The sequence below is a fragment of the Falco biarmicus genome, chromosome 5 (genome assembly GCF_023638135.1).
Source record: "Falco biarmicus isolate bFalBia1 chromosome 5, bFalBia1.pri, whole genome shotgun sequence".
NCBI classification, from domain to species: domain Eukaryota; kingdom Metazoa; phylum Chordata; class Aves; order Falconiformes; family Falconidae; genus Falco; species Falco biarmicus.
Window position 1 is genome coordinate 77,012,627 of NC_079292.1, and position 121,666 is coordinate 77,134,292.

A 121,666-nucleotide genomic window follows, 5' to 3' on the forward strand; every position below is an offset into this window, starting at 1 on the left:
ACCTTAAAAGCTACAACAGAAACAATACAGAATCCAACCTGAAATCTCTCCAATGCTTTTTACTCAAAATCTTCAAAATATCTCCTGGAAAGCTCCAAATGCAAAGAAACATTTTCTCAGAAAAAAATATGCATTAAAGTGTTCTGCACTGGCTATCTTTCAGATTTGTTGCAATGGCTCACACATTCAATAGATAAGAAAAACAAGATTATGTTCCTCTACCCTTTCCCATTCTACAGACTTCCATTATATACATGTGTGTGCATGTGTGTTTGTACCCTCATAACTTGCTCTCTTATTTTATTAATTTGTACACCCATAACTTGCCTATTATTATTATTAATTTTTCTTGACTTTATATGTTGCTTGAGAGAAAGAAAGATATCACATTAGGTGATGAGGACAGGGCTTTTTGGTGTACTGATGAAAACTAGTCCGGGAACCAGAGTGTGAAATATTTATCTAACAGTTCTTCAGAGCAGATAAGTGTTTAATTGTTGATATAATCCCAGGAAGCAGGCTCTGTTGATCACATTATCCTTTAATTATCACAAGAGTTCAACAGTCAAACAATTATCTTTTCATTTCCTTGCTGAGGTCGAAGTACCTCAGAAGATATCCAAACAAAATTTTTCTAGAGCTGGGAAATTTAAACAGAGGTTTTAATAGCAATTTACTGTTTTTTTTAAATATATATATTTATATTTTTAAAAATAGACCTCATGGCTAACACTGGAAATATTTCTCTGCAGTTAAGAAGCCAATGCTTATTGGTAAAGTAGCTTCTTTCCTAAACTGTGCTGAAGGATGTAGAAGAACGGCTTTAACAAAGAAAGGTGTGGTGTTCGCACACAGTTGGCATCTGCTCAGATTTCAATGGCTGGTCTGTGTTAACATGCCTCTGACAATACACATATGGCGCTGCAAGTGGAGGAAAATGATGCACCAAGAAATAGGAAGATTTTTTTGAATAATGAAGGCTAACGTATTAGAAGTAAATTCAATAGTGTGTCTTGTAAACCTTTTACTGAAGTTAAGAGTATGTCATTAATAAAGTGCGTAAAATTAAAAAAAGAATTTCCTTAAAATAGCTTTTGGAGTCGTCTTAGGAAGCATTATCTTGACAATGTTAATTATTGTCTTTTTCTTTTTTGATAAATGGATTATGCAAAATTAATTCCCTCACTATGTAGATTTAATCCGCAACACAGGACCACTGTCAGAATTCTAAAGTATTTTGAATTTTCTAATGAATAGATATAAAAAAGCCATACTCAATTAATTTATTAGTTTGAAATTTGAAATTATAAATAAGTCACTGTCTTCATCTACAGTTTCCTGCTTTTGAACAAATCCCACTGTGCGGATGCCTGCAGAAAATCATTACAGGATATTTTTGAAGACAAAGTTTTATCATAGTGTTCCAAAATGTTGGATAACTCTTCTTCAGTTTCGTTGATGCTGTACTCTTGAAGAACCTACAAGAGACAGAGACAACTTTAAAATCTATTTCAGTGCTTTGGGTGAGCAAGAAGTAAAAACATTAGTTTATCTTGCTAAAATTTCTTTACAAAATGATTGATTCAGCTCCACTCTGTCTCTGGCTTCTCAGAATATTAGAAAAAAAAGTCAAAACTTCCTTTATTATCTCTTACTCTTCCTATGCCAATACTGACTCCCTGGGATGCATATCTGAAAACCTGCACATGCAGGGGTTTTGTCCACTAGCCCAGCCAGCACTTGCCTGAGGGAGCTTTGGGAAATGAGCAGCACCCATGTGCATAGAAGCTAATTTACAAAAAGTACATGTTTGAAAGGCTTTCACTGCTATCTGGAGATGAGATGAAGAGGTGGAATATCTTCCTTTCTATCCTTCTTGGGTGTCCTGCAGCCTTTGCATCTGGAGGAACAGAAGAAATAATCCAGTCACTCAAACTATGCAAACTCTTATGTATATAATAATGCCTGTGATGCACTCGGTGCTTTTCATTTCCATGGGACAAATACTCAGCCTGTAAGCATGCCTTCATTATGCTTCAGCAAGAACCCAACTTGAACAGGACGCATCTGGTTCACCTGATGCTAAAAGCCAGGTTATATACCCTCATCTTTCAAATATCTCACCTGGTGCATTTTTCAGCACTTCAATTTTAAAAGTTCTCAATGCCCTGACGTGAAAGAAAATAATGCATTAATTACTGAGGATTACTTCTGGTTTTAGATGCACTTGGGAATTTAAACCCTGAAAGTGCCCAGCAGCACGGTGTGTCCTTGTGTGCTATGCCAGTTGTCATTAGTTTTCTGGCAAACTCATGTTAGTCTGCCCCTTTCCCTCTGAACAGCTCAATCAGAAATCGCTAATGACCCCTTGCAGATAGTACAGCCATAAATAGCAGTGTTACTGGAGTTAGCAGAGAGCTAATTTCCTCGTTTCAGTAAATTAAGTTACCTAGGAGATAAAGGGAACTGTACCTCCACAAATCACTTGATATCTTGTCAAACAGTAGATTAACACCTTTGTAGTAGGATTTCAGAATCAAGGATTGCTTCTAGATCCACAAAGAGTTAGTTTTTTGGTTGTGGGTTTGTTGGGGGTTTTTTGCTTAGATTCTCGCACGTTAGGAAGCTTGATTTGAAAGTTGTTGCCTTGCTTTAACTATAAATGGTAATCATCGCATGTCCTAGAGGAACAAGACAAATTAAAATCAAATGCAAAGGAGCCTGATCTACACTCCTCCTCCCCTGAGCCTGGTCTGCTGAGGCAGTGCCCAAGCAGTCAGAAAGCTGCCGTGATAGGCAGCCTCAGGCACGAAGATGATACGGCCGCGTTGATACATCTTGCTCCTCAGCCTTCGTAGAGGAGCAGGCGGGGGCCTCGGGTTTCAGCTATGTGGCAGTGCCAGAACACGTCACATTCCCACCAGTCCTAAATAAGTAAAGATTTAAAAAAGCATTTCTGTGACTGGTATAATTGAACAGGTTTATATCTAGCAGGCAACAAGCTGACTTGCTGCACCTCCAGGGGAAGGGGAGGGCCAGAAGCACACCTTATCGCTGCTTATTGCAGACAAGCGTTTGCTTACGGCCATTGAGCATCCCACCGGCTGGCTGATCAGTCTTTTGAAGTAGCAGCAATACCAAGGGGTGTCCTAATGCACACAGCAATAAATGGGTTCAGGGCCCCACTCAGTGGGTTTTTTTCTTGCAATTGACTAATCAATATTCAGAATTACTCTAGAACAGACAGTGATTATTATTCCCAGTTAAAATGGTGTCCAAGATTTTGAAACCAGTAAAGCTAAGCAAAAATCAAACTCCCCATGGTTCTAGAGGAAGAATCACTGATATCCAGAATATCCAGGTGTGTATTTCCTGTTTGAGGGGATACAAGATACCTAAATATTTGGCAGAGGATACAAATCCCTTTTCTAGTACAGAATTATGCTGCACACAGAAAAGCAAAGAGAGAAACCAGAAACAGAGGTTCCCAAATGGGGGTTACCTGGGCCCGTTCCACGTTTAGAAGGGACCACACCAGCTGGAGGGTCGCAGATTCCTGCACCTCCAGCAATGCCTGCGTGAAGACCTACCAGAAGGTATGCTTCTATTCCCTTCCCACGTGTTTGTGAAAGGTATGCATTTAAACTTTGTATAGGGACTAAGTTTTTTCTGGTTTATCTATTCAGGACCCCATCAAGAGGTCACATCTCAAGGAAGTGTAATCACATGTGGAAAAATTACCGTAAGTAACAGCCAGAGCTCAAGTCACAGAGAGGAAACAGGAAAAATTTATACAGTCTAGTTCAGTACCGTTTTTTAGAATTTTTTCAGTCAGAAAGCTTAGATTAGACAATTCTAATTTCCTGACTATTTATTGAATACAACTTGCCTGAAATCTGCAATATTTAACAGTCCGCTATGGCATCCATCATAGGATTTAAGAGTTTGCTTCGTTGGTCTCCTTCAGTGCAGAATCTGGGGCTGAATTCTCAGCACTGCACTAAAGAATGACATGGTTTATAGTCCAGGACTCGGCTAACAAAGCTGGATGAGAAAGGCTTGTGATTACCAGCAGCATCATGAACACAACTGGGCAGAACTGTCATGCAGAATGAAAAGATGGTGGACTGTAATAGTGCCTTGATCTGCAACTGGCTACCGAACACTTGTTCACAAACGATTGCAAGAGACTGTTTACACAAGATTATTTTAACCTATAACATTTTGATATTCTTGGGAGGTGCAGATGGTATATTTACTTAATCACTGTCAAAGCTCTGACTTTTTATTATTTGAAACTGATTCTGAAGTCAGTGTTACTTCTGCTCAGTTCTCAGTGTTTTCACATGTATTATGTATGCTTGCCTTGTTTCAACTTCCTTTTTCAGTCATTTTTAATTCCCTGCAGTGTTCATTTTTCAGAGTGAAATTTTTGCTTAAAAGTGACTGAATGCATAAGCCAACTGTGGGAGCAGTACGGTATTTAAGAAAAACCAAACCCCTACTGTACTCCTTTCCCAACACAGAAAATACCTTGTAACCCGTTTTTGAGCCTTTCTGTGGTTCCACAACTGGACCACAGGGCTGATTTTCCTTGGGACATATTGTAGCCTGTTCTTTTAGCCTGGCTAAACTTGATACATCAGTGCACCCTGAACACGTGAACTGCAGAGCTATTCATGAAGGCAAAATTAATTCCACTTGTACAAAGCTTTAGCACTGGAGTGATCAGTAAGGGACTTTTCCCAAAGTCAGCAAGATCCAATTCACCTGCAGGCTCTGGATCTGTTCTACTACCTTGTTTTGTTTTTAAAAAAATACATCTCCCTCTCAGCTTTCCCCTACACTCTCCTGGTATTTATTATTGTAGTTGGGTGCCAGCTGCACGTGTCACTGTCCACAAGCATCTCCTTGTGCAGGATTTGCACCCTTGACTTTATACACCTGCTACGTGGACGCAGAGGCTGTGCTGCACCTACACCTGTTGTAAGAGGCCTGGGGGGCAGCTGCACCATCTTCCTGTACTCTTGGGGTATCCCTCCAATGTATATGTTGCTAAGGAGTGAGTGGGTACGTGAATAATGCAGTTTCCAACCCGAAGTCCTGAGTACCCTTGTGGGCTGAGGGGTGGGAAAGGGCACTTCACAGTGACTCCAGCTGGGGTGGCTTCCATGGCTCAGAGCCTGGATGCTTCCACGAAGCCCTAGGACGTTGATTCTGTCAGGCTTTTGTGGAATTGTGCCTGCCACCAAAAGCAAAGCAGTTTATTTGGGTATTTTATGTGTTCCTTTGATGTGTTCCTGTACACTTATTAGGTGGAATGGACTGAGCAATCTATGAGGAAATTTCACTTTGAATATTGCCTTATATAAAGGTGCTCAGAACATGGACTGAGACTCATTAATTTTTTTCTGAATAGAATAAATAAAAGTTATTTGAGACAACTACATAGGGACTTAAAAATTACTGCTTTACGCTCTCCAGAATACTGGGATGGAATTTTATAGCATCAAGTTTGTGTATAAAGGAAACATTATGTAAGATAATGAAGTTCTTTGATGCAAAGCTTAATGGTTTTACCTTACTCTCCCTACTGGTAGTGAATACTTGATAATTCCTAATGATACTCTCTTCATACCTTGGTGGCAATCTGTTCGTTCCACATCTGAAAACAGTTCGGTAATGTAATTTCTCTATAAAATGCTGCTACTAACCATATCTAAACTAATTAGGCACAGTCAGAAACAGCCTAAAAATGTAGCAGGCTCGCTGAATGAGCAGATTTGGAATTTGGCACTGTTCCTACTACATAACTTGATTGGGATGCTATTATCGACGCCTTCATTTCTGGGCCACGACAGCCAGATTTCTGTGTCTCTTCTGATCTTTTCTGCCCTAGAGCGGTACTGTGGGCAGAGGGAAACAGCTTGTGTGTAGCTGTTTTGCTGGGACTCTTTTGACTCTTCATCACAGCCTGGGGAGCTGGTACGTGCAGCAGGGAGAGCTGCAAGGGCACAATCCGTGCTGACCAGTCCTGGCTACTAGATGTTTTTAGTGACCGTTAACAGCAGTGCAAATGAGAGCTCCCTCTGGGCTTTTCTTACCGTGCTGGGTGTGGGGCAGAGGCACAGCTTGCTGAAAAGTCGGGGCCATCCCATATTCCATGCACTTTTTATTTTGAGTTTGACTTATATCTAGTTCAACAACTGCTCTTAAAACATCGCTCCTGTGCTTTCTCTTTGGAATTACTATCTAAATTTTAGCAGATTTGGCCATTTTGCCATATAACCTGGATACACAGAGCATGACCCCAAGGAGTTAAATCCTCCAGCTGGAGGATATACCAAATGAATACTAGGCAATTAGTATCATGGGATTAAATAAGAGAAAAGGGAGTCCCTGCTTAAAGTGACTATAGAAACAGGCCATGAAATATCCTGTCAATACAGCAGAAGCTGGAAAAAATATAAAAATAATTGTAATTTTGATTTTTATAAGCTTTGTACCTACCACCTTCTGTGGTTTCTCTGTAAACACCCCCTGTACAAGTGATCTTTCCTGTGGTTTTAACAACAAGGTACAACTCTGAAGAAAGTCATAGTATACAAATCTTCAGGTATTTTTGAAATCATATTTTGTTGTTATTTGGTTAATTTCCCCTTCACTTAAATCCAAATTGAACTTCTCTGCTATATCTGAAATGCAAAGAAATAATATTTGTTTTGTCATTCTTAAAAAGAGCCAACCTGTGTTCACAAGTTTTACCAGGGATGTGCTGCCAGGTCACCAGCTGCAGTGACTGCTGCCTAAGTGTGTTATGCAGATCTTTCTATATGCAAATATATGTATATGCTTATAATTATGGCATGATAGTTCACGTTTTACAGGGTTTCAGGAAACAGGTAACATGTCATTTTGATTTTAAAGAAGTACTCCTTGTAATTAATGAAGATAAATGATCTGATAAGCTAACATGTTCTTATAGCCAGGACTTTACATTTGGCTATAGAGGTGCTCCCTGTCTTATCACACATGCAAATGTCCTAACAAAGGCACATAAAATCCACTCTCTAGAAGAGAACACAACAGAAGGGATGTGTAGCCCAGCTCTTCTAACAGTAAAAATCCAGGGTCACTTCAAATCACTAGGTGTTCAGCCATTGAAACCAGTGCACCAGAAGCACACACAAGCTCACAGGGAAAAGGCTGGTGCATCTATCTAGCGAAATATCCCCAGGCACAGAAAGGGTAGTGAATTGGGAAGGTGATGAGAAACTTGTACACGTGCCACAAGTACCCGCAAGCAAAGCCACGCGCTCCCTTTTCAAGGAGCAGCTGATTCTGAATAGGAATGTAAAATTATTGCACCCAAGACTATTCTGGTCTGCAATAGCAGGGTGGTACCTGGAGCAATCATGTAGTAGTTGTCACTTACTAGAGGCCAGATATTCCTATGGCTGGGACACCAGAAAGAAAACAGCTGAGAATGAATAAAGCACTTTTCAGATGGTAACAAACCTAGGGAGTCTGACACTGGGATTTCTCCTAGCTTGCTGACATCCTTTTCTTTGTACACTTTCAGCATGCCTCTCCAGGAATGTTGGATGTTCTTACCTTATTTTCTATTGTTCCACAGTTAAGGACAGGTACAGAACAAGTTGTCTGAAGACGACTGGATGCTGATGTCTAAAAGCATGAGATAACATTGGTTTTTTTTTCCTCTGGAGTTTTACTGGTTGTATAGACAAACCACCAGATGACAAATCCAGGTTTTGGTCTTCCAGACTTGGGATTAATGTACCATTTGAGTCACTTCTCAATCTGATTTGAATTTGTTCTGCAAAACTGTAGGTAAAAATGTGAGAACACTCTTAGCGTCAAAACATTATTCATTTATTGAACCTTGACAATTTTTTCTTAATTTGGCTTAATCTGTAAATCATTTATAGTTTCTCCAAACTGTTTCTTACTAACAACAGATAGTGTTCAAAAAAAACCTATGTAGTACCATCTTAGATCAAACACAAACCAGTGCAAAGTCACTGAATTACAGAATAACATTGCTTTGACTTGTTACTGTGAGGACTCAGTTCCACAGTGGTCCTGTGCAGAGCCACAGGAGTTACGTGAGAAGATCCTGGTGCTCAGTGTCTTTGATTGCTGCCTCAGCAGTACTCCGAGTTGCAAGTAAAGTCTTAGTCTACCACTGTACAATACATGCACAAGTGGTACTTATGCTTCTAGATCCAATGTACAATCTCATATTTACTGAGACTTCCCAGTGCTCCCTTGAGAGTCTCACTGGTGCAGACCTGCTGAGGCCTCACACACATTTCCATGTAATGAACGCTGCAGGAACATTCATCCTGACCTGTGTTCAGGCTGGCTGGGGTCTTTCAAACAGCCATGATTTTAGGGAGACTTAATTTCCCTCCCTATTGTCTTATACTACCCAATCTAGCATTCATGTAGAGTAACAAGGAATTTTCCATTGCTTTTTTGGGGGGAATTGGACCAAAGCATGAAGGATGCATGTAGCTAATTGTCTGGGCTTTTCAAGAAAGAACCTATAGTTAATGCAATAATTGAGCTAGCAATGGGACAAAATTTAGATTTACCAGCCCTGACAAGTTGTTTGCAACTTTAATTTGCTCAATCTGTTATTTCTTCTTCAGTAGCTAAACATCTCCATGTAGAAGTAGTCAGAAAATCCAAGCATGTTCCAGGCACTGAATAATTCTAAATATTTTATGTTTCTGTTGTAGGTTTGGTTGTAGCTAAAGAATGTGGAATAGGTAGGTGCAGCTCCACAAGGAAGATATTTAATTTTTCCTCCTGTAATGATTTTCCTACCTTTCTGTGAACTGTAACATTACAGTAAGAGGCCAGCAGAGCAGTGGAAAGGACCAAAGTGCATTAACAACGTGAAGTGTAGGTATGGATGCAAAAATGAAGCAAAACTACTGCATTCTTAATCCATTCATCTTACCTTTCTCACATCACTGGCTTTTATGGCAAGTCTATCAGTTAGACTATCAGGCATTAACAGCTCTAATTTGGCATCCACTAGAATATTTCAGGACAAGCCAGCAAATACCTACTGGGGAACTGCAACTGCCAGTCCTGCCTAGCTTTGTCGGATGACCATGGCCATGTCAGATCACCATAAGCCATTATATTTTTTATGCTGTTTTGCAGCTGTTGGGCCTTTCTAATTTGCACTGTTTTCTTTGTCCTCAGAAACCTGATTGTGCTTAAACACAGAAATTTTATTTGCCATACAGCTCTGATGGATGTGTGTATGGTAACGGCAGGGAGTGCAATTGGTGTAAATTGACATATAACCTTTGACTTTAGTGGAGTTTGTATCTGGGCCAACTTTTGTCATCGTAACACAGTTTTGTAAATTAGCTCATTTGCTTATTGACAGGTGGTTGTGCCTGATTTCATGGGCAATCAATAGGAATACTGCCACTGAGTTCCACAGGTATTATTTTCAGCCTATGCACAGAAATGAAAATCCAGAAAATTCATAAAACAACCATACTTACCTGCTTTTCGCCCTGCTAGAGAAGACAATGTCTTGGGATGTCCAGGCTGAGAAGACATGTGTGGGTCCTGCATGGCACGGGTAGCTGGCTTGGTAGAAGTTGCAGAACTAAGTTGCACTGGGAGTGCTTGATGGCATTGTTACACGCTCCGAGCTGAACTTCAAAAAATCCTGACACTTCAGCCCTCCACCAGTGCTGACATCCACTGTGTTCCAAAGATTTTCAAACTAATGCAGAAGCAAAAGATTACTTCCATAAATGCTACTTTTACAACAAGAGAATCCTCTTATGTAGTAAGGATATGACAAAACATATAAAAAAGAAAGGGAGAGGATGCCTTGGAATAGAAGGAATCCTAGGGCCCATCTTATTAAAAAAAATATCACAGCTTCTCTGCAGAAGCCTGCACAAGGCTGGGAAAACAATGAAAAAAGTATTTCTGCAGGACATTTTTTAATTGAATTGGGCCCTTTGTGTGCTGTTTAAACTACTAAACCCTGTGATTAGACACAGTGATTGAGCTGCAGTATAGAAGAATAACGCTTTAACATGAGATGTAAATCAAATACATGGCGCACCTGTATCCTGGCTAAGTACCACTGAGGCGAATTTCTCATGCTATCAGGTGCACCTAAGTTATACCACCATCTCAGGAGGCCATTAAGGTTCCTCAGTTATTGTATTTGCATCAACAAATTATTTCACCCTGAGGGCAAAAATGAATCAGCACGAAAGAACACAGCAGGAAATCTTTACAGCCTTTAGAATCACATATAGTTACGACGTATGGCCAAGAACCATACCTCTACAGTACAGCCAACCTACAGAACACCTGGGGGCAGCTGCTGATACATTTGCTTCTGCTGCCTGTGGAGGTCCATGTGGCTGCTTGGCCTGACACAGGGCAGGTATCCCACCCTCTGGGCTATGTATGGAATCGTAAATCTGAGGCTGGGCTGATTCTCCGCTGAACAGCATTTTATTCAGTAAGTAGCTGCACTGAATTAGTGGGACTACTTATGATATAAGCTACTAATCAAAGCAAGGATTACCAGTCTGCCCTTAAATGAGCTGCACTCATTTTGTGAGTGTTTCAAGAGTCATCAGTATGCCTTTTTAGGGTCTTCATTATTGATTTTTAATATAAATCTAATTGGGAACCTCAGATTGCTTTTGATTTGATCTTTTTCAGCAGAGACTTAAACCCTAAAGGAAACTAGTCACCTCTTTGATGCATGTGCCAAGTTGCAGTCAAACTTCAAAGGGCAAAGGATACATTTTGAATTTGCTTTCAACTTTCCCCCATTGGCCTGGCTGCTACCACATTATGAATTATAAACAATTCTATTTTGCGCTTGTGATTATACTTCACACTTCATACGAGGATCTCAAAGTGTATTACAAACTTCAATTAAATAGAACAATACCCTGATGAGCTGGGTTAGCTATAGTTAGAAACTATTTCAACACCCAACAAAGTTAGTCATTTGAGGGACTGTAGAGAGTTCAAGCAAGTCAAGGGAGTTCAAGCAGAGAAGAGAAAAGTGGCTGTGATAAAAAGGAGGATGTCAGTTGGCAAGATATTAATCAACACCTTGCTTGCAGCATGTTTACCATCCTTAGCCTTTTATGAAAAGGTCACAGCACCAGAAATTCTGAAGACCAAGCAGCCAAACTTCAAGAAGAAATTCTCCATCCACTACTTGACACAGACTCCAGCTGAGCCTTGCTAATAGCAAACAGTAAGTGGCCATCTCCAGAAGAGGATAAAAGAAGATGTTTTCTGTGAAGTTGTCCAGACTATGACTATTAGTAACACTTCTGTAACAACTCTGAGCAGCGACAACAGCCAGAACAGCAGGGGTTTGGATTAGCAGTGGCAAACCCTGTACCCAGATTGGAAGGCTCTCCTGGGGCATCTTCATATAGATACACGTAGGCATATCTTTGAGAGGCCTGTCAAAATCAGAATATCTCTGGAAATACAGGGCTGGAGTCTCACTCACATAGAGGCTGCTGCTTATATAAATGAGGCTCCTCAGGCCTGCTTCTCGTTGCTATTACTGATGACAGTTTCTATCAAGATTTTTTTCTTCACTTGTCTGAGGTTCTTTTAAGAATAAAATAGCTCCTCTGTCCCTTTGCTGCTTCTTGAGTGTAAAGTAGACGGGATCTAGTTTGGAGGACTTTTCAGCTGCCTGCCTTGCTGCTTCCAAAAATGAAAAAAACAGGAGAATTTTCTTAGTTCAGGAAGTTGTGCGTTCTCCTGCCTCGGCCAGGGCTCAGCCACGAGCTCACCTCAGCGCTTCTGCTCAGTGGTTCACAGGGATGAGGGAAGGCTATCACCACATTTTCACTTTTTCTTTCACCTGATATCGAAGCTCCAGCTTCAGATCCAGCACTTGCACTTGGTACCTCACCAGAATCGTGGCTTTCAGGAATAGAGCACACAGGCCATTTTGTTTTTTTCTGATGTTTCCAAGGGGAAAGTGGAAAATATTTGTTTTCAGTAGTTTCATCTGCAACCTTACACATGTGTAGCAGCGCCTGATAACATGGCAGGCTGTGACATCTCTTTGCTGTAATTACAAGCAGGCCCTGCTCCTGTCTGCAATTTATTATCAAAAATGCTGGGCCAAGAACTCAGAGGGTATATCTGCAATGAGGACAACACTGAAACTCTTTTCTGTAGTGCAGACACACGTACAAGTTTGGAGGCTTTGTGTCTTGTCTTATGGCATTGATGTGATCCTGAGCATGAAGGTTAGAGTGCTATTAAGTAAAATCTGAAATCTTTCAGTCAAGGTTCCCTCTGTTTTAGTATTCGCCTAGTCTTTGGACTAAGAAAAATCACATTGAACCAGCATTAGAAAAGATAAAAAAATGGCTCTTCTCATTTTAAGTTCAGCAGAAGCAGAATCTTACAAAAGACTGACCTCTCAGGTACCCCTGAGGTTACCACTGGGCTAATCAGATGGTTTGTACTGCCAGATTCATGCCGTGACTTCAGTCACTCAAGCTAAATTCAAGGTTACATAAACTCTGCTAATGCTAATCTGATGGAATCTTTAACGCAGAAAAGTAGCTGAGAGGTGGTCGGGAAATGTCAAATGCTTGCCCCTTTCTTTGTCCAAGGAGGGCAGGACAAAATAGCTACTGAGAAAAAGGAATTTGCATTAGGTCCCCATGGAAATACTTTTTATTCCATGCTGAGAAGGCTCTCCCCCCCGCTCCCCCCCCCCCCCCCCCCCCCCAACTGGAATTGGATTAATTTAAAATTGATAAAAGAAACTTTTAAAATAGCAAATATACAGATAAAGAGCTAGCGAAAGAGAACTACTGTGCTTTAAATTCACACCTTCGCTATTAGCAATAGCATCTCTGACTTTGCTTTAGAAAGCCTGCGATTATTATAGTTCATAACCATACTCAGAGATAAGGAAAAAAAAATCTCCCACAAATGTAGGAACAAATGTTCATGGAATGATAGTCTTAAAACATTTTCAGTTCATCCAAATTTTTAAACCACTTGTCTATACACAGCAGTATGCAAACACATGTCTCTAGCCATAGCCAATATACCCAGTCGTACACTTATATTAAGACAAAATAATACAGCTTTCTTTTCTTCAGTCAGCCACTGAAAATGTCAGTTACATATATCCCAGAAATCTTCTTTTGATACTGTATTATCTTTTGAAAAGTAAATATCTTTAAACTCTCGTGCAATTGTGTTAAAGCCAGCAGTCACTACTTCTTGTATCTGTGAGAAGACGTGTCTCTCTTGACAGCTCCCAAGCAGATTTAGGTGGAATGACTTTTTGCCCTTCCTCAGTCTAGACAAAAAACATACACAGAGAATCAGTAATGGATCCACTGAATAAATTATGAATCATGGTGTGGCATTCAGCCAGTCGGAGAGGGAAACGTCCGTGGAGAAGGCGGCCTTCAAGATCCTGCAGGCAGTAAAAGCCGCTTCTAGGAATTCTGGCTTGTGCCACAAAAGAGAAAAGGGGCTATGCAAGTAGTTAAGGGAAAAAATAGACTATAAATGTGATCCAACTGGTGACAGGCCAACAAAAGCACAGGGTTCCAAGACTGACCTAAACTTGTATAAAGGTCTAAAAAATTGGGTGATCTTACAAAGAAGGCTATTCTGTTAATGCAGAAAAAAGGGAAGTGAGCGCTAACTAGCCCAAATATCCCAAACGTATTCTTCTCATCTGAATAGTCTTTAGCAAGCAGTGGAAATCTCTTTGATTGAAAAGGCATTTCAGTCCTGAGATGAAAGAGAGGGCAATTATGTCCCTTTCCTTTCTAAGTTCCAGGTACATTTACAGCAGTACTTTTTAATTTGGTCATCCACATTGGGAACACTGCAGCTAAACAATGCAGCTGAAGGCTGCAAAGGTACAGAATGTGTCACAGGAAAGCAGAGAAGGCGTTAGGTACAAGAGTGTTAACGCTAGCACAGGATGTGCACAACCCCCTTTTTCAGTGTGTTGCTTTCAAATCTAACACCGGTGTATGGCTTTCAAAATCTACCACTGGAGCTTGTTACTAACTAAACTCCCACTATGCATTCTGCAGGGTGGAAACCCACACTTTGGGTAAATACAGTAGAAGGTCATATGGCAAGCAGAAATAAAAAGGACAAAATACAGTTGGTTGGAATAAACTGCAAGTGAAGTACTGCAGGGCTTTGGTATGGACATACCCGAGAATGCCAAGTCTAACTGTGCATTCAAAAGGCCACATTTCATAAAGTTAAATATCAATGAAATCTATTCAACATTTACATGCTACCTCCAGAACTGGCAGTAAACTTCAGTTTTTAAAATGAAACCAAGTTTTACTTATAAAACTAGTCTCAGGAATGGCACAATGTGGAATAACAATAAAAAGCTGTATCAGAATATTGAAGAAGAAAGTACTTATCTTCAGGAATGGAAACTGACTTTCCGCCCACTGAACTGTCTAAACTAAATATGTTAAATATCTTGAATGCAAAGTTTTCACAAACACAAGTGGCAGCTAGTTTTACTATAGCTGTGGCAAGAAGTCCTGGTAGAAACAAAACAAAAAGAAGTCTGGTTTTGGTTCAAAGACATTTCTTTACAACATGTTAAATGTTACTATCGTATTTTATACCCCCATGTTTAAGCATATAAGCTTTGCCACCTTCTTGCTCCATGCAATATGAAATACCAAAAAAGAAACAGATGGCTTTTGGTCCTGTGCTCCTGTTTCCTTGTCACATCTCAAATGATCATTATAACTGGATGGAAAAGAAAATATGTTTCTTACAGAACTGCAAGAAACATGCCTCCTAATCAGAAAAGACTCTACTATCTTCAGATGCAAGTAACGCTTTTCAGTATTAACTATGCTTTACATAAAACATGCGTGCAGGACAGGCATTACGGCTGTATTATTCTTAAGAGATAAAATAGAAGAAGCGGAATCATGCATGCAGATGCAGAAGCCAGTCTGTGCCATAGTCAGGAAATGAAGATTGCTGGGCACAGACCAGCACAGGGTGCACCTTCTGCCTGCCTGACATTACCGGATCTAAAAAGCACCTTACTGCTGCTTTTAATTTTTCTAATAATTAAAGACTTAGGGAAAGTGTTACTGCCCTGCAACTTTTAAGAGAAACCTATTTTGTAAGTGCAAGCTTTCCCAATTTATTTAATTTCAAGAGCTTTTTATTTCCTAAGACCTAATGCACTTTGATCTTAAAATGGTTAGAAAGCCAATAAAAAAACATCTCAGTTGTTCTTCTTGCAAACCACAGACTGAAAACTAGAAAGCCTTTTATGTTCAGTTATTGCATTACACTTGTCTGCCACATGCAGTTAGTACATTCAGTGTGTATCTATGACTCTATCATCCACAGCTAAAATAACCACCTTTAGCTGAAATAATGCAGCTGAAACCTAAAATCTCAGACTCTGGACTGGGCACCTGGACATTTAAGTGCCATTTCTGCATTTCAAACTAACCTTATACACAGTTTCTTAGCTTCGCTGTGTCTGACTTTAACCACTAGTGAAAGTGAGCAACAGGAATGAAGCTGCCTCAGAGCTATCATAAAGTCATAGAACCATCTAGGTTGGAGAAGACCTTTAAGATCAAGTCCAACCATTAACCCAGGGCTGCCAAGTCCACCACTAAACCATGTCCTTAAGCACTGCATCTACGAGATTTTTGCCCTAGCAATGCTTGCAGATCATTTATAGAGGAGTTTCCATTGGATGGCAGAGGGGTTACTTCTCTTTTAGTGATGTCCTGATATTTGCTGCCACGTGCTCCACTCATCCCATTAAGCTTCACTTGATTGATTGATTGAAGTGATATATATCATTTCAGAAGTCAGGGGACAACAGACCTCTGCAGCTTCTCAGACTGCCACGTGGCCTCTGAGCAGTACCTGCCCCACGCCCCAGCCAAATGCCAGCTGCCACTGTAGGCTGTGAAGTCCAGCTTACCCAATGCTCCTGCTCAGCTCTTCAGAGGCTTTCTTGCCCTTCCTAGCGGAATTTGAGAGAGCCTTGGGAGAACTGTGTAAATCCACTTTCATCGAGAGAGGGGGGCATTAGTTTATTACTTTTCTTATGGGCCACCCTATATATCTCACTTGCTGTTCAAAGCAGGGCTGTATTTTTCTTCTTTAGAAAGTTTCTTGCACAGCATCGTGTCCTTTTCTATAAATGGCATAACTATGCTGATTAGTAATAAAAGAAGGCTCCGCCACCCACACCTGCTCAGTGAAGCTCCATTCCTGCAGCTCCTTCCTGTTTCTGGAAGATTTTTCTATTAAGAGGAATTCTTAATTAGAAAGTAAATCGGTACAGCAACATAAATCACAATTTCCCTGCTTCTGTTCCCTGCCCTGTCACAAATCTGACCTCCCTCCCTTTCTGGGGAGGCTCAGAAAGCAAAGGTCTTGGGAAACAGCTTACCCAAGAAGGCCCTTGTATCTTCCCCTGAAAAAGGATGCTTTTTCCTCTTTGTACGCGAGAATGACCTTTGCCAGAAGCAATCATCCTTTTGACAGTTTACACAGTTTTAGAGGTTTCTGTGCTTAGCCCATGGGCCCTCCTTTATCCTACCAACACGTATCTTCAAGTTGTTTTCCATAAATGCTCTTCCCTAAAGACGTGTGGAAGCAGCAGTATTAGTTGCCTGAGAGTGGATTGGGGTGGAAACGCATTTTCTTCTTATGTTCAGATAACCAGTAATTCACCAGCCAGCCTGTTCTAGCTCTCGGAGTCTCAGCACTATAGAGAAGCTTGTATTTTATCCCCAGATTACAAGCAGAGTTGTAGCCTCATCTGGCAGTGATCAGTCTAGCTCCATTAACCTGAGTGCTGATTTACGCCTGCTGAGGATTTGATAGCTGGTGTGCAACAGGAGCTTGCAGTAATAAACCCAATTCTAAATAAAATACGAAAATTCCATTGAGGGTCATTCTATAATGTACCATTTTCCTTTTGACCAACTGTTTGCCACAGACAGATTAAAGTTTTGAGGTCACATTTGCAGGAAAAAATACTCTTGGTAGCGTTTAGAATATGTAATGGTACGCAATGGTTTGACAAAATGACTTGATACAATGAGTCAAAGGTGGCACGTGGCAGTTTCTAACTTGTCTAGAAAAAAGCTAAATTTCTCTAAATGTAATTAAAATAACGATGGTATTAAATAACTATGAAATATGAAGCCTAGGTAGAACTGGGTAAAGAAGCAGGAGGCACAGTGAGGCTTCCCTGCCCCTGTCTCCCCAGCAGTGTCCCCCCATCAGCGCTACACCTGATGGTCTAATACTATGTTCCCTACTTTCCATTATCCCTACTTTCTCCTCTTCCTCTGCTCTTAGTAAATATAGAGTGAAAAGCTTCCACCCCAAGGAACAATTTGCCATTTAAAAATTCTATTAGGCCCTTTTCTTCATTGCTCAGAACAGAGAAGGAAAGGGAGGTATAGCTTTGGCAGGCTTGCCAATGGGGAAAGATCCCAAAATGGATATCCCAGCACGAGGAGGGACAGCACGTTGTAGTATTGGGGAGGGCACTGCACAGGAGAGCAGGGGCAAGGAAGGGGAATTTTCAAACCAGTTTTGCTACGGATAAAGAGAAACATGGACTTAGGTCATGGTGTAAGGAAAGCTTTAACATTTCTCAGCCTGAAGCAGATGTAATAATGGAAAGTAGATGCAAACATGCAGGTACCCCAGGACAGGTATTTCCAGGGAACACAGCTGTTCTGCATGAGGACAGACAAAGTTTGTGGTGCTGCTGATTGAGGGTAGGGACATGATCAGCAGGCCTGCTTACCTCTGCTGCTGGTGCAATGGGTCATGACTGATGACAGTCAGTTGTCTGATCAGATCAGTGGCCCAGAACAAGAGGGCCCAGAGGTTCAACAGATGAGGACAGCAAGAAGTGAATAAGCTTGTAAATCTCGCACCCTCAAGACAGAGAAAAGCACCACCTCTCTAGAGCAGGTCCTTAAATATTCCTGCTGCAGTTTCACAGGTGGATCATGGCAGCAAAATGAACTTCATTTCCCCACACCTGAACACAGTGCACAAGGGCTGGGTTAGTATACACTGCCGAGTTTAGGTAGCAAGGTTGTGTAAAGACTGAGGACATCACTTCCCTGTTGCATAGGGGGTTTTGGAGCTCAAAAAACATGGTTACAACAGATACACTGTAGAACTGCACTCTGAACATTTCAGCACTTGCAGGCTAATCAGTGTTCAGGGACACACAGCACAGCCACTCTTCATTTGTGGAGCTGGTAATCTGTGTCAGTGCTGTCCCCTCTGTTGATTAAAGAATAGTTTCCAAAATCATAAGTAAGCTGTTCTGTATGTATTTTACAGGAAGGGGTTGTAGCAGCCACTGCTGAGAGCAATGTGATGTGAGAATGAGTGGCTTTGTAGACTCTCACCAGCAACATGCCCAGCAAAGGTGGAGACAGTGATGATGTACCCATGTTTTCACTAGTTAATAGAAAAAAACTAATCCTGGACCTCAGTCCTTGGGCCTGGAGGTACAGTTCTCACAGTGCCAGGCTTCAAGAAGAGGTGTGAACTGGCTACGCTGGGGGGAATCCTCTCATGGGTACTGGTCCAAGGAGAAGCAGGATGCTCTCTCTGGCACGAAGCGCATCAAGGATGAACAAACAAGCCTGCATTTTTGCAGGCAGGTTGATCAGATGGAACTGGCTGCAAACAAAATGCACTCAGCTGGTGAAGAAGGCATGAGACAGACTGCAGAGAAACTCAGAACAGGAAGCTAAACACAAACAAAAATGGAGAATTTAGTGTGGAAGCAGAAAGTTCAGGACAAAGCTAAATCAAATGCCTGATTTGATATTGAAATATTGTGCAATTTTTTCTGCAAAGAAGTCCTGGAATTCAATCTGATTTCCAAATTGCATCATTTTAGATGGAATCACATTTGTTTTTTAAAAAAGCTTTTCTGAACATGTTTCTACTCATTCCAGTAATTCCCTTTGTCAGCTGAAAGACAGACATGTTGGCAAACCCCTAGTTAGTTCAGTTCCCACCCTTGAACGGGCACAAGCAGTAATCTGTCACTTCTCTCTGCCATCTCCTCAACCTGACCTGTCCACTTCCTCCTCACTGCTGAGCTTGACACACAAAGGTTTACTAAGCTTGCAGCAAATCACTCAGTGGTCTCAGCTCCAGGAAGGCTAAACAACAAATTGTTCAGCCCTGATCATAATCCCTCCTTTTCCCATATATTCCCCTCTATAGGCAGCTCTGCTGATCCTTTATGAACATCTTGCTGTTCTAGACCTGACCAGCACCCCCTGAACTGTCCCTTCTAACACATCCTTCACTTTCCCCTCCCCCACATCTGAAATAGCTCACAGTGGGGAAGGACAGGAGAGTACCTTTTCTTTTGGGGCAGTCTGATTCCCAACTGCTTTTTTCATTAGGCCAGACTGCATTAGCCACTTTTTTAAACGCAGAAGAGATCCACTCAGGCCTTATTAATCACAAGGCTGGCAGGCCAGCCGAGAAAAGTTCACAATGCATATTCCTAGCATCTGGACTTTTACAAATATCCTCAGAGAGTCCACTGGTGGTTACCAGGATCCCATCTAAGGCAATGTCCTCTCTGTTTCCTTCCTCAACTCTTCTGCAGTTGGTTAGCAACCCCCAAGCTAAGTGCCATAACCATGGCTCTTTCTTAGCTGGATACTAAGCTGCAATCATATTGCTTAAAATACTTCGCATTTCTTTAATTCTATTTTTGTATAGTATAGTCCTACAGAGCTGTATTTCAGTGGGCATCCTACTCACGTACAGATGTTATAGTATGTATTCTAGAGAGTTAATCAAAATGTAAAGCTCATCAACATATGTCAAAACCATCAAAAGATCCACATGCCACATAAAACATTTAGAAATAATTTCCATAAGATTTTTTTCATCTCCCCTCATTCAGCTGTTTTCTAGGAAAAAATACAACTTAAACCTGTATGACTTTTGGGGTTGTGAATGTTTGCCTTTGTGGTTGTGGGTTTTATTTATGAGGTGCCATTTGAGACAAAAGTCATCCCAGGCTCATACTTTACTAGTTCAGTAAATTTTCCGTACTTTAATGATCAAGCTGCATACTTTACTTGTTACTTTTTAATATACTTCTGTGATCAAATTGTATAGCATAATGATCAGTTTTCCTGACATGCCTGAATGAGTTGCATAACTCATTAATTTAGATACATACTTTACAGGCCAAAATTGTAGCGTGTTTGGATGAAGTGAATAATTTAACAACCAGCCTTCTCTCAGAACCTGCACAGGAGCCCAGCAACATGTGCAAACCCAGGGTGGGATGAAATTGCAAAGGCATGGGAAATTTTGGGTTGAACCCAAAATGAAAACATGAGATTTGAGAGCATCTGGAAGCTGAACCAGCACTGTGAACCTGGTTCATATTTGTTTTGTCTTTTAAAAAACATTCCCTTGTGGATTAATTTGGGATTGTAATGATGGATTTATCCCTTCTACCCCTAATACAGCACAGAAAACTGTTCAAGGTGAATGCTCAATATTGAAAAAAGCAATACAGGCTCCGGTCCTGTCATGGACTGAGTACCTCCTGAAAGATGTGTAGGTATCTTTTTTTTTTTTTTTCCTAAATTGAGGCAGAAAGTATTCGGGGTCTTGGAGCACTAACTGATAAAGAGACTTTGTGTTAAAACATACAGGCTTGCAGAGTTTGATCCCAGGAATTGTACAGCTTGACAAGTTGTTAAGGAGGTTTAGCACCTACTCAGAGGATGAGAAGACACCACAGCAAACCCTTCTCTAACAAAAGCATCTACCTATTCTAAAGTTCACATGAAAGCTTGCTGGCCAGTCAATATGACAGCACACAAATATATTCTTAAAATAAGTATACAGATATGTTATATTTCATGAAATTGGTCTTTGTGTTGGTATGACTCAGCTGAAACTTAGTGAATTTATATCAGCGTAAAAGCAGAAGAGAGAGAAATGCAGCATTTTCTAATCTATACAAAGTATTCCACTGTTTTACATTGGAGATTGTGTAATCTATTATATCTCTTAAGACTGCATTTTAATTTTAATAAACTGAAAGTATAAATATTTAAAATTCCCCAACTATTTTTTAAATAACTATAATGTAGTCCTGCCACTAAGGACAAAGTAACAGTTGCACTGCTATAAATATTAATGCTAAATTTACAGAGAATAAAATACATTTAAGCAACCTTATAAAATTTTGAATAAAGGTACACTTATAATACACACTTTGGTAAAGCTATGCTTATTGGTAACTGACAGGCATCGATGAAGTCTCTAACCAGTTACAAAAGCCTGTAACACATCACAAACATTTGGAGCTCTTTATGAGTCCTCCTTCATTTGAAACCTGTGGTCCCTCCTCCTCCTCCTCCTCTCACTAATTACTCAAGCCCTGCAATTATTTGAAACCTGACAGACTTTGACTCAGGACACGAAGAGGCTGACACAGAGCTCACTGGTTTTCCAGCTTCTACTTTACAACACAAGATTTAATCACTGTATAGCTCTATACGGATTTGTTTAGCACAACATTCTATTATCGCCATGGCAATAAAGTGGAAGGCTTTTTATATGGTTTTCCATTGGATGATGATTACTATTTTTCTCATTTTATTTGTGCTTCGAGCATATACTTTTGAAAATGAAACATAGTTACTTCTTAGAACATAAGATGGACGTTAATACTTTTTTTTTTTTTTTAGAACTGCTTTTTATCCAGCTAGTAGCCAGCTTTCACATCCTTAGCCAAGTTCAGAAATGAGCTGTAAGGTAACGTCATTTGGACTCTTGCACCCTCAGATCCTCTTATACTCAATTCCCACTGGGTAAGGCAGACTGAGAGGGGAGAAGCCAGAGGAAAGTGAAGGACCATGAAATTAAAATAGGACAGAGACTTCTTTTATTTACACCTTTTGATAATGTTCCTGCTATTTACGAACATGGTAAGGATTACTGCACTGATAAAAGGATGTGATTATGGAAAGATCTGTTCTTTCAGTCTGCACCAAATGGACAACTCTATATGAGGCACTGTGGACACAAAAATCTGCCACAGAGAAGCAGCAACTCTAGTTTAATTCGAGTTGTTGCAACATGCATACTCAGAGCATCATAAGACTCTGTCCATGACTACAATCAAGATTTTTTCTGTACTTGAACTAATCTTTGCATTTGACCTTCCTGCTACATCTCTACTGCTATTACTGTTTGGTACCAAGAACCTGGTGGGCTTCCCACTCCACTCATTTTTCTGTCCAGCCCCTGCTAGTCCATCTAGATAGGTCAGGGATCCTTAGGCATATTTGGATATCCCATGTCCTACATCACTTAGTTGGCTGCATCCATGTTATGCTTTCAGCTTGCTGCATGAACAGACCTAGATCTATGTGAGTGTAAGACTTAACTTCTTAGAGCTTTTAAGGGGATAAGGGCTTGACGGAGTTCAACAGAAATGAACAGAAACATGTGAATTCTGCATGCTTAGTTAGTCAGCCAGTCACTTCTAACACATCAGATCGTATCTTTTAAAGAAATATATTATAACATGGTAGCTCTTCTTATCTCTGTGAGGTGGTTTATACTTTTCAGGAAAACTTTCCAGTCTACTGTGAAATCCTTACAAAGGTTAAGGTTCTTGAGAAGGTACCTGAACGGCCTGTCTGATAATTTAAACCAGAAATGGTCAAGTACTTGCCAAAATTCCAGGTCTTTAATTACTCCAGTGCTGCCTATCAAATAGAGAAAATGTCTGAGAAGCAAGAATTCAAGTTATTTAAGCAAACACAGACATTCCAAAAGAGAAGGTTTTTTTAGCAACCATTTAGCAGTTAAATGGAAATACCTGAGACCTATATGCCTTTTACTTGCAGGTATTTTATACATGGTGAAACAAAACACGTTTCTCAGAACCTTACTTAGTCTGAAGCTTCCCTTTCTTTTAAAAATTATATGCAATTGTTGAAATAAGCCAAAAATAGCCTGTATTTCTGTGCCACTTGTAAATATAAATATGCAAATAAACAGCCACCCCCTGTAAAAGCAAAAAGGCATTATATCAAGTATCCAAACTTTTCAGAAAAGGTAGTGGTTAAGACAAGAGAGGAAACAAAAATATTTGAGAGCTGCCTTAAATAATGTAAATTAAAATATTTGTAATTAAATTCACCTAAGCATATTTAATTTCCCTTTCGGTCCGTGTTCCCCGCCCCCCCCCCCCCAGATGATTGCCCCTGGAAGGTCAATTTTGTTTTCTACTCTGTAAAGGACTCAATAGTCCTTCATCCTGTAGAATCACAGAATAGTTTGGGTTGGAAGGGACATTAAAGGTCACCTCGTTCTAACCCCCCTGCCATAGGCAGGGACACCTTTCACTAGATCAGGTTGCTCAAAGCTCCATCCTCATTAGCTTCTGCTCATCATGAAGGCTTACTTGCTCTCTTCTTGTCCTCCCTTGCACAAAATGCCCAGCCTTTTCTTTGTGGGAGTTTTTCAAAGGTTTCCCAGGGAAAACAGATTAGGTTTAGCACAGTTGCAGCAGCCGGTGTGCAAGAGAGTAGTTCAAGTGGCAGAGATACCAAGGTCCAGAAAAGCTGTGTGCCATATCCACTCTCATTCTGCCCGGCTGCTACTAACTTACTGTGCCCTCTTGTTTTATTCCCTCTTTATTTATGATGGTGAACATACAAATCACGGATTCCATAAATGTAAATGAATATACACCTTTCAAAACGTCAGTTTAAAGCCCTATTAGTCTGCTAACACTACAGTATATTGGTGTAATACAGCAATTTTTGTTTTACCATTAGAACTGTCCTAAATAATGGGCTTTAAAATGTGTATTTAATGTACAGGAACTATGTCTACTGTCAAAACAAATGCTACCATATCCAAATGACATTGGAAAGGAATCCTTTGAACACTAAAAAGGGTTCTGTAGCTTCTTAATATGAAAGTCTGATCTTTGCTTATATAATGAAAGTTCTATGGGAAAAACAAAGTGTTGAATATATAGCATGCATTGTACTGACTATGGTGAAAATGCATGGGAAATGATTATACTGACAGAGAAGATGCACCTGAACTCAAACTATTTGTTATGAAACTTCAAAGTCTATATGCAGTTGTAGAAATGCTGTTGATGGGATCTGATGGGTTGTGGGGTTTGGTTTTTTATTCCCAACTAGCTGGACTCTAGGAACTGTGCTTTCAGATCTGCCTCCTAAAAAAATATTTTGTTATAAGCTTACATTGTTAGAGTCCCCTATCACGTAGGTGGCAGCAACTATTATTCAAAAAATGGCTCAGAAGGAAGTTGAGAACTTCCTTATTTTCACACGTAAGGGAAATGAGGAAAAAGTTCTGCTTTTCCATAGTGTGGTGGACAAAGTCTGTCTCTCCATGGAGAAAATCCCTTGGTCCCTGAAGCTATATTAACCACCAAATCCTAAAAGACTAAATGGACAATTCATTCATGTTAGAAGTCATTTTCAAATCCTACCCTCACCAGACAAAATTGTGACCTTCTCAATTCCCAATACACCCAGGGATGAGAGGACAGATATTGTCTTCTATCAATATTTAACAACACTAACCTGTACTATTTAATTTTTCTATTTCTTATTTCAATAATTCAGAGCACAGGAAAGGTTTTCCCCCCCACTTACTATTAAAAATGTAAAGTGATTATATAGATATTTCAGTATCCTGTTCAATAGTTAGTCTACCTGTCAGAAATTGGCAATGTGGCCCCAATAAGTTCACAAACATCACAGAAATCCTTTCACACTATTTGGAGAATCCTGTCAAGAAACAGCATCTCCCACGGTGCTACTTTTTTTAGGGTGCTTGTAGTAGTGACATCACTAGTGATGTCTTTGTTGGAAGCCCATGTTGTTTTTAACTGCAGGACAGAGTCCACAGATTGAGATTTCAGACACTCAGCAGTGGATTACAGGGAATTTCTGCCCCCATTGCCTTCCCAGCTACTGTTCCTTTCCTCTCCCTCGTGCAGTCAACAGCTCTCCCAAGGCCACGCACACGTGATCCAGCTTTTTTCAGGCTGAGGTTCCCTGACCTAGGTCACTGGCCAGGAAGACCAGTGCTGGTTTTGACATAAGGTAGGCAGGAGGACCATGCTGCTGGGGATAGAGGGGTAGCGAGACCATCTTTGCCGGCATAAGCCTGCCTCTGAAGTCATGAGCTTAAACTGGACCTGAAACTGCAGATGCAGATGAAATGGCTCTACAGTTCTTTGCGACAGCAATGCTTCCTTCAAGGTCTTTTTGATTATTCTTTCCCATGCTTGAAAACAATCTCACTGTGACATCAAGAATTATTTACTCTAGAGGCTGCTGCATTTCAGCAGACTCCGACACAACAGTCTAAGACTACTTAATATACAGCAGTTTTCCATTCAGGGCTTTCAAAATTCTAGAGAGTAGTGGTTATTTTTATTGTTCTCATTTTACAGGTGGAAAACCAGCAAACTTGCTGCTTGACTGCCAATGCACCTTATCTATCTGTGTCAGAATCAGAAGTGGCCAAGTGCATAAATGCGGATAATTGCAAAGCCCCAGCTGACAGGTGCTAACTTCTGCAGCCACTATGATGTGAGCACATCTGATCATATGTCTTCATCCTCAGTTGCTACATGATCCTTTCATCTGATAAAACCATAATGCCTGCCTGCAGTAGCACATTATATCTACTTATTATAAGTCTCAGCTTAGGAAACTCAGCTATTTGAAAGATGTGATATTTACATGCTTGGAACACAATTGAGACAACTGGAGGAAGAAAAGGAGTTTGAGGAAGAAAGGAAGATCCTGATAATTCGCTGTTTACTTTTTCCTTTCCAATCCTTACCTTCACAAAGCCTCTAGGCTTGATTTGATATGCTTGTTTTGTGGGAATACCAGAATACAATCAATCAAGACATCTGCAGTTGTCAGAAGATGCTATTTCTGCATAGGCCAAGGTTGTTGGTAGCAGCCAATTAATAGCAGAAAAGTTTTGAAGACTTTGGGTTAGTCCCCAGCCAGGCAGAAAAATTAAATAAGAGACATTAAATAAGATGCAGTGACCACATGAAAATTTCCTTGTACAAGAAATCCTAAGATGATGCAACTATTTCTTTTATCTTAACTAGGGTCTGTTCTAAGCAGAGTACCGCAAAGTCAAGCTTGCAGGTGGTGCAGCCTGCTTTTGTCTCTGTTGGTATTTAGATGCTCCGCCATCATCAGTTGCTCTCAGGACATCAAAATAAGAGCTTGCTGTCATGAATGCTGATTCCTAAGCTAAGGGAAAAAAACCAAAACCCACAGACTGAGATATCAATGATTTTAAATAATTATCTCACTGTTGTCTGTACTGATTAATTACTATGATGTATTATGTGTACTGGCCAGTGTATAAATCCTGTTAGTTCCAGCCCAAGCTATTTCTCAGGTCTAAGCCACCAAACCTGTCACTTAAATGCAACCAGATGCAACTCTCAGATGCAGATCCAGGCCAATCTCCAGGTGCTCAAGAGGAGACATGCTTTGGCCTGGGCCCAAGTGCATAACCTTCCACTGCATCAGCATTAACTTTGTGCTTTTTAAAAACAGCACTATATTTTGATCACATTCTACATCCCCAATGCAGCTGGAGGACATGTAGGCTCCCAACCTTGTCTTTGAATCTCCTTTTCGTGTCACTGTGTAAACAGTCTAATAGACTCTGTTGAAGAGTTCATTGTGCTAAGTGCTGGTAGTTTGACTGTTTTACAAAAATACCTTTGACTCACAGCTACTGAAGCACTGCTTTAGCCTCCCGATATGTTGTGATCATTACAATTCTGAGAGAAAGAAGAAGAATCACATACGGCCTGGTAAGCTGGGACATCTGGTACAGCTCCATGATATGTTTCATGGACGCACCAGCACAGGTCTATAATCACTCACAATTTCTCTACCACGTGGGAGGAAACCAAACCAGGCTCCATACGGTGCTTCTCCTTATGTTAGTGACAGGAGGGCTCACCTTCCATCTCAACCTGCACTTCACTTTGCACAGCTTGTCAGGCCACTAGAGAACTATTTTACACATTCTTGGCAGGACTCAGCCCCAGCGTCTCAGGCACTGGCCCTCCCTCCTTCGGTGCACCCGCTGCGCTGTGCGGAGGGCTGGTACCTTCGGCCCAGCAGCTGCTACCATTGACTCATGGCATGGTATATCCATGAGGGCTCCTCTCCTGATCGCTCATGGTCAGGCTGTACCTGGGAGCCCAGCCCACGGCTCGGCAGGCGGCACTCACAACATGCTGGACTTCTGTCTGTCATCTGAAACATCTGCTGGATCTCAGACACCAGGGAATTTCATGTTGTGTCACATCGGAAATGCAGTGGGTTACAGAGCTGGCTACAGATAGCTCCAGGTAACAGCAGCGAAATATCAGCATAGGGAAAGATAAGCTCTTGCATAGGATTTGAGATAATTCTTTTTGGTAAAAATTTAGTTCATTACCAAATTAAATTAATCTTTATTCAAAGATGCTTTACCACAAAAAGACTGGAATTAAGGCAAGCTTCACGTATACAGAAAATATGTGAATATCAAAGTCATTTAGCATGAAAAATTAAGGCAAGATGAAAAGCACCAATCATTACATGAAAAACTACTTTCCTCCAATGTCCTGTGATCTGTGACCACTTAAGGAAGACACCTTGTATATTTTAAACAAGGACTTCAAACCTGTCTAATGAGCCCGTTCATTGTGCGAGTTCATCACCACAAGGGATACTATAGCAAGGGCTTGCTCTGCTCTCGCTTACCCAGTAGAAAGCCAGCACAGTCAGTTTGTGGAATTTCCTACCATTGAAAGACAGAGAGTCTCCAGACTACAATAATACATTAGGTGTTTTTGATACAGATCCATTGGCTCCCATGGAATTATTCCAGACTGATCTTAGAGTTACCATCTATGCAGAAATTTTTATGAGCCTTTAATAATTTTATAGCCAAGTGTCAGAACTGTGGTTTCTTTACACACATGTATTAACTAGACAATTCCTATGCTGCAGGGCAAAGACTGGACTTTTTTTTATCTGGCATTCAGCTTTTTTGTTAGAGTTATGGTCAAGGCAAATCCTAGAGAGCCAAGACTTGACAGAGGAGATGGCCCCACTACACAACGCTGATTTTCTTGTTTAAAACTGAATTATTGTAACGCACTTTTATCATCTGTTTCCACAGTGAATCACTGGGGACCAATGCCTCAGCTACCAATCACCAGCATATCCAGTTACAAGAATGTCTAATTAATGGGGAGAGCCAGTAAAACAAAGAGGAAGCTTTATAAAACAGGCTGGAAAAGAAATTAACTATAGACCCCATATCTGCTAGTAAGAAAAAAAATATTCAAGAGCCCTGATTTTGCATCTTGCAGCTGCACAGCACTCCCACATACTACCCGTGTCAAGCTGGCTCCAATATTGGAGACAGTGTGTGGAAAAGGAAATAATCAACACCATTTCAGCAGAGAAATAAATTGCCAAGTGGGCATTAAAATTTTAGTAATAAAACTAAATACATATGCTAATCTACTCTGTATTATTTAGAAAAGACTATTTTGGATCAAGAAAGGAATAATCTGCACAAAATTACAATGAATGGAGGTGTTTATCATCAAGAGGTCTTTGAGAAAGAAACAAGCAGCAGATTCCTATTAAGGTTTCAATTCATAAAAAGTTGATCACCCAATTAAAGGTGAACTGTGAAAAGACTTTGTTAATTTTATTTCAAAAACGAGTCTGGTCTGGCAGGCTTTGGAGAACAAAACCCAGTGCTGCCAGGCATATGACCCTTGGGGGACTGTTTGGTGCAGAGAACTGCAGTACCTCATGTTAGAGTAGGTCCTTTGTGTTCTTCAGTCTCTACAAAAGAGATTTTTCTTCTTACGCATATTAACTCAGAGAATTAAAAGCATAGTTTTTCATGGCAGCAGCACTGGATCATTTGAAAATTATTGCTATTTTGTAACCTGGTTTAATTCTGTTTCTATTTTCAACAGGAACTGTTTCACACACTTCCTCTATTAAATTGAAATTAAATAAACAAAACAAACTAGCAAACAAATACACATAATCACAGCACACTTTTTTTATGTAAGAAGCCATTTCACTCATTACCTGCTGCCATAGTTTAACCCCAGCCAGCAACTAAGTACCATGCAGCCTGTCACTCACTCCCCACTCCGCACCAGTGGGATAGGGAGGAAAATCAGGAAAAAAGGTAAAACCCATAGGCTGAGACAAGAACAACTTAATCACCGAAATAAAATAATAATAGTAATGAAAAGGTAGAAAAAGAGAGAGAGAGAAATAAAACCCAGGAAAGGCAAGGGATGCACAATACAATTGCTCACCACCTGCTGACCGATGCCCAGCTAGTCCCCGAGCAGTGATCCACCCCCCTGCCAGCTCCCCCTACCCAGTTTATATACCAAGCATGACACCCTATGGTGTGGAATATCTCTTTGGCTAGTTCAGGTCAGCTCCTGGCCATGCTCCCTCCCAGCTCCTTGTGCACCTCCTCATTGGCACGGTATGGGAAACTGAAAAGTCCTTGACTTGGAGTAAGCACTACTTAGCAACAACTAAAACATCGGTGTGTTATCAACATTATATTCATGGTAGATTCAAAACCACAGCACTGTATCAGCTACTAGGAAGAAAATTAACTCTATCCCAGCTGAAACCAGGACACCTGCAGAATCAATACATTACCAAAAAGATTTTTCACACATATGCAATTTTAAGCATGTGGATACCTCTGTTAAAACTAACAGAGCTTCTTATATGCTTACTTAACACTAAGTGGAAGCTTATAGGCTTTGCTGGGTGTGACCAAAGAGGTCCTTAGGAGATAATCATACAAACCTGATTAGAAGACTGCTGAACTGATTGTGATCAAGGTAATAGTTGAATTCTTGTAGTATCCTGTGCAGGTCACATACTGTTACACAGCCATCTCTATTTTTATCCACTTTATGAAAGGCCTTATTGAAAACTTGGAAGTAATCCCTAAATTTATCCCTGAAAGAGAGCAGGTGTTGATTTTAGCTCCTTTGTTAAATCAGATAAAAAGGATAGAAACAAATATAGAAAATAGGGGTGGAGGGGCAGAGAAAGATTTTGAACTTATTTGTGTGTGGTAAGTTCATTGATTTATTGAAAGACTGCCAAATTGTTCACAAATTAACTTCAAACCCAGCACCCTCCCCCACACACCCCTCCACCCCCATTTAACCTGCACATGGAATTGCATGGCTCAAGCCTCTTGTAAAGAAATGCTGCTTGGGCGATTAGCTGGCCACTCTGTCTGTTCACAACCACAGAGCCAAAACATAGTTCTCTCTTCTAAAAGCTGTCCTGATCAGAGTTACAAAATGTTTAATACAGCCATTAAAACGGTAAAGGCAGCACACCTCCTGCAGATTGAGCCTCCTGAAACTTTGACATAAGAACAACTCTTTCAACAAAAAGGGTTAGACTGACCAAAACCTGGAGTAGCACTGTGCCCGATCCATGCCCAAGGGCAGAAGTGCAGGGCTTCTGCCAATTCATCTGGGCTTTGGATCAGCACCTTAAAACGTCCCTGAGATATTTATCATTTCTAACACCTAACTGAATTCAGGCCTCAAAATCTTGTCTTTTCCTCCCACTTTATTTTGTCACTTATATTTCACTGCCATGAGGGAAGTCCTGATCAAACTTTGGAAACCCCTGCCATATGCCTTTCTGCCTCTTGATTCAACGAAAGCCTCTCCACATTTTGGCTCAAGAGGACGAGGCAGGCACAAACATCTCTCATTACCACGTCTTCAACTAGAAAACTGGCTTAAGACTAATGTAAGTTAAAACAGTCATGAATTATGGCTTGATGTAGATTACCAGGTATATGTAAATTATCTACATATATTCAGCACTTACAAGATCCTACCCTTATGGCAAAAAAGTTTAGATCTGGACTAATATATACAGCTGCACACCATTTTCTTTGGGGTTGCTCCCTCTGACAGCCCTAGGGTACAGAGCATGGAGGCTGGGTTCTTCAGAGAGTCGGGATTTGTAGTATAAAAGGCTTATTTCAGTGTCAGCACAGTTCAGCAGTGTACCCTACACCGTCAGGCATGATTCATTGCCCCAGCCTCTCACCAAGCCTGTCTGTGGATCTAACAGCTCAGACCAGATCACTCTGCTCCTTATTAAGCCACCGTCACTCAGCCAGCACCCAAGCCTATGTTTTCTCTTTCACATGAACACCCTGCAATCAGCTGTTATAAGGCTAACATGGCACCTGCTAAATTTCTCAAGTTTTTTAGCAATACTCAGTAAGTCTTTTCAGAGATCTACATGGATCTCCTCAGAGGCATCTGGTCTCAGCTCCAGTTACTGGTGCTGTCTGTCCTGTCACAGCATTGCAGCATCCTTGGTTTTCCATTTGTTTTCAGGAAGCTGTAAGTTCAGGATACCCTTTACAAAAACCATACATTTTCCTTTCCAATTGTTTCTCCTAAGAATCTGTCCTTTTGGACTCTGCACTTCATATGAACACAGAGTAATTTCCCCACAGTGCTCTGAGTCCCGAAAACACCATTGTGTATGCAAAACACATCACCTACCCTAAAAAAATCTAAGTTATGATATGACTTAGGTGGGTTGTTAGCAATTTATCATATGCTTCAGACCCGTTGTACCTTCCAGTGTTATATGGACTAAGTTGGGAGTACCGAGACTCTCTGCTTAAGTAAGTTTCAGCTGGCAAGAAACCATTTTTCAATATTTCTCTCAGGTTCAGTGAAAGTACGGATCACTTGTCAGCTTCACAGTTTGCTCAAACCATCTTTTAACAGCTTTAACTCATGTCACCATTGTATTCACGACATCTGGATATCCTTCATTTCTTACAAATCATTTCAGGTCTGAGCTGCTGAACAGGGCACCATTGCTAGATGAAATTTCTGGGACTCTGTACCTGAACAATTAGAGCACTAATGTATGCCGTAACATGTTCTGATGTTAAAATCAATCCAAATGCAATTCCAGGCTAATGCCTGACTGACACTCACAACAGGTTCACATATATCAACATACAGTCTTTTCTTTCACATTTTTCAGCTGCCTTGTGTCCTATACTCTGTGAGGCCCATCGGGTCGTAACACACTGACCCACTAAGCTGTTACCTCTGAAGCGTGTGCTGCTAAACACAGAAAACTCTGATCTGATTGCTCCTATGGGCTTGGTGTGCAATGCCCTTGCTACTCAACAGGTGGTGACCTTCATGACTTTCTGCATTGTGTCATGCATGCTCTGCACAGCCTCACCAAACCTAGCCCATCTGCTTCTGAAATGGGATATTTTTTAAAAAAATTGTGTTTCCAGGTGTTATGTCATTCTTCGTGTTGTTTTCAAGAGGAGGCTCCTTGAATGCTCTAGTAAGTACATCTTTGATCAGTAATTATTTCTGTAACTTCAACTTTATTGTCAAATTGAATGATTTTACCTAAAGAAAACCAAACCAAAACACTAAAAGTCACACTATATTTATATTCTGGAAATTGGTCTTTCTTGTGCCTACAAAGTGGTTTGTCTCAGCTGTGACCATAACAGATCGAAAAACAAATATGTGACATTTCTTACAATCAGAGCTCTGCTCTCTTGGTCTATGCCTTGAATCATGGTGTTGACAAGTGCCCTAGGAACACAGGCCACACATTTCCATTGATCATTTTTTTAATAATACTGCTTGTAAGCCATTGTTTGAAGACTTTGTCTGTCTTCTAGTGCCAATATACGTAAAGCCAGAAGTTGTCTTTACTAATGCCTTTAATTTGGGAATTCTTTTCCCAGATTTACTGCCCAGTATGTCCATTTTGTGTAGTAACTCAACAGCTACTTGCACAGACTGCCCATGTGATATGAACTCTCATGTAACATTGACAGGATAACAGGCCTCTGGACACCTTTGTTATCTTTGTAGATAGCATATTTGTAATGACTCTTTTTTATCTTTTTGACAGTTAATCTTTTATGTTATTTCTCTGCCCTTACATTTGCATTTCTGTCTAATCCTACTTCTCAGGCCCTCTTGGATACTTTTTTCAGATTCCCTACTGGTTTTCTCTCTACTTGATATCTTCAGGATCTATTTAAGCAGCCACAGTTGCTTCAAGTGAATGGCTTTTCCTATACTTTCCTGTGAAAACTCAAGAATAGACTTTAAGACTAAAGGAAGTCTTTAAAAGCAGAATCGCCTGTTCAGTGGTCTAAAAATGCATAGTGTTAAATTCCTGTCATGCAAGGAAGTTTTCTTGGATCCAGCAGAAGAATATGAATTTGTAATTTTTGTAAAAATCTATTAATATCTGTAAAAACGTAAGCAGTCCTTTTACCTGAAAATATCCTTTATAGGAAAGTGTCTGTCCTGAAACAAATATTTAGCCCAATTGGATGTAAGAACAATTTCACTGACTTGTCTTTTGATTTTGCTGTTGCTGACTGGCTCTTCCATTTTTAAACTTCCCACCATTACTCCTGCATAGTCTAGGTCCTATATGATCTTCTTTCACAACCACAGTATTCCTAGCAGCACACTTCACTCTGAAAATCGAGAGGTGTTTATTCTTAGTCTGCAGCCCCCTTTGTGCAGCTTTTGCACAGAATCTCTACATGGTATTTTGTTGTATTGTTGGTTTGTGCACCATCACATCACAGATCTGGGGATATGGAGGGTACTGTCTTTTGCTTCCGCTTTTCCAGTTGCAAGCTCTCACCAAATAACTGTATTTCTTATAGCTGCTACAGAATTTCTAAACTCCTGGACATAACGTGAACCTGTGAGATTTCTGTATTTAACTTTGGCTACTTCTTGCAGATAGGTCTGAAAAGAAACTCTCAAAACTATCCTAGTTTCCTTTCCTGACAAACAGCACATCCTGGTCCCCTTCTGATATTCCCATAATATCCCTCATGACTATTTCAGCTTGATTCAGATTTTTCTCTTTCCTTCACACCCCTCCCACCCCCTGATCCTGCCTTCCTGGGATCTTTTCTGTATCTCTGGATTTTTGATGCCAATCACTATCTGATCCCTTAAAATGAAATCTCTGAAAACATCATAGCTGCTTAACTGATCTGTTATTTTAAGATCAGCTAAAAATTCTTCAAAAGATTCCTCCTTCTGCATTCTCATATGAAAACTGTGTCTTTCAAAAGTTCAGGTTTCCTTGGGAGTGTAATATTCCTTCAGCTTACTTTCTGTAGCTGCATGGATTGCCCTCTCACCCTGGCTTTGTTTCATGCCATTAAAAACTTTGATAGCTCCTGCTCCTGTAATATTCCAGAAAAGAGTTGTGAGCTTCCTTGTGATTAATCTAGCTGCCGTATATAGGTTTCAAAGCATGATGTGAATCTTTTCAAGGAAACTGCAATATTGCCAGTGTTGTTTAGAGTCTCTAAAAGCCCCTAAAGAGCTATCGCCTTTTCTCTCACTTTCAAATCTCTTTTTTCTAGTTAATTCCTTCCTCTTTCTCACACTGTGCTCCTGCTACCATGTGGTACTTGGTTTACACGTAAAGCAACACTTGTACTGGAAAGAGCACAGAAGTGTGCTGCAGAGGGTGCGCATCAGTCAGAGTGCACATGCACTGCACTCAAGCCGGCTTACTGTCTTGAATCTCCATGTATCTAATTACTGACTAACCAGCATAGACTCATTCAGCCTCCTTTTAGATATGAGACCCTGGAGATCCAACATCTGCTAATTACATCTCCGAGTTTTAACTTTTATTACATTCAGAAGCCTACAGACTTTCCAGTAGAGACACAAATCTAAAATCTCCTGACAGAGGGTTTGCTTTTTTTGAGCTCCTGTAATGTACTACAGCTTAAAAAACATGGCTTTATAGCGACTGCAAAGGGGCAACGGTGGAGGAGGATGGATGCTGAGGGCCAGCAAAAGACCAAGCGAGTCATATCTAGGAAGCAGGATACAGCAACCTAAAAGTCAAAACCCACTGACCACCCTAAGGGCAGTTTGTGATCTCAGTGAGAGGTTGATACATACCTTCCAGCCCTGGAGGACAATATATTTAGCAATGCTCCTTCCATCTTGCAAGCCTGTGCTTTGAAGCTGTGACATGGTTTGTGTTGTACACTCACTGCAGAAAAATTCTGGAGTCCTTTTCAACTGTATGTTACTTTCAGTGCCACTCTTCATCACCACTATCATCTTCCACTTAAATCTTCCTAATGAAAGTAAAGGCTGAAGTAAAATCAAAACAGTTTTTGAGATTCATATTTTTGGAAAATTGAGGCATTCAACATTTTTGGACTGATAAAAGATTTCCAAGCAGTAATTATTCCACTTACAGCAGTAAACATGTGTGTGAAGAAAATGAGGATTAAAACCATAGATCAAGCTACAATGCCAAAAAATAATATTTTCTTGCAAATGTTTTGTAATTTTCTTGAAGAGCTGGAGAGCCACTGTTCAATGTCTGTTTCTAATTTGGGCGATTTGTTCCTGTGTGTTACAACAAAAGCAAAAGGAAAAAAAAAAGTGCACAGCAGTATGTTTTGAATTGTAAGATGTCCAGAGCTTTTGTCTGCTTCACAGTGTGTAATCACAGGGCACTGAAACTGCTCCAAAGCTGTTAGGGTGAGGTTCACAGCCCTTGCAGAAAGCCAGAAGAAAGGACACAGGCTGGATGCAGCCACTGTGCAAATAGAAACGAGGGGGTTTAAGCAAGATCACAGAAGGGGAAGTGGGTGCTGCTCCCAGTGTTGCTGAAGTGTGTCCTATAACCAGCAAATTCACACCTCAGGCAAATACCTCCTCCCGGTCCAAATCTGACAGGTGAAAGGAATCAGTTTTCTGACTCGTTGAGAATGAAGTGGGGGCTGAGACCCACATGGATTGCCATCACTGGGTTTTGCAGCCACTGCATCTGTTTTCCTGACCAAGAGCAGATCTCCTTACGCTGACCTTTACGCTAGGAAGGCATGGTGCCCACCTGTGCTTCCTGCATCTCATTTGTCTTCCGTGGTCCTGGAGCGGAAGGGTGACACTCAGCTGGATTGCTGCCTCCACAGCCACCACGCAGATGGATTTAATCCGTCAAATGATGACTCTGGCTTAAGAGTCATTTATGGCTTTCCAGGGCCTTATGTGAAATCTGAGGAGTTCAGAGGCCTGGATTCAACTCCCCTTGCACTTCCAGCTTTCTGAGAGAGAAAACCAGACAGGAGGTGGGTAAGGAAGTGTGGGAGACAAAAAGAACATTCAGAGGAACTGAAAGGTGGCAATAATCGATAACAAGATGAAATTTTGTAGACCACAAGCGATTAAGCTGTGAACTCGTTCCCAGACAAAGCTGCAGATGCCAGAAATTTCAAAAGATTAAGAACAGAACTCTATGTCCTATATATATATACAAATCAAGAAAAGCAGAATCTAACAAATAATTAGAACATAGTTTTTGAAAGGGATATCGAAGTCTCATCTGCAGGTTTAAACCAAACTCCACCATTGCCCAGGATGTTACAGCCCATGTGTAGGGTGCAAAATATTCCATGTCCACCTACTAGAAGGCTGCTCCACCTCAGCCAGGAACATCTGGCTCCAATTGCTAGCAAGTAATCAAATTCAGTTAGATTTGACCCAGTCTGTCGATTTCTGTTTTCTTCCAAATTACGGTTAAGCAAGTGCTATGCACTCATATGTATGTATTTGTGTGCATAGTTGCCATATAATAGTTCTATACATGGTTGTTGTTATGGTAGGTTCGCAAAAGTAAGTAATTCTAAATGATGTGGACCTGCCAGCATGTCACATCATGACTATTTTTACCCAGCATGTCTTCCCCATTGATTTAATTACTCTCCAGCTGCTTCAGGATGAGTATTTGCATCTTTGAGCCACACTGTGTAATTTCTGCTTGCAGCACAGCATCTTCTTTACTTGCAGAGCTGCTTCTTATAGCATTGGAGGCAGAGCTGCCCTGCATTTGCCATTGCACTAACAGGAAAGAAATCGAAGGCTCCTGACCAAAAGAGCCCTTCATTCAAGTGTAAGGCTGGAGACAAGTGGCTGGTACAACAAATGGAGCCGAAGAGCCCAGTATGAGACAGTCATGGCCTAAGTTTCAAATCAGACAGTTACAAATACAGTAATAAGCAATGCCTACAACCCAGCAGCTGCCTCACCATCTCCACTGTATATCATGCAATTTTTTATAGGTGGAACACTCATTGATACCTGTGGGTGTCATAAGTGCAGTTTATGCCAGAGAGCTGCAATGCAGGTGGGAGAGTTGTGATGCTGAAAAGAGAGGAGAGTTTTGCCCTTAATTCCTTCAGCCTATTTGGGATACTGCAAAACAGAATTAAAAAAGCAGACTAAAAAGCCAAAAGCCTTAGCTCACAGGCTTCTCTCTGTGTTTTCTGGTGGTTTGTTTTGGGGGTTTTTTTCCTAATGATTTCCCAGGCTGCCTCTTTATCTGCAAGACAAAGCTGCTTGTCTTTGTTTTTGAGTGTATCACCTCTACCAGCAATGTCATGGGGAATTATCATTCTTATCAATAATAATTTATTAGTTCCTACAACTTCCAGACACCTTCCAAGCACAAAAGAAAGCAAATCTGAGCTCTTGGGGTTATATTTTAACATGTTTTTTGCTCCTGAGGGTTTCTACTCCTAAATAAATAAATAAAAAACAGTTCAGGGAAAGAGTGAAAGCACAAGCAGAAAACATGATAAGCATCCAGGTGGTGTCTATCTGCAGCCTGGAAATATAAAGTTTTAACAGCACTGTATTGGGGCAGAGGATTCTCCTGCTGCCAGGTGCAGGAATCCTGTAACAGCAGCAGGCTAATCACTGCTGACTCACTAGGGCAAACATGGATCATTAGACTCCACACTGATTAGGATATCATTTTGTCATTTGTTTGTCAAATGCTCTTCTCAGGAGCAATGACCTATTAACTCTGTGAGTGTTAATTTTATTTGAGGCAGAGGCTCCTCTTGCCTGGAGACAACATGCTTCTTTCTGTCATATAGAGCCAGGGTCCATCCTTGTTAAGGCTGCTTTTTGTTGCAGCTCTAAAGCCATATTTTAACAATTTAACTAGCTGCTAGAGGGATGTGAAACCAGCCGTGATTGCTGCTCCGCCTTCATCCAGGGGACAGGGTAGGATATGGGACCACAGTGTCCTACATGCCGATCCAGTCCAGTTGCAAGAAAAGCCCCTGTTGAGTGTGATCAGGTAGGTCTATACCTACATTGCCTGAAGCAGTCTGAGAAGAGACCTGCAGGGTGTCAAAACTGCACTTGCTCTTCTCCCTCAGTCTGGGCCGATAGTGGTGTTAGCACCAGAACCGCAAGCTGAGATGATACCAATAAACGGGCCAGGGAGTGCTCTGGGCACAGAGGCCAACTGGCACATCTCTGAGAGTAAACCATCTTAGCCACCAAAAGGGAGCAGCTGCCCTGCAGACTGCCTATTAGGAATGGTCCTTGAAGCATTCTTACTCCGAAATGGTGCTGGGAGTGATCAGGGAAAACATTAGCTGACACAGGCCAAAGCACGATGAGGACTGTTTTAGCAGTCTAGCAGCATAGATGACTGGGAATGTCTCTGGAAATTCTGATTCGTCAGTACAGATGCTGCCATAAAGTCTGTAAAATAAGTAATACAAGCTATGCAGAATATCTATAAAAAGAGTCTCACAGTGCACAATGAGCTAGGCTTATCTGCAGCAAATCAAGGGTATAACACTATAGATAAGCTTGGTCCAGTACCTTAAGACTCCTTTTCAGAGTCTTTTTTGTAAAATTACATTAGTATTGTATACAGTGTCATCTTAAACTAAAGGCAAACACAGAATTTTATATGCTAAGCTCATAAATAACTTTCTTGATCTGCTTTTTAATTTCTCTTACATGCAGAGCTTTAGTTTGCTGTTTCTGCTGCTTTTCCAGCTTTGAATGCTTCTTTTGTTGATTATTATAATGTGCTTGTAAATGTGCATAGCTGTCTTCCGTGATGTCTCTGCTGAGCCCTGTGTCAGCGGGTGCAAACTCTATCCCTGTTTTCTGTAAAAATTCGTGGTGAGTAAGATATCCTTTTGTATCTGTATCATACCTTGAAAAATAAATGCTCTTTTTAAAAATTCATGTGTTCCTCATAGAAAGCCATTACAGATGTCCTTAAGTGACTTAACAGCTTAAATCTCACTGCTCACTGACTTCCCTTCCTTACAGAGGTGCTATACCACACTGAGAATGAGTGACTTTATATGAGACTCGAAAGATAGGGCTTACGTGTTGTAATCACAGAGTCAGTTCTGAAAATACTACCCTGAGGACCAAACTGTCAGGAGTATCCTCCAGCTCTCAGTACTGCTGCCTTTCAGTGTCTGGCTTGAGATGCAGAGAACTGGGCTCCTAAAAATCCAGTCTCAAGTGTCTCAAACTGGTCATATAAGTCTGAGATGCTCAGAATTGTAATCATCCTTCAGAAACATAGCTTTAACTTTGTAAACACTTCTCACATTTTCTTAGGTATAAACCCTTCCATAGGCTTTTTTTCCCTGGAGTTTCTCCCCCTGCTAGTGCTCCGATGCATGGTAATGCCTAATTTAGCCTCAGCTTCACTCTAATTCCTTTATTCAAGTTACAGACATATCAGGCACGTAAGAGATTTTAGCTATTCTATAAAAGGAGTGGCTGATGGGAGTGAAGTTGTGCAGCAGATAACTGCATGAAAAGGATACTCTTCAATGTGCCATGGCATCCATAAGGAATAAGAATGGAAAGTAAAATCTAATGGAGTAGAAAATAATTCAGAGATGAATCAGTGCTAAGAAAAATCTATATAGTTAATGCAGTTTGAAACCAAAATGCAATACACTCGGGTTCTATATGTTAGAGAGAGTGATTATTTTTTTAAATAGACCTGTAACGAAGGTAGCTTTTTATATAATGTCACATACAGCTGACATCTATGCCATTTCAAACACAGTTTATAGCACAGCTCCACTTTGTTGAAGGCAGACAAGTATTTTCCTCCACTTCACAACAAATTACTTGTCTATGAAAACATTTCATGATATTACTTGCCATCTTTACACAGCATGAAATTGCCTTACTTTCTTTTGTTACGTATTTGGAATGTAGCATTTTTCTTTTGGCTGAATCACTTTTATTTAGGTTGAAAGTATTGTAAGCAAATTTAGTGCTTGGAAAAGGAGAGGCTGGTAGCCCTGCCTTCAGACAGGTATGTGATGCAGACTGTCCACAGACCTCGATGAAGCTTTGTCTGCAGCTCCCACCTGACCTGAGACACCTGGAATTGACTTTCACCTACCACAAACTGAGGTAGGTGTTTGTGTGTATAAAGACAATTTATGAGAAAGAAGTTAATTTAACCAGTGACCTTAAGTGTCGTCCAAGAAGAAAATACATGTTAAAGGGATCAGTAATACTGAAGAGAAAGAAAGCCCTATCTTTGAAATCATTGGAAACTGATGGATCTAATTGTATTCTCAAACTTAGTATGATAAGATGTAGCGTCCTGTAACACAGTGTCATGATCTAAGGTCACAATCATAACAAAATGAAAATTTCTTGTGCAGTGTAATCTATTGTCATTCACTGCACTACCATCGACTCTGTAATCCTATAAAAGATGCATTATTGCAAGAGCTAATCATTTAGAGTTGTCTTACCTTGCCCAAAGCTGCTTAAATTCTTCTGGGGTGATCAGAATGCCAAATCCGAACAAGACTTGCTTCAAGTCCCTTGGCTGTATAATGCCATTTCCTTCACTGTCGTTTCCTGAAAATTCTGGAATGTAAAAGAAATCATCACTAACAAGAACCAACAAGTTTGACAAAATGTTTGATCTCTCTGTATGAGTAATGAATAACGGGAATTGAGAGAGACAGAAAATCACGCACATCTGAATTTCATCTTTTAATGTTTTTTTATTTGATTTTTACTGTTTCTTATTTTCCACTACGGGTGTGCAACTCTCAAAAGCTTGAATCGGGATTGACATCACAGGTGCTTGGGTAATGTACTCTGTGTGGAAAGTTCCTTACTGATGGCAAGCACAGGGGATATGAGCATGAGAAGTGTCCATGCAGCGGCGGTGTGCCCACTGCTGAAGCATGCCAGTGGAAGACGAAGGCACTGGAAAATGACACACCTCCAGATTTTGTCCTCATCTTGTTATATACATAATATGAATTAGATTTTGCTTTGGGGTTTGGTTGCTTGGTTGGGTTTGTCAGGTTTTCACCATTCATGTTTCCAACTGAGACTACCAGTACCACCATTGTCTAATCTACACAAGCATTTAATGAAAAAAATATATTCATTTTTCTTATGCTACTCTGTTGTCCCAAAGGTGGAAATAATCTTTATAGGACAGTTTTGTGAGAGTCTTTTTGGATGGTGTAAACATCGTGGTCAATGCATCCCTGTGCTGGGCCACACTGGGTGTCATCATAGGAGCAGGTGTGTGTGTGCGCAGTGTGTAGTCAAACAGGTCTCAGGTGAAGCCCATTACTACTCTTACAACAGAAACATTAAATAAAACCAACAATAGCAAAATATGAAGAAAGTGTTAAAAATAACTGTAATAACATCTGCTACATAATCAATGTTACAAAAATTGAATATTATTCAAACTGATTTTTTTTTTAATCAGATAGTAAGTTTTTATCATTAATGAGCTATTTTGTACGGGTCTCTGAATATTTATAGAATCTGAAGATCAACATTGCATAATGTTCTGAAATCTATTAGTGCTACTTATTTATTTAAAGAAAACATTCTTCTTACCCTTGCTAGGTCATGCCATCTGGTTCTTGCTTTGATAACAAGGTAGTAATGAGCGTGATCACAAGCTAGCTCTGCATCCATTATCATCTGGTTTTTTCCTCAGAAAAGGAAAAAAAAATAACAACTAACTATGTTTTATGTTAGTGGGATCTTTAATCTCCACAAGTTTTCCTCTTTTTTGTTGTTCTTCATGGTAGTGGTGGTTTTGTTTTCTAGTTTCTAAGATACCCATTAAAGACTGTTACTTCACATCTGTGTAAACTTAATTCTTTAAATACTGCCTTATTTCCCTAGCTGCAGGTTAGCCAAGATGTTTTAAATTTTGTAATTCCCTATTTATTTTCAAATCAATGTTGTTCAATTCTCCCTCAAACTCAAGAGCCAGCACAGATCATTTATACACATAGAAGGAAATGTTAATTATCTCAGAAACAATTATATCCTGGAGTGACTCCAGGAAGATTATCCTTGATTTACATCAATAATGTAGATCAAAACTATCTTTGTGAATTTCCACGACACGGCTGGGGAGTAAGACCCATATTTGAAAATTCAGCCACCATTACAGGTGCCTAAATTTTGGGGGCCTGGTACTTCTAATTGAATCCAAGCATGGGGAGGAATATGGGTGCATCAGATTAGGATCTGTGTGCTAAGCAAGGATACACCTACCTGAGAATCGAGGGGACCTTACGTCTCACCATTCCTTGAAATAGTGTGCTTTCCTTCACCTGAGAAGCACAGCCCTTCTTTTGGTGCCCAATTCTCTTTAGCTTTTCTAAGTGCTTCCAGTTAGAAAACTGAGGAAAGGCTGGTCATTTCTCTTAACACACAGCTGCCCACTTCATGCTGCATCCCAGCACTCATTCCTGCTCTGGCTATTGCTTTGTAAGGAAATGTTACAGACATACGGCTTCAGAGCCCGGTTCAGCTGAGCTCCAGGAATACACTTCTTGGACAAAGATTCTCAAACAAGAGGCAGAGGTATATTGGGTCTGCAGACCAGGTGAGATGCAGTAACTACATGTGATCTACCCACCGAGTTCCTGTACCACCCAGGTGGGCACAGAGCAGAACTTAGGTCCTGGAGAACTGCAACACTGCAAACTCAGCCATCCCTGAGCTCCTGGGGCTCTGGGCCTTGACAGCCTTTGCTGAGAGCTCTGTTCAGATTTAGAAACATGAATGCCGCTTTAATCTATTTCAGGTGCCTGGGAACCTTCTGGGTTTTCTCCACTCCCACTGCTAGAGAGAAGATTCCATAAGCCTAAATAATCAACCCACAAAAACAGTCTAAAAACATAACTGGGAAAATGCAAGTGCTCTTAAGGCTTTCAATCACTATTTTCTTTACTGGACTTGTGAAACAATAATAGTATTTGAAATAAGGAAATTCTGGAGCTAAATTCAAAATGTTTCAATTTCTAGCAAAGTCCAAACTGAAATGGAAACAAGAGCATGACGGTAATTGGTCTCAGACTCCAAATGTTTGCAAGACTCAATCATCACCAGTCTCCTTTCTTGTTTTGAACTGATGTCCTTGATTCATTCAGTTGTCCAATTCAGGAAAAAAGAAAAACAAACCAAGCAGATAAATATTACTAACATCAGAGCCAGGAGTAATGCTGCAAAAGACAAATAAAAACTGGGAAATAAGCCTATGTGTATATATCACATCTTCACTGCCACAGCGGAGATGAGTTGCTGATCGGGAGCATTTTCAGTCCTGCTGTATCTTGTCATTATTTTTATGATTTTTTTCTCTGTTTGCATAGTTAAACAGAGTTTCACACTGAGGTTTTAGAATTAATTTTTTAGTGCTGAAATGCTTTATCATTAAAGGTCTGGGGCATGAGCCTTTGGTCTACCGTAACATACACTGATAATACCAGCCTCAGAACTGACAGACACTGTGCCAGGCAGCGAACTACCCTGGCTGCTCCTGAATTCAAAATGACATCTGATTCCCAAACCACATCCCCAGCTCTGCATGCCTGGAAGATGCAGCAAAGTTGTCCTGTTTGGAGGCTAGCTCAGCTCTAAGGCTGCATCTCAGGCACCAGTATATATGCTTGACCTTACAAATTTAAGCAGTCCCCTGGGGTAGTTCTGGCATTTTAACCCAGTAGTGGATTCAATATGTAATTTAACAGAGTCATAAATCACTGAGAACTTGGTAAAGCTACCCAGCTTCAGCTTGATAAAGACATTTTTAATAATGTCTTTTTTTTTCAGTTATATCCAATACAAATTTTCACACAGCATATTCATTTCTGTAAACACATCAGATTACTGTAGGTACTACACAACTTTTTCTTTCTTACTTGTGAGATGGCACGAGCCAAACTCCTTGGTTTCTTAGGTGTGGAAGAGTTGATGGAATTCTTGGTAATTTAACATGGAGGTCAAGTTTGTTCCCCACAAACCAAGTAGATGCAGGATTTCCTCACCTCCAAGATGAAGTAAAAAGATGTCTGGCAAAAGTCAAGCACATTAATGATACCATCATGGTTACTGTCTGTTTCATGGAAGGCAGAATAGGTGTCCTAACAAGGAATATTTAACTAAACATATTTAACATGTCAACTACATATTTTTAAACATAAATAACAAATGTTTGCTCTAGACTTGTTTTGACAACAGGCAAGTATTTTAACACAGTTTGAGAATACAAAGCATTTATAGCACTGCCTTACTAAACACTTGGGATAGTCCTCAGTAAACTGCAATCTTACTGCTTTCATCTCAAGCATGTACAGAAAAAGAAGTAAAAAGTAGGGAGCATCAAAAAGCGCCCAACATACAAATTTACAAATTCACCTCCACTTCCCATGAGTACTATACTGAGAAGTATCTCATTTCTACCCTACCCTACCCTTAGAAAACCTGTGATGGAGAGAGGCTTTACAGCAATTGATCTACCAGCTGAATGGCATCTCCCATTAAAATAGGTAAGATTGTTCAAACACCTTTAAAATGGTGCAGTTCTTCAGAAATCTAAAGTAATGCTGATCAATATGATCAGCTTTGCTAGGCGTGTCCAAGCTGGTTTGAACAGAGGATCCTTTTCCTGAATGCTGATTTTTCCACTTCTCTCAATGAACAGGAATGGGATGGGATGAACTGAGTAAAAAGGGTAAAGACTGCAGCTTCTCTCCTTTGTAAACTGTGATCTCTCTTACTCTGTGCATATCCGTGGTAAGAATTCAAGGAGTACATTCTAATGGTAATTACAGAAAATAATATGCAAACATAGAAAAGTTGGAAAACAACTCTTGATTAAGCCCACTGTGTTGCAAACTTTAGAGACTAAGAACATCTTCTTGAAAGATCACTCTCATCAATAGATGAACTGTTCAATGAATGAGTAGTATAGAGATATTCTTTCCTAATTACAGAATCTTTAATAGCTGTGTTCACAAAAGGATGGGAAAAAATAACTTGGATCTTACTTTCCTGGCAGAGGCCACAGAGAAGACAATTAGGGGAAAAAAAAAAGTTTTGCCTTGATAACTAAAAATATTTGAACTGGAAGTTTCTGAGAACAAAGATGACATGAAATCCAACATAATTTTTAGAGTCACTTTCCTGACAGCTCCTCCAAACCAACTTTTAAAACAAACTTGTGTATCAAAATAACAACCAGCTTCACTGCCAAAAGCAAACCGTGGCTTGATGTATGCACCCCATACACTTCCATCATTTTGTGACGATGTAAGTTGATTGAGACATTCTTCAGCAGTCATGTAGTGATATTTACCACCATTTAGTCTGTGAGATGGCTATCACATAATGGAGCTCCTGGCCCATTCAGTCTGGCATCTGCAATAATGAAATCAAAGTACAGCAAACATTGAAAAAATATTAAACGTATCTCATAAATAGCACAGTAATATAACATAAAACAAGAAACCCTGCAATCATATTCTTTACAGCCCAGACATGGCCAAGTCCAATAGCTGTATGCAGAATTAGTGGTGTCTACCTTATTTACAGTAATGGCCTCAGCTGCTATAATTTTCCCAGCACAAGGTGGGAAACCTTTCTTCTCAACTGAAGAAAGCACATCTGAAGCAAGGTCGTTTTCTTTTGCTTTAGCCTCTTCTGATGCCTGGTTGCTTTGAGGAGGGGAGGTATCAGACTGGAGGAGGAGAAAAGGAGCACCATGAAAGCTGTGACTTGCTGTCATATTGCCCACCTGTCTCAGTAAGGGAACGCAGGAGCTGCAGACAGTGTCAGAGAAAGCAATTTGTTACATCTTTGACTGTATAGCACAGCCGCTGCATGCTAGACTATTTCCCCCGGAGCAATTCTATCCTGGCTAAGCCCTCCTCCAGTTTGAACCAATGTGAGCTATTTCAGGAGATCTGCCATCAAAATACTCCTGACTTAACAAAGCATCACCCCTGAAATTATTTCAGCCTCATGTTCTGTTCTGGCAAGACTCAGTCCTGCACAAACAGCAGCTTCATATTGTCACAAGTTTATTATCCCACAGCCCAGCAGGATCAGGAAAGGGTGACAGCCAGATTCCCAGAAGGGCACCTAGGTACTTCCAGTCCTGAATGGTTAAGGTACATTTAGGCCACAGAAAAGCTATTTTTGTCACCATTTCATATCTGATTCCTTCTGCTCATCATGCAGTGATACTCTAGGAATCTATTTTGCCTTACTTCTGAGGAAAAAGATACCAAGCATGTTTTGTAGCCTTTTGAGCATTTTAGAATTTTTCTGCATCGTATGAGCCATATAGAGAAGTAAAGTAATTCCTGTCAGATTTTAGAATAGGAAGAACTTGCAAAGAAAAATGTACACACTGACATTTCACTATACCCTACTTGTGATTGATAAGAAAAATGCTAAGTTAATGGTCTGTTCTAAAGGAACATTTCTTTTCTTTTTAAAAGATTTACATACACCAACACACAAGAGCCTGTACAACTACACCAAAGAATCACTAAATAGTATTCACTGCGTTATTTTAACTTCTCTTGATTTTACCCTTTAAATCCTACTCCCCCCTACAGACATTCACTATCCTTCCCTTTTTTCAATTCCAGTTTCTATTGAAGTCTAGTCAATAAAATTTGTACTTGTGTTATCTTCCTGCTAAAGCTTATAAGAAGAAAATCAGGTTTCTTGTTCTGTAACTATAGATCACTCTCCAACTCAGTAAATCACAAATCATTGAAAAGCAAGTGAGGAGAGCTTTTTCTTTGCCTTCTGGTTTCTGAAACTTCTGATTTATATTAAATGTACATCACACTTTCTTTTAAACTATAGGATACAGTAATGTATGGAAAGAAAAGCTGTGATTCTCATAATTGGCAAAAGCAAAAACTTTAAATACAGACAAAACAGTGTTGATTCTTGATTTATATCAAAGAGCTGGCACACTAATTTTCCTCAAGGTTAACCTGTTGTGAATATCTTTTATTAGGCTACTGGATGAAGGTGCACATATTTTGGAGGACAGATGATTAACTGGATATATTCACAAAGTTCTAAACTTCTAGGCCAGAATGAAGAAAACCTAAATATTATGTCAGCCAGCCTCGAGTCAGGTCTCCCTCTCGTCTTAGCTCTGAAAGCTAAATAATGACAGCAGAAAATAATAGTAACAGTGTGGGGGAAAAAAATAACACACACCTCTAAGAAAAATAACAGAGACATACTATGGAAGTTAAAACAGGCCTTGAAGCTAGTGTCCGAACTGCTGTTGACTTCAGTGGCACCAGACTTAAAGCATAAGTACAAAAGAAATTAGAAATTAATAATTACTTACTAGCTTTAGTCTGGACTCAGGATTCTACCCTAAACAGTCAGTTCAGATTCATCAGCTTCATTTTTAAGAGTCGAAAATCAAACCCCTTACTTACAGTGCCTTGAAATCAGTGAAATTACTGATGGGGTATGGCAAGTAGCTGAGGTGAAAAAATGTGCTCCCAAATTATGAGTATATTCCTCTGGTACTCATTCCTCAGCAAATAAATCAATGAAGACCACATCCTAACTGTACTCACTGTATGGGTGGACCATATATCTATATCTACACAAACAGTAAGTCATCCTCTCTCTAATAAAACTATCAATTAGATTACAGATAGCTGCATTTCAGCATTCTCTAGTAGCAACGTCCCTTAACAGTTTTAATATTCAAAAGCAGTACTTGAAATTAAAACTGTGAACCTATGAGTAACTAGATTACACTATAGAGCTCCAGTTGTATATACTGCCACTAGAACTCATCACTAACGGCTTACTAACAGATCTTTCTTTTCTGAAAGGAGCAGTTACTGGCTTTTGGCTTTTTACACAGAATCAAAAAAAATTGATGGACATCACTACTATAAAATCATCCACTGTAATTTAAGATACAACATAATTCCAAGACACTGAATAAGAGTTAGAAACCCTGGGCACAAGGATCTACTCAAGGCAAAGCAATCAGTCAGTTACTTTTTGCAATCTGTTTGTGACAGCTCCATGGCACCTATCTGTGGACCTTCAGTTAGTTCACATCCCACATGTTCCAGTTTCCCTCTCGCCCCGAGTTAGGTACTCAGCAGCTTAGCTGGATCAGAACTACAGACAGGAAGATCATGCATGTGCTAAAAATCCTATCACTGATCTTTTCCTAATTTCACCAATAACATTTCCTCAAAAGAGAAAAGTTCTGGATCTTCCAGGAAAGGTTTGCTTCATGCTTTATTGCTGTTAAAATTCCTTTACCTTCCAGTATTGCCACAAAATCCAAATAACTCAACCCTCCATCTGGTAACCGTAGCATTTCTGTTAGCAGATTAAATTCACTGTCATCCATTGGCATGCCATGATCTTCCAACACCTGTTAGAAGAGAAATAAAGTTAGTTATATAAGGGCCTGTTTTCTTGCTTAATATACCATTTTGAATACTAAATATCTGGGTGGTTTATCCTGTGACTTAACTTGAAATTACTCTGAAAATTGATCTCTCTTCCTTATATTTACAGTAAACCATTTAAATATAGATTTACTCTGTACCACTTTAATTCTATATAGAAAGAGACACAGAGCAAAATTTGACTATATTTTTGAGACTTGCATTTTAAGCAAAAGCACTGAGTGACAGGCTAAGATTAAACTTCACCTGGAAAGGAAGAAGTGCCAGAAGAAATTACATTAGCTCGTTTAGAAGACTGGAGGAAAACTGTCATTTGCAGAATTTCCTGCTACCACTTTTCCCCACAAGCCTGCCACAACTCCCTCCAGGACAAGAAATGCTGCAGAAAGGATTCAGACCCCTGAACCACATACAGCTGCAGTGAGGTGGAAGGCACGATTCCTTCTGCATTGCTGCTCCTCAAAGCAGATTTGGGGATCCATTTTGGCAAGGAACTTTCTGATCTTCCTCCATTCCTCCCATGTCCCAATCTCTTTTTTTTTTTTTTTTCCTCTTTTTTTTTGCAGGCCTTCTACCTTTCTGCATCTAAATGGTACAGCAGTCTGGAGTGGTTGCAGTCTGCCGTTGTGCCCCTCAACATTACCTGGCAGTCAGCTGTGGAGGGGTCTATGGGTTTCTTCTATTTTTCCCACCTCCTGTTTCCTTGAAAAGTTGTAGTTTTAGCCTCTGCTGCTGCTGCTGGCTTTTCCAAAACCTTTCATTTCCTTCAGCTGCCTTGTAATTCCTGATTTGGGTCTATTTCTTTATAACTATCCTGCACACCTCTGTCCTGACTTTCCAAGTGTTCCTACAGCAATTACTCTTGCCATTATATTTTATTTAATTGTACAGATTAAAAGAAAAAAATTCATTAGATAGCTGAACAGCATAAGGATTGTTAAAAAAAGTGAGAATAATTAGCAAATTATTATTCCTTTCTATGAAGGTAAAGCTTCTGGATAAGCAAACACATTTTATGTTCAGTTGAACAAGTATTTACCATCAGATCAAATACTTAATAGTAATGATAAGGAAATCTGGCTGCACAAATCCAATCAAAGCTGAAGAGAATCAGTCACAATAGTAATGTTGGTGACTACAGTTTCAACTATTAGTACTTTCATCTAGAAGAAAAAAGTGATAAAACTCTGACAAAACTGCATACAAGATTAAGTCATGTTAAATTGTATGACTAGGTCATTGTCCTGTGCTGAATGGCTCACGAAAGACAGTTTCTAAGTCTTCTTTAAAGGAAGAGGATTGGTGACAACCTTACAGGGAGAAGATACTGTAATCCTTCACACAAGTGAAGGCACACAGACAAATTGTGGATGTTACCCCAGGACCCCTGACCAAGCTTCAGTTATTCTCTTCCTGATTTTGAACTACATTAAATATTGGACAAGTCCAAGGGTGAAAAGGCATGGTCTGTCCTACTTGCCCAGTTCCCAGGAAAGCCAGGCCAGCAAAGCCAGAGGTACTAGCTTACTCTTTGGTAAAGGAGGTGGAGTTCAGCATCCCCCTTCACTAACGAGCCTCACACCTTTGGCACTCCACAGGCAAGCAGTTAGAAGGTGTCGTATGCTGTAAGCTGTAAAGAAAAACACAGCAAACTGACAGTATTTTTATAACCCTGCAAAGGTTAACTGGTGATTTTATTTCTGCTTTTTTGAGTTATTCAGGCATATCAACATCAATTACCCTTCAGAGGAGTGTAAGGGTGCATTCTGCCCACTCCCCTAATGCCACTGTAACATAATGTTTTACAAACTTGAGGGTAGGAAGGCTCTGCAGAAGGATCTGGACAGGCTGGATTGATGGGCTGAGGCCAGCTGTATGAGGTTCAACAAGAAGTGCCTGGTCTGTGCCACCTGAGTCACAGCAACCCCATGCAATGCTACAGGCTTGGGGAAGAGTGGCTGGGAAGCTGCCTAGTAGAAAAGGACCTGGGGGTGCTGGCTGACAGCCGGCTGAACGTGAGCCAGCTGTGTGCCCAGGTGACCAAGAAGGCCGACACTATCCTGGCTTGTATCTGGAACAGCATGGCCAGCAGGACAAGGGGAGTGATTGTCCTCCTGTACTGGGCACTGGTGAGGCTGCACCTCAAATCCTGTGTTCAGTTCTGGGCCCCACACTGAAAGACACTGAGATGCTGGAGCGTGTCCAGAGACGGGCAGTGAAGCTGGTGAAGGGTCTGGAGAAAAAGTCCTATGAGGAGTGGCTGAGGAAACTGGGGTTGTGTAGTCTGGAGAGGAGGAGGCGGCTCAGGGGTGACCTCATTGCTCTCTACAGTTCCCTGAAAGGAGGCTGCAGCACGGTGGGTGTAGGTTTTTTCTCCCAGCTAACAAGTGACAGAACAAGAAGAAATGGCCTCAAGTTACACCAGGTGAGGTTTAGAATGGATATTAGGAAACATTTTTTCACTGAAAGGGTGGCCAAGCATTGGGACAGGCTGCCCAGGGAGGTGGTGGAATCACCATCCCTGGAGGTATTTAACAAATGCATAGATGCAGTGCTTGGCAACATGGTTTAGCGGTGGACTTAGCAGTCCTTGGTTAATGGTTGGACTTGATGATCTTAAGGATGTTTTCCAACCTAAATGATACTATGATTCTATGATTCTATGAAATAAACAGACCTTATCCACTTCCAAGTTGGGCAGACAGCTTCTGCCCATTTCTATGGCTTTGCCTGGAATAACAAATCAGAACACAAGTATGCTTTTACGTTTATCACTACCACACTATGCTATTACTGGTTGAGTATCCTATTCCACCTCTGAGGACAAGCCACTCTGTCCAGCTGTACGGTAGCTGCCTGGCTGCTTTAAATGGAGCCATGATCAGAGTAGCAGTTTCAAATATGCCAATAAGGAGGGTGGTGGCATTGGCACACCTGCCTAGCTACAGAATCGGGATCAAGTCAAAGAACAGTACACCACTGTAGATCACTTTAACTTCAGTGGCACCCCAAAATGCCTCACAACATACCCACCCAAATGCACCTGGGACATGTCATACCGCCCACACCATTTGCGACAGTGTGATGTATCAAAAACATCTATATGCAGCTGGCAGATATGATACACAGAGTCCTACATACTTCTGAAGTGGCAGTTGGAGACCAGGGGAGATTCCCCACAGTGCCTACAGTGGTGCTAGACACCCATTTTGTGATGCCCTTATCTATCACAGAAGCTCTACAAGCTCCTGGGTGAGAAGCAACTGTGCTCCCAGGGCAAGGATTGATGAACATCTTGGTAGAAGTGTCAGGGAAATTAAAGCAGGAAGAACATGAAAATCTCCAGTTGGAATCCCACCTAGACAATGAGGTGGAAAACACCCTTTCCTTTGCAAAAGCTGCAGAAATCTTTAAAGACCACAAGTGATGTGGTTTCAGTCTGCATGTCACCTGAAAACACACATGCCCAGGCAGTTCCCAGTGACATAAGTAGTCTGTCACTTCAGTTCTGACAAGGAATCCCTTTTAATCACCCTTATTCACACAGAGCTCTCATCCTTGTTCATTCCAGGGTAGGCTTATTTCACTCAGCACAAGGCAGGGCAGAACAGGACTATTGCAGTGAAGCATGCCCCTTTTGACTGATCATAACGAGCAGCAGCGGGGCAGAGTTCCCAGGCAGTATTCCACCCAGCTGGTCTCTGCTGAGCTTGCAGTGTCCAAGAACATCACAGTGCAGCGATGCATATACCTGCTGCAGGTACATGATGATTTTTTATCCTTTGTACATTGCCAAAACTTGAGAAATGCATCATCCACAGTGTAATAAAAGAACAATGAAACCACAAAGACTAACTGTTCAATAGCTTCTGGTGCTATACAAATATCTTAAATGTGAGTTGTATACAGACAGCCAATGCAGAAGAAAAAGCAGCAGGTAGAATGAGTTTGTCCTGCCTAACAGTGACAAAACGCATGTTGCTGCATTAGCTGCAGGCAACATATAAGCCTCTTAGGTATCACATTGTAGTGTAAATCACAACAACCAAAGCCAATGTCCCAAAGGTATGTGCCACAGATGGCAGATTTGTATGGGAGGAAGGGTTGCAGCTTAACGTATTCCAAATAAGTGTATTATTAACAAGAAAATATTAAGAAAAACGGAAAATATTTTACGTGCTTTGTCCTCCCTCTTTCCCTCCCCTTCATTTCAAAGCAATTTTATTTCCTGCACATAACTGCAGAGAGATACCCACCTGGGGGTAAGATGATGTGTGGCTGAATGCAGCTACAGTGTTCGCAGGGGAAGGCTCTGTAGTAACAGCCTTCATCCTGTCGTATGGTGTAGAGCACACACCTCATGGGCCTATGCCGAGAAGGAGAGAAAGGAAGGCAACAGCTTGTCACCCCCTCACAGTCAGTGTATTTGTCCCTGCAACAGTAGCTGGTGACAACATACACAGTCCATGGTACATGGATGCTGAATCAGAGTAAAGACAGATCGGGACAAACTTTCTCAAGGGACTATGCAGGCCATTTTCAAAGGTTCAGTTCTGGTTTAACTCATGCATCAGCGCCCAGACAAAGGGCAGGCAGAGCATGCATTACTGTCATAACACTATTCAGCAGCACATCTTGCTTAAATCTAGGTAGACTAGGAAAATGTTATTGCCATCATGTCTCTTTTCCTGCCCAGTCTCAACTTTCAGCAAAGGATTTTGCTTTGAAATGTGAAAAGAAGGAAACGTACAGCTGGCTGCCAACAGCGTCACAGCTACAATCCCAAATCCATGACCTCACAAGCCTGTCCAAAGCACAACACGCAGTCAGATAAGCCATTAAAGCTGTGATGAGCACTAGGAATACCACAGATAATGCTACCTTAAAAAAGACACCTACAAAATTCAGTGGGAAGTCTTGGCAAGTAAGAACTATACAATTTCAATACATGCGTGTTATTGTGGATCTTCTCAGCACTGAGATGCTGTACCCAAATCAGCTAACTTAATATCAAAAGCCATCCAACATCAAATAATTGCATTGGAAATTTACAACATGATTAAAGCCACTGAAGTCAAGTAAGAGCTACAGAAAGGTTCTCCTCTCCTTTTGGTGACCATTCTACACCCTGAAATGCTACTAGATGTCCGGAGGAGATTTCCTGGACACAAACACTGCAGGCTCCTTTGAAAGCAGAGCAAAAGTGAGCAAGAAAGAGAGCCGGGGACCCCAGGGGTTGCCATAGTCCCAGCATGATAAGAAGCCACACTGCGGTCCAAGAGTGGTTCAGAGGAAGCTGAGGCTCAGAAATCTCAAAGACAGTATACAATTAGCTTAGGTCATTCGCCCTGAAGTGTCATGCTGTAACTGTTAAGAATCTTATTCTTCACCTACCTATATCAGGTTCCTACCAGCTACCACTGTGGAGTTGCAAAGAGGGCTTAAGGACTCTTGAGTTAAGGCTTTGGTAATTCTTTAAGGTATGCCCACTCACTTCATACAATAGGTGTGTTGTTGGTTGACATTAGGCCCCCAAGTCCCAGCTGTGTCTTGCCAGTCCCAATTCATACATGTACTTTTTGACAACTGGGAGCAGCTGAAGTTTTCAAGACATAGTGCTACTACAGGATGACAATTTTATGTCTTTAAAGATGAGATCCTTTCTCATACAATAACCTACATAAGACCTGTTTAGCTTACCAGTAACTGAAACAGTCCTGAAGGATTTAACTTTACTTATGTGAGCAGACACATTGCTAAGACAGTATCTTTCTGGGAAAAGTACAGGAGAGAGAAAAATAGGTAACATCTTTCCTACCTTTCACAAGCCAGCTTTATTAATTTTCCCATGTGATTGCTTGTTGCAGGCAAAAAAGCTGTCTTTAATAGTTGCTGTCTGTTTTAACACTCTGCCCTTCTGCCTTTTAATTACTTCCTCAACAGTTCTGTTCTGAGCATATTTATTAGATTGATCTTCAATCTACTTGATTCTAAAATTGAAAGATTGTGCATGAAGACAAGCTGCTTATTTTTTGTAGTTTCAAACATTTGATACAGCAATAATGACCAAGATTGCTTCAATGACAAACAAGACATAGACATGGAAGAAGCTTCTTTGATGCAAAACAAAATGATAGGTTGCCAAGGCCCATCTTGTGCAAACATTTCTTATGTATAGCTTGCTTTATAGAAAAGAGAGAGAGAAGAAAAAGAACCCACCCCAGAAATTGACTGCTACTGCTCTGAAGTGTTTATTTTGCAAATGGAGACCTCCAAAGCGAAGGCTTAGATCCTAAAGAGCCCAAGTTTCTACATCAGCTAAGGAGCCACCTTCATCCTTTAATATCTTCTCAGTTAACATGAGATGGTTAAGTTACCATGAAAGAAGTTAATGAAAGTCTTTCCATTGATTTTAAAAGTAAAAAATATATCTTATGATGTTTTCTCTCTTCCTGTATCCCAACTAAACCACTTCTATGCTTTTTCCCTTTGGAGGAATTGCCAGAATACCTTTCTTTCTTAGGCCCTATAAGAAAGTCCATAGATATGGACTATATAGTCTTCTCGCTGAAATACCACAACCTTCATCAATAAGCCATTAAAATAAATAACAATTGAATATTTTAAGACTTTTAAAGATAGAAAATAAATTAAATTAAAGGGTATGTAATGTGTCCCACTTGCACCTTTTACATCCATTATGGATTTACTATAAGCCATGAAAAGGAAAGTTAGAACAATTATTTTTGTTAAATTTTAGAGAATGTATTTCCATATAAGCAAAATGCAGAAATATTCAGCAGTCTTATTTTATAGATTTATTAAATGTGTTTTATAGTATTCCTTAAACTTGAAGATAATCTTAACATTTTAAAACTTATTCTAAAAATATGCTAATGAAAAGAGTTTTACTTTGATCTGAGCAGCACACAGAAGATTAACTCTAAGCCTCCCAAAAGGGATCAAAAGATTACAGTGCCTGGTGACTACCTCCTAAGGATCTCAGATGGACTCATCTGCTGAAGGCACCTGGTCTTCTGAGATATCTGCTCTCTTGCCTGAATGTAGTTACCAACTTTACCTGTCCCATCCAACTGATTATTCTATCATCCTGCCTATCAACATAGGCCTTGTATGAACGACCCTGAGAAAATGAAAAAGTAATTACGGGACAGGTGATGCAGGTAAACCCAAATGTTCTTTATATCATTCCTCCTTACTGAAGTTCAAGACTGAGGCAAAGGTTGGATGTATCCTGGAAATAAATGAATGATTACTTGTAGGATGTTATCTAAAAGACCATCTGCCCTGTCAGGGGCTTATTCGCAAAAAACTCTCTTTATCTACTAGCTTTATAACCTAGTAGGGAAGCCTTAGACCAGAGAAGAAAAGAGCTGACATAAAAGTTCACAGGAAGGTATTAACCACAGCCACTTAGCTGGGGACCTAAAACTACTTGGAATAGGGCTATACGTTACAGAGTCATAGAAAAGACAAAAGCAGACAGAATGGATCAAGCATGCTGATTGTCAGTACACGAATATAAGAAATATGGTATAAAAAAGGGAACCTGGAAGTCCTTATGGTTCTTGGAAGATCCTGAAATCTTACAGTTCTTAAGCCTTATTTAGAGTTCTACTGATAAAAACCTATGAGAATGAGTGCTACAGTGGTAGGATGCCTACTATATATCACCGACAGGGAAAACAGGATTTGGATTTGAAGCACTTGGAGATTTGGAGATTTTTTTCTAAGAAAAGAGAAAAAGAAGCAAAATCATCCAGGTAAAAGAGCTGGTTGTAATTGGTTGGGTAATGATTACAGTAGAAAACATGTTGTCCAGCAGATTAGCAGAATGTGTCAGTGACATCCTGTTGATGCTGCAAAATCTAGTGAATAGCAAGTCTTTCTAAATTTTATCCTAATTAACACAGAGAAACTGCTTGAAAAGGTGAAATACAGCTTAGGCAGGAACGATGATGGAATGACAGAGTTTATGACACCTGTAAAGGAAAGCAGGAGAACAGTGAAAAAAGTAGATTTCTACCTTCTCAAGAAAGTAAAGTCTCATAGAAAATGGGTCTAAAGGGAAAATAACTTAAGGAGAGCTGGCAGTGCATCAGTGAAACATGCCGTCACAGTATAAGAGAGAAGCATGAGTATATATGACCAAAACCTGAAAGGCCACAACACAATGTGAGATTCAATATAAAAAATATCAAGAGCAATGAGAACTCATTCTATAAATGCTTCAGTAATATAAAAGGAATTGAGAAAGAATTTGGCTTTCTATTCAACAGAGAAAGAAAACTACCAACAGATTGCATTAAGGGGGTGAAGCACTTAAAGCCTCTTTTTGTATCAGTCTTCAATAAAGAGTCAATATAAGCAGGCTGCTTGAACAAGTAATACTAACAAAAAATAAGGAAAGAACAAATTATAGAATATTGCTGTGTATTCATATTGGTTCTTAAAGAACTGGCTAAAGTTGCCTCCCAAATTTATGCAGAAAAGCAAACACATGACCTAGCTTAAAAAAGACGGAAGGAGAAGAACTGGAAAGTTACTGACATATTTCTAAGAAATCTATTCCTGCTTTCAGGCAGTAATTACAGAGTCACAAAGAGTTCAAAGTCTGTTAAGAGACAGAAGGGCCACTAGGGATCCTTGAGATCTACCCTGATTTCAGGGAAGATAATAATTTAAATTATACTCCCCTCCTAACAGCATCACTTTTACCTTGGTTTCCTAGGGAAATAAGAATAATGCAATCATCCTTTTCATGCCCATCTGTCAGCCTTTCCCCTAAATTTGGAGTCCATCTACCAATTTCAGACAAACTTGAGAGTGGTGGGGTCTTCAGATACAGTGGTTACAAGTTTTGTGAAACTGACAGTCATGAAAAGGAGAGAAACTCTTCATCCTCCTGGTTGGGAAGGCAGGGACATTATCTTTTCTGTTTGTTAGCAGCTAGCCAAGCAATCAGCATATGTGCCTCTCTGGGCTAGCCATGCACTGTCTCTTTCCCAGCTGGCAGCTTGAAGTACTCAGTGAGAAGTATGTTCTTTTTCTACGTTCAAGTAATAAGCTACAAGTACATTTACCAGCCGTGTGAGGCACCAAACCCTACTCCCTTGCATGTTTCTGTATCTCTGAGGTTGGGTTGCAAAGTTCTTCGTTCAGGCCTGACAAACCCAACCTAACCATCTACTCTAACACAGCAGCTCTGGGTGCCAGAACGCTTGCTGAAGGTGTGGATAAAGCTCCAGATGGTGGCTCAGCAGAAGTTAGGGACAGAGATATTTATTAGTGAGGCCACTGATTAATCTTGAGTTTAGCGTACTGTGTCCTGTTGACAGAACTGTATTGCACGTTGGTGAGTCATCTGTATTTTTTTAACTTGCCAGCTCTCTGCTTTGACAGTCTTTCAGTAGAAAAGGCATCGAACCTCAGTAAAAATAACTTTGGAGAATTTCTGAAGGATCTTTTGACCTCAAGAACAGGAAGGGCAAGCTCAACTTGCAGAAAACAAACAGGTTGATTTTTCGATTGAAGTACTGATCATATTCTGCTCTGGGGACAATCTTGGAATGTGCCTGCAGGAACACTCTTTTCCCCAAAAATATTACATAAAAGGATCCAGCCATAAGGACTTAGATATTTCCTAGTGTCTCACAAAAGTAAATTAGGAAAGAATTTCAGACAGAGGCAGTTTGCTAAAGTCCTGAAGATTAAGATGAAGGCCATTGTGGAATAGAATCTTTCACAGGTAGAGACATCTTAATTACAGGTGGAAGGATGTGGAATTATCAAGATTCCACCTGTTGCAGACCATTGGTCCAAAAATCACCACTTTGGTAAGAAAGAGGCCAGGCTTGCTTTCCTAGAGACGTCATGTAATATTTCTTTTCCATTACCAGTCAGAGCCACACAGCACCCCTTACACAAGGAAAGAAGTTATAACAAGTTTCATTTTAGGAGTTTTAGGAGGAGGGACAGAAACCTTGAACTCCAGGCTAGAAGGCTTAGAAGGTGTTGGTACCAGAATTGGCTTGAGCACCACAGAACATCACTGTGACAAGAGGAACTGAAGGGAAGATGTAAACCACTGCTTACACTTACAGAAGGAGCAACTCATCTGACATAGTTCCAAGACAGGAGCTGAACATATAAAGGTTCTGTTTTAAACTTGTCAGAATGCCTAAATCAACAGTTCTTGTCAATGTCGTAAACAAAAAGTCAGGCTTCGTATGTTTGCAGCATGGTCCCAGCTTTCTGCATAAGTGATTGACTCACTTCTGTGCAGTCTTGACACAGTAAAATGACTCAGACCATGTGCCTGAGAACTTGTCTCACATGGACTGGTGGCAGGTAGCCCAGTAACACTTCCAAATATTTGACATCTTCCCAGTAGCTAGCAACTGACCGCACTGTATAAAGCAGCTCAAAGGCCTCGTAGCCAACAGTCACCTTGGTAAGAAGGTAAAGGAGATTGTGGTCTTTTTTAAAATATCTCAGAAAGCTTGTATCATTCCCAGACCTGACTAGGAGAAACAGAAGGATGTCCCAGTGCCTGAGGGGCCTTCAGAAGATGGATAGCATGCTCCTCCTCTGCTTTGTCTTTCTACAGCAGAGCTTGGCAAAGAGTGGTAAGTGAATTCTGGTGAGTGCAAGCTGTCCTTCGGCAGGGTCCTTCAGCAGGCACTTGATTCCTCATATTGCCAATTCCAATGCCAAATATCCACTGCCAATTTCTCTACATTCATGACAGAAACGTGAAGGTCCTGGTGGACCCATAAACAATTTTGTGAGACCTGTGCTGCAGGTTGCATTAGGAGTGGCACTGAAATCGTTATTAAGGGTCAGAGCTCAGGGGCCACTGTTTATACCTGTGTTTAGTGTCCCTGCAACATTCAGCCTCCTTTGAAAAGTGTGTGGAGATCCTGTGTCAAGGCTCTGGGACAACAGAACAGAGACAACAGAGACGGGTTTTTAGAGCCATAGGAATAAGCTGCCAGTTCTGATGTGTGAATGCACAGACAAGGCAATCCCAGGAGCCGGTCTGGAGGGGATACAAATGGGGACTTAAGAAACACAAAAAGGTCAGATCGTTGAAGAGGAAGCAAAGAAGTCTGAGGAGAATCTGGGGCAAGACAGGACATACTCCCGTCCTGAGAGGTATTGACAGAAATGTGAGCTTTGCATAGGGCATTCTGTTTTATGTAATACCAGCCTGAAAATGCAGAAGGATAGGCAGTGATCGTGGCTGTATTAGAGTAAAGCATTATCTGGATTCAAGTGAAAGGAAATACATGTGTCTCGGGCTTGACTGTACATGTAGATTATCATGCAAATAGAAGAAAAATATTTCTAAGAGAAGCTCATCCCATTGCAAGGGAAAGTTCATTGTGTGTGTCCCACCCCACCCCTTCCAGATTATGTAGGTGTTTACATATATTCAAAAATAAAAAGTGAGGAGAAGCAACAGGTCATACATCTTTGCAACCTGGATGCCAGTATCAATGATGCTGGTTCAGTTGGAGGCTGTAGCTATGGCCTGCGCTAGTCACAGCCGTCAGATGTGCCAAAGTTCCTGATCCTCTGAGAATGTTCAGATCCAATTCCTGAATAATGAGCCATACTGATTCTACAAAGGATCACAAGCTTACTCTTCAGACATTATCTAGAGGGCAAACCCCCAATTTTTGAATGAAGCAGTGAGATATAAACCTCGCGGACCCTGTAAAGTGAGCTCAACGGTTTTTACCTGAATCCTAGAGCCTTTGATGAATGATTCATGTGTGGCTGCTCTCCTGATGTAATACTTTGAGTGTTGTACAGTTCTGAATGTATCTCTGCAAATTGAGAGTCAGCCCAGGACAGTACTTAGTATTAGAAAAACAGTATGTATCCTCAGTCCATCTGAAAGTCTCCATTCTATACATATTTTTTCTTTACATTAAACAGAAAATTGTCTGTAATAACAGTACCTTTTTGAAAGCTCTGTTTGCCTTTTTTCTTCTCTTTGTTGTTTTTCTTTTGATATATGTGAGCTGATACCATTTATGTCACCAGAAAGAACAGCAACTTTAAAGTTATCCAAAAGCATCTTATAAAAGATTATATCAGAAGAGTTATTCTTGTATTTATAGCATAACCCGGATAAAATAAGAATTTAAAATAATTTGAGAGGTTGAGAACAATGTATAATACAAATGTCTTAAGGCAAAGATGATCAAAGTAACACATTTCCTTCCCACATACAGTTAGGGACATTATTCAGAAGGTTGTCCTTAGGTGCTGGAAACTATCCTTCCCAGGCTCTTTCTGTAGCCTACAGAGAAAGCAGGAACCTAAGTTAAGCACTGTATCATTGCCTGGAAGAGCTCCATTGACTTTAGAAGGAGCCTAAGGACATAAGCCTCCCTCACCTACAGTTACCCTCTGTCAATACCCTGTGTAATGAACACTTGAATGATATGGTGGACACTTGGAAGAAACTTAGCTTACTCGACATTGACCTGTCAAATTCAGCTGCACTGGTGGAAGAGGGAGCTAAGATCACAGCCAATGCACAACTAAATCTGTCAGAAATCATCAATGAAAGCCCTTGTTTACCTTAATGTGTTGCCTGGCATATCAACATGACATGAAATCACTAGCGGCCTAAGTTAACACTCCTGGATGTGAACCTTTGCAGCCCAGGAACAGACACACTGTTCAGCCCCTTCTGTTATTCTGAGGGTAACTTCCAGTGAAGAGGTCGAGTTGGTAGTTCCCTGGGCCTGTGAAATTACCCTCTGAAATCATTCCCATATAAATTAGCGGAGCTCATGAATCAGAACTCTTGTCATCACTGTGTCGCTGCTTCATTGAGCTGTTCAGCCTTCCAGGTTTTCATTCATGTTCATAAACCTTTGGGGCATTCCTGGATGAAAGCAGAAGGCTCCTGTCCATGTGCTGGGGATGCATGGAATTTTCTGCACTCCACTTACTGCAACCAAGTGCCTGTTCTATTTAGAATGACGCTAAAAAAATACCCGTGGTAAAAGATACTCGTAACTTAACATGTCAAGTGCCTCAATGCCTTCCTTCTGAAAAAAAAGGGGAAAAAAAAAAAAAAAGAAAAAGAAAAAGAAAGAAATCAGAGCTTTCATTTCTTTTGAGAAGTCTAATCCACACCATATACACTGCAGGGGAGAAAGTGTCAGGGGGGTGAGAGAGAGGGGAAAGAGTCTCCATTTTCTAGTAATTGTGAAGCTCTGCTCAGCTAAAACAAGTGTAGCCTTCACAGAGAAAATGGCTGTCAACACTACAGAGCAACATCTGCTTTGTGAGTCTAATCCATAAAAGGCTTCCAAATGCCCTTAAAAATTGTTCCCTCTTTTCCTCAGTCTGAATGTCATCTCACAGGAAGCCATCTGGGACAAGCATGCCAGCTATTCTGCTGTAGCGATAGCAGTATTGTCCTCAAGTGCCTCAGGATGAGTCACATCAATGCAAAAGTCCAATTATAGTAGAAGCCCCCCAAAGCAGAAGTATCATTTCAAATAAATAAGACTGATGTAGCTGAACCACTGGAATTCAGAACGTAATTCAGTCACTTCATCACCTTTTGCTCAAAACCCCTGCATCCCTTAAAGCACCCATGCTAAATCCCCAATCTGGTTATGACATTCCCAGCACAGATGTGGTAGTCTTAAGCCCAGTGTGTATGCATTTAGAGGAGTCAATTACTTTTTTTTTTTTTTTTTTTCCTTATTATTTTAAAATACAGCCTTTTTAAACCTGGCATTTCTTACCACTTTAGAGCAGCGAATGAACAGTGCCATCCACTGTTTCTCTGCATAATCCACAACATTTTCCTAGGATAGTCTTAAATAAGATTTAGTATACAAGTTAATGAAACAAAGAAATACAGATTGGTAAAAAGATGCAAGTCAAAACATATTTTAAGGAGTCAGGATAAATCACAGAATGACAACTCTAAAAGCAGATTACAACAAAGGATTTTTTTCAAGATATCTCCTACCTGTGGATGAGCCATTCTGACTTAATTATCTATGTTGTTACTCATTTATCCTGAAACCAAATACTGCTCCAACCAAGTAGGCCATCTGTTGCATTGTTGAGTACAAATTCCCCTTCATCTTATTATAAGAATTACATTTCTTCCTCAGTGCGGTCACCAGCTCTCTAAAGCATGACCCTGATGAATGACACTGCTAAGAACAGGTGCTTTTAGGAATATTTACTACAGATGAATTAATAATATGGTGTGAATAAGACCCAGTTTTCACGGACTGAACATGGCCAATGCGAGACTATATGTCCCTGAATGTCTTTGACAATGGAATCCAAACCTTATCTTTTAGATGTATACTTTACATACTATTCCTATAAAAGATTCCAAACTCATCCCATCTGTGGTGTCGCACAGCTTGCTTTGATAAGCACAGATATCTGCACTTTTCAACAATGCCACAGTTCAATAATGCAAACATGTGTATGTGCTTGGTGTTCACCGTAACAGAAATCCTAGAGGTATTATACCTGCTTCTTCCTGCTTTGCTAGAGCACAGTCTCAGTGTTCCGCGTTTGGCTAGACTGATCTCACAAGGCTTATCTTGCATCCTTTTAAAATAAAAGCAAAACAACCATTGACCACAATGATGAATGAATTAAACCTTAACAGTTTTCCTCTCATTACCTTACTCTATATTATTTTCTTACAGGGAATGTTTAGAATTTCAAGTAAAGACCACTTTCCAATTCAAAGTGCCTGTAATTCCTGACTTTTCCTATAGTACAGATCTCTCATTGACACAAATAATGGTAGAAACATTATTTAGAAAATCGTATAACTGCTAGGTCCCAGGTAATTCAAAGGATAATTACTTGTTCATGATCAATGACCACTAATTATATACTACACAACACAAAGCTATAAAAGTGACAGATGATGAAAGCATATGGTTATAACACACTGTGCTGGGAACATGACTTTTATGAACCCGATGCATAGCACCCGAAGTTTTCTCTAAGACATTTAAAGAAAGGAAAATGCATACAGTAGAATTGGTCTTACTGATCACACTCATGCTCATTCATATTTCAGGATCAAAGATTATTTTCCAACAGCCATTTCCTATTGATGCTGTTGTGTTTGCTCCTCACACACAATGATCAGCAGGACACTGGGTTGTAAGGGTCAGACTGGAACTGATTTCTTTGATTTTCCTATTATGTTTTCAAAGGTAGGAAATAATTCCACATCTTTCTGAAAGTCACTGGCTGTAAGCAGAGAAAACTAGAGCTCTTGAGAGAGTAGATTAGACCTGATTATAACCTGACTGAAATGTTATTGCAATAAAATGCCCAATACAATTCTCTCTTCTTTGGACACAGATATTTTGACCCCATGCTCCTCATGCTTGAAGCTCTTTTGACTCTCCACTTTGGGGATCCTGCTTGTATTGAAAATGAGATTTCATGTTGACAGTATTAAATTTCAATTCCTTTTTCTTTAAAACAATAGTCTACTGAGGAAAGACACAACATTAATCTAATAAACTGTGTATTACATTGTGTTTGGAAATACTAAATAATGTTCAATAATGTCCTGGATCTCCAGCAGATCAGTTGTTGCTTTGTTGAAGAGGCTTGTCTCACCTTTGAAATGCTGAAATAATGTCAAACACAAGTTTCCAACATGGAATTGTTATGAAATTAAATAAGGCTTTTAGAAGCTGATCACATGAGGAATGGGGCATCTCTTCCACCGACCTTTTCTATATGTGTAAGGGAGACCAAAATACTTAATGCCTCTGGCTATAGCTGTCAAATTAAAAGACAGGAAGAAAGATACGGTACGAAAAGAAATTACATTAAATCTGTTCATAACTCACACATCATCAACTTACTTCATAAACCATTGATCTGACAAAGAGGGACAACACAGCTGTACAACTTTTCTTAGATGACTTGTGTTAATACTGCCAGTACATTAGGATCATAGGACTTGCAAAGTCTTATGAAAATCTTTCCAATTTTCTGCGATTTTATCTGAAAGGATGTCCTCCACCTAACAATCAAATCAATTAATAATGCAGGAAAGAAAAAACAGCGGCCCTGAGGTTAAACTATGATACCATTACCACATGAAAAATTGTACTAAAATGACAAACCTAATGTTGGAAGACCAACACTTACTGAAAATGAACTATGTTATCACTTACAGTATTGCAAGCTAGAACAAGAAGAACAGGCTATTTTATTTTGTTTGTTCCATTAAGCTATTCATGGACCATCAAATTTAAAACAAAGTTATGTTCACTAAAAGCATTTCAAAGCATGATGCAACATCAGGCCCAAAATGTACCCTGGAAAATGTTCTCAAAACTAACTGAAAAGTGACTGCAAGAAAGTGCATACCTCACTTCATAGGTCTGCTTCTTTAAGTGACCGAAGAGGCATGTCTACTGACTGATAACAACATCGAGCTTTTGCTGGCTGTTTCTCCCCTCAGTCTTGTAAAACAAAATCCACTAAGACTGAATGAATTGCAAGTGGCACTCAACTTACTCAGGGCATAATTTCAAGACAATGGGCTTGCACGGGGGAAAATAATGACAAAATCTGGCTTACTGAACCTGCTTTAGAATCTGTCTGTTACACTAGCAGTTAGAATAAAAGTGTTCTTCACTTGTAAATTGAGTACATGAAAAACAGAAGGTTCTGAGAAGAAAAACAGGATCATATTTCAACAGAAAGTCTCAGCATAACTGTAGATCTGACCAAACACTGTACTATGCAAAATTTCATAGAATCACAGAATCATTTATGTTGGAAAACACCTTTAAGATCATCAAGTCCAACCATTAACCCAGGACTGCCAAGTCCACCACTAAACCATATCCCTAAGCACCACATCTATGCGTTTTTTAAACACCTCCAGGGATGGTGATTCCACCACCTCCCTGGGCAGCCAGTTCCAATGCTTTGCCACCCTTTCCGTGAAGAAATTTTTCCTAATATACAATCTATACCTCCCCTGGTGCAGCTTGAGCCCATTTTTTCTTGTCCTGTTGCTCATTATCTGGGAGAAAAGACCTACCCCCACCTTGCTACAGCCTCCTTTCAGGGAACTGTAGAGACCAATAAGGTCCCCCCTGAGTCTTCTTCTCCAAACTAAACAACCCGAGTTCCCCTAGCTGCTCCTCATAAGAATTGTGCTCCAGACCCTGCTCCAGATTTCCAGGTGGAAGGAAGGAGGCTGAGATGCCCCTTGGGCTGTCTTAGCTGGCTGGGGACCTAGATTGGTGCCAGGTTCTGTTTCTGCCCATTGCTGCTTTTAAGATTCCTCTGACTGAATTATTTCCTACAGGAATGATAAAAATGAAGAGATTTCTTGAAAAAGGTGTCTTCTTTTATTTGTACAACCCATAATTTGCCTTTTATACAGATGAGCCATTGATGGAGCTGGCATCACCACTCAGGACACAAAACAAAAGACACTTGGGCTTCCTTGCAGCAGCTTTTCATCAAGACCTGGGTACAAACCCAGTCACAGAATCCAGACATACTCTTCCAGGCAGAATTACTCTCCAAGTGTGAAACCACAGCTACCAGGGTCATGTGTGGCTATGGTGCCATCCCTAGTGGTATTTCATGCCAAGATGAAAATGTTCTATGACTTTAAACATTTCCTTTACCTGTCTTCCCTCATGCTAGCATTTACTTCATTTGGAATGCTTATTTTAAATGACAAAAATGGCTAGTTATCTATCCACATCTCTAATTAGAGTCTAACCAGCTTAAATTGTAAATCCCACTTAGTGTGCACATCAGTTGCACATGTAGGCACTGTTTACAGCATTTACGTTTCCCCCAGCATGCTAATTTTGCAGCCACTTAAGTTTGCCCCAGAATTTCAGCCTGACCATTATTCTACTCAAAACCAGATGGAAGGGACTTGAGCTGCTGCATCAAATGTTGCTATTGTTGGAACCATCAGAGTGGAAAGTAGTCTGTTTCAGCTCCTAACATCAAAGCATTTCAAAGCAATGCACACCATTCAGGGCTGTTCAATGGGACCTTCTTTTTGTGCATCTAGTATCTCTCTTGACACTACTGTGCTCCTTTGATATCTCTCAAAAACACTACCCAGACTACCTAAGACAAAGCTAAATAGTCAGTTGACGTACTAATGCCAACATAAAAGAGAGTTGATATCGAAAATTAGGAACAGCTTCTTAATATTAGGAAGAATATTTGCAAACTGCAATTCAGGTTATTTCTTGGAATGATTTGGTAAGAAAAAAAGTATTGACTTATTTCTGTAAAAGGAAACAGACATACTGCACAGAACTATTGACTGTGGGTTTCAGCATATAACCCCTCTATACCTTTGGTGAATGGTTCTAAAGGAAAATACCATAAGATGACTGCAAATTCAGAAGGTGTCAAAGCTGTACCCAGGAATATATGCATTGCCTGTGTAGTATATAGCATATATTTTGAACCAATGTATATTATAAAGAATAATAGATAAAACAAGAAACAGCAAAATATCAGCAAAACAGATCTGACAACTGAAAGCTAAGAAGTACGACTACTATTCCTCCTCTGCTGTACACACATGCATGAGCTAGTGATTCTGCTGTAGTTTTCAAAAACTTCTAGTAACCGTGAGATTGCTTTCCAACTGATGCTTCAGAAAAAAAGTCTAGAAGTGCTGATCATGATTATTCCATTACTGGAATGAATGTGAACATACTAACTTAGATAAAAACTGTATGCAGAGCATAACATTTTACCAAAACATAATCCAGCATTTTGCCACAGCCATTATAAAAGAGGTCATGATTAAAGAATTAAAAGTAAACACTTACTACTGATTCTTTTTATTCAAACAAGTCTACAGATTTGTGGTAGTCAAGGTATCCCATCTGTTCTGGATCAATTATATCATTTAGCTTTGGGAAGTCTTTATGTTTCATTTGAAATACCAAGTTATGTAAAACATGACGAAGATAATTTCTTGTGATCTTTCCATCTTGTTTCTAGGACAAAAAAAAGAAAGAATGCATAAAACCCAACAAACATTTACTAAAGCGATGCTGATTCCATCATGTCATTCTACACTGCTAGATCATTCTGACCTACAATAACTGAGAGCTCTGTAGCTGTTTCAATAGCCTGTATACACTCCAGCTGCCAGTGAACATACAACGGGAATATTCACTGGATGGAAGACTAAATCTACAGGAATGAAACTGCAGTGACTTTTCCATGACCTTGGGAATAGATTATTTAGTTTGCTGGTAAACTGTGCCACAAGTGAACGGATATGTAAACTTGCCTTGCCCAGACCAGCTCACATTCTGCTCAGTTTATCAGCTGCATTTCATTCCTTACCTGGTCTGGAATCAATGTTTACACAAAGTTGTGTCTGACTGAATACTTGCTGGATCTAAGTGAACTTGACTCAGTTGAGACAAGTCGAATCTTAAGTTGCTGCTACCATGCACCTTAACCATTGCCTTAAGTTCAAACAAGAGTCCATCAAGTGATACTTGTTATTAGATCCTAATATACCTCTCAGCATATTCATAGACAGCACAAGAGCCTAAATTTATCAGTGTTCACTCATCTGTGGCAGGATTTTCTTCATGATTAGCTTCAGCACAAAACCCAAAACTCAACTAATTTTATGTTTGAGCACAGCTTTTTCTAGGGATGTAGTTTTCAGATACTGTTCATGGCCACAGCAGTCCATAATGCCAGAGTATATGCAAACACATGGGTCATTACAGAGATTTCAGTTAAAGATGCAATTATAAGTACATGGTGAGCCTTGAGAAATTCTGACAGTGATAGCGGTGTGTTAATCTGAGGCGTACTGTTGTTGGATCTCCTCTTCTTTTCTCATGTTTGTTTTGCATCTTTTTATGTATCCTTTAAACGAGCAATGCTGTTAGGCTGGGTCTACTGGAATTCTTGATCTGGTTATTGAGGGTAAATCAGCTCTCGGGGAGAATCTTTATCCAGGGCCTGACACCCAGTCACATTGTCATGCCAATGGTTACTCATTTGGACTCTAAGGACTCTAGGCAATGGAAATAGAAATGTCCTCACGCAACAGAATCAGGATACTGTTACTTTGCTATGCTTAAGGCATAGTTCTTCTCTCAGTTCCCATGGAAAATAATAGCCATAATTTCTGTAGGTGAGTTTTAAACATGGGTTTGTACCAATTGTTTTCTATGACTGTCTACTGCATTTCATAGTTTTAAATTTGTCCCTGAACTTTTTTTTTTTTAAATTGTTTCTTCATTTTCTCTAAAGAAACCTGAGGAAAGATAATGGGGGGAAAGAAGAAAGAGTAGAATAAAGGCTTTGGAACAATAACAGAGAAATTAGGATTAAATATTTCCTTCAGTGATTCAGTTTTCCTGGCTAAGCACTAAACAAATATCTTTCTGTTCATAAAATTCACCCTAAGAAAATTCTGTTTCCCTTTAGTCCCCCACAGAGATCCAGGGTGGCAGTAATAATATAGAGGATGAGCAATTACTTACTTCATCAGTTGGTCTGGGAAATACTTTAAAGTTTGGCAATCAAAAGATAATGGTCTTGTGAAACTACTATCTGGTATTTGAATTTTCTTTAGAGACTGCTGTCACTGTATTAAATCATATGGAACAAAACCTGATAATATACCTACTTCCCCCAGTAAATAAGTTAGGGAATCTGGTACTGAAGCTACAAAGATAGCTTGTACTTCACAAGAAACAATTGTGCAGAATGACTAGGTCTTACCCATGAAGATGAAATATCTGTTAAGATAAAAATAAATTACATTTTGTTCAAACCTTAGATAATATGGGAAAGTTAAGATATACTACATCAGGATTTATTAATCAGAGTGCATTTGCTTATTTGGCCACCTTGCAAGTTCAATTTTATTTATTCAAAAGGATTTAATGTTATTGCCCAGATTATTATCTAAGTCAGTCCAGCATCAGTAATGTAACTGGGGACGTACTGGTCTATTCCAACCAAAAAAAAATAATGTTATTTATAAATATAAGCCATTTTTACATGTATTTCTTTCATTGTGAGAGCCTCCACGTGCTGGGGTTTAAACAGTTCTTTCTTCAGCCTGTCTTTCCACCAACCCCAATACCTCTGCCTTTGTTAACAATTTCATTCAGTAATGCTCCAGTTCAGTATATGAATTAAAATAATGTCGTAAAGTGCCTTACTGAATCACGGCCTGAACGCTGTAGGCGTTATTATTATCTACTGCAGTGTATGAAACTGATTTCTTTTCCTATAAATTGCTAGGTGAATTCTTTCTTTTTTGTGGTCATATATATATGTATATAGATGAAATACTGCAGAGCTAAAAAGAACTGGGTTTATGTAATCATATTAGAAAGGAATTGTGATACATCATCTATATAAAACCATCTAATAAAAAATGCCAATAGTACTTCTGAAGATATGCCCAGTGCTCCTTTTGCTTGTGTCAACCAGACTGAGAGCTTTAATTTTTTCAGTCTATTATTTGCTCATTCAATTCTGAAATACAGAGTCTACAATTTAAGAAGTGCAATATGTAGCAAATCAAAGTAATAAAAAAACTAGCTTGTCCACTAAAAGGATGATCACACAATCCAGTGTATGGGACATACGTATCATGACATTCCATCAAAACTGACAGAAAGGCATTTTAGCATAGTTCTGTAAATTGTGAGGGCCACAGAACTGGTAAGGACAGACAGTTCTTATCAAAAGATCATACTCCAGAGCTAAACACAGAAAGGCAATCCAAAGTCTACAAAATGTCAGATGAAGGTAGTTTTGAAACTGGAGTGAACTATGCAACAGTAGGCTCAAGTTGTCAGTGTAACACCTGAGTTACAGCTACCTGCCAGATGACAAACTGCAAACACAAACCTTTTACAAATACACGATAGCGTGCGCTGTTTATATTATATAATACAAGCTTATAATCATTACTACATAGTTCTGATTCTCATTAACTGTATCTATCACACTGATCTTATCCCTTCATCAAATGAGATTCACCTTCTCTGTAATTTCTCCTGTGTGCCCAGGGACCATGGGGATTTGTATTCATTGCTAAGCAGTGTATTTGGATGTACACGCTTCCCTTCTCCAAAATGCTGTATCTCAGACTAAGGTGTAGCTTTATCCTGCAAATATTAATGGCTATCTTTAATTTAAATGTCAAACACAACCGATTGGTCTCCTTCAACATGTAATGTTAAATAGGTATTCATGTTCTGTAGTATTAAGATATAATAGTAAACCCACTATGTTCCTTTAAACATTTAATAATGCTGGGAACACTCTAAAGTTTACCTGATGCCATGTTTCAGAACAGGAGAGAAAACGGTTTAGTTTCTCTTATGAATCTGATGGGTTTAATAATTTGATTTAGAAGACTTTTCAATACTACTTGATTTCGTTGCCCTGAAGTGAACTATCTCCTTTTAAAAGAGACTAAAATAAAAGAAAATAAATAATGCAGGTGAAAGATTACAACTTGATACTGCGATTCTAAATTTGCAGGGGATGCAACAATATGACTCTGAAAGTCATAAAAAATACAATGTCACATCTTCAAATGACACAAATGCCAATGCTCTAGGTGACTGGGACACTGCCTGTGATCAAGAACAAGAACTATCACACAATGCACTCCATATAGTGGAATGTATAAAAATAACATACATATATAATTAATTTAAAAAAAAATTCAACTAATTTATACTGAATATTTCACACATTATTTGTAATGTCTTTTTGTTTCTGTGTTTCAGAATATATGGAGAAACTGAAAACATTCTAGGAGGCTAGAGATGTTTTCTTTTTAATTCTTTAGTGTTGAAGCACTTGTATAACTATTTTTTTTCTAGGATCCAAGTTTTAAAAGTAAACCACAAAATACTGAGGACACACAAAAGAACATCAAAGGGTGCTTCACTCATCCTTTTATAAAACATCAATCTCATACAACATTTTAAAGTCAAATTTGTGGTATAGTTTCAGGGAACATATTTCTAGCTTGTACATTAGAAAGCACTGCTACTTGGTTGGGATTTTGTTTTCAGGATATAGATTAACAACTAGGGACCAGTAGCATTTTAGAGTCCAACACATTGAGAACAATTCAGAAAAAAAACATCAGTTGGAAGAAAAAGGGAGCAGGCAGCTGGTTGTGGGCTGAGCAGTGATGTGATGAAGAATCAGAAGCATGCTGCATGAACCTATTAAAAACTTTTAGATAAGAACATGAACGTATTTAAGTCCTGGAACAGAAGACATTCAAGTTCAAATCTATTTCTATCTCCTGAAAAAAAAAAAAAAAAGAGCAAGAAACTTACTTTTGTTAACTCTAAGACATGAGGAAAAGTCTTACCTGTTTTACATGGATTTTTCACAATAGCGGAAAACTCACTCACACAGTTACATAACTATTTAGGAATGTTACAGATTCACGTTTAGACATTAATAATGAGCTCACTGGTGAGATCACTGCTCTGTTGAACTATCACATACAGCAGCTCAGCAGAATAGTGTTTGCTAAATATTATGATGCAGATATTAGTGTGAAAAGGAAATAAGACATCCAAGAATATTTTTCTTGTGTTGATCACATGAGACTGAACATTTTTCATAGCATTCCTTCTTCATTAAATGTCAAAGCCTGTAGGTATGGCATTTTGTCCTACCAATAAGGAAATCAGCTTTTCTGGGAGCTACCACACTTCATGTTCGACCGGTAGACGAGAGGAGGTGATCCACTTGAGCCTAGAGACAGCCCTGAGCAGGAGGAAGAGTGGGGAGAGGGAATGCAGAGCCAGGTTCAGAGATGAACCTGGATAATGAACCTCTATAATCAGAATATAATACCCAACACTGACATAACCAATGGTACCAGTCACCATAGGGATGTCAACAACAGCACACTAACACATCTGGATCCTTCTCGTGGAGGCAGCAGCTAACAGGGCTGTCCAGCACTCTGGCACAGGCAAAATAGGCATTAGGGCCCTGCCTGCACTGCCGTCCTGGGGCAGCCTGCGGCCCGAGGCAATAGTATACCTTACTTATGACCAGTGGCATGCCGTTTTGACTAAGAAATGAGAACACTATGGATGCAAATGGCAGATATCAAACAAGCGTGATAGATAACAGAGCCAGATAACAGAAATATTCAAATAGAATTGTAGGTAATAACCCATTCTCCAGTAGGTCTGTTGCTAACAAGGTCTTGCTGGGGCTGATTTTTCACCCTGTGCTATACATCCTTTTTATGCACACACGTATATATACATGTCTCTGTGCGTGTGTGTACAGAGTAAACACAGCTCTCTCTCTATATATATATATATATGCATATATATACACAGGCACATGCACATATGTACAAATAACCTGGAAAAAAACCCACAAAACTTTAAAACATTAGATGACCACAGATAACAAAGACAAACGGAATGGTAAAATGATGAAGAGAACAAATCACTGATACAATATGACTGGGAAGAATAAGCACAAAAATAAGCTTTTTAATGAAGTCCTACAATGAGAAATGGAGAAAATATGCCAGAATAGAAGAGGAATCTTAATTATAAGGAGCAGTTACTCTTAAAGATTTGCAGGTCATAATATATAATCGAAGCATAAATAAAATGCCAGTATGATGTTAAGCACAAGGCAATCCTTGGATTTAGAAGCAGGGGAACACTTAGCTGAGAAGTTATATATATTATTTTTTTGTTGGTATCAGTGTAACTTCTATGAAAGCACCAATTCTCATTTCTGTCATAACATTTCATGAAATATACAGAAAAGCTAGCAGAGGTTCAAAGGCAGCCACAGGGATGATTAAAGAACTGGCCAACATGATTTCCAGTGAAATTGTAGGAGGCCAATAATTTTTGTTTATCAGAGAGGTTGTTACAGATTATTTAGTCCCCAGTTGCACATATCTATGTTAAAGAAACTTGAAAAACAGACTCCGTGTGCTGCTGTAACAGAAAACAAAGACTGGCAACTACCAGATTACTTTGAAGCAGATATGAGACACAAATGTTTAGCTGTAAGAGTAATTAACCAAGACAACACCTAAAAATAATTGCTCTTACTTCATCAAGCATAAGGAATGCCTGCTTTAAAGAGGGATAAGCATCTTGGATGTTTCTGTGCAGCTTCTAAAGAACAGTGTCACTTCATCTCTAGCTGGATTTACTCTGCAAGAGGGAAAAAGACAAACTTTGCAACACTTTCATGTCTCAGCCTTTTGCTCGCTATTTTCTTCTCAGAGCAGAAAGAATAAATCACCTCATTAAGAATCAGGGTTTGATAGGATTCAAAATATGAGACAAACCATTGCCAAAAGATTTTTTTTAACTGAGTTTAAACAAGACTGACCATTGAGTGGATACACTTTCGTTAATTACATATACCACAGGTTACTCACATAAAAAATTAACTTCCTACTCGCTTATGTTAGTTTTTTTTTCTTGTAAGAATTGTCTACATGTTTTCAAAGGTGCTCCCAGCATCCCAGATTTTTTCTAAAATTGTTGCCAAGCAATTTTACCTCTGGCTTTCACTCCAAACTTGATTTTTAAAAAACAAAACAATTTTAAAAGGTTTTCTTATAAAACCACTCCACACTCCAAGAAGAATTTTGAATTAGAACATCACATCATTGTTATAACATCAATGTGTGCAACATTCATAATTACAGTAAGCTTGCTTAGATTTTATTTGTTACTAAATACATAAACTGAGCCAACTTGTTTTCTCAATTCCAAATGTCTAGCTGTGGAAGAACTATACCCCAAGTGAGAATTTATCTAACCAAATGTACATGCCTGCACCTGAACGAGTCACTCTAAGTTCCCTTTATAGTCATTGGGGAGAAACAGGCACTTTCAGGACAGGATTCATCTCATCCTAAAGTAGACATCTAAAACTGATTAGATGAATCCTGCCTGTTGTTTCTCTCCAGTGACTATAAAATGGAGTCTGGGAGGAGCAGTTCAGGCGTAGACATTCACATTACAGATGTCTAGAATAAGATAGTATTTAATGCATCCCTTCTCATTATTTACACATAACAGTAGAGAAACTAACTAAGGGGAATAGTATGTTGGTTTTTTAAATGTTATGATGTTCGTTGTATCCATATTTGAAAACTTCAAAAGTACTGGAAATGTTAAACTACATTAAAAATTCAGGGATTCACCAGTATCATATCCCATGAATAATTACTTTAAAATCAATAAGGACCTAATCCCATGACTCCCCAGACCATTGGCATATCTCCTATTCAGGTTCAACGGTATAGCAGAAAGCTCCAATGAGCATGGCTAAATACACTCCTACTTCAGAGGGTGCTTTGCAGGCAATTACATCCCTCACATATTATCAGAAACGTGCTGACTCGCTACTGTAGTCATCTCAGAAAAGCTTTTAAAACTCCTATTGCTCCTTAAAATGGTGGCAGATGGTGTTTAGAGCATTTACTAACCCAGGATGCACAGGACAAGGCTGAAAATTTACCAAATGTAGTCACCTGGATCTTTTACAAAAAAACCCCTCGTTTTCAGACTATCCAGCAGCTCCTTAAGCTCAGCCAACAAAGCTAAAACCCAAAAGTTACAAGAATCACAGCATTCAGACTTTGGTTGACTACAACCTGACAGCACGGGTGAGGAGGGAACCTGATTTTTTACAGTGGTCCTGGCTGAGAGTAGCACCACGGCTCAGTGGCTCAAGGGCTGAGCATCTCCCACGGCACCAGCAGCACAATTGCACCAGAGCCCAGAAGAAGGGCTGGGAAGGGCCAAGCACCAAAGACTCAAGGTAAATGAAGACAGAAGCAGTGCTGGCATTCACATTTCACCATTTCATTCCCTGCAGGAAAGGGCTTTGCCAACAATACTATTGAGGAATGGGTTATTAAAAAAAGCTGTGGGAAGGATAGATATTTCATATCTGATTATTGTCTTGGATAAATGAATATGAAACAAACAGTACGAAATAACAGATGATCTTTAAAATTAAGGCCAAGATAACAACTGTTATTTTGAGCCCCCAACTGAGATCCCTTCACACTCAAATATCTATGGTCTACTAAATCACTCAAATCACACTGTAGAGAGCAATTCTGCGCTGAAAATGAGCAACCAGCCAAAGCTGCGTCAATCGGAGCAACAGACCTCTCCACATCCACCTCCTTGCTCAGAAGCTCTACAATTGCCTCTCAGACTTCAGCAGCAACAATTTCCAAAATCCTGGAAGCGGAAGGGAACTTAGGAAGAAATACTAATACGGGTGTGTGAAGGTCTGGCATTACTAGCTATGATTTGTGGTGACATTGATCAGTCCACAAGGTGCAGTGGTTTTCTCCCGTTCTGCAGATGGGTGAAGGATTGTGGAGTTTTTCCATTTCTGCCTGTGGCTGGCCAACACAGCATGTCTCTTCTGCAGGTTTCATCATGGAAAGGGATGAATCAGGCCCTCATGGGGGCCAGGGAGGAACTCCCCAGCATTAAGTTTTGTGGATCAAATTGAATAAAGCCCTATCTAGACAAAGCTGAATCATTGGTAATAAAAGCTGAGGAAGGACTTCTGTATTTTATTTTTAAAACAATCCCTCTTTATAGTTATAATATTGGCCCTCAGATTTCAAGCTGTGCTAGAAGGGCAGTAAGTACAATATCTAGATGCTATAGGTTGAATAACTGGAGCATAGAAAGATCATTCCACAGTAGAGCCAGAAAAAAATGCACATCTTTTGTGAGTGGTAATCCAGTTTTTAATCTAATATAGTAGGCCAGCTAATTTATTGAAGTAATAAAAATAAATTCTGCATGGCTTTTCAGAAGTATGCTTATGGTTATGTCCAAGTACAAAGGAATATACTTCCAAAAGAATTGACTGATTAGAGTGTAACAACATGGATACCTGGTAAAACTGTGTGATTATCACCTCATAGTGATACTTTAGAAAATACCCACTGAGAAATTTTTAACCATCAGTGCCTTAGCACTGTGGCTTTTATAGAAATCATAAATTAAAGAACCTAAAGCATGAGGGTAACACAAAAAGTTTAAAACTACCTCTGCTGCTGAACTGTCCTTGTGTTTTTTAACTGATACTGTGTTCACCCAAGTCCTGACCAAGTGAGCACAATGATTCACCTCATATCACAAAAAAGGTCACCAATTAGAAATCCCAGCAGCCACCAGAAAAATCTTAGAATTTAGACCCTCCATTGGCAAAGCCTTCACATTAGTCATGTATGATTTGCTCCCAACCATCAACAAGAACACTTCACTCATACCCCTCCACTTGTGAAGGGACACAATCCACAGCAAAGCTCCAAAACATAACCAAAATATTTCTTACATGGGAATGCTGAAATACTGTGAAATTAAATCCTTCAGTTTATGAAATTCTTTATATAACCTCAAGTTCATGATGTTTTACTTCTAAGTGAAAGAATTTTCAAGAGTAGAAGGAATTCAGGGAATTCAGGACTCAGATGAGTGATGTCCTTTGAATGAAGTACACCTCAATGGTCTGCCTCTGATGTATTTGATCTTGCTGCAGTGGGGACATATACTGAGAGATAAGTGCGTGGGTAATCTGGTCCTAAACCAGTCAAGGATGAAATCCTAGCCGAAGTCTAAGGCAAAACTGCATCGACTTCAATGGGCCCTGAATTTTATATCAGGAGCCCATGAGATTTAAATACCTCTAACAATCATAAAATGCTGTCATGTATTATTTCTTATAAACAGCTCCTTGGCACATCTCATGTCAGATTATTTAAATAGAATCTTAAAAACCTTGAAATCACGTTGCTTGCCCATCAATTACTACTAAATTTATTATCAGTTGCAATGAAGTTACTTCATTATTAGAATTAGATGACTATGAGGAACTTTTGCTGTTGTTCCATTCACCTGGTGGAGCTTTTGAATTACATTATCTGAGAAATATCACCTAAGAGATATGGCATACATAGGCTTGAACATTTCTGTTTACAGCATCATTAAAATGTCACTATATTTTTCAAATACTAGAGAAAGCTCCAGTGGAAGAATACATGCAGAAATCTCTCCATTATGCAACTGCTCTTAAGAGCAAGATTTACTTTAAGATTTAAACTAGCAAGTGACATTAATTGAAAAAAAACTATAATAGCAATTTTTTTTCAAAGTAATAGTTGATCATTGTTATATCACACTGTGAATGACTAGAAGCAAATCAGATTTATCTGCTGAATGCACAAAGCAATATGGTTACTGCAGATGACATTCTCATACAGCACCTGCTGCTGTAAAACATCTATCTGCACTGAGGTCTTTACAGCTAACTGGTGCATATAAAGAAAGAAATAACTCAACTGATTATTTACATGGATGATTCTGTTCTTCCAACAATTTAAATGGATAAACTATAAATTGTGGAATCATTAAGCTGTTGCATAGTCTGGTTACTGACCTCCTCACACAGTATGATTTGGGTGACTTGTCCTGTTGTTATAAGCCTAAGCAATGTTTTGGAGTAAAAATGCTGTGTAAGAGTTAAGTTGTTCTTTCTTTCTCTTTGACTGGCCATATGCCCTTGGCACTGTTGCCAACAAGTATAAAGTATATCCTGGCAGTTTTCTTCTCACAGTTTTTGGTTTCTGAGTACAGAAGATTAATCATAAAAGATCTTGGTCTAGATTTAACCAAAAGCCACAGAAAACATCCATTCCTATGATATTTTGGCTTTAAAAAGGAAATATGAGTTCAGGAAGATAGTCAGCGTATGCTGAAGTGGTCATGTCCAGGAAATTGTATTTTGGAAAATGTCCTGTAGCTTAAACTCTGCTGAGATCCTTGAGGCTGGGCTGGAAAATGTTTTTTATCCATTTATCTTCTGTACACTAGACTGCCCAAAAGATGATTTCAGTTTTGGTCATAAGATACAAAGTTGCCTGGTTAAAGTAAAATAGTACATTGACTTGAATCCAGTAGCTGGCATGATTTCTCAACCTTCACAGCACTTTTAATAAAAATATTTACAATGTCAAAACCTAATTTCAAAAGATTTTTGCCTTATTTTAGTTTAAATTCAGATTTCCAGGTATGAAATTGCTTTATTATGCAGCACTGAAGTATCCCTTCAGTTTTCTTTTTCAGTGACTGACAATGAGCAGTGCAGAGTGAAAGCGTTCAACATTAGCTCATTCATCCACTCTAGTTTCACTTCTTCCTTTCTTTTCCTTGCCACACCAGCATATTTAAAAAGGAGAGGCTTGTATAGTCATGCTGTCACCATGCGAATATGGTGCTAACAGTCATGAAGCTGCTCTTCCAGCAAATTCACACCATCCCACATCACTAGCCATTTGAATGCAAGACAGTAATGCTCCATTTAGGCAATTAAATACAATTTTGTGAGCAAATAGAAGTAAGAAAGCAGTAACTTAAAGCTTCTACTCCATTAAGCCTATATGCCTTACTGCAAAAAAACTTGGGTTTATACCCAGCTATATCAGTGCCATGCATACTGCAACACAGGCACAAGTAAGATGAATTAATGATGGTAGTGACAAAAAGCAATAATAAAGCTATAAGGCAGCAGCTCTAAAAAATGTCCCCTAAGAAAATAGTATGATTCTTACCTATTCATTAGCTCTTGAAAAGTTTCATTCAGCAAAGGAAATATAAAGCCATTTATGACTGACTTCAAGTAATCCAAAGACACAAATCCACTCTGACTGACATCAATTGCTCTGAAGGCTTTTTCAATGTCCTGATAGGCTGAACACAGCTGTAATGAATACAATTTATAGTGTTTTGTTCAGAAAAATCAAGTTCATGAAGCTTTTAGAACAATAATACATTTTTTACAAGACCTTTTCAAATGTTCTTCTCTGTGAACTGATCAAATAGGTTACCCTGGCATGCTCTGACCGTCAGATGTTTAATTAATAAGCTCACTACAAAACAGTATTCCCAATCACACACTCTCAAATGACAAGTCAGACAAGTTTCTCAAATAATAACTCTCCTCAAAATTCAGAGCTAAAAATACTTGGTGGATCAGTCTGCTTCATAACACCTGTCTTAATGTAACTTTAAAACCATTCATGGCATAACCTAGTATTAAAGTTTCCTTTATTAAAATGGGTTGTTAGCACAATGAATACTGGAAAATGTTAGAAGACGGAATAGTTAATATAGCTGTTGTATAAACTTATCACACTTCTTCGGGTTTTTTTAATTCGTTGGTTGTTGCAAAGGAGCTATGTGGATGTGGTTTTGCTTATGGGACTTGTAAAATGCCTGAAAGTTGACTTACTGCAGATTTTGATAAGGCTTATGAAACAATAGGAAGACTGGTTTGTTTTTCTGAAATGTTAGCTCACACTGGGTTGTTGAATACTGCAAGCATCCCTGAGGCTTTTCTCCCCCTGCCATTTTTTGACAAGTACCCCATCTGCTTCTAAGCTGATTATTGTTCATTCAAAACTGCCAAAATCACAGTGTAAAGATAATGTATAGAGAGATTTTAGAAAGCCCAAAATAAACACCAAGGACTGTGAGGACTTGTAAGGTGAGCTGTACTGTGCTTCCAGTCCAGGCCTTGACCTCCATATCAAAGATATACAAGATGAAAAAGGATCAAGATGTTGAATGTCCCTGTAGCCCTGTTTGTCCGTCCTCTCTTGTCTTTTCAAGGCTGAGAAAGCACAGTTACAGGCCTGTGTAATTGAGTTTGTAGTAGAATATGCAGTCTTGATGCACAGAATCAGCTCCTGTTTTCTTAGACAGTCAGGATTTTCGTGACATGAAGGCACAAGAGTGAGTTTTGGAGATTTTTCTTTTCACCTTCCCATAAAGCAGGTGGAACACAGTTATGTTCCACCATCACGCTCCCCAGCCCTCTTCAGTTAAGATCGCATTTAAGGGCATGTGGAGAGTTCATTTGTCATCGTCTATTCCAGCTCCACTCTCTATTCTAAGCTTGCCATCACATACAAAAAAAAGTGTTTCTGCAGTAGCACCTATCCACTAATAATTTACTCCATGCAGGCCAGAAAACAATTTTCATACAATGACAACTATTCATTACTCAGTGTGAGTCATCACTTACTTTGATCTGACAGAGTGATCTAGCAATTCACATTATGAAATACCTTAGCCATCAAGCTTCGATGTGCTCTCATTTTGTTTTAGCCTAAGGAATCTGGAGTTCTAATACACACATTTCTAATGCTGTGAAGCTAATAAGCAAGACTGCAACACACAAAATAAAACAGAACTGCTGTTTCTGCTAACCAGCTGTAAAAGCAAACAAGAAACCCTGTGCATGGAATCTGTTCATAAAAGAAGTTGATATAATTAACTGGCCTCAAAGCTTGGCAGTTTGGGTTTTTTTCCTGTGATGCCTGGGTCAGCTTTTCCACCTGTCAAAGTATTTCAAAGTATTAATGGCACTCCCTTACCTTTTCTTGAAATGCCCTCTCAGTGCTATCCAGACTGCACTCTGCCACAACATGCTCAGCTGGTGAAGACTGGAAAAAGTTTTTTCAGCTTTTATTCCTTCGCTTTTACTTTCTGGCAGATTAGTGCTGTTAAGAAAACTGATCCAGCAAAGTCCACATCTTTGTCAGCTTCAAAGAAACAATGCCATCTACAACTCTTAAAGACCGTTTTTGATAACTGGACAAATCTTTATGTACAAACAGGCTAAACCAAACCTGAAATATAACTTTCTTGTATATCCTTGTATTTCAAAGCCGATCAGTAATTCAAAATTACACTAACTAATCTGTGAATTTGTTGTAGTAGCTTTTCGTTTCATGTATCTTTTAAAACATAATATACATAACTTAGAAACTTACCATTTAACTTTGCTACATTTAATATCAGGATGTGCTACTAGAAACTAACTGCCTCTCTTTGTCAGTATGTTTTCAGAATTATCCATTACCAAAAATGTATTTTCAGGAACTGGAAGACAGTGTCCTTACAGGCCTTTGATAATAAACATTCCTATTGACCTTGAAAAGGCTCTTATCTTTTCCCTTTCCTTCACATACTCCTGTCTCAGTGTCCCATAGAATTACAGAATCATTTAGGTTGGAAAAAACCTTTAAGATCATCAAGTCCAATCATTAACCCAGGACTGCCAAGTCCACCACTAAACCATGTCCCTAAGCACCACATCTATGCATTTTTTAAACACCTCCAGGGATGATGATTCCACCACCTCCCTGGGCAGCCAGTTCCAATGTTTGGCCACCCTTTCCGTGAAGAAATTTTTCCTAATATACAATCTATACCTCCCCTGGTGCAGCTTGAGCCCATTTTTTCTTGTCCTGTTGCTCATTATCTGGGAGAAAAGACCTACCCCCACCTTGCTACAGCCTCCTTTCAGGGAACTGTAGAGACCAATAAGGTCCCCCCTGAGCCTCCTCCTCTCCAGACTAAACAGCCCCAGTTTCCTCACCTGCTCCTCATAGGACTTGTGCTCCAGACCCTTCACCAGCTTTGCTGCCCTTGGACATGCTCCAGCATCTCAGTGTCTTTCTTTTAGTGAGGGGCCCAAAACTGAACACAGTATTTGAGGTGCAGCTTCGTCTGTGCCCAGTACAGGGGGACAATCACTTCTCTAGTCCTGTTGCCCACACTATTTCTGATACAAGCCAGGATGCTATTTGCCTTCTGCTGGCTCATGTTCAGCCAGCCATCAACCCAGCTCCTATTCTGCCAGGCATCTTTCCAGCTGCTCTTCCAAGCCTGTAGCATTGTGTGGGGTTGTTGTGACTCAAGTGCCAAAGCAGGCATTTCTCCTTGTTAAACCTCATACAATTGGCCCTGGCCCATCAATCCAGCCTGTCCAGATCCCTCTGCAGAGCCTTCCTACCCTCAAGCAGATGAACACTCCTGCCCAGCTTGGTGTCACCTGCAGACTTACTGAAGGTGCACTTGATCCCCTCAACCAGATCGTCAATAAAGACGTGAAACAGGGCTGGCCCCAATACTGAGCCCTGGGAACACCACATGCGACTGCTGCCAGCTGGATGTAACTCCATTCACCACCGCTCTTCAGGCCCAGTCGCCCAGCCAGCTTTTTACCCAGCACAGAGTACACCTGTCCCAGCCATGAGCAGCCAGTTTCTCCAGAAGAATGCTGTGGGAGGTGGCGTCAAAGGCTTTACTAAGGTCTAGGTAGACAACATCCACAGCTTTTCCCTCATCCACTAGGCAGGTCATCTTGTCATAGAAGCTCAGGTTAGCCAAGCAGAACCTGTCTTTCATAAACCCATGCTGGCTGGGCCTGATCCCTGGGTTGTCCTGCACATGCCACGTGAACTTTATGCACAAAGAGTATGTGCACCAAACTCAAAGGTTATTCCAGTGGAGCTACACAGGAAACAAAATGTTGTTCTGTACAAAGTGTGACTATTCACTGCTTAGGGCATGCATTCCACTGTTCCCTCTGCCCACTCAGTGGCCTGCTGGACATAGATTTTTCCTTCTTTTTTAAATAAAGCTATACTTTTTATTACTTAAGCTTTTGAAAATCATTTGTGTGAGTGCTCAATTCCATTTAGAACTACCCTATTTCAAATTCGTTTTGGTTGGGTACTAATATTTATTAAACAAATATCACTCAGTTTTGCACGTCAGAAATGAACCAGAGAGGTTTCCCCCTAATTTATCTAGATGATTGTAAAATCTATTTTTAGACCCATGTTAAGCAGTAATCTTTTATAACTACTTTATTGTGGACAAGGCTACACTTCTCAAAGTGGGAGGGTGAAAGAGATGAAATTGGGAATCAGAAGGCAAGAGGTGAATTCAAGACACTGTGAGCAAGGTAAGGCTGAAGGAACACCCTACAAGCAAACTCTGAATGTCTGAGGCATCCTATGGCAGAATGAGTGGGGAGGTTGTGTCCCCAGCCCCATTAACTAGATGGGTCATTTAAGGGGGTTAATCATGCACAGTGCTAGGTACAGCACTACTAGGAAGGAGGAGGAGCCTTAATTAATATTATTTCTCCACAATTTCAGTATCCCACACAGGGAAAAACTCTGTATTTGGTAGTTATATTTACTTCTAGTAATGGTTTCAAAACAATCTTTGATAGTACTGCACAAACTTACAAAACTCTATATAATCACACCACGGTCATGTAAAATAGTGAGAAGAAAAAGTATTATTAAAATACTAGATATTCTGTCATCATGATTTCAAAATAGTTCAGCTTTATCTGATCCTACTGAAACCAATGTGAACTAGTGGTATCCAGGGCCTTTGAACACCAGGCCACCTATTCAAAACTGGTTCAGAAATAATTCCTACCACTCAAGGCAATATTTTTTGTCAGAAATAGGATAAACCTAATTCAGACTTCTGGACTGATGACTTCACTTTTCTAGACCAGGATGGATTTTTTTTTAATAATCCTCTTCATGAAGCACTAAATTTTGAGTAGTAGAAATGATGAAGCTAATGCTCTTTAGCCTGCAAAATACGAGTCATTCATTACTGGCTTTCTTCAGCAAAGGTAAGTTTAAATGCTTTTTTTAAAACAAAAAGAAATTTTAAAAATATTAGCAGTTAGCCTCACACTCATGAAAAAAACTACTGCCAAAATATCATACGTGTACATATGTGATGAAGAAAATACCTTGTTAAATGCACTAAATTAAATTCCAAGATAGGCAAACAGATGTCTATTATTTATAAATGTGCTGGAAGGGCCTTTCTCACTATCTGAACTTGAACACCTTCTTAAATCCACCTCTCCATTGGTCCTCACACTCACATTACAGGTAAATCTGGCAGACTTTTGCTGTTTAACCTCTCAAACACAACCTTTTTCATCCACATACAGGGCTAAATCTTTTCACTGCCTCCAACAACCGAATTACTGAAACACACTCTTTCTATCTTTGACGAAAACAACTGTATCCTGCTCTTATGAATGACTCTTCCTTCCCTAGACAGCAAACATAAGCTAACACCTTCATTTTAATGGTCTCCACATCCCATGTCCTCCATGGCAATCGCCTTTCACTCAGGAATGACCCCTCATGCCACCTTGGACTGTTTGGTTCTTGCAATTTCAAACAGATACACTTTGCATCTACTCCTATGCTGATCCTTATATTTAGAGAGGACCTGCCCAAACTGACTTAATTACTGACCATCAATCCTTCCTAAACATCCTTCTTTAAGTTGATGCCTACAAAGACAATCCCAACACTCCAATAAGTTAGGTTGCTGCTATGCTTGAAAATACTGTCATGCTGACAAAAAATGTCTTACTGTCACCTTGACCTCCCCAACATGTCCAAGTTCACCATTTTGTTACTGCCTTACGGTGCAAGTTCTTTGTTACAAAGATTACCTGCAAAATTCAGTATGATTGAAGGCTGGGTGAAAACTGAGGTTCCCAAGTGCTACAAGATTCCAAATTACAGTAACAAATTCTTTATCTGGGGTTTATGAGCTTGTAATAGTGATTTTATTTTTTGGCCCATGTAACATGTCACCTTTTGATTTTAAAGGCAGTTTTCACACAGACTTGGTAAATTTCCCAGGCCAAAGGAAACTGGCTTTCTTTTCCTCCCTGTCCTAGTTGTATCTGCTGAGAATCAGAGGCTATCAGCGTTCTACAAAATTGCAAACCAGATCCATCAAGGCCAACAGAAATACTTCTATTGATATAAACGGAAAAAGGAAAAGTACCCAAGTTTCCACTCTTTTTCTGAGCACATACTTGAAATTTTGTGTTCTGTGCTTTTTTTAACAGTCTGTACTTATGCCAAAATTCTTCAGAAATTCTTTATAATCCATCACATTAGAATCTCTAAAACAGTAACAGTTTCACAGCCTAGAGAAAAAGAGCCACTTTTTAGAGAACACAGCTATTCTAGATCATACTTGTAGTGAATTAAAGAAATAGGAAATTTATGAAATCTTTAGAAACACAATATGTACAAGACTCTGAAAAACAAACAAGCAGTGAATTACTTTTTTCTACCTTCCCACTACATTTTTCTCTGGTCTCTTTCCTCTGCCCAAGATTGTCTATAGTATATGAGTTGTCTGCATAATATGATTCAAATCCTATATACAGTGCCATTTTCTTGGCCATCTACATGAACATGAATTTTAATATAATCGCATAAGGACATTTCTCTTCTAATAATATAAGAATATTATGATACTCTTAAATAAATTCCAGCATAACTTATGATAAGTCATACCCAAACTCTGTAGTAAACTGTCTGGATTTTACAGCAGGCTAAAAAATTTGCAGGAGCTTCCTCTGGATTAAACGGGAATCCACTTTGCAATTAGAACTCACTTCTACATGGTATTAACTTCCACAGCTTGGAAATTAATCTTTGATTGCAAGTGTTTATTTTTTAGGTATTTCTCCTGATTGGCAGTGAAGTTGTTAATACTGTATGCACTTACCCTCCTCATACTGCATCCGAATGTTTAGAAAAAATGAGCAGTTCTCACCTTTCAGAACAACAGTTTGTTAGAGAATCCAGGACCAGTTTATCACAAGTTGCTGTGGGATTTATCTCCAATCCCCGTCAGAAAATACTGCCGTGACTCATGCACATGTTTTATCTTCCTAATCATGAAACCTAGAAAGACACAGTTTTTAAAATGAAAATTAAAATTCTGTTGCATAAAGTCTAAAGCTAAAATGGTACCATTAGAACATCTTGTGTATCACAGGCAACTAAATTTCTCTCAACTTCCTTTCCATTTAGTCTCATAATTAGTCTCTAAATACAATAAAACTTGTGTTAGCGCGTCTGACAAAAATGCATTTAGTTAGTCCTGATGAATTTGTTTCAAGGGCTAATGAAAGAAGAATTGATTGCCTTATTTTTCATTTGAATTTGTCAATCCAGTGAAGATACTACACCATATGATGTAGTTACCTCTTAAACTCCCTTTCTCAAAGGCTAAACAGATTGTCTGCTGAAATCAAGCTGTAAAGCATCCACACCATCCCTTGAATGATGATTTTGGTTTTTTGTTTTGTTTTGGGTTTTTTTCCCCCACAATTTCCCAGCATCCTGAGAATGAAAGTACATGATGTGAAATTGTGTTCTGGTTTTGACTTTGACAATATATGAAAATAAAAGTCCTATTTCTGCTCAGTACTTTCTCCAGTCACTTCTGGGACATTAACACTTTCAGACATCCTCATAGTAGAAGCCAAGACCTTATGAAAAAAAGACAAATACTACCCATTTATAACCCACTCATTGCATCAACATGAGGGGTGAGGCTGGGAAATTCCATTTGCCATCTATGAGACCATTTAGGTGATAAAGAGAAGAGAACCTGGTTAGATATTTGGCAAATTCCATTTAGGGCAAGATGAGAGCTGCACTGTAACAATGACTCTTTTCCTCTCTTTAGGTTGTACAGCAAAGTGTGAAGGTATGATTAGCTGCTAAAATCATAATAATTCCATCACTTTTGTGGGGTACTGAAAGACAGGTATTCCCTATCACAATACTAAATTTACTTTAAAAACTTGGGAAATCATTGACTTGTCTCTTGCCTCAGTTTCCCACTTGTACCAATTGAATTATACGCCTGCCCAACCCATGGGGCTATCCTGCTTATCACAATAAACCATACACCTGTTTCTGATGCATGCAAGCCATGGGTATATGCATAATTCATGGAGGACTTCACTTCTTTTCCCCAGCAATTCCCCCACATCCTATTTCCCCTCGAGTCTTCTCTTTATGCCTTACTAGAGGGTGAGGATTATCTGTGAATTTGTTTTAAAGGAAATTTTAAAGGGATTAAGATTATGTTAGCTGTGAGTTGTACATATGGAAATAGAGAATGAATATACAGACAGAACTCTGACATATGTGAAATGCAGTAGAAACATATAAAATGGATCGATTCAGTTCCACTTTGAACAAACTTCTCACGCATACATTCTAAAAGGAATATTAAAAGACATTTGTGTGATTGGATTATTTGGGGATTGACAATTCTACTTTACGAAAATGCCATGAGAAAGATCAGGTTAATAGTAAACCTCAGCATCAGGAAGAATACTTTGGCACATTTTAGTAGTGTGTGAAATTCTGCCTTGTTTACAGCTTAGTTTTTGATCTGCCAAAAACCCCCAACCTACAACAAAAACCAGATACATACACAAATTACCATGGCCTTACTATAGTAAGGAACACTCTTCAGTCATTATCCTACATTTGTGACTGTTCTCAGCAACCCATGGGGTACTCTGCTCTCTGTCACATGAAAACAGTTGCATTCCTTCCCCTAGGAACTTTCTACTGTTACTTTCAGGCAATTTCTGCTGGTTTGAACCAAATGGCTTATTATGCATCTGCATATATCAAGGCTGGAAAGTCAATCTCATTTAATAAACAAACAGAAATACAGAAATGATTACTGGTTCAAAATTGCACTTTGCCCTCTGTTCTTTACCCTCCAGCTTCTTACACAGGATCCCCATGAATAGGCGAGGATCACCATTAACCACATCCTTACAGAAGGGTCAAGATACAATCTGGATGTGTAATGAACGGCAATTGAGTTGGTCTTTGCAGCAGACATATTATTTCATGATAAAAATCAATAGGAGACTTTCTATTGCCCTCATCTGGGCATATGAAGAGAACACAAATTATGTAGCATCAGTCTTGATTGATCTATGTTAATATGCCTTACAAAATAAATTATTGGTCCCAATCATTACAATGATTAGTTAGTTTGCTTTCATAAATTTATTTAGCAAGGAATGTATTCCCAAAGACTAGCTTTAAATAATGACAGTGATCTCTTCCATCCTTCTCTGTATATGGGAAGGAGTAAAACAAGTACTACCACAGGGTGATTCAGAAATCCTAACTTATGGTCCTCATCTGCTTGCTCTCTGGATATGTTAATATTTTTTGAATTACTGGAAAGGGCAACAGGCCTCGGGTATTTTAAGTTAGCCTTTGGATTGCCTTGCCCTTCCTGTCAATAAATAATTTCTCTATTTATTTCTATGACGTTCCTAATTATTTCTTTATTTATATAACCTAAACCAATTCATAGGTTATCACTTGAAAAAAAAATTCCAGTACCTGCTTATGTTCAACACCTGTTCATATTTGATCACTGTTTCCTCTCCACACCCAAGATGGAAGGATTGAGTTGAAACCAGTTGAAAACAGTGTTTGTTACATTCAAGGGACACTGGTTCAAACCCTCTCTAAAGCCGTGTTCTTGCAAACACAGTCTTTCAGAGCACATGGGTCCCAACTACATTAACTTTACCAGTAGTTTTAGCTCTGATAGGCTGAAGCATCCAGCCCTGTTCAGCCATAATATCCTTGAATCAGTGCCGTGAATACAGCTGGACTACCCAGACCCACAATGGGAGACCTTTGCACAAGTTTTGCTTAAAATCTAAAGGGCTAGTGTGATAAGACTGTTACACTAACAAGCTTATAAGATCTTGTGGATCTTATAAGAAAGATGGGGACAGACTTTTTAATAAGGCCTGTTGCAATAAGACAAGGGGTAGCGGTTTTAAACTAGAAGAGGACAGATTTAGACTAGATAAAAGGATTTTTTTTACAGTGAGGGTTGCCCAGGTTGGTCATTGGAACAGGTTGCCCAGAGAGGTGGTAGATGACCCATCTCTGGAAGCATTCAAGGTCAGGTTGGACAGGTCTCTGAGAAGCCTGCTCTAGTTGAAGATGTCCCTGCTCATTGCAGGGGGGTTGAACTAGGTGACCTTTATAGGTCTCTTCCAACCCAAACCACCCTATGATTCTAAGCACGAGAAAGCTAAATATTGTTCTACACATTTTAAAGTCTGAGTTTACATTTAATTTCAGTATATATTCCTTAAGCAACATTTCATCTGAAATTATTTTTTTAGTTAGCTATTTTCAAAAAATTGAAGCTGACAATGCACATTTAATAAGCATAGAAATGGCTTCTGGTTTCCTAAGTATCAAAATATGCTAATTATAAGTATAACTATTCATTATTTTCCTACTTTCTATTTTTACACACATACAAATACCTCCTAATTGTTAAAACTGAAAAACAAACAAATGTACCCATTATACTTTTTATGAACCCATCCCATTGTTCAAGGAAAAGAAATTATTCTTTACGCGAAGATATTCTCTGAAACTGCTGCCAAAGAAAATAACTTTATTTGCTGCATAACTGCCACATAAGTACATTAAAGGTGCCTAGGGACAGCTTTGTCTTGAGCATGTGACTTTTAAAGAAAAAGCTTTTAAGTTCAATATTTAAAAATCACTGCCATATCCCTTTTCTTTCTCTGATTTTTAAATTAAATCCAGTTATCACATATAGGATGAAGTTAGATGGTTTTTGTTTCTGTTTTCAGTCATTTATCTAATATTGAAGGTTTGTATTACCTGGCTGCAAAAGATTTGGGATATCATTGGGATGTTAACGAAATAGGTGTAGATATATATATTCATGGGTGGGTTTCCCCACAAAACTGGAGAATGTAGCCCTGATGCAATACCTGAATAGCTTTCCTGACCAGAAGGATCAAGGCTGCCCAACTGTGAAAGCCTAAAAGCTGAAGTCCTGGCATCAGGTCTTAAGGAGAGTTATATTTTTCACATAATCAAGGAAACGTTTAGATGGGAGGTCCATAACCTAGCAGAGACTGGGTTTCAGAACTGTTAGACTTCTGTTTTTTTTCAGAAAAAAATTAATATCCTTTTGGCGAGGTAATACAACTGCTCTTTCTCTCTGGAGTTGGGCTGACCTATCTGAAAGAAATGCTATGAGGACAAACAGGGCTCTCTGGCAGAGTTTGTGGATCCAAAACACATCTCTGAAATGAGTATTTTCTCCTGACTACGTTGTAAGTGTCCCCAGCCCAAAAGACATGTATAGGCAGCGCCTTATATCAATATCTCGACAGAAAAAGCCCTCTTAATAATTGCAGGACTGTTCCAAAGTCCATTAAAGTTAATTGAGAGACTCGACACTGTGTCCTAGAACAACTATAACAGGATTATGGGGAAAAATATTTGTTAATCGATCCAAGGCAAACATTCAGCAGGCTCTGGCTTGAATCAGAAACAGCTGCAGAGTCCAAAAGCAGGAATCAATTCAGACCACACTGTGAAGGGACAGCAGAAAGAACAGTAGCAGCAGAACTTGGTCCAAAGAACAGTACTGGTTTGGGATTTTTCTCCTCGATCAATGCAGAAAGAAGTATTTTAAGTGGATTATATTATACTGTAATTCAGAACTAGAAACCTGAAGGACAGTAAGAGCTCAGGCCCTAATCAAGTAAGATGCATTTTCTCTAAAAGTTACAGCCACAGGTCCATGCTATGAAAGATACACTGTCCATAGAAATGTGATAGACAATCATATCAAAGAAACGTGGCCTAGCAGCTAGATGAGCATCCAATGCCCTAGAACAACCACAGCTTTGAAGCAGAGGCTCTTTAGATACACAGAAACCTCACCAGGAATCTCAAAAATAGAAGAAAATTTCTTTCTAATGAAACCAAGATTTTAGGTTGAGGGGTTTGGAATATGACACTCCAATCTTTTGGCTGAGGAGGGGAGCTGAGTGGGAAGAAAGGTGGATAGATACATCTAAACAGTCTGAAAAGGCTGTTAACATTTACTTCTCCTGCCTGCTTAATTGCCCTCAACATGCTAAAAAAAACAGCTTGGAAGCCCAGGGTTTATTGATTTTTGTCAAGGGATTTCCTGGATGGCGATTTGGAGAACCTAAATACCCTGTGGGAGACCCATTTTGGTTAGATTTTTTACTGTTCTCTTTGGATTTTTCCAGTTTCTCAGCCATTATTGCTACTGTCAGCAATGTAGATTTTTGGAACAGCTGAATGACCCAATAAGGTTCCCAACATGCAAAAAAAAAAAAAAAAGTATTGTGCTTGCCTAATTTGTCAGGAATTTAGAGGGAGACATGGATACACTTGAAACAGCAGAGGGCATTTAGGTTCAAATTTCTGGGGTTGCCCATGCCTCCCCAACCACCTATGACACAGACAAAATAAACCCAGTCAACATGACTTAAGTAACTCACTTGGGCAATGTTCTTTTAGGGCGTGATGATTACAGGACATATAGGTTGTGTATAATAATGAATGCACAGACAGAAAAGCAGAGTACACTCTCTGTTCTATGTTGTCCTTGAGATTTAACTGGATCAGTGCAAAATTACCAGGCACAGAAGTGATTTTGACCCATGATTTTAACCACACTTTCAAAAAAACCCAAACATTTTAGTCCTTTGACTAGGGCATTACTATCCCTCCTTAAACACATTATTAAGATTCATTATCTTGCAACTTGTAGTTTGAGAAGAGAATACACTTTCAGTTGCTTTAAGTTTCATCCATAATAAGAAATGGAGGTATAATTTGGGTATATTTAAACAATCTCCAATTTAATAAGCTTCTTCAAAAGTGGTTTGTGTGATATTTCATCAGTAAGAAAATAAAATAAACGTCACATTTTATCTCTGGATTATTTCTGTTATTCTGTTGTATCATACAGAGGTGACTTGGTACCATTGTTTTTATTCGTTAAGCTTCAGATTTTTTTCTGATAAAACTTTATCATTTTAGAGCTTTAAGCCCCCAACATGAAAATTTGTGTTCTTTTTTATTATTCAGCATTTAAGACATGTAGTAACATTTTTATAGATTTATTACCTTTCAGATTGCAACGCCAAACACAAGGTTTATTGTCAAATAAAGCATCATTTTGGTTTTTTGATTGCCTGCTTTAGAAGAATATTGCTTCTGTTCTATAATTGCCTGTACCAAATTATTTAATTGGTTTTGTTGATATCTAATTCTGGAAAGTATCCCAACCAGAAAAACTACACAAAGTGAAATAGTGTAGCCAGGCAATATGAACTGACAAAAATTATTTTGGAAGTTTCTCACAATGAAAAAAGTATCCAAATAAAAAATCTAAACAAAAATCGTCAAGCAATAAAGTACCATCCCGGTTTGCTTCATTTTCTTTTAGGTCCCCATCCAGCAAATAGTACCTGTAGTGGTATTTCCTGATGGTATTCATAGACACCAAAATCCACAGAAGTCATTCAAAATCATAAGACACTGAACATTCTTTGGAAACAGAGCATGTAGGATCATAGGATGGTTTGGGGTTGGAAGGGACCTTTAAAGGTCACCTAGTTCAACCCCCCTGCAACGAGCAGGGACATCTTCAACTAGAGCAGGCTGCTCAGAGACCCGTCCAACCTGACCTTGAATGCTTCCAGAGATGGGTCATCTACCACCTCTCTGGGCAACCTGTTCCAATCTACCAACCTGGGCAACCCTCACTGTAAAAAAATTCTTCCTTTTATCTAGTCTAAATCTGTCCTCTTCTAGTTTAAAACCGCTACCCCTTGTCCTATTGCAACAGGCCTTATTAAAAAGTCTGTCCCCATCTTTCTTATAAGCTCCCTTTCAGCATTGAAAAGCCACAATAAGGTCTCCCTGAAGCCTTCTATTCTCCAGGCTGAACAACCCCAACTCTCTCAGTCTGTCTTCATAGGAAAGGTGTTCCACCCCTCTGATTTTTGTGGCCCTCCTCTGGACCTGCTCCAACAGATCCATGTCTTCCTTGTGCTGAGGGCTCCAGAGCTGGATGCAGCACTCCACGTGGGGTCTCACCAGCACAGACTAGAGGCACTGAATCACCCCTCTTGACCTGCTGGACATGCTTCTTTTGATGCAGACCAGGATACAGCTGGCCTTCTGGGCATGCAACAGCTCAGGTCCAGCTTTTCATCCACCAGTACCCCCAAGTCCGTCTCCGCAGAGCTGCTTTCAATCCCTTCACCTCCCAGCCTGTATTGATACTGGGAGTTGCCCTGACCCAGGTGCAGGACCTTGCACTTGGCCTTGTTGAACTTCATGAGGTTCACATGGCCCCACTTCTCAAGCCTGTCCAGGTCCTTCTGGGTGGAACCCTGTCCCTCAGGTGTGTCAACCACACCACTCATCTTGGTGTCACCTGCAAACTTGCTGAGGGTGCATTCAATCTCACTGTCTATGTCATTGATAAAGATATTAAACAGTACTGGTTCCAATATAGACCCCTGAGGGACACCACTTGTGGTCTTGTCTCCCACCTGGACATTGAGTCATTGACCATTACATCTGGATGCAACCATCCACCAATTCCTCAGGCACCAAACAGTCCACCCATCAAAACCATATTTCTCCAATTTATAGAGAAGGATGTTGTGGGGGACCACGTCAAAGGCCTTACAGAAGTCCAAATAGATGATATCCATATCTCTTACCTTGTCCACTGATGTAGTCACTCCATCATAGACAGCCACTAGTTTGGTCAGGTAGGACTTGCCTTTTGTGAAGCCATGCTGGCTGTCTTAAATAATTTCTTCGTCCTTCATATGCCTTAGCATAGTTTCTAAGAGGATCTGTTCCAGGATCTTCCCAGGCACAGCGATGAGGCTGACAGGTCAGTTGTTCCCAGGGTCCTCCTTTCTATCTTCTTTAAAAATGGGTGCAATGTTTCTCTTTGTGCAGTCACTAGGGACTTCACCTGATTGCCATGACTTTTCAAATATCATTGAGAGTGGCCTGGCAACTACATCAGCCAATTCCCTCAGGACTCTGGGATGCATCTTGTCAGGTCCCATAGATTTATGTATATTCAGTTTCCTCAGGTGGTCACAAACCTGATCTTCTTTTATAGTGGGAGTGACTTTTCTCCCCCAGTCCCCATTCTGCAGTCCATCCACTTGAGAGGTGTGGGCAGAGAGACTGCCAGTGAAGACTGAGGCAAAAAAGTTGTTGAATACCATGGCCTTCTCCTTGTCCATTGTTACCAGTTTTCCATTTTTGCTCATAAGGGGGGTACACTTTCTTTGACCTTCCTTTTCTGGCTGACATACCTGTGGAAGTCCTTCTTATTATGCTTTGTATCGCTTGCCAAGTTCAGCTCTAGCCACACCTTGGCCTTCCTGACCCCATCCCTACACAACTGGGCTGCATCCCTATACTCTTCCCAGGATACCTGGCCTGCTTTCACTGCCTGTGCATTTCTTGCCCTTTAGTTTGACCAGCAGGTCTCAATTGAACCATGCCAGTCTCTTGCCTTCCTTTCCTGATTCCTTAACCTGGGCATAGAGAGCTCTTGGGCTCTATGGGAAACATCCTTAAAGATCTACCAGCTTTGTTCTTCTCCCTTGTCCCTGAAGACAGTTTCCGGGGGGGGGGGGGGGGGGGGGGGAGCGGGTGGGGAGGGTTATTGACTAACTCCTTGAAGAACTGTAAGTTTGCTTTCCTAAAATTCTGAGTCCTGACTTTACTCTTTGCCTGACCCATATTCTCCAGGACTGCGAACTCCACCACTGCAGCCCAGGCTGCCTCTAATCTTGGAATAACTGATTAGCTCACTTGCATTGGTGACCATCAGGTCCAGTATCACATCCCCTCTGGTAGGGCTGTCTATTACCTGGCTTAAGAAGTTATCCTCAATGCGTTGCAGGAGTCTCCTGGATTGCCTGCAGCTTGCTGTGCTACTTTTCCAACAGATATCAGGGTAGTTGAAGTCCCCCAGCAGGATGAGAGCCTGCGAGTGCGACCACTACTGTAGATGGAGTAAGAAGGCTTCATCAATGGGATCCCCTTGATCAGGCGGCCTGTAGTAGACATCAATTGCAAGTTTCCTTTTGTGGTCTTGGTCTCTAATTCTTACCCATAAGCTTCCAACATGCTCATGGCTGTTCTTCAGAGACAGCTTTACACACTATCCATTTTGTGACATAGAAGGCAATCCCTTCTGTCCCTCCTTCCTCGCTTGTCCCTTCTGAACAACCTGTAGCCATCAATAGCCACACTCCAGTCATGGGATTCGTCCCACCAAATTTCAGTAACAGCAACTAGGTTGTAGCTTTCTAGCAGCTTGACAGCTTCCAACTCTTCCTGTTTTTTGCTCATGCTGTGTGCATTGGTGTAGAGGCACTTTAGCTGGGCTGTCAGCCATGTCACCTTCTTAGAGGAACACCCTTTAATTCCTTTGAGGTGTTTCACTGGTGTTTCTCTATTGGCTCCTGTTACCTCAGGAGTCCCTGGCTCATCTCCATAAGACTTCAAGTATGCTCCAGTGCGGCCAGCATGACTCAGACCAACAGGTTGAGGGCCCTCACTAGCACCCCATCTCTCTAAACTTGGCGTGCCATCCCACAGCTTGTCACAGGCAAGCCTGATATTATCCCACTCCCTCTTCAAGTCTAGCTTAAAGCTCTATCAATGAGCCCTGCTAGCTCATAAGCAAAGACAGCCTTCCCTCTTTGAGAAAGGTGAATCCCATCTGACAACCACAAGCCTGGTGCCACGTAGTCCATCCTGTTACCAAAAATACCAAAACTGTGGCAGTGACACCAGCCATGGAGCTATGTATTAATAGACAAGGTGTATCTGTTTCTCCCAGTGTCACTGCTTGCAAATGGAAGGAGAGAGGCAAAAATAACCTGTGCTCCAGATTCCCTTACCAACCATCCCAAGGCCCTGAAGTCTCTTTTGATCACCCTTGGACTATCCGTTGTGGCTAACAGATTCATGTCAGTTTAAGGCAGTTTGTAGCTGATCCTGCATGTCATTGGCATCAATTCACAGGCATGTCATCACTTGATGTCTTTCAACATTTCCGTCATATTGCCTTATAAGTACAATTTCAACAGCAACCCATCAGCAAAGATACTAAGGTAGTATTGAACACACTCCTTGGATATCTGCTCTCCTACCCATCATGCTTGGACCATCCTTCTTCCTGTAACCCCTAATGCAGTCAAAGCTCTCGCTGCTTCCCATCCCCAAACCTATGCTCTGAGAGAGCAACTTCTGCCAGTAGAAACTAGTAGGGGCACTGGAACCATCATATCTGAAGCAAATATGGAGTCACAATATTAATACTTGGCCATTGCTATGCCATCAAAGAGCAGAGCAATCTAGTTTCTAAATGCTACACAAACATTAATCAAGGCTCACATCGTACCTCTGAGGTAAGCAACTATTATTCCCTTATGTAGCTGTGCAAACTACAGCCCCAAAAGGTTAAGCATTTCTTCTGAGGTTCCTGGTGAACCAGACCTAGGTGACTGGGTCACTGAATCAAGCCACTCCTTGCTTTCTGGCTTCACCCTACTTGGAGGCAGCCTCTGAGTTTTCATTTCACTGTATCACTTCACATGAAAACCGTGCTAAAGGGAGAAGAAGCAGACCATAGTATCCAGGATACAACAACTCCGTGTTCACCACCTCAAGCTGCACAGGATGTGAAGATGTACCATGGTACCATTTTATTTCAAATAACAGCATTCCTCTACCCCATGGGTAAAAAACCAGCCATATCCAAACCACTTGCAGGAATTCAGCAAAAGCATGAAACAGAGTTGATGAGAGCTGTTATCTTCTTCAAAAGCAATATTTCAGTGGTCAGCTGGTTATCAAGGTCTTTTATCCAGTGAGAGGCAATAGCTCTCCGCTTTCTCCACTCACTGATCTCAGCAGGAGTGGGGAGCTGCTTTCTCATTCAGAAGCCAACAATTTCAAATTGGCTGTGAAAAGGAGGAGGTCCTGGCTCCCATAGGTATGTCCTGCACACATACTTTGTTCTCTCAATATATTGGTTCTTCTGAACAATATTTCAGAAAGACTTATGTATATCCTATGTCAGCCAAAGAAATGGAACAGGCTATCCTAACACCTCTTACAAACGGAGTAAGGAAATCCTTTCACTTCTTCCTCTGAAGGAGCCTCTGGGGTTCTCACTGTCTCTTCTGTTCAGCTTTCATTGTGGAGTGGACACTAGCATCTCCATGTAGACTTCTCAACACTGTCCTGGGTCCGAGGCCAAGGACATCCATCCCCAACATCATGATCTGAGACAGCAAGCAAGTAGAGTCTCACATTGCCCCTTTAGTATCTTAACCCCCATCCTGACAATCAAGCTGAATAGGATGAATTCTCATGCAGGACTCATCCCTTTAGAATGAATTACCAACATATTTATCCTTGCATACTATTGCATCCATTTATTCAGAGAAAGGCTGAAGGCCACAACTTGCATACGGAAGATAAACTGGCAAATTAGCCTGCTGCAAGCTGCCTCCAGCCACTGTCATTCAGAAGACCACAAAGGCCCAATTGTTATTATTACTTGCACAGAAAAATCATGGCTGTCTCTTTACTCACTTTTTGAATTCCAAGTCCTTCATCCTAAAACAGGTGATCTCCAGAATTTGCCATAGTGTGTGCCTCTTTATCCATCCTGCGTGGCTGTAGTCAAAAAGTCTGCAGCACCCAACAATGTTTTTCACTTCCTTTGCAATCTGCAAGTTACAATGAATTCAATGATCTCAATGAACAAGAAACCAGTAATGACACAACTGACACAAATGCAAGCACTGGAAATCTTGGCTAACATATAATACAAAATGTCATTTTATACCTATTTTGATAATACAGGACAAACTTCCCTGGCACAGTAGAAAATGTTACAATAACATTCCACAAGAAATGAGTATTTGGAATTTACTCAATGTCTAAGGCAATTTCCTCTTCAAATGGCACTAGTAAACTTCAAAACTCTTTTAGACAAAGCAATGTATTTCAGATGTGATTCATATATTTTGAACAGAAGGAAAAGGATGATCTTTCTTCAATAACTGAAACCTAAGATTTGCTGGAAACCAGATATCAAAGATCAAGGCAGGTATACATTTAATAAGTATCAATGAAGTCCAGAATATCAGTGAATTATTTGTTCTACATATACCAAAGCATTCTCTTTTTTTTCTTCACTTAAAAAAATTTAAAAAGACCAAGAAAATTTAGGTGCTGAAAGAAAATGTATACTTGGGACAAACTGACAAATATATTAACATTCTAGCAATTGCAACTGTCTTCTCCAAGTCTGTCAAAAATCTCAGCAACTTGGACCTTAAAGTAAGCATACAAACTGAATGGAGCCAGGATTTCATATCTTGTTTGTTTTCATCAAAAGAGTTGAGATTCCAGGTCTGGTACTCCCACGATGGAGCAATTATGCAGAGTGAATAGCCTATTTGTGGCTATAACCATCCACTGATGTAAGCAAAGGTTGCCCAAAGTAAGCAGCTATGACTGGTCCTTGGCAACTCTTCCTGGCAAAAAAGGGTGGAAGAAGATAAAGCTTTTTATGTAGCTAAAGACATGAAGAAGAAAAAACAGTTTTTGTTTGTTAAAAAAGTCTTTTCCTATAGTGATGGATCTAAATCAATGGAAATTCAGATTCAAAGAAAGGATTAGAATTCACCAGAGTAGGCAAGGATTTTTCTTCCTTGCCACAACTGCCAAAACATTTCCACCACAACTCCAAGCTTTTCATGGAGAAAGAAAAACAGCAATCTTGATTAATTTATCCCTATAACCAGATTTAACTGAAATGTATTATTTAATGAGTGAAGCACACGTTTGGATACTGTGGTGTCTGGCACCAGTGGTACATTTTTCTGCCAGCTTGATACGACCATTTGTCCTTACAGGTTAGATAAGCTACATACCAACCAGTTTATGCTATCAGAATCTTTCAGCAGAGACACTAGAAGCAATGTTCCTGTTTGTTCTCTGGAGTATTAGTGATATCACAGAACTTTGAGCAACCACAGGGCCTTGCCATTGTGTCTTTGGCATAACGTGCTTTGTTGTCACTGACACATGCCAGCTGGCTGCTGCTCCCCACCCCAGCAGTGACTGCATTTCAGCAGCATTTATGCATGTAAAGCACTTGGGGATCCCTTGGGAAGAAGGAAGACAACAAATATTTTAAATATTTTCTTATACTTCAGAAGCACAAAGGATATCCATTGAAAACACACCCTCTACAGGCATCGCAACAGGAGGAATTTCCAGACACTCCCTTATGCAGACCGCAGCTCACTGTGAGATGATTTCCTGCTACGAATCACTGAAGTTCATTTTGCTACCCACACAAGTATTGCCAGTTACTGTATATCGAGGCATTTTCCCTGCAACTGTGCATCCCATGGATCTGGGCTTCTAAGGTACCACCTGCGCCATGCATTGCTTCCCTCTCCCAGTCTTTATGGAACTTGCTTGGTGGCCCAGGGTATTTGGCAATGGTGCAAAGGAGATCTGGAAAGTGGCTTTCACGCATTCCCATTACCCACCCCAAACTCCTGAATTCTGCCTACAACAATATATACCTCCTTTCTGATGCTGAATGAGTCTGAAGGAGGTTATAGGGAATCCCTGAAACAAACAGGCCCCAACCATTACAGTCAGAACAAGAATTGTGCTTTCAAGAGATGGCAGCTGGATGGCTGGATAGGGAGGCAGAGAAGTTCTGCACAGCTGTGATACAATGGCTTGCCTATGCAGGGAGATATGCATGGAGGAGACTGGGAGAGATCCAGTGTTACTTCTGCAGGAAACAAAAGCTTCTTGCCCTTGACATGAGGATCAGAAGCAAAATCTGTGTTCAAATTTGTGGTTGCTGCCCCTCATTAAAGCCATACAGTCACCCTAATAAACAACATATGGGAAATCTGGGGTTATTATTTGCCAAGAAAGCAAAATAACAAAATTTTAATGGCAGCATTAAGAAATATGCTGCAAGGAATAAGTTGAGGACAGAGTGGTAAAACATGCTGCCTTCTTCAATTTTTGTGAAAAATGTGTCAAAAATGCATAAATTAGTAAAGAAAAACACGTGCTGTAACACCTGGCACTCTCTCTGGTGAAAGAACTAGAGCTCAGATGTGCTTTCAAGGCAAACCCTGCAACACAGGACAGCTTGGAAGCTTACCACCCCACTAACTGTCCCTGAAGGGACTGCATCAGATCCACAGTCTCCAAAACACCCTTCTCAAGAGTGGAGGAGGTGCACGTGCAGCAAGCTGGCCAGGGCAGGAAAAGGAAGACCCTCAGCCACTTGGCTTCCAGTCTGTCTCAAGACAGTCTGACAGCAGTCTGCAGCAGTCTTTCTGCTTGACTGTCCCCTTCCCGTCAGCCAGCACACCCATACAGAGATGTACACTTAGATTTCCTGCCATTCATGGTACCCTGCTGTAAAAGGTACCAGGGTAAGAAAGAGGATGATGGGGAAGCTTTTAGAGCTATGGTTATATACCTCATGACCAAATGAAAGATTGCAATCTGCAAAGATCTATCAATCTAGCATATTACACACAGAGAGATACATACATCAGATTTTGTTTGTTTTGTTAAAAAAAGAAAGAAAGAAAATAAATGCCTGAAAAATATTCTTCTCTTGCTATAAACACATCAGTGCTCATTTTCCCTATATTCTACTTTGGGCCATTCTGTGTAAAATCTTTAATTAAAGTTTTTCTTTGAAATTGTCATCATCAAACCAGAAGAAAGAAAGTAAAAAACGGAAGGACACAGCTGTGCATATATGAAGTGCTATTCAGTACCAAATGAATTGGAACAAAATAAGTATCATGACTGTTATGCTCTTAGTTTTGGCTCTGTATTCTCAGTAGCACAGTCTAACTTGTCACTTTATATTGATTCCATCTGTTTACACTCTGCAGAGTATTGGCTTCCTACAGTGAACATTTCCTATTTACCAGCTGGTAAAGATAGGCCCAAATCAGATAGAAAAGAATTAGACTATTTTCAGATCCTCATAAACATAAAATCAAAAATTAATGGGGGAGGGGAGATAAGAGTAGGGGGAGTGAGGAAGATACATGGGCCTGATGCTTGTTCATATTGATAGCCCTTTACAAGCCATTAACAATTTTCAGAGACCTTGAAATTTGTGCAATCAGTAAACAAAATAAATCAATTTTCAGTCCTCTTTACATTCTGCTTTACATGAGTGGCCTTATTGTAAATGTGAATCAATCCCAGTACTTCAGTAATCTTTAAAGAGAAACAGTTGGGGTCTGAACTTAGCTAACATAATATTCCCACTCCCACCAGCCAGCTACGAGTAAAAAACCTCCATACAAAATGGATGTGCACATGCAATACAGAGCCATCTTTGCACTCCACCAAACTGAATTTCTTTCTTTTTCATACTTGCTGGATTCCTTTCTTAAGGAGACTACTATTTGGAGGGGTTGACTCACTTCAGAAGAGTCCTTTCATTGTCATTAAAAAAAACTGTTGCAGGTTGCAACCTTGTCTTGAACAAAGTTTTCTTTTTTAACATTCAAGAATGCAGTGTCATTGAAGTTGAGGATCCTTTCTATAGTCCCATGTCCTTTTGCAAGTATTACTGGGAAACAAATCCTGTCCCTATTTTTGGAGTCCTAGCAGCCACATCAGTGAATTTGCAGTCTATAAAGAAAAAGAAGGCAGATTTGCATGCTTAGAAGACAAGCTGCCTTCTATTGAATAGGTCTCTGCTGCACTAGGGCAGAAGCATAAAGCCAGGGCATCAGCTGGCCAGATGCATGGAAGAGTCTGGGCTTCTATTATGGTATGAAAGTTCTGGTTCTTGTTACTCACAGCACATAAAGTGCATAAATACCCCAACAACATTGCTGCCTTACTACCTTGAACACTCACTGAGTCAGCAGAAAAGAGCCCTTTCATGCGCCATCATTTATATACCCAGGCACACCTCCCTTCAGCATTTGGCCCACCTTCCCAGGCTGTTCTTTTCTTAGGAGGCAGCACTGTGTATCCTACACATTGTGGCCATTTTCCTACAATTTGCTGTTACTTTTCTTTCTTGATCAGTTGTGGGGTTTTTTTCATCTTTTCTTTAAACCTGCTTTTCCCAAGACAGTGACCTTCAGGAGTAACATATTATTACATTTGGCTAGAGACAATGGAAGGACTTCTATAGTCAAAACTAAATTTAAAGTTTTACCCTGGCATTTGAAATGCTCAAAATCTTTTCCTAGATTACCCACACTTTATTGAACAAGTAAGAATGACTACAAAGGCAGGAAGGCTCACTTTCAACAAATACAACAAATAACTGGTCTCATAAAGAGAGGCAAGGTCAGCCCTGGACCACCTGGTTAAGTAAACTGTCAGCATGGCTAGAGTTTCTAAGTGCAGGGCAGTGATGAGAAATCCAAGGCCTCCTGTCAGATCTTGGTTCCCCTGTGTCTCTTCACTGACTAGATGATGCTCTGAACCACCTGTTGCTTTCCTTAATTGTATTGGGTTTGCATGGCAAGGTTTTGGTAGCAGGGAGGCAGGGTGGGAGGGCAGGTGGGCAGCTACAGTGGTGGCTTCTGTAAGAACCTGCTAGAAGCTTCCCCTATGTCCGACAGAGCCACTGCCAGCCAGCTCCAAGATGGACCTGCCACTGACTAAGGCTGAGCCCATCAGCGACAGTGGTAGTGCCTCTGGGATAATGTATTTATGAAGGAGGTAAAAAGCCTACAATTGCAGCCAGGGAGAGCAGTGAGAACATGTGAGAGGAACAGCCCTGCAGACATCAAGGTCAGTGAAGGAGGGGAGGGAGGAGGTGCTCCAGGTGCTGGAGTAGAGGTTTGCCTGCAGACTGTGGTGAAGACCATGGTGAGGCAGGCTGTCCCCCTGCAGACCGTGGAGATCCATGGTGGAGCAGATAACCCCCTGCAGCCCATGGAGGACCCCACGCCAGAGCAGGTGGATGCCCGAAGGAGGCTGTGACCCTGTGGGAAGCCCGTGCTGGAGCAGGCTCCTGGCAGGACCTGTGGGAAGAGGAGCCCATGCTGAAGCAGGTTCGCTGGCAGGAGTTGTGACCCCTGTGGGGGGGACACACTGGAGCAGCCTGTTCCTGAAGGATGGCACCAAGTGGAAGGGACCCACACTAGAGCAGGGGAAGTGTGTGAGGAGTCCTCCCCCTGAGGAGGAAGGGGCGGCAGAGATAACGTGATGAACTGACTGTAACCCCCATTCTGCGCCACTCATGGGGGAGGAGGTAGAGAAATTGAGAGTGAAGTTAAGCCCAGGAAGAAGGGAGGGGTGGAGGGAAGGTGGTTTAAGCTTTAGTTTTTATTTCTCATTATCCTGCTCTGATTTGATTGGTAATAAATTAAGCTAATTCCCCCAAGTCAAGTCTCTTTTGCCCGTGATGGTCATTTCGGAGTGATCTCTCCCTGTCCTTATCTTGACCCATGAGCCTTTCATTATATTTTTTTCTCCCCTGTCCAGTTGAAGAGGGTAGTGATAAAGCAGCTTTAAGGCACCTGGTGTCCAGCCAGGGTCAACCCACCACATTGATCTTGGGCTTTATAGTAGTTATGTTGTCTAAATACAGCTATGTGTGTTTGGTGGTCCAAATGTGGCTTTCTGCCTATACAAGGAGAAAAATTTTATTCCATATTATACTGAGGACATTAGGAACTTTTTCTTTTTTTTTTTTTCTCCAAACATGCACATACAAATTCAAAACCCAATCAGAGTCACGAATATAAGTGTATCCTTGACTGATCATGTGCATCCAAACTGAAGCAGAATAAGGTTTGGCTTGGGAATAGCCATTGCAATATTGCAGATAAATATTTAAAAGAATGCATGAACTCTTAAGCGTATCTGAATAATTATCTGTGTACATCATGCACTTACGTATCTTGCAATGCTTCTTTAACTGAATTGTTCCTGGGATATATATGCAGCAGTAACCTTGCCTTAAGTTAATGATTTTTTTTCTGTTAATATAATAAAATATACATAACAGCTCTATTTCACAATGCTGTTAAAAAATAACAAAGAACCTTGTAAATTAAATATACCTCTAATTAGGACTTTGGAGGATATTTTCAATTTATAAATTCTATAATAAGAAGATATTACAGCCATTTCTTTTGTGATAGGAAATGCTTAACACGAAAACATAAATGCTACTCTTCAGTTAGTTGCGTATAGCCAAATGAATAAAAGCTATGACATTAATAACAACTATACCAAGTCATGATTGATAGGCTTTTCTACAGCGAGAAAAGATTGTCTTGGATACAATCTGTCCTAACAGCCTTGCGATATGTTAATATTTTATTCAGACTAGAGTGAGGATATATTCAGATGTCCTACTCAGTGGAAGGGAAGCAAATGCGTTGCAAATACTGCTGCAGCCCTGAGGTGCAATAACAGCTGTGAAATCAGAAAGATTTTATTTCCCCCTCCCAAATTACAGGCCAAGCCCATGCCAAGCACAGCAGGAGGTTGGATTTTCCTTGGAATTTATATCAGGTTATGTTTAATGTATTTCTTCTTCTATGAAAAGTCTTAGGGTAGAGCCAACAGACTGTCACACAGTACTCTAGAAGGCATGGAATACTCTTCTGTGTCCTTGTAAATAATAACTACTATTAGCCATGATATATGACATTAGGTTAACTTGCAAATGCCCAAATATAATAAAGTATCATGATGTTTATAAACAGATTTTCATGGCTCACTTTGTGCAAAAATAAAACAATAAAAATCCAGGTTTCCCAGACTCACACCACCACTTCCTCCTCTATTTTAAAAAAAAAATCGTGCAGAGAGCCTTGGAGAGTCTACTTTCTTAAGTAAGTATTGTTACTCAAGCCACAAGGCATCTAGTAACTAAGAAGTAAAATCACAGTGGGACTGTGCCAGTCCTACATCAGAGATTTGTTGCAAGACTGCTTGAAAGAGAAGAGTGCTTATGGTTTTGATGCTGTAAGTGATTCACATTGCGGATTAGAGAGGCTTTCAAAATACTGCTTAATACTTCAGCATAATTAAAAAAAGCGAAACAACAAAAAAATCCTAAGCATACAAGTATGACCAGATATTCATGATACAACAGTGCAACATCCTTTTAAACATGTTACTAAAGTGATATCAGTACATTAAGAGCATCTTCTACTTACCTGAAATGAATTACTACCCCAGCCTGTGGTTTCTGTTACCACCCTGGTCAACATACTTTCTTCCTGAGCAGGGATTCCAGCTAACTTAATGTCATTGGTTGGCAACTGTGGCTAATTTGGTTTTGCATGCATACAAAAATGTAACCATGGATCATTGTTCAATCTGAAAATAAATATAATAAAAAAGATTAGATGAACATAAAACACGAGTGCATTGATGAACAGAAACCGCAAGTGCATCACAGTACCATTGAAGACCACTGTAAGGACATCAATGGGAGAGTCTTGTTTTAGCATCTGAACAACTACAAATGCAAGAAGGTGGCTTGCTCCTGCCTTCACTGTGGCTAATCTTCACAGCCCTGCACTGCTTTTAGAGAAAACCATCACAGAGCTGGATCTCTGAGCAGAACAGAAATGTAACAGCTGCTCCTCTGCCACAACCACGATGACTGCTAGTGTAAAATATTTTTTCTTGAAGGATTTTCTTTTTTTGGCTGCCATAGGGGATACAGAGGGATGCTAGCAACTTGATCTGGCCCTTGGGATGGCAGAGTAGTCCCCCCTCCTCTGCTCCTATCAGATACTCTCCAGAGAACAACAGGCATGTCTCCTCGTCCCCTTCTCCCCCAGCACAAATCTGAGATGCGTTTGTCACCGGTAACTTCTAAAATTATTTTTAAAATTTGAAAACATTGCCTCGCTTTTACTTTTGTTTCTTTATCCTATTGGCTTGCATCAAGCACCAGAGCAGGTCATTTTCAGAGTTATCTACTGGACAAGTTTACTTTCACTAGTGGTTTCTGCAGGTGCCAAATTCCACTCTGCACATCCTTCTCTGCTTTCAGCCTTAACTAACTGCTTCTGAAAAGCTTTGTGCAATTTTATTCATAGCTGTATTTGTGGGATCAAGTCTTAGAAACCAAGCTCTGCCATCATTTCAGCCTCTGAATTTAGTGGAATTGCTGGAGTTTTACAGAGGGAAAGTAGCTCTGACAATGCCTGCCACCGAACCTGCCAGAAAACAGCACCTGCACTGCCCTCCCGTGGTGCAGTCACACCGCCGGTGCCCGGCAGCTCCGACCGACCCACCGGCGCTTCTGCTCCGGTAATCGCAGATGCTCTCCGACAAGTTCCCCAACAAACCAGCCGGCCAAAGGACAGCACGGTCTAAGCGCAGTGCTTACTTTCCACATTTTAGTAAGTTTAAAAGGAAATCAAGAGTAACGTTTTATATATTCTCTTTGAACGCTGGAAGAAAATCCAACCCCAAGCAAACAAAAAGCTTTACCATTTTATTATATTGCATGTAATAAAGAAAAGATTAACCTTTTATTCCAGGAAAGATCCCTCATTTGTTATTTAATTAGTTTTCACTAATTAATTAGAATTTTTTAAGCTCCCCTGTCTCTCTGGGAGAAAGTGGCTTAGGTGCCTCCCTTTTTCTTCTTTTCTTTTGCTGCTCCTCTTCTTCCTCCTGCTTCCTTTCAAAGTCCTAATCCCATTTTTGTATCCTCAGTATTACACTCCCTCATTCTCTCTTTGTCTGGGAGTTTTCTTAGCTTTGCACTTGCTGGGAACAAACTTGGTCTGGAATTTACAGAATATTTTTTGAGGCAACTCTTTATTGAAGGCCAGATCATACAAACCCACAGGACAAACTGCAGGAAAAGGAATTTCCCTGCTGAATTTCACCCTTTATATTTTATTGGGTGGGGGGGTGGAGGGGTGGGGAAGGTGTGTGGTGTCAAAAATATTTAGTGCTCCACTAAGAAAGCTACTGTGAGAGCACAGATTTGGGGGGGCAGCTGTGGGGGTTGTATGTGTGTATGTATGTAGATATTATTATTTTTACATAGAGTATGGCTCTATTTTCCATTTTACTTCACTGAAGGTAAGAATCCAAATCAATCCCAGTTCACACACAGCTGGTGTCTTCTCAACTTTACTTTTGAAAAATTACCTGCACTGGAAACCAAGATGAATGCAATTTATTTAATCCTAAAGGATTGAATCCTGAAACATTATAACTTTCCCATTACTGGGTCCCTTGGCTTAGCTTCTGTGTTTCACTTAAAGACATGTCAAGCCAAGTGGCATGTTTTCAAATCCCTATTCAACAATCAGTTATAATTTCTTTCATACACAACAACTTTCATTGTTAACTTAGAGAACAGACTGACTAGTCTTCAAAGTTCATATTTTTCCAGTAGCAGATTGGCGGCTTAGCAGACCATTCCCTTCCCTTTGCCAATCAGGTAACATTCCTATGGCAACTATGCCAATTACACATACAGAAAAAGCGATTTTAGAAGAAAGCATATCGTATCTCTATGACACTAGAAGCTCACATTAGCAGCTAGATTCTGCCTTGAGAGCTAGATAATTCACAAGTGATTCATGACTGCCTACAATTTAGGAGCAATTTGACTACATAAGAGGGAACACTTACCTTCTGAGCACGTTGGTACTTCTGGCAATTTTAGTGAACTTTGACAGGAAGTCAAGATATGGCCCAGTAACTGTGTCAATATTTGGGATCTGTATTTCGATATACATGGATAAGTCCTAGAGTGATACCAGATTTTTTTAAATACTTCATTTGCATTACTTATTCTTCTCTTAAACAGCAAAAACGGATTTCTCTTATAATTTTGGTTTTGTTTTGTGTACTCTCAACAACTTGTCTAGAATTAAGCAGAACATTAATTTAATATCTGGTAAATCCCTCCCCAAAAAAGTTACAACCTACATGTCTTTCCATCCTGCAAGATAAAGATTTCTCAACTCTCTAGCTCTATGATCTCTCACACGTATATATGAAAGTATATTCATTCTCTGATGCATCCTTCTCTTGTTCCAAAAGACTACTTCATGTGTCTCCCTAATGATACTTCAGTATTAGCAAAGAATTTAACAGCAATCGTAGCTGAAATGGGCTTAACTCGTTACAGTTTAAAATGCAAATGTAACAGATAGGCTCACCCAAATTAAACAGGCAAACAAGACTCAAGTACATTAGAAAAAAATAATATATATATATATATAAAACTTAGCCACCTACACTTTCAGGACAGAAATTTAAGTGTACAATAATGCCGGTGCAGGCTGCACGTCAGAATCCTCCCTTAGTTTTGGTAAATGTCAGTCTTGATGTCATATAAACACCCTATGTTCCTTTAAGTCCAATCTGACGATGGTTTATAAGGTAGCAAATACCAAAAGTGAGCTGAGAAACTCCCCAGGCAGACAAAAACCAGCTGATCTCTAACTCAGAGTTCACAACCTAATGTATGCATATTTATAACACCACCATGTATATGAATTGAAGCTGTCAGATCTTTTTGTTTTAATCTAAAAAACTGCTAGTAAATGGCAACTCTTTCAAACAGTGAGACACACTACACAGACAAAATCCTTATATAGACATCTAAACTGTCAAATTTAGCTCTTTACTTTTGCAAGTTTTCTATGACTTTCACTTGAACAGAAGGTTTTGACCATGTCTAGCATCTTTTTGATAATATTGGTCTGGAACCTGCTCCCATTGAAATTTTACTCTTGACATAAATAGAAACAACTTCTAAATGATTATGAACAGCAATGACGTAGCATACCTCTGCCAGCACAGCATCAAATTCAGCTTCTATTAGATGAAAGATTTCAATCACTCCCCTGAATCCACCCTTTGTGACTCTCAGGGTCTGACCAACATCAAGCACCTGAAATGCTTTTTTCAGCTCATCTTTTTCAGCTGTCTTTTGAAGCAAGATCTGCCCAATGTCCCAGGAGAATAATGCGGGATCTGGGACAGAGCTCATAGGAGTATCTGATGCCTAATATATTTTACAGCTATGCCTAAGTCTGGCAAAATCACATATTTTTTCTCAGAATTCAATACAGATCAGTTCATTCCCAAAAATATTCAAGTAAATTGGTTATTGCTTGTCCACTGATTTGAAAGCAATAAATAACCAAACACAATGGTAAATATTTAAATAAAAGATTCTAGGGTTTCTCTTTCTGCTACTACAGCCAAAACAGCAAGTTGGAATACCCACTTAAGATCTAAAAGTTAAAAAACAATAAATAAAATAAAGTTACAATGGATAGATGTGTTCTATCACAGCAGACCTCCCACTTCAAACTACAGAGAGGATCTCTTTGCCCTGTAAAATTTAGAGGCTTTTTTTAGTTATTGAGCTTCGGTTAGAGATACCAAGAAGTAGTGGGGTCAATGTTCGCTGTCTGTATATGGAGTCTATAGCTGGTAAGTATTTTTGCACATGCCAGCCCCTTTCCCACTAAAAATATCACCAGCAATGGAGAGTGGAAGTCCCTGACAGTGCAATGTAGTGTACAGCGATGTCTTATATTACTTAAGACACCTCTGACTCTCATTAGACTTGAATAAGAACTAAACACAGACCAAAAGATTTGGCCTGATGTTTCTTTTGGATTCATAATGAGCCAAATTCAGCAACAGTTATGAGGATTTAATTACCTTCTACTTGAATCAAACGAGGTTTTGTACACAAGTCTGAACACTGGGGCTAGTTCATAGGCATTTTTTCCAAACTTTAATCTAGGATCTGCTCTTAAACAAAATGTAACTGCCTTCAGAAGCAGCTTTGTTTACAAAAAACAAGATGGCAAAATACAGCTTTTTGTTATTTACAGCTTTGCTGCAGTTTTATGAGAGCCAAATTTTTTCTTATGCTCATCTCTTCCTTACAATGAAAGTATACAATCATGGACGCCTTGCACATTTCATTTCAACTTCAAGCCATTCTGACAAAAGAAAGCATTCAAATTCACAGCTGGATACAGCTTTGGTGAAATCAATAGAGCTGTCACAGCTTACTCCTACAATGAATCTGACCCTAAATCTAAACCTACATGGCAGGGAGAAGAGAAAAAGTGACAGGAACCATGATGGAGGAAGCCTCGCATGATAATAATTAAAAATTACTTGCAAGAGGAATGTCCACATTGGGATTAACAGCAAATTCTTACTTGATTGGAACAAACTATAAATCTTAGTGCTCCAGAAAATGAGCTTTCCCTGGTAAATCATTTCAAATGAGCTCCCAAAGGATAAGATGTATATCAAATCTGGTAATGTGTTATAATTGGAACCAGTGATCTTGTAGTGACTTCAGAACATAAGTGAGACAGTAGCCCCAAGAAGGCCATCTCTCAAGTTCCAGTGGACTTCAGAGAAGGGAAGGAAGACCCTGTTTCCTCATATGCAAGCAGGAGGAACAAGAGTTGGGTGAGAAGGGCCGTGGCTCCCTCTTCCACCCTTTCTCCATTAGTAGAACTAGACTGATTTTGTTCATGTCCACAGGATCCAGCAAACATGGTGTATCTGTGACAGATGACTTCTCTCCAAGTATCAAGGGAAATAGACCCCAAATCCTAAATAGTGCAAGGGCTTCTTGCCTGCTACAGCTCGCTACATTGAAAGGCACCACTGAACCCCAAGAAAGCAATAGGACAGTGTCGTGGTTTAACCCCAGCCAGAAACCCAGCACCACGCAGCCACTTGCTCACTTTCCCTCACCCAGAGGGATGGGAAGGAGGATCAGAAAGGAATATTACACTCAAGGGTTGAGATAAGAACAATTTAATAGTTAAAGCAAAAGCTGCGCACGCAAGCAAAGCAAAGCAAGGAATTCATTCACCACTTCCCATGGGCAGGCAGGTGTTCGGCCATCCCCAGGGATGCAGGGCTCCATCACACGTAACGGTTACTCGGGAAGACAAATCCCATAATGCCAAATGTCCCACCTTCCTTCTTTTTCCCCCAGTTTATATACTCAGCATGACGTCATATGGTATGGAATACCTCTTTGGCTAATTTGGGTCACCTGTCCTGGCTGCGTCCCCTCCCAATTCCCAGTGCCTCTCCAGCCCTCTTGCTGGCAGGGCCCAAGGAACTGAAAAGTCCTTGATTTAGTATAAACATCACCCAGCAACAACTAAAAACTTCATTGCGGTTATCAACATTGTTCTCACATCAGAGCCAAAACACAGCACTGTACTAACTACTAAGAAGAAAGTTAACTCCATCCCAGCTGAAACCAGGACAGACAGAAAGAATTCAGAAGATGATGCCACCTACAAGTTACACAGTACTCGTCCACTGAGCAATAGAAGGATTTTGACTTAAAGTCCCAAGACTGCGAATGCCTAGAGTTCAGTACAAATCTGCAGTTGATTTGAGCGCTGCCTGCTGTCATGCAATTATGCTCAGTTTTGTGTAGAATGAGGTCCTGGGGTAAATGTCATGCCTTGAGAGGAGGGGTGCAAGGCACCCTTCTTCTGCAGTTGTCACTTTGGCGATGGTCTCCCCTGGATTTAAAACAGGACTACAAAAATATGCTAGAATATGAGACACAAAAAGAAGCAGCGTGGCTGGCAAACAGCAACAAGAAAGACAAAAACTGATTTCTTGATATGAGATCTAATTTGCTGGTAAAAATATTGAATGAGATAACTCTTGCTCACTAACAGTGGCCAGATGAGCGGAGTTCACAATTTCTGTGGTTGTGCTGGATACTATCTCTTATGTCAGCACTTTCAGATGTGTAGTTCAGAGTAGACTAGAGTGGTAGACTAACTCCTCTACCAAATAACACGGAATTATCTCTGGAAATGTTTTTGGCCATTACTGAAGGCTATGCACATTAAAGTACTCTAAAAATCTTTAAAAACACAACCTTTTAGTTAAAAAAGCCTGCTATTTTATTAAACAGTACAGTTGCTTAGTTGTTTGTTTAGACTTTTAGGCTTTTGCAGGAGAAAAATACATGTACCAGACACCAGCTCATTACACTAATTAGTCTGTTTTATGAAGAGCTATTATTAATTTTCTGCACCAGGAAATCTGAGGCAAACTATACTGTAAGTGTAAACAGAAGAGCTAACTGGGAAAATAACAATCAGACAAAGATAGTGTTGCATGGCATATGCAACAGTTCCATAAGTGTGGCTCACTGGTGACCTGCTAGGCAATGTTAAACGGTCTGCATCTGCTCTGTGCAACCATACAGCTTGAACAGCGCCTGCGACTGCAAACGCCACCATGTGAGCTCCCGGTAGGAATGCTGAGAGCCGACTATGCTCTACCACTCGAACCGATGGGAGATGCCACCCTGGGGCTTATTCAGGTCTGATAGGGCATTTGTCTTTGCCCATGTGGAACGTGTTTTGAGTGCTAATAAAATAAGGGTGATCCAGGCGATGGTACTATCACCCAATCTTTTCCATGCCATTTTACAGTCATTAGTCACAAAAATACTTTCAAATATTGGCAGTCTTATGCACGGGATCACAGGGTAATTCTGTGGATACTTAGGTAGTTAACCCAATCAGACACTTCAAAGGAAAGATTTTAAAAGGCCCTGTTTCCTCTGTTACAAACATAATTAGAAATTTGGTTTCTCCCCAGACTGCGCGGCAGTCAGCTAGTAGAATGCATTTCCTCTTCTCTCTGACACGTGCCAATCAATTGCACTGTGCTCCTGCCATTCAATTACCACAGTATAGAAAGCAAATGTTAGCACAGGGAATTCTATGAGTTCTGTAGCCTTCTGAAAATCCAGCATGCTATGAACAAATGACAAAAGCTATATAAGGAGGTTCAGTCAATTCTCTGTAAAGGGAGTGGAGAAGTAAAATAAAGCAGACATTGCAGGGCCAAGTGAAAAACAGCAGGACAAGAGCAAGACTCACTAGTCATCTAGCAAAAATGCAGCACTGTGCAGCATTTTACACAGATAGAAAAGCCCTTCTTCATCTTCCCCCCACAAAAAAAAGCCCCAAACCAAGCCCGTCCAAAATGAATAAACAAACCCACCATAGTTCAAACACTCAGAGTTGTCATTACCCAGCTCAGTGCTTTGGACTACTAGGGAGAACGCAGGGCAGGAAGGGGAGAACACCACCTTTCTGATAACTTAAGCCATCTTCATGTTATCAAACCGAAATTAAGTAGATCTGAGCAGAACATCCTCGCTGTTTAACACACGGCAAATTAAGCAGTTGCTGGGTACTGCACTGCATCTTCATCCTCTGTATGCTCAAATTGTTAGAATAATCTCTGACTGGGTTTTAACGCGAGCTTGAGTCAAGCAGCTTCTTGGGTGCATTTCAGGAGTTAGCTTGGTCAGGAACCATTCCCAATGGGCAGTCTGCATGCAGCCATCCTGTTTCAAAGGCTGAGAAGTGTTTAACAGTCTGGACATGGGCTATGCCATGCCAGTTGGCCTCAGTGCCAAGAAACAGTCACAAGCACACTTAACTTACTAGCATAGCCCTTCTACAGCAGTAACCCCTGGCAGATGTCCTAGCTCTGTAGTCATCCATTAAAAGAAATTAGCCTCCAAGCATTCTTTCTCCACCACTCAGGTGGAAAACAACCTTTTCTTTTTCATCTGATGCATGGCTAAGCATCACCATTACTACAGTCACTTGGCTGAAACACTTGCAGTGGCAACCATGCAAGTTTGGCTCCCTAGAAACCATAAACAGGGAGGGTCCATTTCTCAGAGGCCAAGAGCTCAAATGAATGGGTTCTGGCTGCAAGATCTAACTTATCATAAATACAGGCAGACAATAAGTGTATTTGAAACAAACAAACGCAAGCCGATTCTGCCGTTGCCTCCTCAGGCACCACCAAGCTTTATCTCAGGTACTGGGGGGTTGTGCCAGCTATTTGTATCATGCCCAAGCCAGAGGGAAATTCACAGACCTTTCACTACTACTATACCCTTTTTACAGGTTCAGCAGACATATTTAAATCAATTTGTTGGCAAAAGGACCATTGCAACCTCTAAGGCAGCAACAGCTATGCGGCTTGTTAGCTAGGCTACAAAACAGTATGGTAAGTAGAAGCACATCCTGCTGCTGCTGACTTCATTAGCAAAGCTTTCTTTGACTTCAGAAAATTGGGTTGGAGCTCTGAAGTACTCATAAAAACCAAGTGCAACTGGTATTTTTGTGGACTCTAGACATTTTCTGGTAGAAATGTATGTGCATCTGGTCTATTAACAGTCAGCTTGCCTTTCTTAGCTACCTCTCACAGACCCTGCAGAAATAGTCCATAGTCCATAACAAGTCCATACACTGAAAGTCAAAGATTACTCATATAATCAAATTTGAACTTTCATCAGATACTGAGCCTGGTTCTCTTTCCACTTACACTGCATTTACACCTGCAAAATATCAGTGCCTGTATCAAGAATAACTTACCTGCACTGAATAGCTCCTGATTTATATTTCACTTGGAATTCACGCTGGTGCATAAAAAGTCATAAATCAGATCCATTGCTTATATTTTTAAGTACACTACTACTAGTATGAGGGCAAGATCCTCAGTTACCATAAATCAGAACAGCTCTGCTTGCTTTCCCATCTTCAGAAGAATTACAGCATTTATAGCCACTAAGGGATTTGCCCCTCATTTCTTCTCATTTCAATAATTTAATTGATAAGAGTTTCCCAAGTGTCTATATACCAAGTTCTTGCATCTGAGGCGTGTTTCACTATAGTTACAAGATGGATGTTCTTGCAAATGGCATAAACATATTTCTGGCCAGTTTAGATAGAAATGTAGAAGGCGGTTTCTAACAGAATAATGAGGATGTCTTACAGTGTTTCAGTCAGAACCATGGGACTACATCGTTTTCTTTTCTTGGAAGAATAAATAAAGCTTTAGAATAGAATTCTTTTTCTATTTATATATATCTGAATATATCTGAAAGCTTCACGATTTTGTATTGTGTTTGGCAAGACAGATAGCAAGTCTCACCTTCATTTTCTCTTAGCTCTTTTTCTTTAAAGCCTAATACATTCTATTTTATGTAACCTAAAGTAAAAGGATCACTGTAACCTTGTCCTTTATTTCATTTTATTCCCCTTGAAAGAGTGCCAGTCTCTGCAATTGTCAGGGAACAATTAAAGCTATGAAATCCCCCACGCAGATGAAGGGTGAACAGTTTATGGCTCTAACACAATTTGTTGTTCTCATGATGGGGTTATAGTGAACAACCGGCAGCAGAGCCACACCAGACTAAGTTCCTGCATGATCTGAAATGGGCTACCAGAGGCTTCCATGGTGTGGTAGGTTGACCTAGACTGGCTGCCAGATGCCCACACATCTGCTCTCTTATTCCCTCTCCTCAACAGAACAGGGGGTGGTAACAATGTGGAAAAGCTCACAGGTTGAGATAAAGACATGAAAAATCACTCACCAATTATCATCACAGGCAAGATAGACTTGATTTGGGGAACATTAATTTAATTTGTTGCCAATTAAAAATAGAATAGGATGGTGAGAAACAAAGACAAAAAACCTAGAACACCTTCCTGCCACCCTCCCCTTCTTCCCAGGTTCAACTTCACTCCTTCACTCCCAGCTCTTCTATTCCCCTCCCTGGAGCAGCACAGGGGGGCGGGGATGGTGGGTTGCAGTCAGTCCATAACAGCTCCTCTCTGCCACTCCTTCTTCCTCGCACTTTTCCCCTGCTCCAGTCTGGGCCAGTCAGAAGGACTGCTGGCTGCGGTCCTTCACAAACTGCACCTGCATGAGCTCCTCTCCACAGGCCACAGCTCCTGCTGGGAGCCTGTTCCAGCATGGGCTCTCCACAGGCTGCAGCTTCCTTCAGCGCATGCCCACCTGCTCTGATATGGAGTTCTCTGTGGGCTGCAGTGTAGATATCTGCTCTGGCATGTTTCTCTTCATGGGCTGCAGTGAAATACCTGCTTCACCATGACCTCCTCCAGGGGCTGCAGGCAACTCCGCTCTGCTGCTTGGAACATCTCCTTCTCCGACTTTGGTATCTGCAGGACAGTTTCTCACACTTCTTCCCTTCCCTTCTCTCTCTCTCTCTCTTAACAGAGCTGTGGTGCACTTTTTTGTTGGTTTTTTTTTAACCCTTTCTTAAAGATGCTTTCACAGATGTGCCCCAGCTGATGGGCTCGCCTTGCCCTGTAGTGGGTCTGTTGGAGCTGGTGGGAAGCAGCTGTATCTGGCAAGGGGCAGCCCCTTGCCTCTCCTCACAGAGGCTGCCTCTGCAGCTCCCGCTACCAACAGCTTGATGCCTACACCCAATACACAGGGCCAGTCACCCTGGCACCTTCACCAGTGTTTGTTAGCCACAGGAAAAATTCTGGCGTCAGATCACAGACTATCCACTGTAAAATGGTGTCTTTTGATTGCCTGCCTTTTCTTACTTCCCTAACTCCACTTATGAAATCCTTAATTAATATATTCTCAGTTTCCAGTTGTTACTTCTCCCTATTTTCATTCCATGGCATGGGGGGTGGGAAAGGCTGATGCTAGAAGAATCAACTACCTAGAGCCAGTCTTCACCCTACTCAGTGGGCGACCAAAGAAGTTTTCTCCTTACTCCATTCAATCCAGGGAAAACAGTAGTAGCACTTGCTTTATGGGAAATGCAAAACAGAAGCAAATAAACATAAAATCTCTCTCTAGAAAGAATGAGCAATCACTTAGATATGACATCCTCTCCTGTATGTAAGCTGTCCTGTGTGACACACTAAGGCAGAGCTTTCTGGATTCCAGCATGTGTGTCTTTTACATGGACAAACCACCTCCAAGAGCCCTGCCCCTTAAAAGGTCTAATGTTATTTAAGTGGCTGAGCATGTTCATTTGTTCCTGTGTTTATCCAACAAGGTGGTACAGCCAGAAGCATACCTCTGACAAATCAGGCAGGGACCTGGCACCACTCTAATCTGTAGCAATAACCTTCTTGCTATGGCAAATGAGGCTTTTCAGCAAATACAGAAATTTCCACTCCAAGATTTGATAAAATAGCTCAAGACTGAGATAACCGACAGGATGTGCATTTATTTTGCAAAGAGAAAATTATATGTTATGAGCTCAGGGAGTGTGTAACACTATGTCCCAAAAGCAGAATTTCCCCCAAAGTTAAAGCCAACCTGCAACACATCAAACAAGGAAGTTCAATAGCACACAGTCTGCCTCCTATACTGCCCTGTCCACAGTGTGGACACTTTAATCACTTATTAATCACCTTATTTTTCTGTCGTCTAATAATAAGCACAGCTTGAACCAAGGCAGAAGTGCTGCGTGGTTTTCTTTCACCAAACTGCTTTGGAGGCTGGAGTCAGGGACTGTGCTGGTACAAGGGCTTGCTGCAAGGGTGGAGGGAAAAGCGCCTCTGAGCTTCGTGCTCTGTCAGGGTGAGGCTGCAGGTTTGGTCTGAAGAAAATACAGTGTGGCTGTTGAAATTCTCTGCTGTTACGTTTAAGGGGAGTAAAGAAAGAAAAATTATCTTAGGAGGGAGGCCATCCCTAACTGCCCCTGATAAAGAAGAATCTGGTTTACATGTGGTTTATTCCACAGTTCTGTTTGCCAAGAGTGCTTTCGCCTTTTCTGTGAAGTACCTGAAACAGAGAGGTTTTATAGTGCAGGACCTTTTACAGGCCGGTAGTCTGTCACAATAGCTCAACTTAGAGCATGTTCTGGTAATCAGAATGACCAAATGACAGCCACACTGTATTTTCTTCAGACCAAACCTGCAGCCTCACCCTGACAGAGCACGAAGCTCAGAGGCGCTTTTCCCTCCACCCTTGCAGCAAGCCCTTGTACCAGCACAGTCCCTGACTCCAGCCTCCAAAGCAGTTTGGTGAAAGAAAACCACACAGCACTTCTGCCTTGGTTCAAGCTGTGCTTATTATTAGACGACAGAAAAATAAGGTGATTAATTAATAAGTGATTAAAGCCCTCCCTCACGCAGGGAGGCAGGTGCCCCGCTAGCCGCCCCACGGGGACCAGCCGCCCTCACGAACAGGGCCCCGACACGGGCCTTCTGCTGCTGTGCCAGGCCCCGCTCGGCGCTACGGCGGCGCAACACGGCTGTTCCGCCCGGACGGCCCCCGCTGCTCCCGGCCACGTCCCCACACAAAGCTGCGGCGGCCTCCGGGCTCCCCAGCCCCGGGTCGTTACCTGCGGCCCGGGGCGGGAGCGCGGCGCCCACCGGTACCGGCCCGGCTCCGCACCTCTTCGAGGCCCTCCTGTGCCGGGACGCTGTTGCCGCAGTAACAACAGCCTTCGCACGTGATTGGGCAGAGCCGCCGCCGTTCGCGTGGCAACAGTAAGGCAGGTCCCTATTGGGTGCTCGCCCTGCCGGCCCGGCCCGCCCCTCGCACCGCCGGCGCCCGGTGGGGGCGGGTAGAGGGTGGCGGGAGCCGCGGGGCCGCGCTGTGCCGTGCCCCGGAGCCGCGGCAGGCGTTAGAGCCACCCCCGGCCCCCGCAGGTCAGGGCCGCCGCCGCCCTCGGGAGCAGGCAGGGCCCAGGGCCCGAGCCCGGAGCCTCGCGTAGGGAACCGGGGATGGGTCCAGGCGCGGCACAGGGGCCGTGACCGTGGGTGACTGTGGCCATCCCCGTGGCCGTGGCGTGCCCGCTGGCCAGGCTCTGAACTCAGGAGCAGCTGAGGGGGTGTCTGTACCTGCTTGCCCCCGTCGGTGCATGAGTGCCTTTGGTTAAGATTCCATGGAGCATTTCAGTGAGAAATTGAGCTCTTTAAGGCTTGATTCAGTAAAAAAACCCAGACCTTTTCATGGTAGGGTGTACCATCTTGATTTAAGCCCTTTTTGTTAATTCTAAAAGGACTGCGTAAATTACTGCAGTCCACCATGAGAAAAGAGGCCTTATTCTATGACATTCCCTAAGCTTTGGTGTCTTTTTTGTTCTTATTTTTTTCCTTTCTTTCCTTTTTTTCCCCTCAATAAAATGAATGAGATTTTTTTGGAAATTATATTGTAGCCATTGTCTCAAAAAATGACAGTTATCTTGCAGAGTCCAGACACACTGGCCATGCATCAGCAATTAAGCAATAACGTTTCCTGTTTTCAAAAGTCCACAAACAAGTTCAGTATTTCAGTAGTTCTTGATACAGACTAATGCCCTACAGGACATGTTAAAGCTCTGAATCCCACAAATAATTGTGTACGTAACTTTCATGTGGTCCCTTTGAATTCAGTGGCAGTAATTTAGAGACAATAACTTGAGCAGAAGTATGTAAGATTGCAGCAATGTAATGGCTGTACATAGCATCATAGTTATTGCTAGGAAAAAAAAGGAATAGTTCTAAAATTATTTCTTCATTTCAAAGACTTCATGTAAATCTACTCCAGATTACTGGGTATAAAAGTGACCAAATGGTCCATACTTGCATGGTTCAAACCCAAATGCTTACAGCTTGAATTGGCCTTTATCATATTTTTCTTCATTTTTTTTTTTCATCCTGTTCAGAATACACAATCTTACCCATATATTTAATACTAAAAACAAAGTCAGAACTAGTTTCAGTCTCTAACCTCACTGGGATTTACTGAGGGAACAATGAACGTGCCCAAAAAGGTCTGGCTGTTAAGAGAGACTAACCCCTAAGCAGGGGCAGCTGAAGCAGGGTGGTTAAACAACTGAACTGGAAACCCACTGTGGATCTTCCGCTGTGTGTTTCAGTCTTGCCAACTATGGAGTGTTGGCATTCCCAGGAACTGGAAATCTTCTGCAGCATTCCCAGTATTACCTGTTTCAATAGGGTTAGAAGTGCCTTTTTTGGGGGGTTGCAGCACCAGAAACAAGGTGCAGAAGCAAACAAGAATGGTACATGAATAACCTGGGAAAAGTTAAAATCTGGAGTGGTGCAAGCTTTGAGTAGGGAGCATTTGTAATCACCTTTGTTTCCTCTGGTATTTCCTCAGTATTTATTAAGCTCCAACCATTTGATTGTGTGATGTATGGGCGAAAATAAAATACTGCCTTCCCAGTGGAGTTTGAAATCTAAACATTTTCCTTGGTTCTTGTTTTGTTCTAATTGGTTCCTTCATGCTGAGTTCTTAGAGCTCTCACATATTTTATGTGACTCTTTTCCAAAGCCGTACGAAAGCAGATGTAAGGCCTGCGAGGGCTGAAGCCTTAGCACACTGTTACACCAGCTGTGTTACTGTTATCTGCATGTGAGGATTAAATTGTCATCTTACATTCAGTGCTGGCAAAAGCTGAGTATGTGACAGAGATGGTGACAGTGGATTTAACGTCTGGGTGGCAGTTACTTTGAATATCACTCGTACCACACATATCAAGCAAGTCAGTGTATTAGCGACTGTGATTGGAATCAGTCAGCTGCCATTACTTTACCGTTCTTTCTGCATCTTGCATGCTGTCACACAGCATGTCTTGCTGCAGCACTCCCTCCTACAAAACAATACTCCTTCCAAAAGTAGGTTTTCGTTAATTCATTCCATGTGGCAGTGTGGATCTGTCTCCCCTTCTTGCCAAAGGACACGAGTCCACCTTTGTAGACCATCTTTCACAGGTTAAACTTGGTCCATATGTGAAATAGACTGTTGCCAAGTGGAGACTGCATTCAGCCGCTTGCAGAGCTCTTTCTGAAGAGCTCTGACAAGGCTTTGGGAGATCACCTCCAAGCCAGGGCAGCACCCAAGGACACGCTTTGGCTCCTTGCAGCTGCAGTTCACAAATCAGCCTATTATCTGAAACCAGCATCCATATCAGTTTAAGTTAATATGTCAGCCTGTAAACTGCAGCAGCTGAGGAGCCAGCACACATTTGCTTCTGCTGTCTCTCCTCCATGGTGGCCATTTCTGGCAGAGAGGCAGAGTGGACAGCTGGAGGTGGTAGCTTCTAAAACTACTTGTGTGCATTGCCAGGGCTTGTCATCTGTGCAC

At 40.4% G+C, this 121,666-nt stretch overlaps 1 long non-coding RNA gene across 3 annotated transcripts; it reads right to left on the reverse strand.

Annotated features, from left to right (window-relative positions):
* Positions 1-714: 714 nt before the first annotated feature.
* LOC130150776 (uncharacterized) lies at positions 715-118,986 on the reverse strand. Of its 3 annotated transcripts, XR_008822381.1 has the most exons (14): positions 118,917-118,986; positions 105,916-106,078; positions 98,291-98,427; positions 86,529-86,659; positions 48,770-48,884; positions 45,798-45,859; positions 42,038-44,511; positions 40,918-41,035; positions 36,204-36,414; positions 35,255-35,452; positions 30,066-30,221; positions 9,552-9,778; positions 7,615-7,845; positions 715-1,478 (listed from the first exon to the last, which is right to left on the reverse strand). It is a non-coding gene; the product is annotated as an uncharacterized LOC130150776 (long non-coding RNA). The 3 variants fall into 3 exon arrangements; XR_008822382.1 differs by lacking the exons at positions 715-1,478; positions 7,615-7,845; positions 9,552-9,778 and adding an exon at positions 12,879-13,387; XR_008822383.1 differs by lacking the exons at positions 86,529-86,659; positions 98,291-98,427; positions 105,916-106,078; positions 118,917-118,986 and adding an exon at positions 50,450-50,550.
* Positions 118,987-121,666: the final 2,680 nt, after the last annotated feature.